The sequence below is a fragment of the Lithobates pipiens genome, unplaced genomic scaffold (genome assembly GCF_037356315.1).
Source record: "Lithobates pipiens isolate NorthernLeopardFrog02 unplaced genomic scaffold, aLitPip1_a1.2 Scaffold_16, whole genome shotgun sequence".
NCBI classification, from domain to species: Eukaryota; Metazoa; Chordata; class Amphibia; order Anura; family Ranidae; genus Lithobates; species Lithobates pipiens.
In genome coordinates this window covers 554,528,258-554,669,015 of record NW_027507748.1, presented here as the reverse complement: position 1 = coordinate 554,669,015, position 140,758 = coordinate 554,528,258, and the positions used below count along the sequence as shown (strand labels likewise).

Below are 140,758 nucleotides of genomic sequence, written 5' to 3'. Positions count from 1 at the left end.
TTTTTAGTTGGGAAGTTCACACCATTATAGCACTTTGGAGTTTTTATTTTTTAGAGTGTTACACTTAATTGTGTATGTTTTAGTTATGGATATAATGTGAATTATTGCACTTGAAATTAATTTCCCACCACCCCTGCTAAGTCCATGTCTTTATGGACCTTGCTTTGTGTACTGGTGTGCAGACATGTTGGAACCGGAAAGGCCCATCCCCAAAGTTGGTAGCATGAAATTGTCCAAAATGCCTTTAAAAATTCCCTTCACTGGAACTAAGGGGCCAAGCCCAACCCCCAAAAGACAACCGCACACCATAATCCCCCCTCCACCAAATTATTTGGACCAGTGCACAAAGCAAGGTCCATAAAGACATGGATGAGCGAGTTTGGGGTGGAGGAACTTGACTGACCTGGACAGAGTCCTGACCTCAACCCGATAGAACAACTTTTGGATGAATTTGAGTGGAGACTGCGAGCCAGGCCTTCTTGTCCAACGTCAGCGCCTGACCTCACAAATGCCCTTCTGGAAGAATGGTCAAACATTCCCATAGACACACTCCTAAACCTTGTGGACGGCCTTCCCAGAAGAGTTGAAGCTTTTATAGCTGCAAAGGGTGGGCCAACTCAATATTGAACCCGATGGACTAAGACTGAGATGGCATTAAAATTCATGTGCATGTAAAGGCACATGAATATATATACTTTTGAATATATATATATATATATATATATATATATATATATATATATGTGGGGACAGATAAGGTGGTACTGATGGGCACAGATTTGGCGGCACTTTGGGCCACTGATAAGATGGCACTGATTGGCCCTAATGGGTGGCACTGAATGCCACTGATATGTGGCACTGATGGTCACTGGTAAGTGACACTAATGGGCACTGGTAGGTGACACTGATGGGCAGCACTGTTGATGAGGCACTGATTGGTGACATTGATAGGTAGCACTGTGGGCACTGATAGGTGGCCCTGTGGGCACTGATGGGTGGCACTGTGGGCACTTCAAGGTGGCGCTGGTGGACACTGATAGGCAGCAATGTTGTGCACTGGTAGGTGGCACTGGCAGGTGGCACAGGTAAGCACAGGTGGGCACAGATGAGCTGGCGGCTGCTCTCTTTGATCGGGACCAATGTGCCTGTGATCGGCTTTTTTTTTCTCAGTGAGAGCAGAAAAAATTGCCGATTACCAGCTCTATTTACATCACATGATCAGCTGTGGTAAGGAGGTAGACCCGCTGATCACAGAGCATGCCACGCGTGCCCTGTGCAGGCCACTTGAGAACGGTAGGACGTCTATTGACGCCCTCCCGGCAAAGTAGGTCCATACTGTAGTCGTCACTTGGCTATAGCGTGGATCTGAAGCGGTTAAGAAGCAGTGCAGTTACATAGGGGATATTACACAAAATGACTCCTAGCAAGGGGAGAGTAGGAGGGGTTACAGAACAACAAGTAGGGAGGGAAAAGTCTTAAAGAGGAAACAACATTAAAGCAGCAACTACAAATACATGAAAGGGGGTCCAGTCATGGGACATGGCACTCCCTGCCTGAAATCTTTAGATTTCATAACCCAAACAACAATAAAATAATAAGTCCAAGTAATTGTAAGGCCGCGTACACACGGGCGGACTGTTCGCCCAACTTTGTCCGCTGAACAGTGTTTGGGCGGACAGTCCGCTCGTGTGTGGGCTTTCAGCGGACAGTTTCAGCAGACAGTTGGACGGACAAGGTTTTTCGGAAATTCCGAAAAACTGTCCGCTGAAACCTTGTTTGAGCGAACAGTCCGCCCGTGTGTAGGCTTGTTCGTCAAACAAAGTTGCGCGCATGCTCAGAAAGGATTTTCACGCCGAAAGCTATAATGCAGTGTATAGGACGTCGTATTTTTCGTCCCGTCGTACGTGCCGTTCACGTCATCGCGCACGGTTTCAGCAAACTGTTCGTCCGTCGTGTGTGGCCATGTCCGTCCATGCTAAGTTTGAGCGGACTGTTTGCCGAAACTGTTGGATGGACAAAGTTGGGCGAACAGTCCGCGCGTGTGTACGCGGCCTAAGTGGTTGGTTTGAACCTAAAACAAGAAAATATGCAAAACCAACAATAAAACAAGAGTCCCAACTTTTGGTTAAAAACATTGTCCATAGTCATGGGACATTTGAAAGATGTAGGGTTCCAGTGTACTTCTTGGTTCATGGCAATATTCTCCCCACCATGACTTGTAAGTAATTGTTCTGGATACAAGAGTCACTCATTAGGCAGGAGAAGTACCAGCTCTGTGACTGGTCGGTAGAAAGTCTGTGCTGTACCTCCTTTGGTCACCTTTACTTCCACCTTCCAAACCTTCCTGTCATCGCTGTGCAAGACTTTGGTAATGAGACCCATAGGCCATTCTTGCGACATGCTTCCTTGTCCCTTAGAAGAATGAAGTCTCCTTCATTAATGTTTGGCCTGGGTATTTGCCATTTGCGAAGGCCTTGGAGAACATGTAGGTACTCTTTCCTCCACCGGTGCCAAAACACATTGGATAGGTGTTGTACCTATTTCCATTGGCGCCTGTAAATATCTTTTGGGTCAATCACTCCTGAAGAGGCTGCGACGGTCCCAATCTTTTGTGTTAGGAGTGAGGCTGGAGAAAGAATTACCGGGTAATCTGGATCTGAAGACATTGGGACTAGTGGTCTTGCGTTGACTATTCCCGACACTTCTGCTAGAAAAGTGATGAAGGTCTCATGGGTAAGCAGCACAGATTTATGGCCCAGTAACATGGAATCAAGAATTCTCAGTGCAACGCCAATCATTCGCTCCCATGATCCTCCCATATGCGATAAATGGGGAGGATGGAATAGGAAGTTGTCTAACTGTACTTCCTTACATGCACCAACAAAGTTCGTACCACAGTTGGACCTTAGTTGCTTGACTGGCCCTCTGATGGAGAAGAATCTTCTTAAGGCATTTATAATACAGGAGGAATCCATGGACTCGATTCCCTCGATATGTATTGCTCTGATGCTAAGACAAGTAAACAATATGGCCCACCTTTTGCTGTTAGCGGCTCCACCACGAGTCTTCTGAGTGATGACAGACAATGGCCCGAAAACATCGACTCCCACGTAAGAGAAATGTGGACCGGTACTTAGCCGATCAACTGGTAGATTGGCCATCTGTTGCTGCTGATGTCTTCCCCTTAATTTGTGGCATTTAATGCATTTATAGAGTATGGAAGAAACATATCTTTTCATCCCAGTAATCTAGAGGCCAGCTGACTGTATGGCACCTTCTGTGAAGTGTCGACCTTGGTGTTGCACTCGCTCATGATGAAAGCGAACCAGCAGGGTGGTGATGTGATGTTGACTTGGTATGATAATACGATTCTATTCTTTACTTCACACATCAGATCTCCCAGTACGACCTCCAACTCTGAGAAATTTGTTGGCGTCAATCATGGGGTTTAGATTGAGTGGATTATTGTTAGGTAGGTTTACTCCATTCTTGATCTTGTCAATTTCTTATTGGTATACTTCTTGTTGCACACAGCGGATGATGACTTTTTTAGCATGTGCAATATTTGCAGCTGTAGGCCATTCTGAACACATATGCCAACCGTGACACTTTAAGGGTCAGTTCCCTTAGAAAAAACTGGCAATATGCATCAAACGAGCGATGGCTCTCAAAGCGGTGTGACTTTAGTTTTAGTTCTGTGCTTACGGTTATATGAAGCGTAATACTTACAGTCATAGGCGTGCGCAGCCTATTGCATTAGGGTGTGCACCCGAAAGCTCAAGCACACATACGTGTGTATATGTATGTATGTATAGTTGTGTGTGTGTATATATCAGTGCTCACCAGTGCAGCCTGCAAAAATAAAAACCCCAGTGGCGAATAAAGGGGTTGTAAACCCTTGTGTTTTTTCACCTTAATGCATCCTATGCATTAAGGAAAAAAACACCTGGCAGTCACTGGCCCCAGAGCCTCCCCATTTAACTTACCTGAGCCCCTTCATCTCTTTGGCTGGGATGGACTGTCCCTCTCTCCACAGAGTCCCGGCTATTGATTGGATAGATTGATAGCAGCGCAGCCATTGGCTCCCGCTGCTGTAAATCAAATCCAATGACGCGGGGGGCATGGCAAAGTCCGGCATTCATGTCTGTGGATGAAAATGCTGGACTCAGGAGTGTGCCCGCAAGGTAACCCCCTCCAGACATCGCTTCTCCTAGGGGGTTATCTGATGCAGAGAGGAGCCGCGAGAACCGCCGGGGGACCAGAGAAGAGGATGTTCAGGGCCACTCTGTGCAAAATGAGCTGCACAGTGGAGGTAAGTATGATATGTTTGTTATTTTAAAACGATCCTTTACAATCACTTTAAATACCACCAAAATAAAACTCTATTTGTGTGAAAAAAAATTATAAAAATTTAATTTGGGCACAGTGATGCATGAACACGCAATTGTCATTCAAAGAGTGACAGCGCTGAAAGCTGAAAATTGGTCTGGGCAGGAGGGGGGTTTAGGTGCCCAGTAAGTAAGTGGTTAAACGCTGTCAACTATTGCCTTTTACCTGCCTCAACTCTGCATTAAACAGTTCTGTGAGAAAACAAACATCTCTGGCTCCTCTGACATGTAGGTTATGGCTGAGTAAATACTCTTCTGAACTGGCGGGGGTGAAATACCTCATCTGCCATAGATAAATAACACTGGCTGCCCTCCCTGGCGGAGTGATTCTTTGTACAGCCACACCTTCAGTAAGCGCTAAGGAGGTGCGAGGTAGAGGCTGATGTGAGGTAGCTGAGAAGGCGCAGGTCTGAAATCCCGGAAGTGGGTGATCTGTGCACAGTGACACGGACACAACTACTCTGGAAGAAAGGTACTGTCCCCAGGCTCCCCACTGTGTGCTTATGATCATCATCATTATGATGATCACAGCAGATGCTCTATGGCTCTGTCACAGTGTGAATGGATGTTGGATACTGAATTTCTTATAGCTGTACTATGTGTTGAAGACTGTAGCACAGTACAGTCATAACAAAGTCAGCATCCAACAGCAGGGGAAGGCTGGCAGCCTTAGGCCTGGGGGGGGGGGGGCAAGTCCAGTCAAGATCACCATTGAACCAGATCACCATCACCAGGGCCCATCAATGCAGCCTCATGAGTGCCCATCAAAGCAGCCTCACCAGTGCCCATCAATGCAGCCTGATCAGTGCCCATCAATGCAGCCTCACCAGCGCCCATCGTTGCAGCTTCATCAGTGCTCATCAATGCAGCCTCACCAGTGACCATCAATGCAGCCTGATCACTGCCCATCAATGCAGCCTCACCAGTGTCCATCAATGTAGCCTGATCAGTGCCCTTCATTGCAGTCTCCCTAGTGTCTATCAAAGCAGCCCCATCAGTGACCATCAATGCAGCCTCATCAGTGCCCATCAGTGCAGCCTCACCAGTGCCCATCAATGTAGTCTGTGCAGTGCATGGGGATTAGAGAGAGCAAAGCCACTGGATTACACAGAGCGGAGATCTTAAAGCGGGATTCCGCTGCCATTTTTTTTTTTTACCTGTGTCACTGGTGGGCGATTCCTACGGTGTCTTTGCAGTCACGATCTGCGTCTTTTTAACTCCCGGCGTGACGATTTCATTGCTAAGGAAAACTTTTAAAAAAACAGTCCGGCGGTTTCCATTTTCACTGTGGGCGTTTGAAGCCCACAGGCATTTACTTCCTGGATGCGATGATGCTAAGCTCCCAGCATCCACCGCTCCATCTCGCACATGCTCATTGAGTGTCCTCTTTGTTTTCCTTCCTCTTGCCTCCTGCGCTATAGTGGTAATGGCAGATAGAGATGCCTGCCCACTTTCAAAATGGCAATTTCGGACATGCCCTCGTCACGTGACCGGCGTCCTCCTTCCGAAATCTCGTGACTCATGACTGTGTCCCCCACTGATTCCTGGGAAATAGCTAAAAAAGTTCCCAGGGACCATTGCGAAGCCCATAAATACACCTACTCCCACGGGAGGAGAGCCCGGAAGTCAGCATAAATATAAAAAATAAAAGGTAAATACTGCATATTATTTTATTTTAATGGTCATAACTGCATATATTGGGGGGTACTATGAATAGATTTGGCGCTATACCTATATATGAGAATATATGTTGCCAAAAACTTAATAGTGTGCTAAATTAAAAGTGTTACATCAACCTGGTGTGTAAGTGCCAATGTGCAATAAATAGTTCTAGTATTGAAATAAAAATGTATATAAACTATAAGCGAAAAAATTCAAAATGTGTGTGTATAAAATATTTGTCGCATTGGTAAATATTTGCCAGCGTGCTGGCTATAAAATGTATGATTAGCTTGAGTGCAATAGAGAACCTGAAATAGTGATCACTTCTTAGACTCTAGAACATATAAATACCTTAAACATGTGAACTGCTTAATATATTAGTGATAAATTAGATAAAAATTATACATATAAAATATGAACCACAAAAATAACCCAGTTGTTGGATTTAAAGTGCACAGATGTGACAATAAGGTCTATGCATGCAGTAATAAAATGTACAATAAATATGTGATAAATATCAGTACATCAAGTGAAACATGCCAAATATTGGGAGTGAAAAAATAAAAATAAAAAATAAAAAATGTTTTCCAAAAAATATATAAATAAAATAAAAATAGAAATAAAAATAAAATAAAAATAAAAATAAAAATAAAAATTAAATATTTGTCCCAGAAAATGTAAAAATGTATACAAAGAGAAAGTCTAAAAATATAAAAATATAAAAGGTAAAAAAATAAAAATAAAAAAGCAAGAAGTCTCTAGTGCAGTGCAATTAATGGGGGATTTCCCGTGGGTAAAGGAAGGGATGTGATGGATCCAAACTATTCTTCATGCATTGTGGACACTTCTAGGTTGTACTCTCACCAGAAAAATAACCCCATCCGGGGTGGATCAGCCTCCACAGTATGAGCTACTGTGTCGCTCTCTGGCTTGCTTCAACTGGGCTGCTGAGGATCCCTCGTTATTTCCAGGTGGAGTGTGCCACAGTATATATATATTAAAAGAGAGGACCATCCATAGTGTGATACCGTATAAATCAATTTATTTAAGAAGATACTTAAAACTACTCACACTTTTGGTAGAAGTAATGGCATAAATGGATGCAGTATAAAAGATGCAATGTGAAAGATATGGAAGCTGCTGAGAGCGTTCCGTTCGGCTTCCACGCCGTCTGTATTGGAAGTGTGTATTCGATAGGCCACGCCCTACGCGTTTCGTCACTGGGACGTCATCCGGAGCGGCCATCTTTACACACCTCACGCTCTATATAGGACACAATGCACCTATCGCGCATGCGCGGACAAACGCCGCCATTTTAACTGTGGGAATGCCCTTATGTCGAGTGAAGCGCGGTGGTGATTGTGTTCCTATTACCATCCTATGCAGTGTTCTGCCGTTTAGCCCACCGAAGGTTTTTCATGCAGAGCTATGTATGTCTGCTAATTTGCTAGTATGTGATTATGCTGCTTACTAAAACCAAATTTAGATTACACATGAACCTGGATTTGAATTGTTTTATAACCAATTTTTAATTTTTTTTAATATAATAGTTTTATATAAAAAATATATTTTTTTCCCACACTTCAATTTTTAATTTCTAATTTTTAATTTTTCAATAATCTATCCAGAAGGAATGCAATCCTATCCACACGATTATCAAAGATAATATATTATTCAGTGCCGAATTCTTGATCGAATATAGTTCATAGCATCTGGGGTCGAATGTTGCCTACCAACTAATAATGTTAATATCGCACGAATACAATTTCACTTGTATTATCGTTGAAGAAATAAGTACAGACGTTTGTAGGTCGAATTTCGGGTCGAATGCAAACTACAGCACTGAGGGTCGAATGTTACCTATTCAACTAATGAACACTCCAACCCATTATTCCAAAAAGAAAAATAGTAATCAAGGAAGGACACATTTAGCCTTGAAATATCCCTCTCTTTTGTATACATACATTCACATAGCCGGGAAACCAAAACATCCTACATTAAGTTAATCTTATTAAAAATTATTCATTTCATCTCAATCCAATCCTACAACTTTAACTTTTTAATTTTTATATTTTATATTTTATTCTTATCTTCCACCCCATTCTTTCAGCTATTTTATCCATTACACACACATGGTTTTATTATACTTTCTCTTTCCCTCCGCATTACACAATTAAATCCAAATTCTATCCGCCCAAAGCCTCTATCGTTTTAGGATCGGTTAGTAATTCTTTTATAACACGGTTTGTCTATTGATAATGTCACTTATTTTTATGTTTTTATCAGTAATTTTTATTTGTAACTTCATATTTACTATATTCATGTGTAATCTAAATTTGGTTTTAGTAAGCAGCATAATCACATACTAGCAAATTAGCAGACATACATAGCTCTGCATGAAAAACCTTCGGTGGGCTAAACGGCAGAACACTGCATAGGATGGTAATAGGAACACAATCACCACCGCGCTTCACTCGACATAAGGGCATTCCCACAGTTAAAATGGCGGCGTTTGTCCGCGCATGCGCGATAGGTGCATTGTGTCCTATATAGAGCATGAGGTGTGTAAAGATGGCCGCTCCGGATGACGTCCCAGTGACGAAACGCGTAGGGCGTGGCCTATCGAATACACACTTCCAATACAGACGGCGTGGAAGCCGAACGGAACGCTCTCAGCAGCTTCCATATCTTTCACATTGCATCTTTTATACTGCATCCATTTATGCCATTACTTCTACCAAAAGTGTGAGTAGTTTTAAGTATCTTCTTAAATAAATTGATTTATACGGTATCACACTATGGATGGTCCTCTCTTTTAATATATATATATACTGTGGCACACTCCACCTGGAAATAACGAGGGATCCTCAGCAGCCCAGTTGAAGCAAGCCAGAGAGCGACACAGTAGCTCATACTGTGGAGGCTGATCCACCCCGGATGGGGTTATTTTTCTGGTGAGAGTACAACCTAGAAGTGTCCACAATGCATGAAGAATAGTTTGGATCCATCACATCCCTTCCTTTACCCACGGGAAATCCCCCATTAATTGCACTGCACTAGAGACTTCTTGCTTTTTTATTTTTATTTTTTTACCTTTTATATTTTTATATTTTTAGACTTTCTCTTTGTATACATTTTTACATTTTCTGGGACAAATATTTAATTTTTATTTTTATTTTTATTTTTATTTTATTTTTATTTCTATTTTTATTTTATTTATATATTTTTTGGAAAACATTTTTTATTTTTTATTTTTATTTTTTCACTCCCAATATTTGGCATGTTTCACTTGATGTACTGATATTTATCACATATTTATTGTACATTTTATTACTGCATGCATAGACCTTATTGTCACATCTGTGCACTTTAAATCCAACAACTGGGTTATTTTTGTGGTTCATATTTTATATGTATAATTTTTATCTAATTTATCACTAATATATTAAGCAGTTCACATGTTTAAGGTATTTATATGTTCTAGAGTCTAAGAAGTGATCACTATTTCAGGTTCTCTATTGCACTCAAGCTAATCATACATTTTATAGCCAGCACGCTGGCAAATATTTACCAATGCGACAAATATTTTATACACACACATTTTGAATTTTTTCGCTTATAGTTTATATACATTTTTATTTCAATACTAGAACTATTTATTGCACATTGGCACTTACACACCAGGTTGATGTAACACTTTTAATTTAGCACACTATTAAGTTTTTGGCAACATATATTCTCATATATAGGTATAGCGCCAAATCTATTCATAGTACCCCCCAATCTAACATTCCCCACCCCACCAGGTGGATAGTAATAGAGGCAGCTCTTACCTATTTTTTCCTTCCCCTATATTTTTTATCTACCCTATATTTCCTACATAAGTTCCATAGCGCAACCTACTACCTTTATTCTATAACTGCATATATGTTCCAAAGCCATTTGAATAAGATGAACTTGCAATTTTCTGTACAAAAACTGGCCTTCTGGTCACTGGCCTGTGGGTCCTGCTGGGAGCTGACCATGGCCTGTTGGACCTGCTGGACACTAACCTTGGATGACCAGACATCCACGGTTTCCGGGGACAGTCCCTGAACTGAGGACACTGTCCCCAGACCAAGACGTGCCCGATTTTGTCCCCTTGTGCCTGATTTTTGTCCACTTTGTAGGGCCGATCCTGGGTGGGTGCACTGTGAGCTGGGGCAGAGGAAGAGCGCCCAAGACTGGCCCTATCATGGGTCCCGCTGGGCCCAATGTTGTGCCTCAGAGGGGATGGAGAGGCATGCATGGCTGGGTTACACAGAGGATCTCCCGTTTACCCGGCCGCCGCTGTCATATGAAGTCCCGCCTCCTGGACCATCTCCTATGATAATCAGCACACTGGTGACATCTATCATAGAAGCCAGTCCAGGAGGCAGGACTTCATATGACAGCTTACATCTGGCTACCTCTGATCCATTACATTTACAGTAGATCTGGAAAAAGATAAAGAATGCAGCCCTTTTCTTTTTTTTTTTTTTTTTTTTTTTTTTTCTTGTATCAAACAGACTTGGAGGTGGGTGGGTGTAAAGAACACAAGTCTGTTTACATCCAGCCACTTATAAACCTACATGGAGCGTTCAATCAGGGCTGCATGATAAACCGACAGGTGGACCTTGGATGAAAGGGGAGTGCAGACATTTGTTATTACTGCCCCCTAAGCACAAGTGAAAACTAGCATCTCGCCATGCTCACCTGAAGAGCATGGTGACCAAACCAATCAATAATCGCTAATTGTGATTTATTTATTTTTTAATTTTTTTACCAAAAATATGTAGAAGAATACGTATTGGCCTAAACTGAGGAAAAAATATTGCATTTTCATTCAAAATTGTCGCTCTATTTTTGTTTATAGCGCAAAAAAGAAAAACCGCAGAGGTGATCAAATACCACCAAAAAAAAGCTCTATTTGTGGGAAAAAAAGACGCCAATTTTGTTTGGGAGCCACGTCGCACGACCGTGCAATTGTCAGTCAAAGCGATGCAGTGCCGAAATGCAAAAGGGGGCCTGGTCCTTTGGCCAACAAATTGGTCTTAAGGGTTAAAGGATTTATCCCTGGTTCACATTGATGCTACTTTGAAATTGCGCTACTTCACTTGAAGTAGCATGACTTTTAAAGTAGCAAGTTCAATGCGATTTCAGGTGCTACTTGATAGACATCTGTGTGGCTTCATACACAGATACATACATCGAAGGTTTTTCAGACAGAATTCCACTGAAACTGTCCTGCGTACACACGATCACACCAAAGTCCGATCGTTAAGAACGCGGTGACGTACAGCACATGCGACGGGACTAGAAAGAGGAAGTTCAAGACCCAGTGCACCACCCTTTGGGCTCCTCCTGCTGATCTTGTGTTAGTAAAAGTTTGGTCAGAGATGATTCGTGCTTTTTCAGACTTGTGCTTATTCCGATCATTTTACTGCTGTTCAGTTTGTGCTTGTGGGTTTGTATCTGGTTTTCAGTGCGTGCAGTCAGTTCATATCTGTATTTCAGTGCATTCTGGTCTGCTCGTTAATGATTTTCAGCTCGCTCTTCACAGGCCTTGCTGTTCAGTGCTTTCTGTTACGTTCGTTCTGACCAGCTGACCGTTTTGAAACCATGGTGCGGATACGTACTCGTAGAGTTCGTGCTGTGCGGGGGCTTGGTCTTGGGGTTTATACTTTGACCCAAGCCCAGTCCATGAACCCGGCGAGGAGGAGTTCATGGACCAACAATTGGTTACTCCAGCGTGACAAATTCTTGCACATGCCATTGCTTCATGAGATCCAGGAGAATAATCCTGACGATTTCAGGAATTGTCTCAGGATGACGGACCCCGTTTTTCACAGTCTGTTGGCTTTGCTGATCTCTTGTATCAGCAGGCAGGATACGTGCATGCGGCAAGCCATCACTCCAGAGCAGAGGCTAGTCACCACCTTGCGATACTTGGCGACTGAGAGAAGTCTGCAGGACCTCACTTCTCTACAGGCATCTCCCCCCAGGCTCTGGGAATCATTATTGTAGAGACCTGTTCTGCCATCATTCAGGTCCTACAGAAGGACTATATATATTAAGGTAAGTTTTCTCCTTTAACATCACAATATATATATATATATATATATTTAATGTTTACTAAGGTATTGTATTTATTTCCTCATTCCCTAATTACTATGATTGGAATATGCTGTAAATGTCCCCTTTTAATGCTCCTTTTTTGGCCTACATGCATATTTGCCTTCACTAACCTCCCCAGCGTGCTATCCTGGGCCCATATACACTTATAGCCTCGTCTCTTAACAATGTATATTGGTAGCTCCATTGTACTGCTTTCCCCGAAACACCCCCTAAAATGTGTCCTTATAGCGGAGCTCCACCCTAAAGTGGAACTTCCACTCATCGGATTCCCCCCCCCCCCAGGGCCACAATTGGCACCATTTAGGGTGGGAGGGGGTTTGCAGATACCTGTATACTACAGGTATCTGCACCCACTTCCGGGCATAGCTGCAGAAACACACAGTTCCCAGAACACAACGGGGACAAGTGAAGACGCTCAGCACGAATCGCGCAGTAGGGAAACGGGCAGTGAAGCCGCAATGCTTCACTTCCTGATTCCGACCGAGGATGGCGGCGGGGGCAACAGAGAGTGGAGCTCTGCTCTATGTGGAGCTCTGCTTTAAATAGTTTTTTTTTTAATATACTCCCAAAGTCACCTCAAACCCCATGAAAAGTGGCCTAAGGAGCAATGGGCTGGACTGGTGGCCACTCTGTTAACTGGGGAATCGCAGAAAGCTTATTATGACCTAGAGCCTGACCAAGCAAAAGACTATGTGGTGCTAAAAGCAGAAATATTGGCACGGCTGGGTGTCACCCTGGCAGTCCGGGCTCAGCGTGTGCATAACTGGACTTTTCAGGTTGGAAAACCTCCCAGGTCTCAAATGTATGATCTCATTCACCTGAGCAGGAAGTGGCTGCAGCCAGAGATTTTGACCGCACCAAACATTGTGGAACGTGTTGTCATGGATCGTTTCCTGAGAGCTCTTCCTACTGCCATCCAAAAATGGGTAAGCCATGGAGACCCAGAAAATGCAGATAAACTTGTGGATCTGGTTGAGAGGTACTTGGCTACAGAGAACTTGACCACCTCTTCCAGGGACTCACGGACTTTCCCCCCTAAGACCAGATCATCCCCAGTGGCGGGTAAGATGACTCCAAGGGGTGAGGGTGGAGAGAGTGAGAGGGTGGGAGTTCTACCTAAGGTCTGGCGGGAGCAGACCAGGAAGCCCATGCTGCAAGAGGCAGCGAAAAAAATTATTTGCTACCGCTGCCGGCAAGAGGGACATATTGCAGCCAATTGCCCAGTTGTGGATGAGCCTATGCAATGTGACTTTATAAGGGAGAGACGTCAGTCGCTGTTTGCGACAGTTGCATGCACTGCCATTCGGGGACCTGAGAAACATTTATGTAAAATGTGTATTAATGGTAGACATGTTGATGTGTTGCTAGATTCAGGTAGCCTGGTAACATTGATAAAAGCTGAATTAGTTACTACAGAGGTCTCTGGGAAGAACAGGGTGGCTGTTATTTGTGTGCATGGGGACACCCGAGAGTATCCTGTAACTTCAGTGTTTTTTGAGACCCCCAAAGGTAACCTCTCTCATCAGGTGGGGTTAGTGTCTCAGTTACCACATGATGCTATTGTGGGAAGGGATTTTCCAAAATTTTGGGAACTCTGGGATTGTCCTGAGGCCCCCATTGGTGCCCCTATAAACCAGGAAGATGACCAGAATTCCTCTGGGAGTGGTGAGGACTCTCCTGAATTTCCCTTGTCGGTATTGGCGGGGGAAACTCGAGAAACTGGGGAGGAGCCAACATCCTCAGATGAAAACATGCCGTCTGTGGAGTTTTCGGATCTTGAGGTTCACAGGGAAAATTTTGCCACAGAACAGTTAAAAGACCCCACCCTAATAAAGGCACGGGAAAATGTGGTGAAAATAGATGGCGAGTTAGTGAACCCAGATAAGACTTGCCCTTATCCTTACTTCACTGTGGAAAGGGACCTGCTGTATCGAGTGGCTCAAAGGGCAGAAGAAACCATTGAGCAACTTGTAGTGCCCAAACCTTACAGGAAGTTGGTGTTAGAATTGGCCCATGGGCACATTCTGGGAGGTCATCTGGGGACAGAGAAAACCAGAGAGAGGATATTGCAGAGATTCTATTGGCCTGGGGTCATGAAGGAAATAGAAAATTATTGTTCCTCCTGCCCTGTGTGTCAGAAGTCGGCACCTATGCCACATTTCTGTAACCCGCTGGTACCTCTTCCTATCATTGAGGTCCCCTTTGAAAGGATCGCAATGGATTTGGTAGGTCCGATAATGAAGTCCGCCAGGGGGCATCAGTACATTTTGGTTATATTGGACTATGCCACCCGTTATCCGGAAGCAATTCCTCTTCGAAATACCTCGGCCAAAACCATAGCCAAAGAGCTATCTCTTGTTTTTAGCCGCGTGGGTATTTGTAAGGAACTGCTTACGGACCAAGGTACACCCTTTATGTCCCGGGTTATGAAAGAATTATGCAAGTTGTACAAAGTGACGCAATTGCGTACATCTGTGTATCACCCCCAAACAGATGGGTTGGTTGAAAGATTCAACAAAACCCTAAAACAAATGTTAAAGAAGGTGGTGGATAGAGATGGAAAGAATTGGGACTGTCTAATACCCTATCTGATGTTTGCCATTAGGGAGGTACCCCAATCCTCTACGGGTTTCTCACCCTTCGAGTTGCTCTATGGGAGACACCCAAGAGGGCTGCTGGATATCGCCAAGGAAACTTGGGAAAATGAGAGTTCTCCTCACAGGAGTGTGATTGAGCATGTCGCCCTGATGCAAGATAGAATTGCACAGGTAATGCCAATCGTAAAGGAACATTTGACCCAAGCGCAGTTAGCACAGCAGAGAGTGTACAACCGTGGGGCCAAGACCCGTACTTTTTCCCCAGGGGATAGGGTCTTGGTGCTAGTCCCTACGGTTGAAAGCAAATTTCTGGCCAAATGGCAAGGTCCATACGAAGTAATTGAAAAAATTTGTGAGGTGAACTACAGGGTTAGACAGCCAGGAAGGCGAAAGCCGGAGCAGATCTATCACGTCAATCTGCTGAAAGCCTGGAGGGATAGGGAATCCCTAGTCGCAGAGACTTTGTCACAAGTACAGCCTGATTGCTTAGTTCCTGAGGTTGGAATAGCAGACACCTTATCGAAACCCCAACAACAGGAGGTTAAAGAGTTTGTACTTCGTAACAAAGAGATTTTCTCTGAGCTTCCGGGACAAACATCTGGCGTAGAGCATGACATTATCACCCCGCCAGGAGAAAGGGTAAAACTAAAACCTTATAGAATACCAGAGGCCCGACGGGCGGCAATACGTGGGGAGGTTCAAAGGATGCGTGAATTGGATGTGATAGAGGAGTCCCAGAGTGACTGGTCCAGTCCTATCGTACTAGTGCCCAAACCTGATGGGAGCTGGCGGTTTTGTAACGATTTTCGACAATTAAATAAAGTTACAAAATTTGACACCTACCCCATGCCGCGTATAGATGAGTTGATTGACCGGCTGGGAACAGCCCGATATATGACAACTCTTGATCTCACCAAAGGGTATTGGCAAATTCCCCTGGCCGAGTCGGCCAAGGAGAAAACTGCGTTTGTAACCCCAGATGGGGCATTCCAATATAAGAGAATGCCGTTTGGGTTACAGAATGCACCGGCAACATTCCAGCGGAAAATGGATAAGATTCTGAGGCCCCATCAGAAATATGCTGCAGCTTACCTGGATGATGTGATTATCCATAGCACAGACTGGGTCTCACATTTGCCAAAAGTACAAGCAGTCCTAGACTCTATCTGGGAAGCTGGGTTTACGGCCAATCCAAAGAAGTGTACCATTGGACAGGAGGAGGCCAAATATCTTGGGTACACTATTGGGAGGGGGTGATAAAACCCCAAGTCAATAAAGTCGAGGCCATACAGAGTTGGCCACGTCCCAACAGCAAGAAACAGGTACGAGCCTTTCTGGGAATCGCTAGCTATTATCGACGATTCATTTCCCATTTTGCTTCTCAGGCTGTGCCCCTCACCAACCTGACAAAAGGGAAAGAGTCTGTTATGGTTAAATGGTCCCCAGAGGCTGAAGAAGCATTTCAGTCCTTAAAAACAGCCTTATGTAGCCAGCCAGTGTTGTACTCACCAGACTTCTCTAAGGACTTTGTTGTACAAACTGATGCATCAGACGTTGGGTTAGGAGCAGTGTTATCCCAGGTCTGGAACGGGGAAGAGCACCCAGTCATTTACCTCAGCAGGAAGTTGAAGTCCCATGAGGTAAATTACGCCACGATTGAGAAGGAATGTTTAGCAGTGAAGTGGGCTCTAGATTCCCGTCGGTACTATCTGCTAGGTAGGCACTTTGACCTGGTGACTGATCACGCTCCTTTAAAGTGGATGGCTCAGAACAAGGAGACCAATAGAAGGGTAAATAGGTGGTTCCTGGCCCTACAAGAATTTAACTTTACAGTTAAGCATCGCCCTGGTGTTAAAATGGGGAATGTGGATGCTTTGTCTCGGATACATGCGTGTCTGAATGCTTGTGTTACAACCCCAAGGTTGAAACAAGAGGGGGGGGGGGGTATGTGGCAGCACGCAGGTAAAGTCACCTGGTTGTATCCAGGATGGGAAATATGTGTGCCCTAGATTCAGGCTTTATGCAGACTTTTACAATTAGAGGGGAAGAGTTAATGAGCCCAGCTGAAGTAAGTGGGCTCATTAAGACCTCTACAAAAAACCCCAGCATGCTTAGGGAGATGCTCCATCCTGGAACCAGTTTTGTGTTGTATAGACTGGGGAGTGTGGCACCTGTTCTGTGCGGTGAGTTAACGCCTGTGTGGCAAACCTCTACAACAGAGACAGGGACTGGTGCAGCACAAGGCTGCACTCAGTTGTTAGACAGGGAATCTAAGTGTGTAATTAGAGGTCAAGCTGACCAGGATTTATTTTCATGTTTTATTTTTGTTTGGCTGTTATATGTTTCACTGCATGTAGCATAAATAGACCGCATCTTTTGTTTTTTTGCACCTACAACGCTGTCTGCTGTGCCTGATTTTGTGTTGTGAACCTATCCAGGGGGTCACACACACCCGCTGCCGAGCTAACCCCTCACAATATATATATTCTATATTCTATATCTCTCCCTTTTGATCTTGTGTCCATTTAAATGCAATATAGGCGTTACATTATTATTATTATACATGATTTATATAGCACCAACAGTTTATGCAGCCCTTTACAATGTATAGGGGGGACAACACAATTACAGTACAATACAAAAGGTACAGGAGGGCCCTGCTTGTAGAGCTTACATTCTAAAGGGAGGGGGTGGTGGTACAAAGGGTAATAGCTGCAGAGAATGATTTGATGGGGGTGGCTCGGGGACAGTTAGGTGGGTGTGGGATAGGCTTCCCTGGATAAATGATGGCTGATCGGACAGACTGGGGCAGGGGGCTCCAGAGGATAGGAGAGGCTCTGGAGAAGTCTTGAAGGCGAGCATGAGAGGAGGTAACAAGGGAGCTAGAAAGCAAGAGGTGCTGGGAGGAGCGGAGGGGTTCCATGGTTTGTGTAAATGATTTAAAATAATTTTTAGTAACATAACAACTTTTAAAAGTAAAACGGAGAAACTAAGGTGAAAATAGAAATCAGTCAGAGTGTTCTATATATCTTTTGTATGTTCCCACCAACATACCTATGTGTGCTTCCACTATCATAGGAATTAATTGCTCGTATTGCAAATTAGGACCATTACTTTCTATGGAGGATCAGTACATAGGTGTGTAATTCAGAAATTGGAGTATGGAAGATCAGGAGAACTAGCAACAAAACATATATATTATTTTTTTTAATAAACTTTTAAAAGAAAAATCTCATCTCTATTGTTAATCATAATTGATTGTTTGAACTCCTCTGCCCTGAACCAGTGATACACCCTGTACCTGGACCTGAGGGTCATAACATACAGTACCTGGAAACAATGGGCTTTATTGAAAGAGGCAAAGCCTGGTAGGATAAACTGGTTAGGCAGACAAGAAATATAATCATTAGCCACAGGGCCGGTACAAGGCATGGGCGGAAGGGGCACCTTCCCTGAGCGCAGTGTCTCTATGTGGAGGCAGAGGTCGCACTTGGAGCTCCAGCAGATCCCTTCTTTTTTCTACAGTGGTGAAATAAAGATATACATTTTCTCTCCGCACATAACAGCACATTCTCTGCAAAGGTTTAGCCTTCTTTATTGCTGGGCTGACATTGGTATCTCGATCTCTTCGGTTATCAGTACACTGCAGGACATCAGCTTACTGTGAGCTTACATGCAGTAAAAGGCTGAGGGGTTAATTTACTAAAGGCAAAGAGACACTGGGTTGATTTACCAAAGGCAAATTCACTTTGAACTACAAGTGCACTTGGAAGTGCAGTCGCTGTAGATCTGAGGGAGACATGCAAGGAAAAGAAAAAAACAGCATTTTTGCTTGTACATGATTGGATGATAAAATCAGCAGAGCTTCCCCTCATTTCAGTTCTTACGCTCAGATCTAAAGCGACTGCACTTCCAAGCACACTTGCAGTGCACTTGTAGGGCAAAGTGGATTTGCCTTTAGTAAATCAACCCCAAAGTTCTCTACATCCCTGGCAATGCATATAGATCGTCCAAAGGGGATTGTTTTTTTTTATTTTATTTTTTTGCTCAACAAAACTGGATATTCTTTAAATGCAGCTTTTGAGTATCAGATTATCAAAATAGCCCAAACATTTATATTATTACAATGCGGACAACTATGGCATTAAAGGCTAAGTCCAGCTATTCTCACCTATATTTAGGGTGTAACATGAAACGTGGTCACAGTCTGTAGCCCCCCCACCCCCAAACTGCCCCTCCTCCACCTACTGAATTCAAGGGTTCTCCCCACAAGCTCTTGTATTTTTCTTAAATTTGGCTAAACTGTACATGGCTCCACCAGCACAGCTGTGTCATCCATTCACAGGTCCCACCTGCCACCTTTGCAAGGACTGCAAATCTCAATGAAGCAACGTCACCATATTAGTCCATTACTACTTCCTCCAGTCTGTAACTGAAGATCCATACCTCGGTACAGATATGCAGCCCGAGGAATTGCTTAGAGGAAGAGCCTGTGTTTTGCCATTATGATCCACTGACAGTTGCAATGCTTTGCAGGTTCCTTTGCAAAAATGTATAAATGCCTTTTTATTTTTGTTATTTCAGCATTTATTATTTTTCAGCAAAAGTTGGACTATGTAGACATTTTTGAGGTACTTGATATGAAAATGTGCAGAAAATTAACAAGTTTCCAATTTATATTTTCCTGTACATAAATAAAAAAATTAATTGTGAAGACCTGTTTATATGTTACTATAGGTATCTTGAGTTTTCATCATGTGGCTCCCTCTGCTGGCAGCTTTGGGTTTAATCCTCCTGTACAGATGGTACAAGTACAGTCTGATCCTGGCCAATCTCACAGATAAATATGTCTTCATCACTGGATGTGATTCAGGGTTTGGAAATGTGTTGGCTAAACAACTGGAAAAACATGGAATGAAGGTTCTGGATGCATGTTTGACAGAGACAGGGGCTGAGAATCTGAAGAAAGAGGCTTCCAGTAGACTGCAGACAACAATCCTCAATGTAACAAACTCTGAAAGTGTGAGCTCTGCTGTCAAGTGGGTCAATTGTATAGTCTCTGATCAAGGTTTGATATTCTAATCAATACAAATAATTAATATGCTGTGTAGATTTGTTATATAAAAAAGTTTTATGATTTTTAAATACAACCAATTGGTCTCACTTTAGTACAGTGAAATCTATTATTTGATGGAGTTTAATTAGCTGTTTTGGGTGATTGCAATGCCATACTTTGAGCTATTTGTAGGAATTGTTCCATTGTTCATAAACCAACTTTTGGCTGGGTAAAGTTGAATTATATACAGCCACTAACAAAGGTACATAAGAGATGTTGGCCAGTGCACCTAGACACCATTTGGCTTCCAACGGGATTGGGATGCCTATAATAATTGTGCTAGTATTTAATGATCTACACCTTGCAACCCTAAAATATAATTGTCAATCTGTCAAAGATTGGAGGATACACTTTTATGCACCCAAAAAAATTCCAACCAGACTTCTCCGAAACCCGTAGGGTTACTGAGCACCCTAGCCCACCACATGTTACATGGGTGACCCGTCCATCTACTATTGTCATTCCATTACGGATACTATTGCATGTATTTTAATTATTTTGTGATTTCTACTTTTCCATTTTTTGATTGTTATATTTGCCTACATATTTTGATAATAAATATTGTTTTATCTTATTCTGATTATTGTATGTGCCGTTAAAGTCCAAACAATAGGGGGTCCCTTTCCTCTTTCTTTGTCAATACAGGATGTGGCACAACATTATTGCACAGTAATGCCGAATTAGAACTTTTTCCTGGCCATAATCTCTAATCAATTTCAGAAATTAAAAATTCACATACTGGATGAAGCAAAAGCAGGGAGATGACAGGGAATGTTTTCAGTTACAGCTTTCTCTCTGGCAAGGAGATCCGTGAACAACCACAATAGCGGCATCCCCAATTTCACACCAAATCTCATAGGATTAGCAATCAGAGGCAGTAGTATCTTAAATGATCTTATATTTCAGATATACAGCTATGAGACTACAGAAAACGAGTGCCTAGTCGCAGTCAAAAATGTCAAGAAGTACATTACTATTTTCAAGTGGAACTTAAGACAAAATGTAGACCTTTCAGAGTACTGCTTAAGCAAAATTAACTTTTTTATTCATGTGCACTAAAAAATAGCAGGCCTTCACTTTTTCAGGTCTACCATATTTCTGAGAAGCTGATCTATGAGGCCCTTCCTAATTTGCACTTTATTCCTATAAGGAATCCAGATAAGGATTGATATGAAAGCCTACCCCCCCCCCCCCCCTCCCTTCCCCATCTTCAGTAAACCAAGCAAACCCTGTCATCACCATAGTAAGATGTTCTCCCTATGGTCAGCCATACATGGTTAGAATCATGGCCAGTTCAGCAGGATTCGAACATCTAATGGGCAGGCTGAATGTACCAAGTTAATCAACCAAACAACTTGGGCACAACCAGCCAGCCTGATTCTCTTGTGATTATTGCTAGCGGCTGCTATATCCGCTAGGGAAAATTACTGTTGCAGGGAAGAAATTAGCTTGACTCCCAACAATACGGGAGACCCTCCTGCTGGGCCATTGTCTTCTCCTGGTGGGGAAGCCAGCCCTGCCGGGAGAAGACAACAGCCCAGCAGGAGGGATTGGGTTGCAAGAAAGAAATGTGCCTCGTGTATGGCTGACCTATCAAGCTCCTGAAGACACATAACAATCTTGCTGCACCCCATGAAGAACAGACTATTTTGGGAATAAATGCTGTTTATCTAACAACTCAGAAACCAGGACCTGCAGATTGTATCATGTAAACTACTCCTATAGTGAGATTCTTGAATTGACACTAAACAATATCTTTGTCCAAAAAAAAAAATTCATACACATCCACTACTTTATGGCTGTTTAATCTATTTTTCATGAATGGTTTCTTACTGTGTTTTTATGCACCCTTGTACTGTCATTCGTGAGCTCCCAATCCTTGTCTTTTCCACTATACTTCCATTTTATCATGAGAAGCACATTACCGTATATACTCGAGTATAAGCCGAGATTTTCAGCCTCTTTTTTGAGGCTGAAAGTGCCCCCCTCGGCTTATACTCGAGTCATCGCTGTCTGCCCGCTCGATCAGCGTGTCGAGCAGACAGACAGCGGCCATTCTATGATTCAAAAGCCGCGCCTCCGGCTCCGCCTTCGCCTGTGATAGGCGGAACACTGAATTTCCCAGCAGCCTGTGTTCCGCCTATCACGGGCATCCGCTCATCCTCGTACTACGGACGAGGATGATACGACGTCCGTGATAGGCGGAACACAGGCTGCTGGGAAATTCAGTGTTCCGCCTATCACAGGCGAAGGAGGAGGCGCGGCTTTTGAATTTTACAATGGCCGCCGACGAAGAGGGCACGGGACGGAGGCAAGGCAAGGCACGGCACGGGACGGGACGGGACGGGACGAAGGCAAGGCACGACACGGGACGGAGGCTCGGGACAAAGGCTCGGGACACAGGTAGGCTGGACACACACACACACACACACACACACACACACACACACACACACACACACACACACACACACACACGGATGGATGGATGGATGGAGACACACACACACACAGGGATGGATGGATACACACACACACAGGGATGGATGGATGGATGGAGACACACACACACAGGGATGGATGGATGGATGGATGGAGACACACACACACAGGGATGGATGGATGGATGGATGGAGACACACACACACAGGGATGGATGGATGGATGGATGGAGACACACACACACAGGGATGGATGGATGGATGGACACACACACACACAGGGATGGATGGACGGACACACAGGGATGGACGGACACACAGGGATGGACGGACACACAGGGATGGACGGACACACACACAGGGATGGACAGGCATGTCTCACCCTCGGCTTAAACACGAGTCAATAAGTTTGCCAGTTTTTTTGGGGGTAAATTGGGGGCCTCGGCTTATATTCGGGTCGGCCTATACTCGAGTATATACGGTAGTTATAGTCATGTGCACTGCTCTATGCATGCTACATGTCCCTAGTCCATATTAGGAGTGAGTAGGAGAGGGTGACTATATTCCTCCATACAGTGAGACCATGAGAACAAATGTAGCCATGCTCTAACAGGAAGTCAGAACATGGCTGCAAAAACAAGAAATTAGGAGGATGAGAGCGTTGCAAGGTCCTTTTGCAGTTAAGAAAATATACCGTACTTGAATATATACAGTATTTTTTTTAAACCAGAATTTAGTATCCCTTTATCTCCACTATCTTTCATACAGGCCTCTGGGGTTTGGTGAATAATGCAGGGATTGGAATACCTGCTGCTCTTAATGAATGGCTAACTAAAGATGACTTCAAGAAAATTCTGGATGTAAACCTCCTAGGGCTAATTGATGTCACATTGAATATGCTGCCTTTAATCCGAAGAGCCCGAGGACAGGTTGTTAATGTGTCCAGCATTGCTGGGAGAGTGGCAATACTTGGAGGAGGATACAGCCCTTCTAAATACGGAGTGGAATCCTTTTCAGACAGTTTACGGTAAAACAAATTTTTTATTAAATGTGTGCAATAATATATAACGTGGTAAAAACTGTAGCTCGTTGCTGCACTTTCTTGTTCACACTTGAGGCAGAAATATTTTTATGCTGTTACAGTACAGTGAAAATGCAGAACCAGAGAATTAAAAATGCATTTGTATTGTTTACCTGAATATAATTTAGGCCTCAATCACACTTCATATTTTGCAAACTTGTGCTTTTTTTTTTTTTTTGCGATTTTATTTATTTAGCATGGTATCCTAGTCCAGCCCATTCATTTGAATGAGCAGCCCTATGTGGGACAAACCCGCTAAAGAAGCTCCTGCACCTTTTGCGGCACAGAGCTTAATACGTTTTTTTTAATGCGTATTTTAGTGCTGTAAGTGTAACGTGCATTTTTTTCACGTATTACTAGAAAGGGCATGGAAACCAACATCTCTGTGCACATTCCCAGAAAGTCAATGCAGCCTTGGGGATGCTGCTAAGATTCTCCAGATCTCCTTCTGACCTACTTTTAAGCTGCATTTGCATTGACCTTTTATGGGGAGAAACATAGTTCAGCACAAATAATACACAAACCTTTTGTCTGTTCCCAATGACAGATTTGTTTAACTACCTCAATACAGTGCACTTACACCCCCTTCCTGCCCAGACCAATTTTCAGTTTTCAGCACTCTCACACTTTGACAATTACTCAGTCATGCAACATTGTACCCGTACGAAATGTAAGTCCTAATTCACACACATAGAGCTTTCTTTTGGTGGTATTTAATCACTAGAGATGGACAAACTTCCCATGGGATGTTTTGCGAACCGCGAACGCGGCCAAAAATTCACGAACCGCAAAGTTCGTGGCGTTCCCCATTGACTTCAATGGCAGGCGAACTTTAAAAACCTACAGGTCATATTTTCAGCCACAAAATAATTACTAGCTGTGCACACATAGTCCCACCACATGGCCACTGACATAACAAAAGTATTCAGTGACTCTGGGATCGACAACGACAAGCATTCTTTTTTTTTTTTTTTTTTTTTTAATATGTGAAATGTTGACAATTCAGGACTCAGGAGCGCATGAATACAATGAAGGAGAGGAAAGGTCAGGGTAGGCTATGAAGAGGGTGCAGGAGATGATCACCAGCACCGAGAGAGAGAGTGAGCACTGACACCAGCACCGTGATAAAGAGAGAGAGAGAGAGAGCACTGACACCAGCACCGTGAGAGAGAGAGCACTGACACCAGCACCGTGATAGAGAGAGAGCACTGACACCAGCACCGATACCAGCAACTCGTTGCTGGGCCCCAAAATTATGACACCGCTCAACCTCTTCAAACAGGAGGGTACGGGCATATAGTATGGTGTGCTTTTTTTGTACAAGGAAGTGAGCCAAAGGTAGAAAAAAGGTCTGTGTGCTCGATTAAATAAATAGTTTATAGAGATATACATGGTCTACTGGTCACATGTGTTGAATTCCTCAGAGATCCATGCCTCATTCATTTTTAGAAATGTGAGGTAGTTAACACTGTCGTGAGCTAGGCAAGTGCGCTTATCGGTCAAGATCCCCCCTGCTGCGCTGAACGTCCTTTCGTACAGGACACTGGACGAGGGGCAAGCCAACAGTTCCATTGCAAATTGGGCAAGCTCTGGCCAGAGGTCAAGCCTGCCCACCTAGTAGTCCAGGGGTTCATCACTCCTCAGAGCGTCCACATTGGGCGTAACCCGATGTAGTCGGACACCTGACGGTCTAGCCGTTCCCTGATGCTGGATCGGATGAGATCTGTCGATGGGTCGGCTGAAAGAATGACCTCATATCAGAAGTCACCAACACATCTTCAAACCCCACTCTTCTTGCAGGCGCTGTTGGATTGGTACACGCAACTCTTTCTCTGGGAGTGGGAATTCCTCCTCTGCCAGCGCACATAAAAGCAGAATGCAGCTTTTCTCGAAGCAAGGCCTGGAAGTGCTCCTTTCTGACAGCCCTCTGTGACGGTGGTAACATTTCCGCCATTTTGTGTTTGTACCGGGGGTCTAAGTACGTTGCCACCCAGTACTTGTCCTTGACCCTTATGCTTTTTATACGGGGGTCCCTGTTAAAACACTGAAGCATGAAGGCCCCCATTTGCACTAAACTGGAAGCGGTGTGGTGGCCTGGCTCCTGCTCATCATCCAGGATAATGTCATCCTCATCCTCATCTTCCCGCTCCTACTCCTCTACGGCTTGATCAATGACACGACGCAATGCACGCTCCATAAAGAAGGCATAAGGTACCATGTCACTGATGGCCCCATGGCTGCGACTGACCAGTTTGGTGATCTCATCAAATGGCCGCAGAGGTCTGCATGCATCGCGCATGAGCAGCCACTGGCGTGGTGAAGAAAAACCCAGCTCCCCAGAAACTGTTCTGCCGCAGAGTTCATACAGGTAGACATTAACTGCACGTTTCTGCTGGAGCAGCCTATCAAGCATACAGAAGGTTGAGTTCCATTGCATCGGGCAATCACAAATATGTCAGCAAGGTGAGCCATGGCTGTGTAAGATCTTCTGAAATGGGCCGAGATTTTCCTTGCCTGCCGCAAGATGTCCTGGACCCCAGGGTATTTGACAACGAATCGCTGTACAACCAAGTTTAAGACGTGTGCCATGCATGGCACGTGCGTAATTTTGCCCTGTTTCAATGCGCTAAGCAGATTGGCACCGTAGTCACACACCACTTTACCAACTGTCAAATTGAGCGGTGTTAGCCACTGATCTGCCTGTGAATGCAAAGCTGAAAGGAGTGCAGGGCCAGTGTGGCTCTTGGCTTCCAGGCACAACAGACGCAGCACAGCATGGCAACGTCTCACCTGGCATGTCGAATAGGTTCTGGGGAGCTTGGGCGGCGCAGCGGAAGAGACACTAGCAGCGGAAAAGGAGGAGTCAGCCAAGGAGGAGAGGGAGGAGGATGGATTAGGAGGAGGAGAAGAAGAGCCAGGCCTACATGCAATCCGTGGTGGTAAAACCAAATCTACACAGGTTACATGCTTGACGGCCGTCAGAAGGTTCACCCAGTGGGCAGTAAAAGTGATATACCTTCCCTGCCCATGTTTGCTAGACCACGTGTCTGTGGTCAGATGTATCTTGGCACCGACGCTGTGTGCCAGAGATACATTCACTTGCCGCTGAACATGGCCATATAGCTCTGGGATGCCCTTCTGTGAGAAATACTTCCTTCCTGGGACCTTCCATTGTGGTGTTCCAATGGCCACAAATTTTGGAAAGGCCTCTGAGTCCACTAGTTTATATGGCAGTAGTTGGCGGGCTATGAGTTCTGACAAGCCAGCCATCAACCGTTGGGCAAGAGGGTTATCCGGCGTCATTTTTTTACGCTCGAACATTTGGCCCACAGAAGCCTGCCTTTTTCCAGAAAAAACGTGAGGATGATGTGATGGAAGGTGGAGTGGAGGACAATTGTGTGGAGAGAGGAGAAGTAGAAGACGAGGCTGGACGGTGAGAGCCTGGAGTGTGGCTTTGTGTGTTCTGTTGCTTCCACTCGGCTCGGTGATGGCAGCTCATGTGCCTTCTTATGGCGGTTGTCCCTAGGTGAGTGTTGGGCTTACCGCGACTTATGCGTTGACTGCAAAGATTGTAGATGGCAACACTATTGTCAGCAGCGGACACATTAAAAGCCCACACTGCGGAGCCATGTGCCGGTGTCCTGGGAGCGCCAGATGTGACCGTCCATGGTTGATGCCTCGCTCCTGATACATTAGCAGTCTACTTTGTCCCTCCTGTGCAATGTAAGTTCTTCCTGCTTCTCCTCCCTGTCTGCTGGTCCATATCTCCCTCTGAACTCCCCTCCTCTTCCTCTCTTGTGGGCACCCACGTGACATCACTAGACACGTCATCATCGTCACCTTCCCCCACCACTATAATTGGAGATCTCGGAGTAGGCAGCAATACCGGGGACCAACCTCCTTGGGCTGATGTGGGTACTGTCATCAGACTGCTGAGTGGCGGTTGTTGCTACCTCCTCTTCCTGATCCAATGCCAAGAGTGGCTGCGCATCGGAAATGTCTTGATATGGATCGGGAAATAATTCCTGTGACTCAAGCGGAAGGTAAATGGTGGTGGGGGTAGTGTCTTTGGGGGTGCACATAGCAGAGAGTGAAAAAGAGGGTGCAGATCGAGAGGATGAGGAGGGTGCAGAAGAGTAGGGCTGAGTGAGCCACTCAACCAAGTCTGGTGCGTCCTTTGACGTAATCGCACGCATCTTCTGCAATTTGCCACTTTGGCTCAAGTCTGTTGCTCCTGCCCTACCCCTACCACCCCTGCGGAAGGGCCTGCCTCTTTCTCTGCCTCTCATTTTTTTAAATGACCCTGTGACAAAAGTCTCTAGAGAAGTGCAGTATGTATGTGGAAGAAGGTATATAACACCCCGCTTCAATCTGTCGTTTTTGGGGGCCACTGGTCTATCACACCAGTTATAATAATACTTTTTTTTTTTTTTATTGCGTTTCTCACTCTTTGTAGTATCGCTGCAGAACCGCTCAGCAGTCACAATGCTGCACAGTGGAAATGCACTATACTATGCTTTGTATATGTGCAAGTATTTTATAAGTGTATTACACACCTATATACTGCACACCAAATAGTACACCTATACCAGTCCTTTAAAAGGACCTTTGTGGACCTAGTAGCTAGTGATTTGCAGACTGTCCCTCAGTCCCTACACTGATAAAAGACTGCTACAGAAACAAGCAGTAATCTGCAGCACAGCCCTGCACCAGCACCCTATATATTGTACACATATACCAGTTCTTAAAAGGACCTTTGTGGACCTAATGGTAATAGCTAGCTAGTGATTAAACTGACTGTCCCTACACTGACAAAAGACAGCTGCAATCACCAGCACAGCAGTGCACTGAACCCTATATACTGTACTACACCTATACCAGTCCTTAAAAGGACCTTTGTGGACCTAGTAGCTAGTGATTTGTGTCACTAGAGTCTTTCCCTGCTCCACACAGCAACCTCTCCCTGCACTGATATAAGACAGAATGTAAAATGGCCGCCAGATCAGGTCTATTTATAAGGTAGGGGGTATGTCCAATTGTCCATGTGCTGAAATGTCTCAATTGGCTGTCCTGTACCCTATGATGGATGTGTCATCATGGGTCAAAGTTCTTTCACACTGTAAACACATATGTCCACCGGGCGAACAGCGGCAATAGTCTGCCGGTTTGCGAATCGCAAACACGCAAAATTCACCGCTAACCGACCGCCGGGCGAACAGTTCGGCCATCCCTATTAATCATTAGTGGGGTTTTTATTTTTTGTGCTAAAAATAAAAAAAGACCGTACATTTTGTTAAAAAAAAAAGCCTTTCTTTGTTTCTGTTATAAAATTTTGCTAGTTTATTAATTTTTCTTCTTACATTTTGGCCAAAATTTATACTGCTACATAGCTTTATTTGGTCTTTGTGAAAGTTAGAGTCTACCAACTATGGTGCCAATCACTGAAAATGTATTACATCTGATCAGGCCTTCAGTACATCAGGTGAATCTCATTTCTTGAGACACTAACAGGTCAGTAAAGTACAAATACCCCCCAAATGACCCCTCTTTAGAAAGTAGAGATTCCAAGGTATTAAGCAGCATGTTGTAATTTTTTCCCACAATTCTTTGGCCACATACAAAGGCCCAACACATTCGGTGCGTGAGGAGGGAAGAGCCGGTAACATCTCATTTTCGCTCTATGTTGAGTATTATGTAGTGTTTGCCTGTGAAAGGATCACAGCCGATCGCGTAGTAAACAGCGGCCGGCCAATGGCTGTTTACCAGCGTTGGTGACCAGCAAAGTTCCCGGGAACACTGCTGGACACTACAAAGTAATGTCACTGATACATTCATTAAATAAAATGCACTGTATAGTAACTGCAACAAAACATAAATGCATACACACCATCATGGCGGCCATACATAGTGTAGTTTAACCACTTAAGGACCGCCGTATTGCCATTATACGTCATCAGAATGGCACAGGCAGGCACAAGCACGTAGATGTACGTGCCTGCCTTCCAGCGGGTGGGGGGTCCGATCGGACCCCCTCCCGCTGGATAGGGCGGTCCGTTTCCCTCCGGGAGCGATCCGTGATGAGGGGATGGCCGTTGGTTTCTGGCCACCCCCTCTCGATCGCTCCTGGCCAATGACGAACTTCCTCCCACTGTGTATTGTTTACACAGGAAGGAGGAAGTGATGTCATTCTCCTCGGGGCGGTCTTTTTGACTGGACTACGAGGAGAAGACTAAAAGTAAGTGCACCAAAACACTACACTGACACATAGGTACACATAGGTACACCGCCAGGTTTTTATAGCGCTAGGTACCCCGATATACTACCCAATAATGGTTTTAACATCCTGATTGCCCCTAGTTAACCCTTTCACCCCCTTTTGCCAGTGTCACTAAGCGATCATTTTTCTGATCGCTGCATCAGTGTCTCTACTGTCGCTAGGTAGCTAGTTATTTTTTTAGGTTCACCGCCAGGTTTTTATATCGCTAGGTACCCCGATATACTACCCAATAATGGTTTTAACATCCTGATTGCCCCTAGTTAACCCTTTCACCCCCTTTTGCCAGTGTCACTAAGCGATAATTTTTCTGATCGCTGCATCAGTGTCGCTACTGTCGTTAGGTAGCTAGTTATTTTTTTAGGTTCACCGCCAGGTTTTTATAGCGCTAGGTACCCCGATATACTACCCAATAATCGTTTTAACCCCCTGATTTCCCCTAGTTAACCCTTTCACCAGCGATCACAGTATAAGTGTCACTGGTGACGCTGGTTAGCCAGTTAGCTATTTAGGTTCCCCGTCAGGTTTTTATATAGCGCCAGGGACCCCCATATACTACCTAATAAAAATTTGAACCCCCTGATTGCCCCTAGTTAACCCTTTCACCACTGATCACCGTATAAGTGTTACGGGTGACTCTGGTTAGTTTGCTTTTTATAGCATCAGGGCACCCACCATTAATTACCCAATAAAGGTTTAACCCCCTGATCACCCGGCGGGTGATATCAATTAGGTTTTAGGGTCAGGGTCTGCGTCGCCCCAGGCAGCGCTAGGTTAGTGCCAGTACCGCTAACACCCACGCGCAAAGCATACACCTCCCGTAGTGGTATAGAATCTGAACAGATCAATATCTGATCTGATCAGATCTATACTAGCGTCCCCAGCAGTTCAGGGTTCCAAAAAAACGCATTGTTAGCGGGATTAGCCCAGATACCTGCTAGCACCTGCATTTTGCCCCTCTGCCCAGCCCACCCAAGTGCAGTATCGATCGATCGCTGTCACTTACAAAACACTAAACACATAACTGCAGCGATCGCAGAGTCAGGCCTGATCCCTGCGATCGCTAACAGTTTTTTTGGTAGCATTTTATATTTAAATCCGGAAGGCAGTGCTTGGATTTCGGGGTCCCGTATGTGGCTAGGCTCCCAAAAAGTCCCCCACATGTGGTATCCCCGTACTCGGGAGAAGCAGCAGAATTTATTTTGGGGTGTAATTTGACTTCTGCCCATAGCATGTGTGAGCAATAACAGAAAATTGTTCCATACTTACCGTAATTTTCTTTTCCTGGTGCCTATCCATGGCAGCATACCTGTGACAAGCTCCGCCTTGGCTCCTCCCTCAGGACTAGTGAATATTATAAAAGAAAAGGTTAGTACAGCCCCCGCATTCTCGTTAATATAGAATACCGAGGGTGGGAATGTATGCTGCCATGGATAGGCACCAGGAAAAGAAAATTACGGTAAGTATGGAACAATTTTCTGTTTTCCTGGTGCCTCCATGGCAGCATACCTGTGACAAATAACTAGCTGAGACGGGTGGGATAATGCTTAGAGGTTTATTTAAAGAATTTATTATTTAGAAGAGGCTAAGGCCGAAGTGATTGCCTGTCTGCCAAACTCCACTGAGGAGAGAGCTCCTGGGTCCACCCTGTAATGTTTCAGGAATGTGTGTTGGGATGACCAGGTTGCTGCCCGACAAATAGTTTCGATCGACACATTCGCTCTTGCCGCCCAAGAGGCAGAGACCGCTCTTGTGGAGTGCGCCCTGACCGCTGAAGGGGTCTCTAGTCCCTTTGTCCTGTACACCTTGTGGATGAGTTTGACGATCCATGAAGCGATCGTTCTGGCTGATGCCTCCTTTCCTTTACGTTTTCCCCAGGGAATTATGAACAGTCTGATGGAAGCCCGGAATGGAGCTGTGGCTTGGAGATAGCATTTCAGAGTGGAGGCGATGTCTAATTCATGAAGAGTGACAGAGTCCTGTTCAGAAAATGTTGGGAGTGCCCAGGGTTCTGACATGCTCAAGGATGAAGCGACCTTGGGAATGAACCCTCGTATTGTTCTAAGTTCCACTCTATCTGGGTAAAAAATAATGTGATCCTGATCTGCTCCCAAAGCTTGGAGCTCTGACACCCGCCTGCCGGAGGTTATGGCTATCAGAAAGGCTAATTTTAAAGTTAGGTTCCAGAGTGATATTGAGTCCGAAGGGGCAAAGGGTGGATTGGCTAAGGACTCCAGGATGACCGTAAGGTCCCAAGTGGGAAAAGATTGTTTAGACGGAGGTCTGATCTTCCTGACGGCCTTAAAAAATTGGATTAACAATGGGTCCTCCGCCCATCTTCTACTGGTTGCTGCTGAGATCGCTGACACCTGTACCTTCAAAGTACTCAATGCAAGACCCAGGTCCAGGCCTGCCTGCAGGAACTCAAGAATTTGAGATGACGAAGGGGAACCTGGATCACAGTTTCTATCAAGCATGAAGGTCTTGAAGTTGTTCCATACTTTATCATATATGTTGTTTGTGGATGGTTTTCTTGCCTTGAGCAGGGTTGCGATCACCTTGTCGGAGCACCCTAGGGATTGGAACCTTTCCCTTTCAGTTGCCAGATGTGAAGGTCCAGCCTGCGGGGATCTGGGTGGGTGTGACATCCTTGCGACAGGAGGAGGGGTACTATTGGAACTTTGACTGGAGGACTGGTGCTCAGATCCATTGCCGTAGGGAACCAAGGCCTTCTTGGCCAGTATGGCAGAACCGCTATCACCGTCGATGTCTCCCTCACGAGTCTTGACGGGAACCTCGGTATGAGGGGCCGTGGGGGAAAAGCGTAGGCCCGATCGCATGCCCACGGGGCTGATAGGGCATCTGTTGCCTCCGCCTGGGGGTGCGGAAATCTCGAGATAAACCTTGGAAGTTTGGTGTTGGATGCTGTCGCAAAGAGATCTAGCTCGAGGGGCCCCCACTGGATCATTATCCAGTTGAAGATTTCCGGGTGTAAGGACCACTCGTTGGTGTCTGCGAACCTGCGGGAAAGGCTGTCTGCCCTTGAGTTGAGATGGCCGGGCAGATAGACTGCCCTCAGGTCCTTCAGATTCCTTTCGGCCCAGAGGAATATGGGCTCCACCTCGTTCAGGAGGGATCTGCTGCGCGTTCCCCCTTGACGGTGCACATAAGATACCGCGGCCCTGTTGTCCATCCTGAGGAGAACTGGTTTGCCCGAAATCTCGAACTCCAGGGCTAGCAGTGCAAGATAGGCCGCTCTGAGCTCCAGGACATTGGACACCACGCCTGCTGCATTGAAGGACCATCTCCCTTGTACTGAGGTCTTGTTGGAATGTGCTCCCCAACCAGCTGCGCTGGCATCGGTAGTAATTATGATCCAGTCGACATGCCCTAGCGGGCGAGACTTCAGAAGCGACTGTCTCTTCATCCACCAATGTAGACTCCTGAGCATCCGGGTTGTCAGGTGTATGGGTTGGGATAGATATCGTTTGTTCCACATTCTCAAGAACTCCAGCTGAAAATGTCTCAAATGCCAGTGGGCCCAGGGGACCATAGGGATGCATGATGACATCCGACCTATCAGGCTCAAACAATTTGAGGCTGTCAGGTAGGATCTCAAGCTCACCTTCTTCATCTGTTGGATAATGGAAGATACCTTCTGAGGAGGGAGAGACACTGATCCTTTCATTGTATTGAACAGGGCTCCCAGATAGACCATCTCCTGGGTCGGAGAGAGAAGACTTTTCTCGTAATTTATCTTCCAACCGAAATCCACTAGTGTTGTTAACAGGATATCCCTGTGTTCTAATAACTGGGTTGGGTTCTTCGCCAGGAGTAGAAGGTCGTCCAGATAGTGATACACCCGGAGCCCCAATTCTCTCAGAGGTGCTATGATGGCAATCAGGGTTTTGGTAAAGACTCTGGGTGACGTGCAGAGGCCAAACGGAAGGCTCCGAAATTGGAGATGTACTTGCCCCACCGCAAATCTCAGGTATTTCTGGAACGTAGGGAGTATAGGTATGTGTAAGTAGGCGTCTTGCAGGTCTATTGACAACATCCAATCCCCTGGTTGGACTACGCGAATGATCGTCTGAAGAGACTCCATCTTGAACTTTTCCAGAAAAATGTAGCGATTTAGCCTCTTTAGGTCTATCACAGGTCTCCACCCTCCGTTTCTTTTGGGGACTAGAAACAGGGTGGAATAGAAACCTGAAAATCCCTCGGATGGAGGCACTGGAACTACTGCCCGTTGTTCCTGTAGGGAAAGAAGAAATCGCTTCAGAGCTTCCGCCTTTTGAGGAGATCTTGACACCCTTGTCGGAGAAAAATAGTCCTTGGGGGGTTGGTTTAGGAAGGACCAGGAATGACCGTGTTTGACTGTTGCAACTACCCAGGGATCCCTGCATTTTTGTTCCCAAATCTTTGAGAACTGTTTCAACCTGGCCCCCACAGGGATCACTTGGGCTGGCCTGGCGTCAAAAAGATTTTGATGGCTCCTGTGGGGTAGGTACCGGCCTCTGCCTCCTGGACTTGAGAAACGTCGACTGTGTGCTCTTCCAGTTGTGCCTGAAGCCTTTCCCTTGTCTTGACTGTCGGTAGTCCCTATTTTTGGAATATTGGAACCTTGGTGCAGAGGATCTGAAACGTCTAGATCGCCTGTCCTGAGGAAGTAGGCCTGACTTTCCGCCGGTGACCCGAGAGATGGCTTTGTCGAGTTTTTCCCCGAACAAGGCTTTACCGTCAAAAGGTATCTTGCACCAATTTTGCTTCGAGGCAACGTCCGCTGCCCATGGTTTTAGCCACAGTGCCCTTTTGGCCATTACTGTGTGAAGCATTGCCCTTGCGGAGCAGCGAATGGAATCGATGGCGGCTTCTCCAATGAAGTCGGCTGAGAGCTTCAGCTCATCCAATGCCCTTATTATCTCTTCTTTAGGGATATCCTGTTGGATTGCCGACTCTATATTATCTGTCCAGACGCGTAGTGCGTTGGACACTGATGTCAGAGCTATTGCAGGTTTACAGGCATATCCTGCCATCTGATAGGCCTTCTTAAGGTCAAGGTCCATCCTTCTATCCAGAGGGTCCTTGAAGGAGGTTGAATCATCTAGGGGTAAAGTGACGTTCTTGGCCAGCCTTACCACTGCGGCATCTACCACCGGCGGGCCGTCCAGCATTTTGGAATCTGCCTCGGAGAGAGGGTATAATTTTCCCAATCGATTGGTGGAAAGTCTTTTGTCTGTCCTCCCCCATTCTTCCTTGATCACCTCCCTGATTTCCTCCATAAGAGGGAAGAAGGAGATCTGGCGCTTAAGGAAGGGGAAGTATGATTTGGACTTCCTGACCTCCACGTTGGAATCCTCCCAACCGATTGCTTGTTTAACGGCCTGCACATAGGGCTGGACCATGGCAAAGGCAAAGCCAGAGGCATCTGTGTCATCTGAGGAATCCTCTGAAATGGCCATTTCGTCCTGATGCTTAGAGGAGGAGGGAGGGAACAGACGACCACTTCCACTGGTGGATGGACCAGGAATGGAGGCCTCAGCCATCAGCTCCTGAGGAGGAGATGCCGGTTGTTGTGTCGGCCTTGTAGCGACCAATTCCGTAAGGGAGTCTTTTACTGCCTTTTTAAGGAGATCTGCCACCTGTAGGCTCTCAGACTCTCTGTCTGCTGCATAGTCTCTAAGGCAGTCTCGACAAATTAGTTTGTCCGGAAGTGGGGAGCCTCCGCAGGCCTGACATCTGGTAGGTCTAGGTCTCGGAGAGCGCGAATGACGGCGCTTCTTAGCTGAAGCTTTCCTGCCGCTTCTGTAATGCCCATGTCTGGGTGACCTGTCTCTGCTGTGACAGGAATCATCATCGTCATCTCCATATCGCCTTGAGGTCTTCTTAGACGTCTTCTGGCGTACAGGACTGAAATACAAAAGTATCGTCCTTAGTGCACTCTTTTTTTTTTTTTTTTTTTTTAAACTTACCTGGGCGTAGGTCCTTACCTTGGGAGTAGAGTAGGATCTTGAGCGGGCGGCGAAAGGCTCATATTTAGGCGGCTTAGCAGAGGAAACGGCTAGGAAAGAGTCAGAGGAAAAAGGCGTCAACCAGTCGTGCGCTGATTCACGGGAAAGAAGGGAATTTGCCTACAAAAGTGACGATTCCCACCCCCCGTTACTGTGTGTTGTGTTTTTGTGTTTTTTTTGTTTTTTTTTTAAATCCATTTTTTATATATATTTTTTTTTTTTTTTTTTTTTTTTTTTGGAGGCTCCGATTTAAATAATTTAATATATTAATAAATTAATTCTTTTTAAGTGAAAAGAGACATTCCATCAGAGCTATACCAATATATTCGGATGATCACATGTACAAAAACAAATGCATTAAAACATGCCTTACCTTAACAGGGGTGGGAATAGCCTGGAACTCTAGATTGTAATTCTCTTGTTGACCACAGGCATTTCACTTGTGCTGCTGGGGAAATAAATAGGAGGAGGGGAAGTGATGTCGTGCTAAAGCTCCTCCTCTGACACTCTGAGGGCAAAAAGAACCATTCGCCCTCAAAAAAGATGGCCCCCGAAGCTTCAGACGCTACCGCGCACGCGCCGAACGTCAAAACTGACCGTCGAAACATACGACCCGCCGGCGCATGCGCAGACGACGGCGGGAACGCTAGACTATTATAAAATGACACAGACTCGCCGCGCGCGGCCCCTAGTGAGTCTGGGAGTGACAAACACACATGGGAAAGGAAAGGGGGGCCTGCTAGGACTATGGGGACCGCGGAAACAGAGCGCAGGAGAGAGGAAGGACAGATGAGACTGGAGGGAAAAAACAAACCTCAGGGACAGAGCAAAGCTGCTACCTCTGCTGCCATAGACTGGAGCCTGAACGCCCATACTGCAGGTAAAGCTCTTACTTAAGAGACAAACTGCTTGTCCCAAAAGATCCTACAGAAGGGACTTCCAACCTTATAAGCGCATTTAGCTGCCCAAGAGAAGGAACTGCGTCCGGGAGAGGCTTGAACCCGGACGGACGCTGCCGAATGCAGAAGGTAAGGACGCCGACCAGGATTCACTGCCATGAGGTATGAGGAAAAAAAGGAGAATGGATTGCGGGGGCTGTACTAACCTTTTCTTTTATAATATTCACTAGTCCTGAGGGAGGAGCCAAGGCGGAGCTTGTCACAGGTATGCTGCCATGGAGGCACCAGGAAATATCATTTAGTGACAACTTTGTGCAAAAAAAATTTATTTTTTATTTTTTATCATTATTCAATCCCTTGGGACAAAAAAAAAATATTCAATGGTCTCAACATGGCCCTCAGCAAATAGCCTGGGGTGTCTACTTTCCAAAATGGGGTCATTTGGGGGGGTTTTGTGCCATCTTGGCATTTTATGGCCTTCAAAACTGTGATAGGTAGTGATAGGTAGTGAGGAGTAAAATAAAAAATGTATGCCCTTAGAAATCCTGAAGGCGGTGCTTGGATTTCGGGGTCCCGTACGCGGCTAGGCTCCCAAAAAGTCCCACACATGTGGTATCCCCGTACTCAGGAGAAGCAGCAGAATGTATTTTGGTGTGTCATTTCACATATGCCCATAGCATGTGTGAGCAATATATCATTTAGTGACAACTTTGTGCAAAAAAAAAAAGTTTGTAATATTCCCGCAACTTGTGGCAAAATATAAAATATTCCATGGACTCAACATGCCTCTCAGTAAATAGCTTGGGGTGTCTTCTTTCCAAAATGGGGTCATTTTGGGGGGTTTTGTGCTATTTTGGCATTTTATGGCCTTCGAAACTGTGATAGGTAGTGAGGAGTTAAATCAAAAATTTGCACCCTTAGAAATCCTGAAGGTGGTGATTGGTTTTCGGGGTGCCGTGCGTGACTAGACTCCCAAAAAGTCCCACACATGTGGTATCCCCATACTCAGGAGAAGTAGCGGAATATATTTTGGGGTGCAATTCCACATATAACCATGGCATGTGTGAGCAATATATCATTTTTTTTTTTTTTTTGTCATTATTCAATCCCTTAGGACAAAAAATATTATATAATATTAATAATATTCAATGGGCTCAACATACCCATCAGCAATTTCCTTGGGGTGTCTACTTTCCAAAATGGGGTCATTTGGGGGGGGTTGTACTGCCCTGCCATTTTAGCACCTCAAGAAATGAGATAGGCAGTCATAAATTAAAAGCTGTGTAAATTCCAGAAAATGTACTCTAGTTTGTAGACGCTATAACTTTTGCGCAAACCAAAAAATATACGCTTATTGACATTTTTTTTACTAAAGACATGTGGCTGAATAAATTTTGCCCTCAATGTATGACTAAAATTTAGTTTATTCGATTTTTCTTATAACAAAAAGAAGAAAATATCTTTTTTTTTCAAAATTTTCGCTCTTTTTCCATTTATATCGCAAAAAAAAAAAATCGCAGAGGCAATCAAATACCATCAAAAGAAAGCTCTATTTGTGGGAAGAAAAGGACGCAAATTTCGTTTGGGTGCAATATTGCATGACCGCGCAATTACCAGTTAAAGCAGCGCAGTGCGAAATTGGAAAAAGACCTCTGGTCCTTAAGGTGTTTATTGGTCCGGAGCTGAAGTGGTTAAAAGACCAATATGATGATTGAGAATTATCAGGCCATATAAAAGTTAGCTAGACAATTTATACAAATATGTCTAAATGGTGCTGATTTCTTTTTTTCCAGGCAGCCCTAAAAGAGAAGTATGGGATTCATTAAAAAAGAAAAACTATACCCATCTAGGTGGGTGCAGCTTTAGTCTCTAAGGCTAGATTCAGATCTATGCATGTTGCTTTTGAGCATTTCTGCAGTGCTTTTTGTGGTGCTTGCCGCGTTTTTACCGCATTTTGCGTTTTTGGTTTTTTTTTATTTAATTTTTTTTTACAGTGTGTGGTTGCTTTGCAACCAGCTATATACAGTGTAAAAAAAAATAAAAAATTGCGGTAAGACGCGGTACTTGCGTTTTGGATGCGGGTCCATTGACTTCTATTACATTACGGGCATTTTGCATGGGGGAAAAAAAGTCCCCGACCCTTTCTAAAAACGCAGAGGCACAAAAATGCATTGATGTGAACCTGTTCCATGGGAACCCATGTTAAATGTCCCTGCATTTCTGCAAAATGCTTAAAAAAACGCATTGGTGTGAATCAAGCCTAAGCCTAAGACTGAGAACTGAGTGATCAAACACCGCTGTTCACTCAGCTCTTGGTCTTCAGGCTGCAGAGAGCTGTTGGTTGTCAGTCACCGTCTCTCTGCTCTGCCCTCTAGTGCTCACTGGAGCCATGGACTGTGGAGGAGGCGGGACCGGCTGGCTCAGCCTCTCGGCGGATCACCGAGAGGCTGAGCTAGCAGCTGCTCCAGGCATCTGGGTGGATCCTAACCATATGGTTGGGATCTTTTCAGAGCCTGGACTGGTTCTATGACCTCGGCCAATAATGGGCTTTAGCTCGCTGTTGGCCGAAAACGGGCCATAGGAGTGCAGAACAAACTGCACTACTGTAAACCATAGGAGAGGTACAGCCAAAGAAAACTTTTGACTATACTTCTTTTAAAGTAGTATTAAACGTTCAGATTTTTCAGTTTAACACTAAGCGCAATAAAATATTCCCCAGTAAACTGTGTTTAAAAATGTTTCCTCAGCATTTGCACTTTACAACTTTTGATGCTGCTGACTCCTCTCTCAGTACTGCTTCCCTGAATTTTTGATCTTCATAGGTAAGCATTAACAGTGGACAGTGTCTTGCCATCGTAGGCTAGAGAGAAACAACACTAGTCTCTGATGAAAGGAGGGCCTGGGGCAGCGGTTATATAACTAGCTTAAATAGGAACATAGGCAAGGGATAAAAGATAAAGAGGCCTTATACTTGGTGATTACAGTTATTGTAAATGACTTAGATATTTTATAGATAGGCAACTCCTATCCTCATATTGATCAGTGGTTCCAAATCAATAATAACTACTGCAGTAGGAAACGGACACAAAAGATACGCTCAGCATCTTTCCAAATAACTGTTCTCCTTTTTATTATGACGCATTTGAAGGTTTTTATACACATTACGTAGGTATCAAATTAGTATTACAATTGTACGTTTATGGTAACAAGGGGCGTTACATAGGCAGGCTAATTCTGATCAGGACTCGAAAGAATGTAAACATGTTCTGAAAATATTATGAGTGCCGTGTACACAGTGAGGGCTTTGTGCAATATATACAAAATAGAATACAATTATATACAGAATTTACTAATTTCCATTACATAAATGATTACATTGTGAAACAACCCATTCCGTTTTAAATTATAAATGAAAGACAAAACATTTGTGTATAGATATATAAAAATATATATATATATATATATATATATTTATAAATGATCACATTATTTGTTGACAAGTCTGCTCATTGGAGGAGTTTCTAGCACAGATAGAGAACTAAGTATGGTGTGTTCTCCTGCCTAGTGTGGTCAGTTTTTAAAAAGAAAGCAGAGTGACTGGCTGGAACACCAGGGATTTCACCCAAAGGAAGCAATACAAAGAAAACAGGATACGGGAGATTTTCATACAAGTACATGTTACAGCAGGCACAATATGAAATGTTGGGTATACATACTCTTTAAATTAGTTTCTGATGGTACTTAAAAAGCTGAGGGTATGAAGCGGAGTTCCACAGTTTAATAAAAGTCAGCAGATTCAAAAAGTGTAGCTGCTGACTTCCAATACACACACTCACCTGCCCCACAGTACAGCGATATGGCCGCTAGAAGCCTTGGTTCTCTCCCCTGCCTCTCCTCTGTGCCAGTGTTCTGGCAGATAGTGTCCTGCCATCCTATAGTGTCCGCCCCGCAGTACAGAGCAGACGAAGCTCCGGAAAATCTCTGAAGATGAACGGCGCCTGTGCCGTGAGTGGAAGTGGTAGCCCCACCATGCAAGCGGACATAGGGTTAGGAAAATTAGAGGGCCCCTCGCGGGCTCGCTTCACTCGCCACGCTTCGGGCTCGGCTTTGCTGCACTCGGCTCTTTTATATTTCAACTCTATGTCCACTTGGATGGTGGGGATAGAACCTGGACTCACCGCGCAGGCGCTGTTCATCCTCTGCCATTTTCGGAATCTGTGTGTACTGCGCATGCGCAGTACACAGCAGACACTATCCGATGGGGGACAGAATATGATAGAACACCGGCATTGCAAGAGTGGGCACCCGGCTGTGACAGCTTGTGGCTTCACAGCCAGGTGTGCACTGCGCATGTGCTAGTCACAATGCTCTGTCCTGAATGGCCGAGCAAACTTCTGGGACATCACAGCAGAAGAGTGCAAAGTTTTAGGGCCACGCAGGACCCCCTCTTTACACATCACTAGAGAGGTGAATTTAATACCTTGTCTCTTGCAGCAAGCTTTGCTGTAGTGATACAGGGGTTTAAGGATGGAATCACGGTACTTGGCAGAAGATACAGCCATCACAAACTCCCAGAAGTGCTGAATCCTGAAAAGCCTGTCAGAGGTGCATATAAGCACTCTTCCATGTAGGTTTCATCTTAATCTTTTGTAGCGGTACCCCGTAGGTGGAACTACTACATTCTGCAGCCCATGTCGCCCTGCCCAGCCTGGCATTCGCTTCCAGTCACTCTCGAGATAATGAACAGTCCATCAGCTTTGTTTTTGTATTTTATTGCGGGATTAGAATTTGGATGGGGTTAAGGAATTCATGGGATGCCCAGAAACTGGTTCTTGCATGGGAAAGCTGGGCTTACTCTAGGTATTTAAGGAGGCCTGCCCCCTGCCAATCCAGGTTGGAGATTGGTCAGGGCTCCTTAGAACACCCCAGACAGCTTCACCCTTCTTCCACTCCTTTCTAGAAGCCTCTAGAAACAGAAGGGAGGTAACCGAAAGGTGAACCTAGCTGTGAGTCACCAGCCTACTCTAAACCACTCCCAGCCACAGATCAAAACAAACAGGCCTAGCTTTCAGCTACGCCTGTCTAAATTTACCTTCACTGACAAAATCTCAACTCTAGCACCTACCTAAGAAGTAGAGGGTGCTACACTTTTTTTTTTTTTTGTTACCTGACATAGCTAGTTACTGTAATTTGCATTTTCTAAAAGTGGTTATTTCTGGCTTCAAAATAAGTCACTGACCTAGAACAAGTGCAACAACTAAATCAGAAGAGAGGGGGTACACTCAGTTTTTTGCTGGGTTGCACGAAAAAAAAACTCACAGCTTCGGTCGGAGCCACTGTACTAACCATTCAAGGTTAGTCCAGCGATCTCCCACACTGAGCTGTTGTGTTCTGACAGGCGCACGGCCCCCCTGCAAGAACACTCCAGTCGACAGTCTCTGCCATTGGCTGAAAGTGCTGATCGAGAGTTAGTTATCTGCTGGTTTTCCAGCTTGAACGTCCGACAGAAGCCAGCAGAAGGGCCGGCTTCTGTCGGACAGACCGACATACACCCAAGCAGAATGTTGGCCGGGTTTTTTTTGAACCAGGCAATGTCCCCCGACATTATGCCTGTGTGTACAGAGCTTTAGGGTCACAGGGAATAGCAGCCCCAAACAGGTAGAAATCATCATGCTGGCAGAAAAGCAGGCAGTGGATTTAAAAGCAGGCTCCCTAGTCCCCTCTGGGCTGGTTGTTTTGAGACTTCAAGAAAATTTCAAGGCATTGAAAAATTGCAAAGCTGCAGATGATTGAATAAAGAATAACTTTAATATGCAATTATTACCATAAATTCGAGTCTTAGCGGTTAATCTTGTGCTCGAGCTGACAAAAACCATATAAAACCATTGTATGTATTGCTATAAATTGAAAATAATTGTATTTGCAGATTGTTGATGGTTGCTCTCTTGTTAATGTAGTGGAAGGTCTCTCGTTATTTAACATGCTGGACTTTTTAGACGTGAAATGGTCCCATTTGGTGTGAAGGTCAGCATTATAGAGCCAGGCTACTTCAGAACTGAAATGTCGGATTCAAACGTTTGCTGGAAAATATAAAGAACAAATGGGAGAAGTTACCAAATGAAATCCGGAAGACCTATGGGCAGGCTTTCTTTGAAAAACGTGAGTGTTTATGAATTGTGACCCAGTATTGCTAAACTGTTGTCAGTTAAAAATAATTTAATAAAAAACAGTCAGAAATATAAGGGATGGAGGGCAGAAGCAATAGCCCAGGCCAAACGCAACATTTTCCAGTCGCACACCCCCCCCCCACCAGGATTTTCACATGGCAGTATCCCTTTTACAACACAACTAAGGAGAAGCTCAGTGGTCATTTTGTTGTAGCCCATATCGATGTAAACATTAAGGGCTCCTTCACACTTACGTGTCCGTGTACGGAGCCTGCGGGGACCGACCTGTCAGAGCGCCGCTCTCCCCTATGGGGGATCGGATGAAGACGGACCTTAGTCCGTCACCCGATCCGATCTGCAAACAGATGGAAAAATAGGTTTCTCTTATGTTCACCGACAGACCATTGCGTTGTTACGCCACCTTCAGAAGAGGACTAGGCAGAACATGTTAACATGTACAACAAAATCAGAACTTTCTAGTTCCTCCCAAGGGGTGGTCCCTTAGGTAACAACCCCCCAGCCTGCCTCCTGTAGCCTCAGTTTTTTTCTGCCTAGTGAAGCAGAAGGACCTAGGAACCCTGCGGGCCCATCAGTCCATGGATTTTTTTTCTGCAGAAGTTTGCCTTTTGCGCAAGATTAAAATCCTGTGATCTGCTATCAGCAGCTGGCTGGGTGACAGGCTGGATACCCTCATCCTTGTAGTTTCCCCAGCCTGGCCAGCGAGTGTGTGCAGACCAGAGCTCCACGCTGGGTCGGCCACAGCATGCCCTCCAGCTCCAGGGGTGGCTGGTGAGCGTAATGCTCCGGGGAACACATATGACCAGGCTACTGATGTCTGCATCACAGTGTGCCGGGCCAGCAGCCACCCGGTACTGATCGGAGAGTGGGTCTGTGATGGAATGTTCCCCAGCTCGTCAGGACTGGTAAGTACATCTCTCCCTGCCTCGGTGGGGCTGAGCAGCTGGGCATTCCCTGGGAGGTCAATTTGGGGGTCCTTCACCTCCCTCTCTTCTCTCCCTGTCTTCCCTCCTCCCCCTGTGGGGGATGCTGCATGGGCTGGTGAGCGGTGTGTGCGCCATAGACAGGGGCCCCCTGGGGGGGCTTTCATCTGGGGTGGAGGTTGCGCTGGTTAGCTGTGCCCTGGATGTCTGTTGTCTGTAGGTCTCTCCCCTGGGTGTCTGGAGGTCTGTGTCTGCTGATTGCTGTAGCGCTGTCTGCCGCCATTTCCTCTGCCTGTTTTCACTGTCCCTCATTGCATAAAGTGCTCGGCGGCCATTTTTGGTGTGACCATGGTCGGACTCCTTTTTGCTGTAGTTCGGTGGCCATTTTCCCTGTGATTATGTCCTTTGTACTGGACACTCGGCGGCCATTTTGTTGAAGCCTGAACACGCTTTTCATGCTCAGCATTGTCCTCTGGGGCTCAGCACAGCGCATTTTTTTTAATTTATTTTTTCTCACAGGCATCTGGGCACTGACACAGGACACAGGCACACCTAGCTGGATGGTGCAGAACTCGTCAGGGTGGTGAGTCCTGCGGGGGTGCCCCTTCAGCCTGCAGCAGTTAGGAGGGTGGGACCATCACTGTCCTAAGTCCCCAACAGGTGGCAGACAGGGTAGGGTCAGCATGGCTTCAGAAACTGGTGTTTCTTCCCGCGAAAATCCAGGCAATTGCAACCGGTTCGGCTGCAGACAGTGCAGTGCCCCTGGACGCTTTGTCGGCGGTCCTTAACACGTTCGTTGCCAAGATGGAGGCAGTGCGCGGGAGTAAAGGTGGTAAGAAGCGCTCCCCACCCCGCCCTCCTGGGAGAGTTCTGACGCATACTCTGGCCCTGCTGAGACTGGTGACCCCTGCTCTCTCGTTTCAGATGACGCTGACCATCGGACAGCGAGGATCAGTCCCCGTCCGGGTCCATGCACAATAAAGCGCTTGTTGGAGCACTTATCACAGCTGAGCGTGATACCCTGAAAATTCAGCATACAGCAGATCCCTCTGCTGAAGTAGCGGTCCCTTTTGGGTCCCGTAAGCCGGCCCGTACACCCAAGGTGTTTCCGTATCTGACTTATTTTGATAAGTTCATATACAAGGAATGGGGTAGACTGCAATGGACCTTTTTCGGTCCACAAATACATGGCGGTGCATTACCCCTTTGAGAAGAGCCTTCTCAAAAAATGGTCGGCTCCTCCCGGTCATGACCCCCCAGTATCCGGCAGACTTACTCCTGCGGACAAACCGCCGGACTTTACAGCGGAGGTCCGCTGGACTTTCTGAACAAGCAAACCTGCCCACACACAACCAGACTTTTTGGCGTACTAGGTCCGGCGGACAAACCGCCGGACTATGGCGGGAGTCCGCCGGACTTTTGAAATGAACGGACTTGCCCACACATGGAGAAAAGTCTGTTCATTTTGAACCTGGCTCCAGGTAGACGGGACTAGCGAAGGAAGTGAATGGCGCCGCCTCCACCGGCGAGATTGACACCTCGCTGGCCCCGTCACCTGGTAGGGATTTAAAGGGGAACTCCTATGCCGAAAATGGCGTGGGGGTCCCCCCCAAAGTCTATAGCAGACCCTTATCCGAGCAAAACTTCTTTCTAAGTCCGCCAGACTTTTGGAAAGAAAAATTCCGTCGGAGCCCACACACGGGCGGATGGTCGGGCGGACTCTGGTCTGCCGGATAGTCCAATCGTGTTTACGTGGCATCAGAGCCGCAGTAAAGCTGCTGATGAACCGCAGGTGGTCATCGCTACGCTTCTGCCTGCGAGTCCTGGGACTCATGGTGGCCTCCTCTTGAGGCAGTACCATATGCCAAGTTTCACACCAGAGTCTTGAAGAAGGAGATCTTGACAAAATGGGACAAATTTTCATTATCCCTGGATCGGCAGATTCAGGTGAGCCAGTCAGTCAGGGACTCCCTGCTCTGGAGATTCCTGGCACTTAGGAACGACTTCCCGGACCGATCTCTGAATTGGACAGTGATCACAACAGATGCCAGCCTATCTGGCTGGGGTGGAGCAATGGGAGTCAGTCGACCCAGGGCCTCTGGTCGGAGGATGAATCCAAGTTGCAGATCAATGTGCTCGAGCTGCGAGCGATCAGGCTATGTCCCTCCACATGGTCGATAAGACTTCAAGGGCGTCCGATCAGGAACCAGTCAGACAACGCCATGGCGGTGGCATATGTCAATCATCAAGGAGGAACAAGAAGCTCGGCCGCCGCACGGGAGGTCACTCACATCTTTTCGGACAGCGACATGTACCAGCCCTATTGCCCATTTACATCCCGGGAGTGGAGAACTGGCAGGCGGACTACCTAAGTCGCCAGATGCTGGACCCAGGAGAATGGGCGTTGAATCCGGAGGTGTTCAGGCTACTGTGCCTGTGATGGGGCACTCCAGACGTGGATCTTCTGGCCTCCTGTCTCAATCGAAAGGTGCCGAGATTCGTGTCCAGGACAAGAGATCCTTGAGCAGACGCGCGGGTAACTCCGTGGGGTTAGTACCAGCTGATCTATGCCTTTCCTCCGCTAAAACTGTTACCACTTCCGCTCCACAGTGCGGAGGCCGAGGGGATTCCAGTAATACTGATTGCCCCATATTGGCCTCAGCGTCCCTGGTACACAGATCAAGTGCGCCTGGTGGTGGATGCCCCCTTGCGACTGCCGTTTATGAGAGTACCTGCCGTCTCAAGGTCCGATTCTCCATCCTGCTTTACCATCGCTGACTTTAACGGTTTGGCTATTGAGAGCCAGGTGTTGAGGAACCGGGGCCTTTCGGGTTTGGTGATTCCAACTATGTTGAGAGCATGGAAATCTTCTTCTCGGAAGATATATCATCGTACCTGGAAGGCCTACATCTCCATGTGTGAGGAGAAAGAATGGCGTCCGCGCTCCTATTCCATATCCAGGATCCTGCTGTTCTTACAGCAAGGCGTAGACCAGAAATTGGCTTTAAGCACCATTAAAGGACAAATATCAGCTTTGGCTGTCTTTTTTTCAGTGACCCCTGGCGTCTCACTCTCTAGTGAGCACTTTTGTTCAAGGGCTCTGACATGTAGTTCCTCCGGTGCGTCCACCGTTGCCCCCGTGGGATCTGAACCTAGTGTTATCGGCGCTTCAGAAACCACTATTTGAAAATATCAGAGATCCCTCTGTTGACTCTTTCCCAGAAAGTGGTCTTTCTAGTGGCTATTACATCAGCCAGGAGGGTTTCGGAACTGGCGGCCTTGTGTTGCAAGTTGCCCTATCTGGTTATCCACAAGGATAAGGTGGTGTTGCATCCGCAACCTTCTTTTCTGCCGAAGGTGGTTTCGGCGTTCCACATCAATGAAGACATTGTATTACCATCTCTGTGTCCTAAACTGACACATCCTAAAGAGGTGGCCCTCCATTCCCTGGACGTGGTCTGGGCTCTGAGGGTGTATTTGTGAGCTACGGCTCCCTTTCGGAAGTCAGACTCCTTGTTTGTTTCGGTGGCTGGTCCGAAAAAAAGGCATGGCAGTCTCATCAGCCACCATTTCCAGGTGGATCAGACAGATTGTAGTACAGACCTACGCCTTGAAGGGGCAGGTGCCCCCCTTTCCAGTCACGGCCCACTCCACCAGGGCAATTGGAAAGTTTTGGGCCTTCCGACATCAAGCGTCTGTTGCTCAAGTGTGTAAAGCAGTGACTTGGTCGTCTGTTCACACCTTTACAAAATTCTACAAGGTAGATGGTGCATCAGCCGATGCCTGTTTTGGCCGCAAAGTTTTGCAGGCGGCCGTGTAATTTGCAATTGCACTTACATTTTTTATTTATTTTTTGGCAAAAAACTGTTACTTTTGAGTAAATATACTTGTGCATTTGTTACCGCAAGTTTTTGAGGTGGCGCATAAGGTAGTGACTCCCAGATTGAGGAGCACTCAAGTTCTATGATGTTCCCACACTCTATTTTTTGTGGGTGAAGTTTTATGCTGTTTCCCACCCCTCGTTTTGGCACTGCTTGGGGACGTCCTGATGGTCTAAGAAAGGAGCTGTCAGTTGGTGAATATAAGAGAAAATAGGATTTTTTTTGTACTCACTGTAAAATCCTTTTCTGTTGTTCACCGACTGACACAGCACCCTCCCCTCCTATTTTTTACGTTGTACTGCTTGTTGACGTACTGAGGCTGCTGGAGGCAGGCTGGGGGATTGTTACCTAAGGGACCGCCACTTGGGCGGAACTAGAAATTTCTGGTTTTGTTGTACTTGTTAAAATTTTCTGCCTAGTCCTCTCCTGAAGGTGGCGTAACAACCCGATGGGCTAAGAAAGGAACTGTGTCAGTCAGTGAACTACAGAGAAAAGGATTTTATGGCGAGTACAAAAAATCCTATTTTTTTTCCTCCATCACACTTTTTCGGATCAGAGTGGGTCGGATGTCAGCGGACATGTCACCGCTGACATCTGTCCCTCCACAGACCTCTATGGAGTGTCTGTTCAGGTCGGCCTAAAAAACGGACGGGCGGACCTGAACAGATCGTCCGTGTGGAAGGGGCCTAAGAGTATTTCAACAAGGATTCATGGGTGACAAAAAAGGCTTGGTTCGGTATGTGCGTTAACTATTTTAAGACCAGGCCTTTTCTGACACATTTTGGACCGACTGTCCCTAAAAGTTGCCCTGACCTTGCAAGCCTTCTGACACCCTGGGCTCTGAGTTCTGACATAATTCAAAGAGAGAATACACTTGTAAAAGACAATAGAAATGGCAAATGGGTATTTTACTAGATGTGTTAGTCAACCAAAGAAATAAATAAATACATTCCTCAAGTTGATAACTTTAGCATTAAACAGAACTACATAGAATATACAATGAAATTACAATAACAATAAAATAGGCAGTAATGACCAACAGACCCTAGGAGAACCTATGACCCTAGGTATAAGGGGGAAAAATACTTTTTGTCAAACAGCTCCCTCTAAACCCTGATGCCACAGGCCAAACGGAATACAAGGCAAAATATATAACACAATATGTAAAAAGCTTAAGCGAAACCTGAATAAGAGTTCCCCTTTAACCACTTGAAGACCAGGATTTTTCTGGCACTTCTTGTTTCCACGTTTAAACCAGTATTTTTTGCTAGAAAATTATTGTAACCCCCGAACATTTATTTATATATATATATATATATATATATATATATATATATATATTATTTTTTTTTTTTTTTTTTTTTTAGCAGAGACCCTATGGAATAAAATGACAATTGTTGCAACTTTTTATGTCACAGAAGTTTTTCAAACTAAATTTTTCTGGAAAAGATGCACTTTAGGCTGGTCTGGGTTCACACTAGTGCGAATTGGATGCAGGTTTCCCTGCATCCAGTTCGCATGACAGAAGATAGTGACTGTCTCTCTATGGAGTCGGTTCATGCATCTCCGGGCAGCTGTGGAGAGGATTGCAAAGAGGTCCTGTGCCTCTTTGGCTCCATTATAGGGCCAAATTCAGGCAAAAATTCAGCCCTGATTCATCCCTGAAACAGAGAACAGGGATGGACCAGACCCCTGCTGCGAGCTTAGATGTAAACCCAGCCTTGCGTAATTAAGAAAAAGAAAATGCAATATTTATCCCAAGATAAAAAAATGTGAACGATGTTACTCTGAGTAAATAGATACCTAACATTGGAAGAAATAAGGGTGGCCTCTTGGAGCGGTACAATAGGTATGTGTATTAAAATGAAGGTTGTACCATCATCCAAGGTTTAATGAAATGAGTGGTTTGGGAGCCTGGTTCCCAGCCAGGACTAACCAAGGAAAAAGAGGGAAGCAAGTGGACTATCTTGGTACAATACAAAAAGACATACAATGGAGTATATAGACAATCATTTAAAATTTAGAAAAATGTATTGATATATAATACATGACAAGGAAAGTCAGTAGTAAATTAAAAACATAGGTGACTTGGTCATTAACAGTTTCAACTAGTTTCGTGGGCTAAGCCGCTTCATCGGGAAAAACATCTGTGATTGAATGGACACAAGATCAATGACAATACAATCGATCATATATAAAAAATGTTATACAGTTCAGCAATATATATGTTACACGGGGGGAGAGAAATGGGGGGTGTTAAGCTGCTTACCCAAGTCCTGGTGTGCTCACCGCACAGGGCGTCACCCGTAGGGTCTCCCGCGGCGACTGTGGGAGATTAACAAGTCAATGGGCTGGCGTCAGGGGGGAAAAGGGGGGGGGTAGAAAGGGGGGAGGAGAAGGAACAAGGGAGCGGGGAGGGGGAATAAAGGTAGAGGGAAAAGGGAGGGGGGGGGGGGGAAGAGAGGGAAAGGGGTGGGGGAAGTGAGTGAAATGAGGGGATGGGTAAAGTGGATAAGCGAAAGGAAAGAAGAAAAAGGAAAAAAGAAATAAGAAAAGGGTGGCAAACATTGTTTCATGTCAAACGTCCAATATCAGACCATAGTGTATGAGGTTTTAAATAACTCCACATGGTATAAACCCATTTCCTTCATCAAAATTTATGGGATTCATCAATGAATTCAGAGGGGTGTTTTGGCAGGGCCTAATAGATAAAGATACTCTCAACTATCTGATTCCCAAATACCCGTGTACCCCCACTTTCTACACGTTGCCTAAGACTCACAAAAAACTCTCCTGGCCTCCAGGGAGGCCCATTGTCTTTGGCATTGGGTCTTTAACGGATAATGCTAGCAAATATGTGGATAACTTCTTGATGCCACATGTATTTGAGCCTAGCATCATACATCCACGATACATTGGATCTTCTGAGACACATTGAGAGGATCCAGGTCCCTCAGGACTCCCTTCTCATGGCTATCAATGTCAAGTTTTTATACCCGAGCATCCCCCACGAGGGAGTCTCGATGGCCAGATCATTCCTGATGGAACAGGAACGCATGTCCTGGCCTCTAAATGAGTTTGTTCTACAGCTACTAGCATTTATACTTACACAGAATTTCTTAATTTTTGAAGATCAACACTTTTTTTTACAGGCGTGGCTACGCAAATTTATTCCTTGGAGCCTGGGAGAGAAATGTCTTTTCCAACTATCAATATTCAACTTTTTTACAGTCTGTAGACGGTTTAGATTCATAGATGATTTATTTGTGGTTTGAACTGGCTCATCGGCCCAGCTAAGCCAATTTATTCAGCTTTTGAATGTTAACTCTATGAATCTATGCTTTACAGTTACCTTTGATACACAGATCCCATTTTTGGATCTGCTAATCGTCAAGAACCCAGATGGAACATTGGGCACAGATCTCTATCAGAAGCCATCACCAGGCAACACCCTGATGCACACTTCCAGTGCTCACCCCAAGCCTGTCATGCGCAGTATCCCATATGAGCAGTATTTATGACTTCTACATTTGGATGGCTGCCCTGCGGGAACAATTACTTCTGAGGGGTTACTCTCGGACCAACCTGGGAGGCCTTTAACAAGGCACTGATTCGTACCAGAACATCCTTGCTTTATCCCCCTCCACGTACAAACTGCACCAAAACTGTCAAGATTATCACTAAATTTTCGGCACATCATGGCCAACTTAGGGATATTCTTTCCAAGCATGGGCACCTCTTAACAGATCAACACATTTTAAATCCGCAGCTTGAGCACCCCTGAACTAGTCTTGCACAGAGATCGTTTAACTAGCAGTCATTATCGTTCTGACATCAACTGTCCTCTGAGATCCAGGGGCACTTCCTCATGTGGGCATTGCCGCTGGTGCCCCTGGATCCTCACAGGCACTACCTTTGGAAAAATCTTTACTCCCCACACCTCAGCCTCCCCACTGGAGTTGTATACCTCGTGCTCTGAGATTGTAGGGCGTTTTGTGTTGGCAAGACTATTGGGGAATTCAGACAGAGAGTCAGAGACCATGTATACCATTCAATCTATGGCAAACTTACTACTATTGGCCAACATATAGGCCTTTATCATACATTTAACCCCAAAGTTGTTAAATTTTTGGCCTTGGAGGTGGTGCCCCCTGATATCAGGGAGAGTGACTGCAACAGAATACTACTACAGCAGATTGAGAGGCTTAATGCCACCATTCCACCTGGCCTAAATTAAGTTAATTCTTAAGCCTCATGTACACTGCTGCTGGTAAATGGACTTTCAGAGGCAGTTGGCTGCTTTTTCAGCTGCCCCTGAACTCATCCAATGTTATCTTTATGTGTACATGTACACAGGTTAGTTTTAATGTCGTTTTTAGTCCGTTGAGTTTGCAGGCTTTTTGGAAAGCATAAAAATGAGTTCAGACGCTGAGTTTAGAGTCCTTTCAAGCGCCAAATGCTTCTAAACGTGGTAAATCGTGTGTAGCTGATTTTTGTTTACAGGCGTTTTTCATTATTGGCTATTTTTGGAAAAATGTTTTTTTGTAAACACGGCATGTTAATGCGGCAAAACGGGCGTTTTAAACATGGGTTACTATCTGTCAAGTTAAATGACAGATAGTAACAGGAGAGGTTGTAAAAACGTCCTGTGTATATTTCTCCCAATTTATGGTTCTAATGGTCTTCAATGACCAATCCCGTTCTGAGGGCTCAACCAAAATCCACCCATGTAGTCACAGCGTTCCTGATTTACAGCACCTGGACCAAGCCGTGATCGTAGGAATCTTTCTGGCATGTCCATTAAGCACTTTTGACTCCTGTAATGGGAGTCGCCACAATCTGGTCAGTAGACTGTGTGGCTGGTGATGGTGGTGGATGATTACTCCCTTTATGATTGCAGAACACTAGGAAGATTTATCCAATAGTTATTTTTGAACACTACCTGTTTTTTGATTTTTATTTTTTATTTTTTGTTTTTTTTATTGTTTGGTTTTTTACTACCAAAACACTCTAGTGTTTTCTTGATTGGACTCTTAGTTGAAAGTTATTTATGGTTGTTACCAATATCACAGTAATTTTCTAAGTTTTTGTGTAAGCTATTAAATTTGCACTTGCACAGTTTCTAATTAACTTGTTAATTATTCTCTTTTCACTTATTTATATAAGGTGCTGCTCCTATATATACATTTCATATGAATTTCACATTTATTTAAAGGTTTTTCCACCTGCGCGAGTTGGTGGTTTTTACCATTTTTTTAAAATACCGGGATCACGCCTGCAGCTGTAGACATCATCCCGGTATAAGGACTTTAAATCCAGCAACGTATCAGTACCTCACTGGTCGTCAACAATAATTATAAAAATGGCCCAGTGTATTTTAAACTCCCAAGGCCCCTTCTTTGAATGGGCCAGTTTATGTAAAAGATGAACGTAGTATTTAAATGACGAAACAGAAGGAGCCCCTTTTGTCAAAGAAATCTGACTATTACAAGATGGAATCCCATTGCTCTGTGTCCTGTACTCAGCCAGCCAGTTTATGGTATCACATTTAGAGTATGAAGTATATTCCTACGAATCCTTATTTTTCTGGATATTTATTATCAAGGCTGCAGCAGGGGTTTGCACACTGACAATTTTCAACACGGCGGGGATGATTTACTAAAACTGGAGAGTGCAAAATCTGGTGCAGCTCTGCATAGAAACCAATTAGCTTCCAGTATTTTTGTCAAAGATTAATTGAACAAGGTGTAGTTAGAAGCTGATTGGCTACTATGCACAGCTGCACTGGATTTTGCACTCTCCAGTTTTACTAAAGCAACCCCATCTTGTCCCACATGACCCCACCTTCTGCAATCTTTCTAGGTTCCACCCTTTACGTCAGTGTATAGGATAATGTAGAATTTCTTATTAAGGATATAATTCATAATGAATTTTCAAATAATTAAAAATGTACTGTTCACACAGATCGCGAGGCAATGGCTAAAGGCCTTTTGAAGACCAGTAAGAATCTTCACCTGGTAACAGAGTGTATGGAGAATGCTCTTACAGCTGTCTACCCCAAGACCAGATACTCTGCTGGCTGGGATGCTAAGCTTATCTTTGTGCCTCTTTCCTACTGCCCAACTGTGTTAGGGAATTTCATCCTTTCAAGAATACAATAGGAGAAAAGTACACAAGATGATAGCAGAAGGAGTACAAAAAACCGCTTGCAAAAGTAGAGAACTACATTGTGTTATAAATAAATAAATCTTGCTTTCACAAATCAGCTGTAACAAGTCTAATATATGAGCTTCTTTGCCTGTGTATAGGTTTGCTGAAAGTAATATCTCTGAATAGTCATACAAATATGGTCTTTTTCTTAATTGTACATCAGGGGACACAGAGCCATAGTAATTACTATGTGGGTTATAGGCCACCTTCAGGTGATGGACACTGGCACACCCTAAGAAAGGAAGTCTGCTCCCTATATAACCCCTTCCACTACTGGGAGTACCTCCAGGTTTTTTTTTTTTTTTTTTTTTGTGAGTGTCTTAGGTGTTGGTCACGCGTAAAGATGTGCTGTGCTGAGCTCCACTGCAGAAATCCTTGCTGGGGCCAGCTGTGCAGCCGGATCCATTTAAAGTGTCGTCTTAGGCCGAATTGAATGGTACCTTGGCCCGTGGCAGAAGAAATTATGTAAGTAAAATGTCGTCAATATAGCGTGCCCACATAGATATATTCATCATGAATGGACCGAGGTCCATATCATTATTGATGGCCTGTTCCCACTCCCCCAGGTACAGATTGGCGTACGATGGGGCACATGAAGTCCCCATAGCAACTGTACCCTGTACCTGGAGGAAGTGGGAACCGTTAAAGATAAAATGATTATGGTGGAGGATGAAATCGAGAGCATCCAGAATAAAGTTTCTAATGGATGGATCTAGGGCCAGTTCTCTAGATAATACATTCCTAATACTGGTCATACCTCAATCATGGGGAATGGAGCTGTAAATAGCTTCCACATCCATCGCCACCAGAGTAGTGGTGGGTGGAATAGAAATCCCATCGATACTTTGTAAGAGTTGAAGAATGTCTTGGATATAACTAGGACGTTTGGCTACATACCGGCGAAGATGACTGTCGATCCATTCACTTAGTTTGGCCGTAATGGACCCATTCCCCGAGATTATGGGACGACCTGAAGGATAACGTAAACTCTTGTGTAATTTGGGTAAACAATAAAAAGTTGGGATACGGGGATTCTTAGTCCGTATAAATTCCCATTCATTTTAGGGATCACATTTAAAGACCGTGCACCATCCACAAGACTATAAAACTCCTGATAGAATTTAGTGACCAATTCCCCTGAGATTTTCTTATACCAATCTTTGTTGTATAGAATTTTGTTACACATTTCTACGTAAAAGGTGTTATCCATAATTACTATATTCCCACCTTTATCAGATGGTTTAATAGTGATGGATGTGTTGTTAGCCAAAGATTTAAGAGCTTGTCTCTCTATTGCAGTCAGATTATCATCATCCACATTTGTGATAATTATCTGGCAGATCTCCTGACATGCCAATTTAACGAATGCCAATACATTGGCATTCGTAGCGAGAGGCGGGAAATAGTCCGATTTCTTTTTAAGAGTTATTTGGGGCACTGAGGGCAAGTCGGATTGGTCGAATCGGCCCAGGAGGTATCCTAGATCAACACGGTCAATAAGATCAATAGATTTGTTTTCCTCAAGTAATTCGACAAGGTCATTGTCACGTACCTTTAAGCAGAGCCCGGAGTGCAGGGAGTGGCCTCTCGTAGACCTCTGACTCGAGAGACCCTGGTAGTGGTGACAGGGGCTCAGGAGCACAGAGGGGCACAAGTGCCTGACTGGATAGCAGGTGGTAGAGGCAGAAGACCGTTGAAGGAGGAGGTGTATTGTAGTCCGGTGTCAGAATGCAGGCAACGGTGAGATAAGGTTCAGCAGACAGCAGAAGGGTTCCTGTAGTCCAGCAACGGCATACAAGTGATTGCAGGAAGTGACAAACAACGGAGGGGTATTGTAGTCCAACAACGGATGCAGGTGCAATGGATAAGCGGAAGTGGAAGAGTCCAGTAGTCTGCAGCCAGAGGTAGAAGGCTACAAACGCAGAAGGAGTACAGCCAAATATTGCGGAGGACTGGGAGGTGTCCTGTAGTACAACAGCAAGCAACTTACAGTTGACGGATGGTGTAACAGTCCAGGTCAGGCACAGGCGGGCAGATCAGGTACAGAAACGGAATCCAGAAGAGTAGTCGGGTACAAAGCCAAAGTCGGGGTGCAGGCAGCAAACAGCAGAGTCGGGAACAAGCCGGGTTCGATACGGATCAGGATACAGGTACAGGTACAGGTTCAGGTTCAGATACGGATCACCAGGAAGCACAGGAACGCTGTTGATCAGGCAGCAAAACACTGAAGCATGGCTCCAGTTTAAATAGCGCTATTGGCGCCAATTTGCGTCAAACGACCGCGCGCGCACCCGCGTGCACGCGCGCGCGCGCACCGCTGATCGCGGTAACGCTCCTGAAACTGGGTAAAAGATCTTCTGCGACTTTCGCCGCTCGGACGTCCGTGAGGAGGATCTTCCTGACATTGCCCCCCCCCTAATGGGCAGCCTCCGGATGCCCAACTGGGACATCCTACCTGGGTGAGATCTTTTAAATGCCAGAACCAACCTCTTGGCGTGGATGCCAGTCTCTGGTTCCCAGGAGTTCTCTTCAGGACCATACCCCTTCCACTTTACCAGATACTGGACCTGGTTGCGTCTCTTTCTGCAATCCAAAATTGCTTCTACTTCAAACTCTTCTTCACCATTAATAAGCACAGGTTCAGGAGGGCCCACGTTCCGATCAGTGAAGGGATCCTGGATTGAAGGTCTTAAGAGGGACACATGAAACACCGGGTGAATACGCAGCGATTCTGGTAATTTCAGTTCATAAGCCACATTATTAATTTTCCTGGTGATTGGGAAAGGACCCACAAATCTTGGGCCCAGTTTTCTAGATGGACATATTAATTTTAGATTCAGAGTAGATAACCAAACCAAATCTCCGGGTTTTAGATCGAGCTCCCCTCTCCTCTTTCTGTCAAAAACTGCTTTGTTGCGCTCTTGGGTTCTTGCCATCGTTTCTTGAAGCAACTTGTTATTGGTGCAGAAAAAGTTCAAAGTTTCTTGAGCTGCTGGAACCGTGCATTCTGGGATATTGGCTGATAAGAACTGAGGGTGAAAGCCAAAGCCATAGTTCGCAAAAAAGGGAGATTGATTAGTTGCAGAATGAACAGAGTTATTGTAGGCAAACTCGGCAAGTGGTAAAAGGGATACCCAATCGTCTTGCGAAAAAGAAGAATAACAACGCAAATATTGTTCAAGGGTCTGGTTTGTTCGTTCGGTCTGGCCGTTGGTCTGGGGATGATAGGCAGAAGAAAACGAGAGATCAATTTTCAAGGATTTACATAAAGCTCTCCAAAATTTTGATGTAAATTGTACTCCACGATCGGAAACAATGTTCGCAGGTATACCGTGGAGTCTTACAATCTCCTTAATGAAGATCCTTGCGGTCTCAGGGGCAGAAGGTGTACCCTTCATGGGCAGAAAGTGAGCCATCTTGGACAATCTGTCAACCACCACAAGGATAGTGGTAAAGCCTTCTGACGGTGGTAGTTCTACAATAAAGTCTATGGAAATCATTTTCCAAGGTCTCTCCGGGATGGGGAGTGGTTTCAGCAACCCCCAGGCTTTGGCCTTGCTACTCTTGTTCTGGGTACAGGTAATGCAAGATTCTACATAAAGTTTACAGTCTCTTAGCAGCTGAGGCCACCAGAAGGTACGTTGGAGAAGTTCGGCGGTCTTGTGTGCCCCAAAATGACCGGCCAGCTTGTGGTCGTGGCAAGACTTAAGAACAGCAACCCGTAGTTGTTGGGGCACGTAGATCTTATTTTCATGCCATAACAAGTCATTGCTAGAGAGTAGGGTGGTGTTTGAGGGATGTGAAGCTGAAGATGAAGCCTGCTTAAGTTGGGATAGAAGATCTTCCTGGAGCATAAGGAAATTTCCGGGCGCAAGGATGGTGTCTGTGGGTTGAAGAACTTCGGGTTCGCTGAACATCCGGGATATCGCGTCGGGTTTGGTGTTTTTCGATCCGGGCCTATAGGTAATGTGGAAGGAAAATCTTGTAAAGAAAAGTGCCCATCTGGCCTGACGCGGCTTCAGTCTCTTAGCAGTCTTTAAATACTCTAAGTTCTTGTGGTCAGTGTATACCAGAATGGGATGAGCTGCTCCCTCCAGGAGATAGCGCCATTCCTCCAGTGCAGCTTTGATAGCAAGTAGTTCCCTGTCCCCGACATCATAATTCCTTTCCGCTTCAGACAACTTACGTGAGAAGAACGCCACCGGATGCAATAAGGCCTTGGGGCCCTGTCTCTGAGAAAGGACTGCTCCCACTGCAACTTCGGATGCATCCACCTCAAGGATGTAGGGTAGCGCAGAATTAGGATGCTTCAGGACAGATGCTGACACAAATTGTTCTTTAAGGGAAGAAAATGCGGCTTGTGCCTCCGGAGTCCACTGGAACTTGATACCTTGTCTCGTTAATCTGGTGATTGGAGCGATGATTGTAGAAAATCCCTTGATGAATTTTCGATAAAAATTCGCAAACCCCACAAAGCGTTGAATTCCTCTCTTATCAGTAGGGGCTGGCCAATCCAGGATGGCCGAAACTTTTTGCGGATCCATCTTGATTCCATCCACCGAAATAATCAGCCCCAAAAACTGAATGCTGCGACGTTCAAACTCGCACTTCTCAGGTTTTGCGTACAAGCCGTGTTGGCGAAGCCGAGTGAGAACCTTCTTAACGTGTTCCCTGTGAGCTGGCAGAGAGGGGGAGAAAATTAAGATGTCGTCCAGGTATACTATAACAAACAGGTCGAGAAAATCTCTAAAGATATCATTCACAAAATGCTGGAAAGTCGCAGGAGCGTTGCACAGCCCAAAGGGCATTACGAGATATTCAAAGTGTCCGAAGCGGGTGCGGAAGGCAGTCTTCCATTCGTCCCCACTTCGGATACGGACTAAATTATAGGCTCCGCACAAATCCAGTTTTGTGAAGATACTAGCTGATCCAAGGCGCTGGAATAATTCGGGTACCAAAGGCAATGGGTACCGGTTCTTGACTGTAACTTTATTTAAGTCCCGGTAGTCAACACAAGGGCGGAGAGAATGGTCCTTCTTTTCTACAAAAAAGATTCCTGCCCCAGCTGGGGACGTAGAAGGACGTATGAACCCCTTTTTCAAATTGTCATCAATGTAAGTCCTGAGAGTCTCCAATTCCACTTCTGTTAAGGGAAATATTCTCCCGAAAGGGATTTCGGCTCCGGGAAGGATCTCAATTGGGCAATTGTAGGGTCTATGAGGGGGAAGTGTTTCTGCCCCCTTCTTGCTGAACACGTCCAAGAAGTCATGGTAAGCCTCAGGAACGTGCTGGCGCGTCTCAACGTCGGTCTCCATACACATTAAATGGGGTGAGACCTTAATTGATTCTTGGAAGCAGTGTTGACGACAGTAGGGAGAGAAAAAGTAAATGTTTCCGGTGGACCAGTCTATTTGCGGGTTGTGTGCCCGGAGCCAGGGCATACCCAGTATGATAGGAAAAAGGGGAGATTCAATAATGTCCAGGCAGAGTTGTTCCTGATGGTTACCGGAAATAGTAGCAGTCAAAGGACATGTCTCCTGTGTCACCGGTCCTGATTTGATAGCTGACCCATCGGCAAGGTGTACAGACAACCCCTTCACCCTGGGCCGTAAGGGCACTTGGAATTTTTGGGCAAACGATAAGTCCATAAATCCACTGCACGCTCCAGAATCGACTATTGCGGGGACTTGAATGTTCCCTCCGGGTAGCTGAAGAGAGACGGGAACAGCCAGGTGAGTAGCATTACTAGGCACAGCAGGTAAAACAGGAGAAAATACAGAAGAATGCTTACGGAATTTGGCAGGACAGGATCTCACGTAATGTCCGGGTTCCCCACAGTAAAGACACAGATTGTTGAGCTGCCGGCGTTGTTGTTCCTCGGTGGTGAGCGTTGGTCTAAGTAAGCCCAGTTGCATGGGTTCAGGCGTGTCAGCAGCAGGATGTGCAGGGGGATTAGGTACACGGGGTAACATCCAGACTGGTCGGGACGGCCCGGCAGTACGTTCTGCTCTCCGTTCTCTCAAGCGTCTGTCTATCTGGATGGAGAGGTTGATAAGGGCTTCAAGAGTTGCTGGGACACCCACCCGGGCCAATTCATCCTTTAGAGGTTCAGAGAGTCCCATGCGAAACTGGTATCGCAGAGCAGCATCGTTCCAGGTAGTATCGGAACTCCAGCGCCGAAATTCAGACGCATAGTCCTCTGCCGCTCTGCGGCCTTGCTGAAGAGAATATAAAGCTGCTTCCGCTGTGGCCGCCTGTTGAGGATCCTCATAGAGCAAACCCATGGCTTGAAAAAAGGTATTCAGGTTATTAAGGCAGGTTTCTTTTTGCTCCAAAAGGCGGTGGGCCCAAGCCTGGGGCTCATCCAGTAGGAGGGAGATAACAAAACCCACCTTAGTGGATTCTAGAGAGAAAGTTCTGGGTTGAAGTGCAAAAAACAGTTCACAGGCATTGCGAAAAGCTCTATACTTGCTGCGATTTCCCGAAAACCTCTCCGGGGTTGGGACCTTGGGTTCAGGGGGCAACATAACCACTGATGGCGCAGAAGAAGTTCCCGACACGGTAGGGCCTGTGGTAGATAGGACCTGGACACGCTCTTCCAACCGAGAATAGCCTTCTTGTAGAGATTTAACAGCCTGGGTAAGTCCAGCAAGATGACGGCATAAATCATCCATGGCCGAATCTCCCTGCGTGGGCTCAGACATGGCTGCCTGATACTGTCACGTACCTTTAAGCAGAGCCCGGAGTGCAGGGAGTGGCCTCTCGTAGACCTCTGACTCGAGAGACCCTGGTAGTGGTGACAGGGGCTCAGGAGCACAGAGGGGCACAAGTGCCTGACTGGATAGCAGGTGGTAGAGGCAGAAGACCGTTGAAGGAGGAGGTGTATTGTAGTCCGGTGTCAGAATGCAGGCAACGGTGAGATAAGGTTCAGCAGACAGCAGAAGGGTTTCTGTAGTCCAGCAACGGCATACAAGTGATTGCAGGAAGTGACAAACAACGGAGGGGTATTGTAGTCCAACAACGGATGCAGGTGCAATGGATAAGCGGAAGTGGAAGAGTCCAGTAGTCTGCAGCCAGAGGTAGAAGGCTACAAACGCAGAAGGAGTACAGCCAAATATTGCGGAGGACTGGGAGGTGTCCTGTAGTACAACAGCAAGCAACTTACAGTTGACGGATGGTGTAACAGTCCAGGTCAGGCACAGGCGGGCAGATCAGGTACAGAAACGGAATCCAGAAGAGTAGTCGGGTACAAAGCCAAAGTCGGGGGGCAGGCAGCAAACAGCAGAGTCGGGAACAAGCCGGGTTCGATACGGATCAGGATACAGGTACAGGTACAGGTTCAGGTTCAGATACGGATCACCAGGAAGCACAGGAACGCTGTTGATCAGGCAGCAAAACACTGAAGCATGGCTCCAGTTTAAATAGCGCTATTGGCGCCAATTTGCGTCAAACGACCGCACGCGCGCACCGCTGATCGCGGTAACGCTCCTGAAACTGGGTAAAAGATCTTCTGCGACTTTCGCCGCTCGGACGTCCGTGAGGAGGATCTTCCTGACAGTCATCCAGGGCTTTAAGTTCCTGGATCTCCAAGTTGGATCTATGAAGGGCATCTTTCGAATAAAGTTGTTTGAGTATCAATTTTCTAGCAAAAAGTTGAACGTCTTTAAGGACTTCAAATCTGTTCAAGTTTTGACTTGGACAGAAGCTCAGACCTCTGGCTAAGACCTGGATTTCAGTGGGGTCAAGAGTATAGGAAGACAAGTTGACCACATTGAGATCCGGGATATCTTCCACAGTGGGGGTGGGGATAGTGGGCCCATCTCCACTGGCCGCCCTTCATTGTGAGTCAGTAAGCATGCTGGACCTGGTCATTCTGTCCGAGGTATTGATCACACTCGGTTTGCCACCTGAGGTTGGGCGTCTGGTCACCGTCTGGGTTTTAAAAATGGGTGCCACATTCTCGTCCCCGAAGGGAGGAGTAACGTGGTTACCATTTCGACCACCGGGCATAGGTTGAGTGGAATTTTGGGATATCAATGTCTCTGAGTGTTCAGATGTTGGTTTCTTTAAATTTAACCTACTCCCCTTGGGCTTACTCTTACCATTTTTCATTAACCCCCTAGAGCGCTTAGAGGAAGCTGAAGAAACCGATGAGACGTCGGAAAAACCTGGGTTAATGCTAGATTTTGTCAGTTTAGGCTTAAATCTGGTCCAGGCCTGTAGACTTTTCCAATTATACGCTCTGTGTTCATGAAAAGCCCCCTGATCTCTTAGGAATTTGGTTTCCTTTTTGATCAAAATTGACTCATTGTATTGCTCTAAGTATTGGTTTAGTTCTTGGTCATATTGAGCATACAAGGCATGTGACTTAAACGTTGTTAGTTGGAGATACAGAGGTTCTATTTCCTTATCTAAATTAATGATGATTTTACGATATTCATCAATGAGTAGGGTCATCATTTTATTTGAGCAGGCAATAAGATTGTCCACCCATTCTTTCTTAAATGTTGGCCCCACATTCTCTATCGTTGGAAAGATTTGGACCCGTAAGCCTAGAGGATTGATTTTGCATTTAATATAATTCTCAAAAGATTGTATATGCCAATGGTGGGCAGATTTTTTTTCCAATAATTTTCTCAACTTGGAAAAAATGGTCACCAATTCGGTGTCCCTTTGTTCATGTTGGGGAAAAATTCTTGCAGTGATCGCACATAGCTGCATCCCAATTGGAACCTGCATAGTTAGTCATGATGGGGAAAAAAAAAAAAAACCCCTCAACCTTCTAAGTTCCTATAATCTAACTAAAATAACTTCATTGCATAATAACAAATAGTTATACAGATATAGTAGATAATGACTGTGATATAGCGCCTAACGAGGAGTGGATATTTGCTATCCTGATAAATAAATCAAATTGAACAAGGTGCTATAAATCACAGATCTAGAAAGGCCTACCAATGCCCCATCCTAATATACAAAATAATATGAAAAAAAGATTTTATAATATGAAAAAAAGATGGTTGAAAAATTGGTCAGCCGAAGCTTCTGGCTAGTTTCCTTTTTCACTGTAAATGGCTGTTTGGGAATGATCTGGATAAATACATCCAAAGTATTTCTAATGGGATAAGTACTCTTTGGCCAGTTAGGAAAAGGAGTAAGCATATTTCATTTAAATGAGCCACTTCTCCAGTGCCAGAAGCATCAGCCTCCAGGCAGTCTCGATGGCCTCCACCGTCAAATTCAAGAGTTAAACCTCAGGGTCAACCCCAGGGACAAAAGAAGTCCTGGGGAAGGAAACCTCCAAAACAAAATACTAAAGCCTCCTTTTGAAGGGGCGTCCCTGCTCGCTTGAGTGGGGGGAAGACTTCTGCAGTTCTCAAGGGTCTGGCAGGAAGCATGTCAAGACAAATGAGTGGTTTCCTCAATTACGCTACGGTACAAACTAGAGTTTCGAGAGTCCCTATTTCCTCGTTTTCTCAGATCAAACGTTCCCAGGGATCCAGAGAAACAAGTTTCTCTTTCAAGCACTGGACCATCTTTTGTCTCAAAAGGTGATATCGGTGGTCCCCATGAAAGAGCAGGGATTGGGGTTTTATTCAAAACTTTTCTCTGTACCAAAACCAAATGGAGATGTCGGACCCAATCTAGATCTCAAAGATCTAAACCATTTTTTTAAATTTCCGCTCTTTTCGCATGGAGTCAATCCGATCAGTAGTCTCCATCCTACAAGGTGGAGAACTTCTGGCGTCAATCATCATCAAGGATGCATACCTTCATGTGCTAATTTTCCCCACTCACAAGAAATATCTACAGTTCAAGATAGAAAATCTTCATTTTCAGTTTGTAGCTCTGCCTTTTGGACTAGCTACTGCTCCTCGAGTATTTACAAAGGTTCTGTCCCCTCCTCTAGCCAGATTTAAGGGCTCAAGATATAACGATTTTAGCATACCTAGATTCTCTGCTCTTGATAGACCAGTCAGTAGCCCACTTAGACCAAAATATGGTCACCAGTCACTACCTGGAATAGGTTGGATTTTCAACCTAGAGAAATCTTCCTTAAAACCATCAAGGATATTGGAATACTTGGGTCTGATCATAGATACAGCCCAGAAGAGGGTATTTTTACCCCAGGCGAAGATCAGTGCCATAAGGGAGCTGATTCAGGTAGTCAAGGTAAAGAAGAATCCTACTATTCAATTTTGCATGAGGTTGTTGGGAAAGATGAATAGAAGGCTTCTTTTTTGCTTTGACTACCTTCATTTGAGGCCATTCCTTTATGCTCAGTTTCATTTGAGACTGCTGCAAAACAGTATCCTATTGGCTTGGAACAAGAATGTCCAAGCTCTAGATTTCCCAATGCGTTTGTCTCCAAAGGTGCGCCAGAGCCTCAGTTGGTGGTTGATGACCAGGAATCTGTAGAAAGGAAAATCCTTCCTACCAGTTACCTGGAAGGTGGTAACAACAGATGCCAGCCTTTCGGGTTGGGGTGCAGTCCTGGAAGAGGTGACTGTGCTAGGTCAGAAATTACCTTGCCCATCAATATTCTAGAGATTCGGGCAGCATGTCTGGCCCTGAGGACGTTCAGATTATGGAATTGTCCTTTCCGGATCCAAGCCGACAATGCCACAGCAGTGGCCTATATCAATCTCCAAGGGAGCACGAGAAGTTGTGCAGCCCAGAGAGAGGTGAATCATATCCTAACTTGGGCAGAAAACAATGTACCTTGCCTGTCAGCAGTCTTCATTCCAGGAATAGAGAATTGGCAGGCGGACTACTTGAGTCGCCAGCAGTTGTTCCCAGGAGAATGGTCTCTTCACCCCGATATCTTCCTGACAATATGTCAAAGATGGGGGATTCCAGATGTAGATCTGTTTGCATCCAGGTTCAACAAAAAGATGAACTACTTTGTGTCAAGAACAAAAGATCCACTAGCTTGCGCAACAAATGCCTTGGTATTCCCGTGGAATCAGTTTTCACAGATTTGCATTCCCTACTGTTCTGCTTCCACAACTTCTTTGAAGGATCAAGCAGGAAGGGAAGTCAGCAATTCTTGTGGCCTCAGCGTGGCCCAGGAGATCTTGGTTTGCACAGATCATAAAGATGGCGGTAGGCGATCCATGGACCCTACCACCACGTCCAGACCTTCTCACGCAAGGTCCGGTATTCCATCCTACCTTACAAATGCTAAATTTAATGGTTTGGCTATTTAAGACCCACATTCTGAAGAAGCGTGGGCTGTTGGGTTCAGTGGCATCTACCTTGGTTATTGCAAGGAAGCCGGCCTCCAGAATCATATATTATAGAGTCTGGAAGGCATATGTCTCCTGGTGTGAATCCAAGGGTTAGCACCCCAGGAAGTACGTCATAGGTAGAATCCTTGACTTTTTACAAATGGTGTTAGAAATGAAGTTGGCCTTGAGTACTCATCAAGATCCAGGTCTTGGCCTTATCGGTATTATTTCAGTGACCAATTGCTTCGCATTCTTTAGCTCGTAGCTTTATTCAGGGGGTAACGTGGCTTAATCCTCCGGTTAGGTCACCCCTGAACCCTTGGAACTTGAATTTAGTTCTGTCAGCATCAGAGAAACAGCCTTTTGAGCCGATACGACATATTCCCTTGGTCCTTTTGAAAAGGAAACTAGTTTTTCTGTTAGCCATATCTTCTGCAAGAAGGGTATCCGAGTTGGCTGCTCTTTCTTGTAAAGAGCCATATTTAATTATTCACAAGGATAAGATAGTATTGCGTCCTCATACTAACTTTCTACCGAAGGTAGTGTCAAGTTTTCGTTTAAACAAAGATATTGTTATACCTTAATTTTTTCCAGGGTTCTAAGGAAGAAAAGTCACTACTTTTGCTACTGCTTAGATTCGAAAAACGGATGTTTTGTTTGTGTTTCCTGAAGGTCCTAAAAGAGGACAGGCAGCATTAAAATTGACTATTTACAAATGGATTCGACAAGTAATTGTTCAAGCTTATGGTTTAAAGAGGAAGATTCCACCTTTTTAAATCAAAGAGCACTCCACAAGGGCTGTTAGTTCTTTGTGGGCAGTGCATCACCAAACCTCCATGGCTCAAATCTGCAAGGCCGCAACTTGGTCTTCAGTCCATACATTTTCCAGATTCTATCAGGTAGATGTAAAATGTCATGAGGATATCGCCTTTGGGCGCAGTGTGCTGCAAGCTGCAGTATAAGTCCTCTGATCTCATGGTGCCCTAATTTTGTTGTTTCCCTCGCTTCTTCATTTGGCATTGCTCTGGGACATCCCACATAGTAATTACTATGGCTCTGTGTCCCGTGATGTGCGATTTAAGAAAATAGGATTTTTAGAACAGCTTACCTGTAAAATCCTTTTCTTTTAAAGTACATCACGGGAAACAGAGGTCCCTCCCTTCTTTCTGGTATACTTTGCTACAAAAACTGAGGTACTCCCAGTAGTGGGAGGGTTTATATATGGAATAAACTTCCTGTTTTAGGGTGTGCCAGTGTCCGTCACCCGAAGGTGGCCTATAACCCACATAGTAATTACTATGGCGCTGTGTCCCATTATGTACTTCAAAGAAAAGGATTTTACAGGTAATCTGTTATAAAAATTTTATTTTTAGACATGAGCAGACGTGGTTAATATTTGACTGTTTGTCAATTAGATGCCCCTACAACCTTCTCAGAAAGATAATGCTGCTAAGTTAAAACAGTAGGATCAATGCCCAATTCAAATGAATTTAAAGTGAAACTGAACAGAAAAAGGAAAAATTGCTACACTTTAAAAGCCTTTCCTTCCAAAAATCTGCCTTACTTGATTTCTAGCAAACATTTTTCTTTGTGTAAACTGGCCACGGTGCAGAGCTGTGCAGTCCAGTGTATACTGCTGTCATCTGTAAGATGTCAAAAATGGAGGTAGGCGTTGAGACAATGTAACAGCAGCGAACATAGTCAGGGGCTATATCAAGTGGAAATCGCATTGAAATTTCTATGGGGACCCAAAGTGAATTTAGTTCCACTTTAAAGCTAAAGTTCAAAAAAAGTCACATCACTTAATTAAAGGGGTTGTAAAGGTTTGTGTTTTTTCACCTTTAATGCATCCTATGCATTAAGGTGAAAAAACACCTTGCACTATCCGGCCCCCTAGCCCCCCGTTTTACTTACCTGAGCCCCGTATTTCCATGGTGGGCAATCCCACGTCGCTCTCTCCGCAGCTTCTCGGCTCTTCATTGGATAGATCCATAGTAGCACAGCCATTGGCCCCCACTGCTGTCAATCTAATCCAATGACACGGGCGCTGGGGGGCAGGGCCGAGTCATACACTCGGCGGCTATGAATGCTGAGTGTATGACACAGGAGCGCGCCCACAAGGTAACCCCCTCAGGCGAGAGCTTCCCAGAGGAGGGCGTTATCTATTGTGGGGAGGAGCAGCGAGAGTCACCGAGGGACCCCAGAACAGGTAGATCAGGGCCACTCTGTGCAAAATGAACTGCACAGTGTAGGTAAGTATGACGTGTTTGTTATTAAAAAAAAAAAAACTTACTTTAAGGATGTCCTACATTGTATAGGCAGATAGATTCTGGAGAAATCGTCACTGTAGAGAAGCCTATTCTCTTCCTGTCTCTAAATGCCTGGCGTCTTGCTGAAAGCTCCAACTCTCCAAAATCTCCAATCACATCACTTCTGGAGACTCTCCAGCATCAGAGATTTGGACGACTTGGCTGTTTTCACAGTACACCAGCAGCGTATACACTACAGTACATATTAATGATAAAGAATGGTGTTGCGCTCCACACAAAAACTAAATTAAATCCAATAATAGTGAATAAATAATCGCATACAAAATCTAAAAAGCACACCTATGCGATTATAGCAAACAATTAATTTAAGCTGTATCTATACCCTATATGCATAAAATCATTATACAGTAACTAATAAGATATTCAGGTAATACACATATTCCTAGTATCATTTATAAAGTAATCAGTATAGAAATTCAAGTAGTCTACGTATTCCTAATAAAGTGCAAGTGAAACAATAAATAGCGGAATCGCAGGTAATAATAATAATAATCCAAAAGAGTGTGCAATCCAAAATGTGTCTCAATCCATAAAAGTGCATCCAAGTGAAAAAAAAATATATACGTTAAAAAATTGTATAAAAGTTATGACAGTGTCTGATTGGCATGTTGGTGACAATGTATACTCTCTTCTTAATATTGTAGCGCTACCCCCACAAGAGCTGCTTGGTAGACTGGGTGTGCTGTTCTGCTTCAAATCTGAGAACAACCTCAGCCCCACTGACACACCAGGTTAAGAAAATGGCTACTGCACTGCTTAATAAGAGCACAAACTAAGGTTCCATATCAAACAAACATCAGACTGGATAGTGGTAAATAAATAAAAATAGTGTCACAAGTTGCAGTAAATACAGTTATGCAAATGAAAAATTAGTAAATAAAATAAATCTGTTGGAGCGCGGAAAAAAAAAAAAACAGCCAGTAGATCCTAGAGTGATGAATTTCTAGCTGAAAATGTCATAATGTCCACAAGAAATGTGTTATGGGTAAACCCAGTTGGCTTCAAAACTCTTTAGTGCAGCTCATCAGCACATAGATATCTATAACAACACAAGAGAGTGCATCTAAGTGCAGTAATAAGATCATTTATTAGTAAAAATACAAATTGGCCACTCATAGGAACTGCTGGTATTTTCCCCAGATCTTCCCTACTTTCAGCCCCACAGCCAGGTACACAGTATTTTTCACTGTTAGGTGCACAACTTCTGCTCTTTACTCCAATAACCAGTAGGGGTTGTAGTGTTTGGTTGTTGTTTAATTTTAGTTTAGGAACTTGGATAGGAGAAGGGATATAGTAGGGTCCAAATTGAACTATTCACATTTGATGACAACTTTCCCTGTAGAATTGGAAGCAGACTGTACAGAATTATTCCCTTGCAAAGAGATGGAATTGGGTGGACCCTGCTCTTTAACCAGTTACTGACCGCACTATAGCCGAATGACAGCTACAGCGCGGCTCGATAACTCTGGGAGGGCATACTATGACGTCCTCCCAGAATCAAGCACCCGTACGCCCCTGGTAATATCCATGGTCACCCGGTCCTCACAAGTCACGGTAAAGTAAGACAGCGGACATTTATCATGTGATTGCTTCATCATGTGATGGAGCGATCACTTGTAAACAAGCTGGCGCATGCCCAGCTTAGCTCTTCCCCTCTCTGTGCTTTCAGTTTATTTCTGAACGGCCATTCAACTAGACATGTTCCAGAATCGGAGGATTTATTATTGGCCTTGGAGTTATTGCTTTGACCAGTCCAGGAACAGGAGGACCAAAAATTGGTTGCTTTATTAATTGTGCCCAATTATGTCATATGCCTTTGCTGCGGGAGCTCCAGGAGAATAATCCAGATGATTTTCAGAATTCTCTCTGGATGATGGACCCCTGCTTTCACCAACTCTTGGTATTGCTGACCCCTTATATTAAGAAGCAGGACATATGCATGAGGCTTTTATTTTATTTTTATTTTGGTTGAAGAATGATTTGATTTTGTTATTTTCTATATTTTTGAATGTATAGAATGCAATTTTTGGTTAAGTTCTATTGGCAGATAACCTGTCTAATTTTATTTGTTTTTCTTTTTTAATGCACAATAAAAAAAATGGGGAGCATAATACTTGGCTATGTGTTTTACTTCAAATGACAGTTTGGGAGTAGGCAGTTGCATTTAAAAAAATAATGTAAAATTGACAAGGCACAACGAATAGGTGCGTGGACACCACCCCATCTCCCGACACATGGAGATATAAGCTTTCCACGTACGATGGTATATCTTCCGAGAAGAAGATTTTTGTGGCCTCAGCATAGTGGAAATTACAAAGTCCAACAGACCTCAGTTCCTTAGCACCTGGCTTTCAACACCCGTTAAAACCAGCGCTGGTAAAGCAGGATGGAATATCGAACCTTGTGACAGAAAGGCTTCTCACATCGGCAACCACCAAGGAGCATCCGCCACCAAGAGTACCAAGGACATCGAGGCCAATCTGGGGCAATCGGTATTACTGGAATCCACTCGGCCTCCACTCTGCAGAGCAGACATAGTAACAGTTTGAGCAGAGGGAAGGCGTAAATCAGCCGGTACTGCTCCCATGGAGCCACTAACGCGTCTGATGCATCCGCCCAAGGATCTCTTGTCCTGGACACAAACCTCCGCACCTTTCGATTGAGCCAAGAAGCCAGAAGTTCCACATCTGGTGTGCCCCACCGCAGCCAAAGAAGCCTGAACACCTCCTGATGCAATGACAATTCTCCTGTGTCCAGCATCTGGCGACTTAGATAGTCCGCCTGCCAGTTTTCTATTCCCAGGATGTATATGGCCAACAGGGCCAGTACATGTCGCTCTGCCCACCGAAGGATGTGAGCGACCTCCCGAGCTGCAGCGAGCTTCTTGTTCCTCCTTGATGGTTGACATATGGCACCGCCGTGGCGTTGTCTGACTGAATTCTGATTGGAAGACCTCATAGTTTCATCGACCATGTGGAGAGGCATAGCCTGATCGCTCGAAGCTCGAGCACATTGATCGGCAGCTGGGATTCCTCCCTCGACCAGAGACCCTGCGTCGATTGTACTCCCAGTATTCCACCCCAGCCAGTCAGGCTGGCATCCGTTGTGATCACTGTCCAATGAAGAGGCAGGAACGATTTCCCGGACCGAAGGGCCGAAGATCTCAGCCACCAGAGAAGAGAGTCCCTGACTAACTGGCTCACCCGAATCTGCTGATCCAGGGATAACGGAGATTTGTCCCATTTTGACAATATCTCCTTCTGCAAGACTCTGGTGTGAAATCGGTATAGGTCCTTCTACTAGGCAGAAAAAAAAACTGAGCTGCAGGAAGGAGGCTGAGGGGTTATTACCAGAAGGACTGCCCCCTTGGCAGAACTGTATAGTTCTCTTGTTTTTTCACATGTATTACGTGTTCTGTCTAGTCCTCTCCTGAAGGTGGCATAATAACCCTATGGTCAAGATTAATGGAGCTGTGTCTGTCCATGAGCGAAAGAGAAAGAAGCTTTACTCTGAGGTTTGCAGTTTGCTTGGGATGAACTCTCTGTGATGTCAGAATAACACTGTTTCTTCTCACTGTAAATTATAGCCCAACTTCAGGATTTAAAAAATCATATGCCACCATATTACATAAACACTGGGTAGCAGAGTAGTAATGTGCTACTCAGCCATATGGAATCCTGGGCACGTCTGATCTAACTTCTGGTATAAACCCAAAACCAAAAATGAAATATATTGCAGCTTACACAAAATTACATGTAGTGGCCGCTTTCGTTTTCTTTTTTTAGGCTTTTTCACCTGGTGATCTGGCCAGTAACACGCCTACTGTATTGGAGTGCCCCCACTCTGGATGAATGAGCACAGGGGCCAACTTTGGACAACAGCATTGTCAGTCTGGGGGGAGGGGAGTATTAGATGTACTAGTCGATTTAAATACAGTAACAAATTCAACTGTAGCTAATACTTTATATTCAGTATGAGATGACGGTTTTACATAAATGCTGATTATTTACAGCACCCCTGCCAGTGTTAAATGGTCTGTCTCATCCATGTAACTGCAGAGAGCTGTTCTGTTGAAAAACAACAGATTTACTGACTAGATCACCAGATGAAAATAGAAGAAAGACTAAAAAGAAAACTATTACAGTCTTCACATCTAAGAATTGGTAAGCTGAAGTATAATAAATGTTTGCTTTTGGGTGTAATACTGCATTAACATAATAAACTCTCCATAAAAAGTAAGCTCTCACTGTACAGTACATTTATTTAATGCATACACGTATTACTATGTTTTTTATCTGTCCTGCTTTTAACCTTTTTCTACCTCATTCAAAAGATGCCCACTCTCTTTCTAGCTGGTGCTGTGCTTCCCCCAACTTCTAATTCAGAAGCATGCACAAAAATACTCCCACGTTCACTAAAGCTGGATACACACTATACAATTTTCTGTAGATTTTTTCCTTCAGATTTACCAAAACCATATAATATGAGGTCAAACCTTAGGAGTTTTTATTTGTATGCAATCAGGCAGGCCCTTGTACTACATGGTTTTGGTAAATCTAAAGGAAATCGGACAACAAAAGTTGTATAGTGTGTATGGGATCTAACTGTTATATAACTACCTGTTCCATAACTACCTGCCTTCGTGTGAATCTTTGTTTCTGCTTATTTTTTTAAAATATTTTTTTTTACTACAATTTAATTAAAGATAAACCTTATTGTAAAAGACAATGGGGGGTTATTTATGAAAGGTAAATCCACTTTGCACTACAAGTGCAAACTACAAGTTTATAAAAATGTTTAAAATAAACATTATTGTAACATTACAGTGTAGTTTGTTAAAATAAATAAAAAACGTATTCGATAGTTATAATGATTCCATTCATGTCCAGGCTGTGGGCAGTGCAGTGCTGGATGTTACTCATGACTGCAAGCCAAGCTGGTTCTTGGGCTAAGCCAGACAGTGTGGCCTATTGTGGGAAGTGCGGTCATGTGAACAATCTAACGTTAAGGCAGTCTCCCGATTTAGAGATGAGCTGACACTGCAGGTAGTATAAAGCCAATTCCTTCTTCCAGGAGTTGTCCCTTTGCTCTACTTTCAGTGTTATATTTGTTGCATTTGGAGTGGTGGGCAGAACCTTGCCACTCCATCAGCCAGCATACCTCCACTACCTTACTCTAAGTAACGTAATTAAACCCCACTGGATACAAAGCGGGGGTCTCATGAGTGTCCCAAGTTAACTCTTCCTCTACTGTACCATCAGGCTGAGGCCCTCCATGATGCTGGTCTGCTCCTGGTTCCTATGAGAGACAGACCGCTAAGGAGGGAGCCCAAGAAGTGCCCCCCTTGCTACTGGAGGACACCTTACCAAGGTACCACGCCTCAACTGGTTGCCTTGTGTCTTCGGTGTGGACTTAGTTACCTTTAGTAAGTTGCTTGGTACATTTACAAAATACCGTTGTGTAGTGTACTTGATACCGTTCCACTCATGCACCCTTTAGTATCTTCAGACCAGGCTCACCAAAGTTTTACTGAAAGTCTTGCAGAGTAACATAACAATGTGCAAACAAAGTCCAGAACATCCTAACCCTGACTAAATGTCTGTTTAGTGGCTGCCCAGCCATACCTTTGAAAGGAGAAAGTCCATTAACTGGTGGAAGTCCATACTTGGCAGTGTTGCAGTCTTTTGTGAGACTACAATGTGCAGCAGCGTTCCGTGCAGGCTCCTCTATCCCTCTAGGCAGGTGATTGCTGGCTGTAAAGGGCTACATCTTCCTCTGTGTACATCTTTCTGCTTCCTATGTGGCAGGGCTTGTCTAGGCAGAGCCTTCCCCCTTTTTATATGATACAGAGAGTAGGGCAGAGCACTGCAAAAAGCCAGCGAGCCAGGAGAGATAGCATTATTCTTCCCTAACCTGGGCAGCCTAGCTGGCTCACTAAAATGATGCATGCTCCTTGCAGGCACCCGATTTAAGCTTTTCTACAAGCCTCTCTGTGCCACCTGTGCATGTTGGCGCACAGAGACCGCTGCACACATCTGCAAAGGGAAAAAGTGCACTTGTCGCAGGGACGCCATAGAAAGCCTTGGCGATAGGAACCATTGCAGAAATGGAAGAGAAAATTTGATTTTTGTCAGTTATAAAAAAAAAATCTATTTATTTTAATAATTTAAATAATACATCGCAGCGGAAGAAAAAGGAGGGCATCTGAAGCTGTATGTATCCTTCTAATAAAATCTTTGTAATCTGTTAACATTTATAGAAACGTTCAAAATATATTTTTGAAAATGAAACTTTGCTGTACACAAATGCATTTCTTTCCAGACATCATATAAAATGTAGTGTTTGCTTATATAACGCTATGTATTTCTCTGATACAGCATTAGGTGGCACAAAAGAAGACGCGATCGTTAACAAAACATTCTTAGAAAATAATTATTCTAAAATGTTGGCAATGATCGTGCACCTAGTGCAGCATTCTGTTTGGAAAATACACTCTCTGAATCTATTCTGAAAATATTTTGTAAATAAAAAGGTTGGAGCTTTGCCTTAACATCTCCTGGATACCCTGAGTAAATCTTGTACTTCCTTCTAGTTATTTCCTTGTTGAAGCACATTGGTGCCCACCTCTTTCCTTCCTATTACTTTACATGTACACTGAGTAGGAGTGTCCACAGCCATGACTGTAAATGCATCAGAGAGTTCAGCTGTTGTATAGACAGATCAGGCCATCCCTGTGCTGTGTTTTCTCTGTGAAGGGGAGGAGGGAAATCTGATAATAGTAATAAAGTCCATGTCTGCATAACCCAGCCCATGAAATTTGTCCCCTGGTCTTTAGCACACTTCAACTTTTTTTCTTTGTGTTGCAACATTCCCTCCCTATCATCGGCTGGTGTACTGAGACAAGGTACAGTAAAAAAAAAAAATCCTTTGCCAGTCTCATTTATTATGTCACTCTGTCTTGTAGTAATGCCACAAGCAGTATTACCAGTCATTTCTCATAGTAATAATCCTGATTTAGGACTACTAAACTTGACCATGAGGCATGGGATCCTAGGTATGTTTCTGAATGAAGGCTCAGAATCTGAGGATTGTCAGTTCTGTTCCCCGTGTTTCAGTAATTGCCACACTTTCTCCTCTGCTCATAGCGTTTGCCTCTTTACAATCTCCATGTGATATTTAAAATGTAATCTATGACTGTTGTCAGTAATGAATTGCTAGGGGTCACAAATAACCTCCCAGGGTATTGTGAGGCCAAATATTTCCACTAATGTTTAAGGTTAATATAAGTACCGGTAGTTTAATCATTAACCACTTACAGACCGGACCATTTTGCTGGTCAAAGACCAGACCACTTTTTGCGATTCGGCACTGCGTCGCTTTAACTGACAATTGCGCGGTCGTGTGACGTGGCTCCCAAACAAAATTGACGTCCTTTCTTTCCCACAAATAGAGCTTTCTTTTGGTGGTATTTGATCACCCCTGTTTTTTAAATTTTTTGCGCTATAAACAAAAATAGAGCGACAATTTTTTTAAAAACGCATTATTTTTTACTTTTTGTTATAATAAATCCCCCAAAAATATATAAAAAAACATTTTTTTCCCTCATTTTAGGCCAATACGTATTCTTCTACATATTATTCTACGATTATTGATTGGTTTGTGCAAAAGTTTTAGCGTTTACAAAATAGGGATAGTTTTATGGCATGTTTTATTAATAATTTTTTATTATTTTTTTTTTTTTACTAGTAATGGCGGCTATCAGCGATTTTTATTGTGACTGCAACATTATGGCGGACACATCGGACATTTTTGACACATTTTTGGGACCATTGTCATTTATACAGTAATCACTGCTATATAAATGCAGTGATTCCTGTGTAAATGACACTGGCAGTGAAGGGGTTAACCAGTGGTTGGCAGTGTAGGGGTTAAGTGTTCCTAGGAGTGTGTTACTAACTGTGGGGGGGTTTGGCTTTCATTTAGTGAACACTGATCTCTGCTCCAATCACATGGAGCAGAGATCAGCGTCACTAGTTGCTAGGCAGAATGGAGAAATGCTGTTTACACGGCATTTCCTCCATTCAGCCGTCCCGTGAGACGATCGCGGGTATGCCCGCGGCGATTGAGTCCGCGGCACGTTTGCGATGGCAGGGCGGCATTAAAGATTGGACGTACCTGTACACCAATATGCCTGCCCATGCCATTCTGCCGACGTACATCGGCGTGCGCTGGTCGGGAACCGGTTAACATGTACGAAGATGGATTTATGAGGAACATATGCACAGGAAATAACCTAAAGACTCCTTTTCTTTTTTTCTATATTATACAATATTGTGAAGACCAACATCAATCTCACAATGGGGCCCTCATTAGCATTCCTATACCTTTTGGGTTTTATGTCTTTGTATGTCTAATGCCCCATACACACGAACGGAAATTCAGCCAGCAAAAGTCCGATGTGAGCTTTTGGTCGGAAACTCCGACCATGTGTATACTCAATCGGACTTTTACTGGAGGAATTTCCGCCACCAAAAGACTGAGAGCAGGTTCTCTATTTTTCCATCAGAAAAAGTTCCTATCGGAAATTCCGTTCGCCTGTATGCAATTCCAGCGCGCAAAAAAAAAACATGCATACTCGGAAGCATTGAACTTAATTTTCCTAGCTCGTCGTAGTGTTTTTTACGTCAACGCGTTCTTGGCGGTCGAAAGTTCAGAGAACTTGTATGTGACTGTGTGTATGCAAGCCAAGCTTGAGCGGAATTCCGTTGGAAAAGCCATCCAAGATTTTTCTGACGGAAATTCTGCTTGGCATAAGGGTGCTGGGAAAGGAAACGGTTAATATGTGTTTTAGCTCTGATAGGATTGCAGTCAGGGGCAGACTGACAACTCATGGAGCCCCCGGGCAATAGGAGATTTATGGGGCCCCCGGGCAATCGGACATTATGGGGCCACACAGTATACAATCACACAGTATACACAGACATGTTTCTATTGGCTGAGAAGGTACTGGAGAGGCGGGGTAGCTATAATCTAAGGATTTTTAGACCAAAAGGATGTCGGTAAGGGACATTTCAGAGACAGCTGTAAAAAAAAAAAAACACAGATTTTTACATACTTTCCCTGGTTTTACTGAGGCTGGCAACCCTGATGGGGCCCCCTAGTGGCATGGGGCCCTCGGGCAGTGCCTGAGTGGCCCAATGGTCAGTCCGCCCCTGATTGCAGTGGATGTGCCCTATCTAATTCGGTTTGCGGGCATGTAAAGGAGAAGTGTAGGGTGTGGTGCATTATGGCAAAGAGTTTTCAGTTGGCAATTAACCTGTCTGCTGTGGTAAGGCCAATCCTTGCCAGCGTGTAAACCCCTCTCCCAGCAAGTGAACCCTACAGGCAGAGATGTAGCTTGGAGAGAAATACACTATATTACCAAAATATTGGGTTGCCTGCCTTTACACACGCATGAACGTTAATGGCATCCCAGTCTTACTCCGTAAGGGTTCAGTATTGAGTTGGCCCACCCTTTGGAGCTATAACAGCTTCAACTCTTCTGGGAAGGCTGTCCACAAGGTTTAGGAGTGTGTCTATGGAAATGTTTGATCTTTCTTCCGAGAGAAGACCTGGCTCGCAATCTCCATCTCAAAGGTGTTCTATCGAGTTGAGGTCAGGGCTCTGTGCAGGCCAGTCAAGTTCCTCTACCCCAAACTCACTCATCCATGTCTTTATGGACCTTGCTTTGTGCACTGGTCCAAATCATTTGGTGGAGGGGGGATTATGCTGTGGGGTTATTTTCAGGGGTTGGGCTTGGCCCCTTGGTTCCATTGAACTCTTAAGGCGTCAGCATACCAAGACATTTTGGAAAATTTCATGCACCCAACTTTGTAGAAACAGTTTGGGGATGGCCCCTTCCTGTTCCAACATGACTTTGCACCAGTGCACAAACAAGGTCCATAAAGATATGGATGAGCGAGTTTGGGGTGGAGGAACTTGACTGGCCTGCACAGAGTCCTGGCCTCAGCCCGGCAGAACACCTTTGCAATGAATTAAAGCGGAGAAGAGTTGAAGCTGTTATAGCTGCAAAGGTTGCGCTAACTCAATATTGAACCCTACAGATTAAGACTGGGATGCCATTAAAGGAGTTGTAAAGGCAGAAGGTTTTTTTTTATCTTAATGCATTCTATACATTACCACCAATTACCTAACTGAGCTCCTTCTCTCTCCAGCAATGTCTACGATCCCCTCAGCCATCCATTACACTCCTCCTGATTGGCTCCCGTGGCTGTCAATAAAAATCAGCCAATCAGGGGAGAGAGGGGGTGGGGCCAGGTCAGGGTTCCATCTCTGAATCGATACATGGAGCTCTGACTCGGCATGGGTGACAACCTATAACAAGCTACTGGTTGAGGGGCACTCAAAAGGAGGAAGGGACTAGGAGCAACAAAGAAGGATCCCAGAAGAGGAGGATCTGTGCTGCTCTGTGCACAGAGGAGGTAAGTATAACATGTTTGTTATTTAAAAAAGAAAAAAAAAAAAGCCGTTGCAATCTTTTTAAAGTTCATGTGCATGTAAAGGCAGGTGTCCCAATAGTTTTGGTAATATAGTGTATGTACAGTACCTTGAAAAAGTATTCATACCCCTTGAAACTTTCCACATTTTGTCATGTTACAACCAAAAACGTAAATGTATTTTATTGGGATTTTATGTGATGGACCAACACAAAGTGGCACCTAATTGTGAAGTGGAAGGAAAATGATAAATGGTTTTCAAAATTTCTTACTAATAAATATCTGAAGAAATGGCGTGCATTTGTATTCAGCCCACTTTACTCTGATATTCCTAACTAAAATCTACTGGAACCACCTGTGTGTAAGTTAATCTCAGCATAAATACAGCTGTTCTGTGAAGCCCTTAGAGGTTTGTTAGAGAGCTTTAGTGAATAAACAGCATTATAAAGCCCAAGGAACACACTAGACAAGTCAGGTATAAAGTTGTGGAGAAGTTTAAAGCAGGGTTAGGTTATAAAAAAAAAAAATCCCAAGCTTTGAACATCTCAAGGAACACTGTTCAATTAATCATCTGAAAATGAAAAGAGTATGGCACAACTACAAACCTACCAAGACATGGTCGTCCACCTAAACTGACAGGCCAGGCAAGGAGAGCATTAATCAGAGAAGCAGCCAATAGGTCCTTGGTAACTCTGGGAGCTGCAGAGATCCACAGCTCAGGTGAGAGAATCTGCCCACAGGACAACTATTAGTTGTGCGCTCCACAAATCTGGCTTTTATGGAAGAGTTGCAAGAAGAAAGTCATTGTTGAAAGAAAGCTATAAGAGGTCCCGTTGGCAGTTGCAAGAAGCCAGGTCAGGGACACACCAAACATGTGAAAGAAGGTACTTTGGTCAGATGAGACCTAGATTGAACATTTTAGCCTAAAAGCAAAACACTGTGTGTGGCAGAAAACTAACACTGCACATTACCCTGAACACACCATCCCCACCGTGAAACATGGTGGTGGCAGCATCGTTGTAATTGTAAGTTATAATTGCAGAGAAAGGTGGTTCTACAAAGTATTGATTCAGGGGGGCGAGTCAAAAACGCCCCTCCCCACCTCTCCACCCTAAACAATAACACCCCTCCCCATCCATCCACCTTAAACAATAACCCACCTGTCCACCCTGAACAATAACACCCCTCCTCACCTCTCCGCCCTACACAACAACACCCCTCTCTACCCTAAGCAATAACCCCCTCTCCACCCTAAACAATAACCCCCTCCTCATGCAAAAATGTCACTCTCTAGATGTGCAAAGCTGGTAGAGACATCCTGTAATTGCAGAGAAAGGTGATTCTACAAAGTATTGATTCAGGGGGGCACGTCAAAAGCCCCTCCCCACCTCTCCACCCTAAACAATAACCCTCATCCCCATCCATCCACCCTAAACAATAACACCCCTCCCCACCCTATGCTATAACGCCCTCTCCACCCTAAACAATAACACCCCTCCCCACCCTATGCTATAACGCCCTCTCCACCCTAAACAATAACAACCCTCCCCACCTCTCCAACCTAAACAATAAAACCCTCCCCATCTCTCCCCCCTAAACAATAACACCCCACCTCTTCACCCTAAACTATAACTCCCTCCCCACCCTTAACAATAACACCCCTCCCCACCTCTCCACCCTAAACCATAACCCCCTCCCCACCTCTGCCCCCTAAACAATAACCCCCTCACTCTTTAGATGTGCAAAGCTGGTAGAGACATCCCCAAAAACACTTGCAGCTGTAAATGCAGAGAAAGGTGGTTCTGAAAAGTATTGATTCAGGGGGGCTGAGTCAATAACGCCCTTCCCCCCTCTCCACTCTAAACAATAACACCCCTCCCCATCTATCCACCCTAAACAATAACACCACTCCCCACCTCTCTGCCTTAAACAATAACACCCTTCCCCACCTCTCCGTCCTGAACAATAACACCCTTCCCCACCTCTCCGCCCTAAACAATAACCCCCTCCTCACGCAAAATTGTCACTCTAGATGTGCAAAGCTGGTAGAGACATCCCCAGAAAAAAAAAGACTTGCAGTTGTAATTTCAGAGAATGGTGGTTCTTCAAAGTATTAATTCAGGGGGGCCAAGTCAAAAACGCCCCTCCCACCTCTCCACCCTAAACAATAATGCCCCTTCCTACCGTTTCACCTTAAACAATAACACTCCTCCCGATCTCTCCACCCTAAACAATAACACCCCTCCTCACCCTAAACCAGTGCTTCTCAATTATTTTCTATCATGCCCCCCCAGGAAGAAGAAAACATTTTGCGCCCCCGCGCGACTGTAAATAGTATCATTTGTCTATAAAATTGTTATAAGTACACCTCTACTTAACACTGTATCCTTATTAACGTATATGAGAATAAAAAAAGAAAGAAATGTGGATCAATTTACAAGAAAAATAGCTTTATTAACTGTAGCAGAAAAGATTTAACGGAGCACAATAAAAGCCTTTTCATCAGAACACTGACCTTTTTTGGCTGAATCGGTGGTGTCCCCTTTTATGTGTCTTCAACTCCTTTCTTTTAGGCGTTTTTCTGTACAAAGGACCAATTTCCGGGTCTAAAAGTCACACGGGTGGGTTTGGCCAATCAGGATAGAGCATCATCTCTATCCAATCGGGTCCTCTGCATGTGTCACGTGCGTTGGCGGTCACGTGGTCCTCCGCGTCGGGCTGCTACTGGGGCTGCACTGGGTCAATCTCCAGTGTTCGCGCCACGCTGGCCTCTCTCTCCAGCTGTAGAGTTGCTAGGCAACCAACGCCGTGTGGGACGCCGCTTGCGAGTGAGTTGGATGATCCGTTCTAGACATCCAATATGACAGTATTTGCTGAGGTCAAACGAGCCCCCCTTTACGGAGCCTCGCGCTCACTTTATAGATGTGCAAAGCTTGTGGAGACATCCCCAAAAAAGACTTGCAGCTGTAATTGCAGAGAAGGTGGTTCCACAAGGTATTGATTCAGGGGGAGTCAAAAACACCCCTCCCCACCTCTCCACCCTAAACAATAACACCCCTCCCCATCTATCCACCCTAAACAATAACACCCACCTCTCCACCCTAAACAAAACGCCCTCCCCACCCTAAACACTAACACCCCTCCTCACCTCTCTGCCCTAAACAATAAACACTACCTCTCCGCCCTAAATAATAAACACCCCCTCCCCACCTCTCCACCCTAAACAATACCACTCCCCACCCTAAACAATAACCCCCTCTCCACCAAAATAGTTACTTCCGATGAGAATCCCGATCGTGTGTATGCAGCATTAGGCTCGGTTCACACAGGGGCGACTTGTCCAGGCGACTTAGCCGCCTGACAAGTCGCGCTCTGTTCTGTACTATGGAACCGTTCTAATAGGAGCGACTCAAGTCGCTCCGACTTAGAAAAAAGGTTCCTGTACTACTTTTGGGGCGACTTCAGGCGACTTGCATTGACTTCTATACAGAAGTCGTTTTGCAAGTCGGCGCTGAAGTCGTTTGCAGGTCGCGTCTGTGAGTCGCGCTGCAAGTCGTGCCGCCCCTGTGTGAACCGAGCCTTGGAGTATGCAAAAGACTTGAGACTGGGGCTGAGGTTCACCTTCCAGAAGGACAATGACCTTAAATATACAGCCAGAACTACAATGCAATGGTTTAGATCAAAGCATATTCATGTGTTAGAATGGCCGGTCAAAGTCCAGACCTCAATCCAATTGAGGCAAGACTTGAAAATTGCTGTCAGAGCTTGAGCTATTTCGCAAAGAGGAATGGGCAAAAATGTCACTCTCTAGATGTGCAAAGCTGGTAGAGACATCCCCAAAAAGACTTGTAGCTGTAATTGCAGTGAAAGGCGATTCTACAAAGTATTGACTCAGGGGGGCTTAATACAAATGCACACCATACTTTTCACATATTTATTTGTAAAAACATTTGAAAACCATTTATCATTTTCCTTCCACTTCACAATTATGTGCCACTTTGTGTTGGTCTATTAAATAAAATCCCAATAAAATACATTTAGGTTTTTGGTTGTAAAATGATAAAATGTGGAAAATGTCAAGGGGTATGAATACTTTTTCAAGGCACTGTATGTTCTTCTATGACAGCCTTTCTTAACCATGGTTGCTTGTAATTCCTTGACTAACTAATAATGTAACCATTAATGTAAAGTATATTCTTCTCTCAAGTGTCCACCAATGTGAAGGCCCTTGTACTACTCTTCATAAATGTAAGGGCCTCTTCTCTGCTGACCACCAATGTAAGAAAGGCCCTTTTCTCCACTCTTTATCGATGTATAGTGAACAAAAGTGACAGGACACTGCAGTTTTCATTGTCCACTTTTCTTTTTTTAGTAATTATTATTGTTTTATTTTAATTCTGTGATTATATAAAGCAAGGTTTTATGATTATATCTACAATGTACCTATCATGCTAATGTACTGTGAGCTGTAGATGAAACCATTTTAAGCAGGGATTCCTGAAGACCCAAAATTTATTTCAGGGGTTCCTCTAGTGTAAAACAGTTGAAAAAGGCTATTCCACTTGGGTGTTTAGTTTATATTTGATTCCACATAAATTTATTGTATTTTCTTGGCAGGCTGTGTGTTGTCATGTGGCTTCTACTGCTAGGGATTCTAGCTGTGGTCTACATATACAAATGGAATCAAAAACGTCTGATCCTCCCAAATCTCACAAACAAGTATGTGCTGATTACAGGATGCGACTCTGGCTTTGGAAATTTAGCAGCAAAACAGCTGGACAAACGTGGACTAAATGTTCTTGCAGCTTGCTTGACTACAAAAGGAGCTGAAGACCTGAAAAAGGAGGCATCCCGTAGGCTGCGGACTGTGATCCTAGATGTCACAGACAGCCAAAGTGTGAGCCTTACAGCCAAGTGGGTAGCTGATATTGTAGGAGATAAGGGTGAGTGATTTGACTCTGTTGAATGTTATGCGATATTCCTCAATCTTCTTACATTACAGAACACCTGAAAAAAATAATAAAGATTATCGCAGCTTAAAAGTGTTATTAAACCCACAACAGTAAAATCAGTCTATATATGTAGTAAGGCATGCTTGTTATACTCACTATGGAACCTAAGTGGTTAATCCTTTCTTCTAAAGTCCCCATATCTATCTGCTGATAAAACAGAGCCTTGGGAGCAAGCTGCACATGTCTTAGTTTGGTATGTATTGCTAGAGAGTATTTTTTTTTTTTTTTGGAGAGTCCTAGTGATCAGCACAGGCAAGGGCGGACTGACCATCGGGCAGTTCGGGCGCTGCCCAAGGGCCTGTTCACCAGTAGGGGGCCCCATGACCAGCTTCCACATCGATCATCCCATCTATCACAGATAGCTGAGGGGTAGATCGATCCCAAAACACTGCTCCCTAAGAGACTGCTGCAGTGTAAACGGACCTCTTGTGATGCACTCCTCCCCGCCGGCCCCTCCTTCCCTCCCGTCCACCCCAGGTGCTTGTATTTGTCATCACCTCGGACGGACGAGAAGAGAGGAGGGGCCGGTGTCCTATCAAATATGGTCCCCCACCGGATAGTGTCCACTGTGTACTGCGCATGCGCAGTACACAGCACACAGAGATTCTGAAAATAGCCAAGGATGAACCGCGCCTGCGCCGTGAGTCCACGTTCTATCCCCACCATCCAAGTGGACATAGAGTTAGAATAAAAAGAGCCGAGCGCAGCAAGGCCGAGCCCGAAGCTCCCACGCAAGGGGCCCTCTAATTTTCACAACCCTCTGTCCGCTTGGATGGGGGGGCTAACACCTACACACACGGCGCAGGCGCCGTTCATATTCAGAGATTTTCCGAAGCACATGCGCAGTACGGGGCGGACACTATATGATGGCAGGACACTATCTGCTAGAGCTGTACGATTCTGGGAAAAATTAGAATCACAATTCTTTTGCTTAGAATGAAGATCATGATTCTCTCACGATTCTCAAAAAACTGTTTTATTTGAAAAATTTACAATCTCTGAGAACATTAGGTTATCAAACCAAATGGCAATAAAATAAGCCATACAGAAAAGGGAGATCATCACTATAAAACTGGATAACACATGAATGTAATTTTGCATGTAGTGGTCACTGGCCACATCCCTGGATTGTATAGAACATACAAAGGACTGTTCCTCCCCCTTGGGTGGGACTTTTAAGGCCACAAACAAACACTGAAGTGCATTAGAAATTTGATTTATTTCACATATATAGATCACATAATGGTCAATGGTTAAAAAGAATAATTTGTTTTGCTTTGTTTGTCACATGTATTATACCACATCTAGTGGTGTATGCCTTTTTTAACCATTGATCATTGTTGTATGCTCTATCTGTTTATGTAAAAATCAATCAATTTTTCTGACGCACTTCAGTGTTTGTGGCCTTAAAAGTTCCATCCAAGGGGGATTTGGGAACAGTCCTTTGTTCTAAAATAACTTAAGCCATAACACTGGCTTCAATCAAACAAAATGTGAAATAAAGAAATTACAATTACTTCAAAAAACATTCAGGTAACAGTTACTAACAGATCATCTTCACTGTCAGTGTCAGTGTTGCCTAAGAACAGATAAGAGTGTAAATCCAAGGAGACAAGCGTTCGGATAGTTGTTGCTGTGAGCCTGAAGCTGGAACTGGTGCCCCTTCGCTTTGTGCAGCTTTGAAAAAGCTACCCAAGGTTCAGGTTGTGAATGTACTGTAGTGGCCACATCCCTGGATTGTATAGAACAAAGGACTGTTCCTTCCCCCTTGGCCTTTGGATGGGACTTTTAAGGCTACACTGAAGTGCATTAGAAATTGATTTATTTTTATATAAAGATACATCATCACATACAATGATCAATGGTTAAAAAGATAATTTGTTTTGCTTTGTTTGTCACATGTATTATTATACCACATCTAGTGGTTATGCCTTTAAGTCTTTAACCATTGATCATTGATGTTGTGTGATCTCTCTTTTTATGTAAAAATAAATCAATTTTCTAATAAACTTCAGTCAGTGTTTGTGGCCTTAAAAGTCCCATCCAAGGGGGATTGGGGAACAGTCCTTTGTTCTAAAATAATAAGCCATAGTAGTACTCTGGCTTCAATCAAACACATTTTAAAGAAATGACAATGAATGTAATGAAAAAACAAAGTGAAAGAAAGAAATTACAATTACATTCAAAAAACATCATATTACTACCTGAATGTTTTTAAATGTAATTGTAATGTCAGATAAAGATAACAGATTTAAAGATTTTTAGCTAGAAACACGAGCCTATCCACATTTTGTGGCTTCAGTGCAGAACGGCGACAAGTGACAATGTTGCCCCCTGTGCTAAAAACCCTTTCAGAAGGGGAACTGGTTGCAGGAATGCAAAGGTATTTTCTGGCCAGTGCAGACAATCTCTGATACTGCTCCTTGTGAGTCTTCCACCAGACTAACGGATCATCTTCACTGTCAGTGTTGCCTAAGATCAGATAAGAGTGTAGCTCCAAGGACAAGCTTTCGGATTGTTGTTGGTGTGAGCCTGAGGCTGGATCTGATGCCCCTTCATTTGCCGATTTGAAAAAGCTACCCAAGCTCTTTCGAGCCTTCTTTGCATGACATTGTCCACTAGGAGTTGTAGGGGGGGGGCTTTCCTTAACTGTTGTTAGTTTTGACATCTCCTCTTTTAGTCTGTTCTGGACAGCAGTTTTGTTATCTTCATTAACGCAAGTCATCTTAAACCTGGGATCAAGGGTTGTGGCTATGTCGAGAAGGTCTTGTGTTTTTTGGTCCTGATATTTTTCCTCCAGATACCCCATTATCCTTTGCTTTCATTGTGCAAATAAGATCAGAGTTATCTTCCTTAACAGCCAAAACAGAAGACTGAAATAGGTGTAGAGCAGGTTTCACAGAAGAGACACTGACATATTGCTGTCCTGTAAGAGCATCTGTGAAGTCTGCCAGTGGGGCGAGAGTCTTGTCCACAGCCTCCAGGAATCTCTAGGTCTTGCCATGTTGGCAGCTTGCTGCTCAAGTATCCTCCTCACCATAGCCTGCCTAGATCCCCACCTTGTTGGGCACTCTGTCTTGAGCTTGTGGTCTGGTAAACAGAGTTGTTTTTGTGCCTCAGAAAGCTCCCTCTTCCTCCTCCAACTATAGCTAAAACACCCGACAAGCTTTTTGCACAAACCCATAGCACGCTCAATTCGTGGGTCCTTCATTGCATTCTCTATTGCGAGATGAAGCCTATGGCCAAAACACTGCAATCGTGTCCAGTGATTTATGGATATGGCCTTTACAATGTTGCTTCCGTTGTCTGTAGTGATGCACACAAGATTCTTCTCCTCCAATTTCCAGTTGATGAGAGCATCCTTTAATCCCTGTGCCAAAGCTTCGCCAGTGTGGTCCTTAGGGAAAAACCCAGTTTGTAGGCACCGACTTGTCATCTCAAAATCATCATTAATGAAATGGATTGTTAAACTCATGTATGGTTCCATTGCTCTGCTGGACCATAAATCTGAAGTTGCTGCAAAATTAACTACATCTTGCAATTCCATTGCAACTCTTTCACGACATTTGACCTACAGACCAGGGATTGCAACAGGTGAAAAATAAGTATGAGAGGGCAATTGAAAGCGCTTATCAAGGCTTTGAATTTGTTTTTTTAAACCCCTCTTTTTCAACAGTGGTCATGGGAGCCATGTCTTTAGCCAGGTGAAATGTGATTGCTTCTTTTATTTCTTTGCGTCTGAGAGAGTTTGTCGAGTACGGTGTTGCATTAAATAATGTTCCTTTAATTGACATTTGTTTCGTATGCTTGCACTCCTTGCAGGTACTTTGTGATTGAGCAGTATTCTTTTTCCCTACCGTCTCATATTCTTGTATGTTATTAAGTTTCAGGTGATTAAACAGATTGGTGGTGTTACCCTTTGGTGCACAAACAATGGCTAAACATTGCTTGCAGTAGATGGTTTGCTGAGTGTCATCATCTGGTTTGAATCCGAAATAAGCCCACACTTGGGAATAAGCTCCTCTTTTTGGAACAAAAACATCTGGGTTTTTAATTTTATCAGACTCACTTGCGCATTGCTCTACCTCTGAGTCTGTGCCTGGGCAGCCTCTGCACTGTCTGCATTATCTGCACCAGCCTCTGCTGCCTCGCTCATTTTTCTACAGCCAGGCACTGCAGGCGCCAGGCAGGCACCCCCAGTGATTGTGCTGATACAGAAGACCCCACCTGGGCTAAAGAGTCCTGTGTATATTCTCCAAATCTCTCTTTCCGTTATATTCAACTGGGTGTGATGTGGTGGACGGAAGCAGACAGATCTGTTGACAATGTTCTTGTTGTATTTACCTAGAGAAAACAAATTGAGAGCGCACACTGTAATTTGCCTTAGTTTGAAAACACTGTCTTAAGTTGCAGCTAGCTATATGCACATTGCACATGCATGCACTATTGCACTCAGCACTGACATTTAAAAGGCAACAAACAGTGTTTTTTTTTTTTTGTTTTTTTTTTTAAGTCACACAACCTGGTGCTGTCATGGCTGGGCCCCAAATCGCTTGCAGATGACAGTCAGACAGGCTAGGCTATTAAAGAGGGGCATGTGAGGAGTGGACTTAAAATACTGGCAACAACCACTGTCCCTTAATATATTATGAATATTACCACAGTCTGAGTCAGCTATCCTAGTACTAGTAGTACTCATATTATGAATATTACCACAGTCAGTCAGCTACCCCCCCAGAGGCCCCGACTGAGACTCTCTGGGTCGCACTAGTTGACTGTGGTAATATTCATAAATAGGGGGATATCTGGGGGTAGCTAAGGGGGTAATATGGGGGTAGCTAAGCTGACTCAGTCAGAGTCAGACTGTCACTGTGGTAATATTCATAATATAGGGATAGGTGACTCAGTCAGACTGTCACTGTGGTAATATTCATAATATAGGGATAGGTGACTCAGTCAGACTGTCACTGTGGTAATATTCATAATATGGGTAGCGTAGCTGACTCAGAATGTCACTGTGACAGTGAGTGTAACTGTGCTTGCTGCTGTGCTGTGGTAATAATAATCATAATAAGGGGCAGTGGTCCACTCCTCAATCAGCTCAATCACTCACACACAGGCTCACACAATATACATGAATATACAATATACATGTGGTGGAAGGAGGAATCGACACTCACGTGTTGGAATTGGAAATTAGATCCACGGCGTGCACACACTGCTGTGCTGTGTTAATTTCCCGGACACAGTGACGGTACCGCCCACACCCAGGCATCACGACTTCCAGTTCCACTGCAGCGGTGTGTGTGTGTGAACTGCTCCGCATCTCGCTCTCCAATGACTGACATCAGTTCCGGTTGCTGACGTCAGCGTTACACCGCGCCGCATACGTACAACTGGCGGGAATATCAAAATCGCGGGTCATCCAGCCTGGAGATCGCGAGGGGGGGGGGAATCGAGATCGCAATCTTATTACGATTAATCGTGCAGCTCTACTATCTGCCAGAACACCGGCGGGGAGGAGCGCATCACGAGAGGTCTGTATACAGCCGCTTCCCGCACTACTCTGCATGTAGGAAGGAAAGTGCAGCAGCAGCTTGTATGCTGTCCTGTGCTTGTGTACCACGTGCGGCTATTAGAAAGTTGCTGCACAGCTTCCCTCCCCCCACAGTGTCCCCCGTGCCCTCCACCACCCCCACAGTGTGCCCTCCATCCACCCACAGTGACCCCCTGTGCCCTCCCCCTCCCCACAGTGTCCCCCTGTGCCCTCCACCACCCCCACAGTGTGCCCTCCACCCACCCACAGTGTCCCCCTGTGCCCTCCATCTCCCCACAGTGTCCCCCTGTGCCCTCCACCCCCCACAGTGTCCCCCTGTGCCCTCCAAACCCCGACAGTGTGCCCTCCACCCCCCACAATGTCCCCCTGTGCCCTCCACCTCCCCAAAGTGTCCCCCTGTGCCCTCCAAACCCCGACAGTGTGCCCTCCACCCCCCCCCCCCCACAGTGTCCCCCTGTGCCCTCCACCTCCCCACAGTGTCCCCCTGTGCCCTCCACCCCCCCCACAGTGTGCCCTTCACCCCCCCCCCCCCCCACAGTGTCCCCCTGTGCCCTCCACCTCCCCACAGTGTCCCCCTGTGCCCTTCACCTCCCCACAGTGTCCCCCTGTGCCGCCACCTCCCCACAGTGTCCCCCTGTGCCCTCCCTCTGACAGTGTGCCCTCCACCTCCCCCACAGTGTCCCCCTGTGCCCTCCACCTCCCCACAGTGTCCCCCTGTGCCCTTCACCTCCCCACAGTGTCCCCCTGTGCCCTCCACCTCCCCACAGTGTCCCCCTGTGCCCTCCCCCTGACAGTGTGCCCTCCACCCCCCCCCCCCCCCACAGTGTCCCCCTGTGCCTTCCACCCACGGTGTCCTTCTGTGCCCTCCACCCCCCACGGTGTATCTTTGTGCCCTCCAACCCCCACATGGTGTCTGCCTGTGCCCTCCAATCCCCCCACGGTGCCCCCCTGTGTCTTCTCCCCTAACTCTGTCCCCCAGTGCCCGTCTCCCCCCACGGTGTCCTCCTGTGTCCTCCACCCCCCCATGGTGTTTCCTTCCCCCCTGATGGCTACCCTGGAGACACTGTGCTGAGTCTGGAGGATCCCAGTGCTCTACTGTGTGTCCTGTATTTTGGTTTGTGCCCTGCTATTTGCCCTACTGCGTGCCCCATGGCCTGTGATGTGCTCTGCTTTGTACCCTCTAGTGTGCCCCTTGCCCTGTGATGTGTCCTGTGCCATGTGATGTGCCCTGCTATGTGCCCCATGCCCTGCTGTGTACCACCTGTTGTGCTCTACTGTGTGCCCTGTGATGTGCTCTACTATGTGCCCTATGCCCTGGGATGTGTGCCTCATGCCCTGTGGTGGGGCCTGATGTGTACCGCCTAATGTGTCCTGTTCCCAAGGATGTGCTGTGTGCCCTACTATGTGCCACATGCCCTGTGATGTGTGGCATGCCCTGCTGTGTATCTCCTGATGTGCCCTGTGATGTGCCCCGCTGTGTACCCACTGACGTGCCCTGTACCCCCTGTGATGCACCATGCTGTGCTCAATAATGTGCCCTGCTGTGTACAGCATAATAAACCCTGCTGTGTGCTCCGTGATGTGCCCTGTGATGTGACCCATGCCCTGTGATGTACTCAGTGCCCTGCTGGGTGCTCCATTATGTGTCCTCCTATGTTCCCTGTGATGTGCTCTACTGTGTGCCCCATGCCCTGTGATGCGCTCAGTGCCCTCCTGTGTGCCCCATGATGCGCCCTCCTGTATGCCCCATGATGCGCCCTCCTTTGTGCCCTGTGATGTGCCCTACTGTGTGCCCCGTGCTCTGCCATGTGCCATGTGATGTGTCTTACTGTGTGCCCCATGATTTATGTAGGTGGGGCTTTGTGTAGGTGTGGCTTGCGTGTGAACGGAGACACATGGCCCCATGATCTTCTATTGCCCGGGGGCCCCATGAGTTGTCAGTCTGCCCCTGAGCACAGGATCAATGAGTACTGTCCAGATAGAGGGTCAGGGGTCCTGCAGCCCCATAGGACAATTAGGGGAGAATGAAAACTCCTCCTACAAGCTTAAACCAGACACTGATAGAAATCACAAGACTGTTCTAACTTCTGATGAGAAAGGGTAGTTAGCAGTTTATATTTACTAAAATAATTGCATTTTCATGTTCTGTGTACTGTGGGAGACCAGATATAGTGAATGAAGGATCCTGGATTTAGTACTACTTTAACCACTACAGATCCGCGCTATTGCCAAATGACGGCATTAGCGCGGACCTACATTTCCGGGACTACGTCTATTGACGTCGTCCCGGTTACGAGCGGCCTGCGCGCCCCCTGAGGGGCGCGCGCGGCGCGCTCTGTGATCGGCGAGTCCGTGAGACTCGCCTGATCACCGATCCGTGTAAGGGGTCGATCCCGACCCCTTATCACGTGATCAGCTGTCAGCCAATGACAGCTGATCATGTGATAGAACGGAGCCGGTAATCGGCTATTATTCCTCCTCGCGCTGACAGCGCGAGGAGAGAAAAAAAAAGCTGATCACCGGCGGCCGTGATCGGGACATCAGTCCCGATCACGGCCATCAATACAAGGGACCACCTGCCACCTGCCTGTGCCCACCTGCCTCCCGCAGTGCCATCCTGAAGTAAAATAAAAGCAAAAGTAAGTGCCCCCCGTCAGTGCCCCCCGTCAGTGCCCACAGTGCCACCCACAGTGCCACCCACAGTGCCACCCCACAGTGCCACCCACAGTGCCACCCACAGTGCCACCCAATCTGCCTCAAAGGTGCTGCACCCCAGTGCCGCCCATCAGTGCCCAGCAGTGCCGCCCATCTGTGCCCAGCAGTGCCGCCCATCAGTGCCCAGCAGTGCCACCTATCAGAGCCACCTATCAGTGCCACCTATCAGTGCCCATCAGTCCCATCTATCTGTGGTACCTATCAGTGCCCATCCGTGCCACCCATCCGTGCCACTTATCCGTGCCACCCATCCGTACCATCTTATCTGTGCCCATCTTTGCCCATCAGTGCCGCCTTATCTGTGCCCATCGGTGCCGCCTTATCTGTGCCTATTAGTGCCGCCTTAACTATGCCTATCAGTGCCCACCGGTGCAGCCTATCAGTGCCCACCAATGCAGCCCATCAGTGCCCACCAATGCAGCCCATCAGTGCCCACCAATGCAGCCTATCAGTGCCGCCTAATCAGCGCACTTCAATGAAGGAGAAAAATGACCCGTTTGCAAAATTTTATAACAAACTATTAAAACATGATTTTTTTTTTTTTTTGCATCTTTTTTTGTTTGTTTAGCAAAAAATAAAACTCCGAGCTGTAACTAAATACCACCAAAAGAAAGCTCTATTTGTGGGAAAAAAATGATAAAAATTTCATTTGGGTACAGTGTTGTATGACCGCGTAATTGTCACTCAAAGTGCATCAGCGCTGAAAGCTGAAAATTGGTCTGGGACTGAGGGGGGTTTAAGTGCCCAGTAAGCAAGTGGTTAAACACTTGCCAACCGCAGCACGCCGATATACATCGACAGAATGGCAAATGGACGTCACTCTCTCCCGCGGGCAGGGGGTGCATGCGCCTCCCCCCCCGTGCCTGCGGCAGTCGGATTCATTACAGAAGCAATCAATCCTCAGGTCCAGCCCAATGATTTCTGGCCTGGACCTGCTGATTGGTTCTGATGAATGAAAATGCTTCCCCTGCCTGTAGGTGTAAACACAGGCAGGGGAAGTTATGTCATCTCCCCTTGTGGAATTGTTTTCAGTTCCAGAGAGAGGATGTCTAAATGTGAGTTGCACAACACTATACGAACACCAATACATATCGGTACACTTGTCATCCCCCCCATCGCGCGCCCTCCCCCCCCCCCCCCAGTTAACCCCTTCACTCCCTGTCACAGTGTCACCAGTTAGATTTTTCACTGATCATTGCATTGGTGTAATTTGTGACTGTAATAAGTGTTAGGGCAATAAGTAGTAGGCCCAGGTAGGTCTAGGGTACTTCCCTAAACCCTCCTAATAAAGGTTTAACCCATTGATTGCCCCCAGTTAACCTTTTCATCCCCTGTCACCAGTGTCACTAATAGATCTCTTTTCTGATAGCCGTATTAGTGTGACGGGTTAGCCAGTTAGTTGATTAGTTTCACCTTCAGGATTTTATAGCATCTGGAACCTCCATATACTACCTAATAAAGGTTTTAACCCTCTGATTGCCCCCTAGTTAACCCTTTCACCCCCTGTCACCAGTGATCCCCGTATTAGTGTTACGGGTGACACTGGTTAGTTAGTTTGTTTTTTATAGAATCAGGGCACCCGCCGTATATTACCCAATAAAGGTTTAACTCCCTGATCGCTTGGCGGGTGACATCAGTTTTTAAATGGCATCAGTTAGGGTCTGCGTTGCCCCATACAGCATCAGATTAGTGGCAGTAGTGCTAACATCCATGCACGCAACATAACCTCCCTTAGTTGTTATAGTGTCTCAACGGCTCAATATCTGATCAGATCAGATCTATACTAGCATCCCCAGTTGTTTAGGGGTTCCCAAAAACGCAGCATTAGCGGGATCAGCCCAGATACCTGCTATCACCTGCGTTTAGCCCCTCCGCACCCAGCCCACCCAAGTGCAGTATCAATTGATCACTATCACTTACAAAAACACAAACAAGATATTTGAGGGGCACACCCTAAAAGATGAATTAAAGATGGTGCAGCCATAAAACTCTTAGGCCGCGTACACACGCGCGGACTGTTCGCCCAACTTTGTCCGCTGAACAGTGTTTGGGCGGACAGTCCGCTCGTGTGTGGGCTTTCAGCGGACAGTTTCAGCGGACAGTTGGACGGACAAGGTTTTTCGGAAATTCCGAAAAACTGTCCGCTGAAACCTTGTTTCAGCGAACAGCCCGCTCGTGTGTAGGCTTGTTCGTCAAACAAAGTTGCGCGCATGCTCAGAAAGGATTTTCACGCCGAAAGCTATAGTGCAGTGTATAGGACGTCGTATTTTTCGTCCCGTCGTACGTGCTGTTCACGTCATCGCGCACGGTTTCAGCAAACTGTTCGTTCGTCGTGTGTGGGCATGTCCGTCCATGCTAATTTTGAGCGGACTGTTTGCTGAAACTGTTGGACGGACAAAGTTGGGCGAACAGTCCGCGCGTGTGTACGCGGCCTTACAAAAACACAACACACACATAACACACAGCCTTCTCAGAGTCAGGCCTGATCCCTATGAAAGCTAAAGCCGCGTACACACGGGCGGACTGTCTGGCCAACTAAGTCCGTCAGACAATCCGACAGACAGTCCGTCATACTTTTGAATGAACGGACTTGACCACACACGATGAACAGACAGTCCGTTGAAAGCTTGCGCGATGACGTGTACAGCACGTACGACGGGACTAGAAATACGACGTCCAATACACTGCAATGCAACCTTCGGCCGTGTAAATCCTTTCTGAGCATGCGCCATACTTAGCCTACTTGCCTACTCACTTGCCTACTCACTCAACTTGCCTACTCACGAGCGGACTGTCCGCTGAAACCAAAGTTGGACGGACAATATTACGGAAATTCCGAAAGACTTAGTCCGCCAGACTGTCCGCTGAAAAAGTCCGCTGAAGCCCACACACGAGCGGACTGTCCGCTGAAATGTGTTTCAGCGGACTAAGTTGGACAGACAGTCCGCCCGTGTGTACGCGGCCTAACAGTTTTTTTAGTAGCGTTTGACTGTCAGGTGCTTTTTTTTCCTGTGAGTCTTACTAGTTGTAACAGTAAATTTAGAGGCCAAAATGTCCAATTGAAGGTACACTAGTGAAGAGGCCCGACACGTTTCTGAGCATGACAGATGAGAATGAAGAGGAAGTCACCCATCTGTCAGATTCAGGCTCAGTATTCGAACCTGTAGACAGCAGCGGCACCCTGACAGATAGCTCTGACGACAGAATAGTGATCCCTGCCAAGATCAGGCGTACCCGACCCATTTCTTCTGCTGTTGTTGAGATGCAAGAACCGCAGGGCTCTCGTTTGCAGTGGAATAACATCCTTACAGGATATCTCAAATTTACAAGCCGACCTCAATGCACTGTCTAATTGGGTGAATATGTGGCAGATGAGGTTTAATGTTGATAAATGTAAAGTTATGCTCTTGGGGGCAAAGAATATGCATGCATCATACATACTAGGGGGAGTACAACTGGTGGAATCTGCAGTGGAGAAGGATCTGGGAGTTTTGATAGATCATAAGCTCAATAATGACATGCAATGCCAAGCTGCGGTTTCCAAAGCAAGCAAAGTCCTTTTTTGCATTAAGAGAGGTACAGACTTGAGAGACAGGGATATTATTTTGCCCCTGTACAAATCATTAGTAAGACCTCATCTGCAATATTCAGTTCAGTTTTGGGCACTAGTTCTCAAAAAGGATATCGAGGAAGTGGAGAAAATGCAGAGGGCAACCAAAGTGATAAGAGGCATGGAGGAGCTCAGCTATGAGGAAAGATTAGAGGAACTGAATTTATTTTCTCTTGAGAAGAGATTAAGGGGGATATGATCAACAAGCACAAACATATCAGGGGTCCATATAGTGAATTTGGTGTTGAGTTAATCACTTTACAGTCAACACAGAGGACAAGGGGGCACTCTTTACACCTAGAAGAAAAGAGATTTCATCTCCAAATACGAAGAAGTTTCTTCACAGTAAGAGCTGTGAAAATGTGGAATAGACTCCCTCCAGAGGTGGTTCTGGCCAGCACAATAGATTGCTTTAAGAAAGGCCTGGATTCTTTCTTAAATGCACACAATATAACATTTATAGGTAAAGTTGATCCAGGGAAAATCTGATTGCCTCTTGGGGGTCAGGAAGGAATTTTTCTCCTGCTGTAGCAAATTAGATCATGCATTGCTGGGGTTTTTTCCCTTCCTCTGGATCAACTGTAGGTAAAGGATTGGGTATATGGGATTGTTTGATATTATTATTATTTATTTATTTATTTTTATGGTTGAACTGCATGGACTTGTGTCTTTTTTTAACCTACGTAACAAACTATGTATGGAGCAGAGAGCCAGTACTAGTACCGCTCATCCTTCTGGTGAACTGGCAAGCACCAGTGGCCTAGTACACCCTGGTCATAGTCAAACCAGCAGTGCAGTATCACGTGGTGATGTGGCAAGTACCATAAGTGCAGTTCAAGCTGGTGAGGTGACTAGCACAAATATTGTCCCGCAGCCACAAAGAGTACAAAGACAGGCCCGTCAAGCCCATAGTGCCCTTCCTGCTGCATTTGCCAATTAGAATTGGGAGCCCAACACTTCTGCAGCACCCATACTTCGCCCATTCACTGGCCAACCCGGAATTCAGGTTGATTTTATGTCACTTGATTTTTATTTGCTGTTTTTTACAGAAGAACTCTATAGATCTTTTGTGGACCAAAGCAATTTGTATGCTGGTCAATTCATCGCTGCTAATCCCTATTTGACCCTTGCCAGAGAACGGAAACCTATTACGGTGTTTTATTGTTACCATTGTTTGCTTTTCAGGTACATTCATGCTGCAGCACTGATTTATTTATCTTGACAGCAACAGTGTTTGCTCTCACAATATGTAAATCAGCGACTCCATCACTGTATGAGGTGATTTCACCACCACGATTAAAAAAAAAATGGTGCATGTATGCTCATCGTTAGAAGTGGGTGGATGCAGGGTGGTATTGCTGGACTTTGAGTGGTTATGCCTGCAGGTTTAGGTATCATCTTGGTATCATTCTTTTCAGCCAGCGGTCGGCTTTCATGTAAAAGCAATCCTAGTGGCTAGCCGCTAGACTGCTTGTACAAGCAGTGGGAGGGAACATCCCCCCACCCCACTCCCTCACGTTGTGTTCCTTGGATTTCTCTGGCTGTCCTGTCCAACCGGGGAACCTGATAATGCAGCCGGTGGTTCCGCCAGCTAACCATCTAAATCTAAAGTGGTAGCCTGTGAAGGCTTTTAACCACCTCAAAACAGTGCACTTATACCCCCTTCCTGCCCAGACCAATTTTCAGGTTTCAGCGCTTACAGTTTGAATGACAATTACTCAGTCATGCAACACTGTACGCATATTAAGCTTGCATTCCTTTTTTCATACAAATAGAGCTATCTTTTGGTGGTATTTAATCACTAGTGGGTTTTTTTTATTTTTTGTGCTATAAATAAAAAAAGGCTGTAAATTTTGTGAAAAAAAATGCCTTTCTCTTATATTCACCGACCGACACAGCTCCTCTCTGTAACTAAATGGGTTGTTAGCCCTATCACTGGAGATACTAGGCAAGTTGTAATACAACACTTCAGAACATTTAGTTCTGCCCATGGGGCGGTCCCTAAGGCACAACCCCACAGTCTGCTCAGGCAGAACTCAGTTTTTTCTTGCCTAGTGAAGGAGATAGACCTAGGAACCCTGCGGGCCCATAGGTCCGTGTTTTTTTTGATGCAGAGGCTTGGCTTTTTGCGCAAGATGAATGATCCTGTGATCTTCTATCAACAGCCGGCTGGGTGACAGGCTGGTTCACTTATCCTTGTAGTCTCTCCAGACCGGCTATCGAACGTGTGTAGGTCACAGCTAAGGCTCAGCAGGCCACGACATACCTCAGTTCCAGAGGTGGTCGGTGAGCTTTATGCTCCGGGGCGTACATATGACCGGGCAACTGATGTCTGCGTCACAGTATGCCGAGGCCAGTGGTCTTCCCTGTACTGATAAGGAGTTGAGTACCATGGAATGTCTCCCAGCTTCAGGACTGGTAAGTACAGCTCTCCCTGCCTGGCAGGGTGGAGCAGCTGGGCATTCCCTGGGAGGTCGATTCGGAGGCCCCCCTCACCCCCCTCTCTTCTCTCCCCTGTCCCTAACTCCCTCCTCCCCCCCTCCTAGGGGGGGCTGTACATGTGCTGAGCGGTGTGTGTGTGTCTGGGCTCTCACCTGGGGGTTTTAGCTGTGCTGGGTGCCTGGGTCCTGAAGCTTAATCCCACTGGATGCCTGTGTAGTCATGCCCCTGTGTTGGTGCAGCGCTGTGCCTGCCACATGTTCTCTCTAGTCCCTCATAGCACTGTCTGGCGGACATTTTATGTATGGGCAAGGGTCAGACTGGCTTCTGGCTTCAGTCTGGCATTTTCCTGGTGATTCCCCATTGAGAACACCGGCGGCCATTTTCTTTTAGCCATACCACGTTTTTGTGCTCTAGCAGCTGCCCCTGGACCCTCTACTTCGTTTGGTCATCACAGGGCGCTGGAAAGGTTATCCTGTGTTCTGAACATGTGTGTTTGATCGCCCATCAATCGTTCACCAATCGTGCGACCAGCTGGCCACCGACACAGTTTTCTGCTATCTCTGCATCTGGTAGCACTGGGGATCACCAGGCATTGCGGTAATACAGCCAGGAACGGCCCAGGGTGGTGAGTCCAGCGGGTTAGAGCCCCTCAGCCAGTGGCAGCAGGAGGGTGGGACTGTCACTGTCCTAAGTCCCCTTCGGGTGGCAGACAGGGTAGGGTCAGCATGGCTCCAGAAACTGGTGTTTCTTCCCCCGAAAACTAGGCAATTGCAACCGTGTCACCTGCGGACTGCGCGGTCCCTATGGACACCCTTACGGCGGTCCTCAATTCGTTCGTTGCCAAGATAGAGGCGGTATGTGGAAAGAAAGGTGCTTAAAAGCGGCCCTTGCCCCTCCGTCCTCTGGGGAGAGCTCTGATGCAGACTCTGGTCCTGCTGAGGCCGGTGACCCCTGCTATGTCTTGTCAGATGACGCTGACCAGGACCGTTCGAACAGTGAGGATGAGTCTCTGTCCGGGTCCATGCGCGACAAAGCACTAGTTGGAGCGCTTATCACAGCTGTGCATGATAAGGTGTTCCCGTATCTGACTTATTTTGATAAGTTCATTTACAAGGAATGGGGTCGCCCGCAATGGACCTTTTCGGTCCCCAAATACATGGCGTTACATTACCCCTTTGAGCTTTGAGGAAAGCTTTCTCAAAAAATGTGGACCCCCCAGTATCCAGGTTAAACAAAGTAACCACGATCCCGGTTGAGGGGACTCCTGCATTCAAGGATTCTGCGGACAGGAAGGCCGAGGCAGTGGCTCGTTCCTTGTTTACGGTTGTGGGGTCAGCCGTGCGACCTGCACTGGCATCCGCACTGGTTTTGCGGACACTGACTGAGTGGGCAAAAGTTTTGCACCATGAATTGGGAGAGCAACAGGCTTCCCCTGTCTGCGTGGAACTAGCAGACCAACTAGTGCAAGGCGTTAAGTATGTCTGTGACGCGGCCCTGGATACTCTCCCTTTGTTATCCAGGACTTCAGTGTCAGCTGTGGTGCTGAGGCGCCTGATTTGGCTCAAATGCTGGCCTGCTGGCCAGGCATCCAAGAAAGCCCTGACGGATCTTCCGTTCCTTGGCGACCGGCTCTTTGGAGCCTCGTTAGATGACATTATTAAAAATGCCACTGGTGGTAAGAGTACTCTACTACCACAGGCCAGGAAGGCTAAGGAGCCACGCCGCAGGTGAGGGCCCTCTTTTTCTGCTCACAATCGGCTTTTTCGTCCGCCCGGTCCTTCGACAAAACATCCCCAGCCTGACAGGATGCCCAGAAAGTGGTCTTCCTAGTGGCCATCACATCGGCCAGGAGGGTTTTGGAATTGGCAGCCTTGTGCTGCAAGTCTCTTTATCTGGTCATCCACAGGGATAAGGTGGTGTTGCGTCCGCAACCATCCTTACTACCGAAGATGGTCTCGGCTTTTCATATCAATGAGGAAATTGTATTACCATCATTGTGTCCTAAGCCAAAGCACCCCAAAGAGGTGGCCCTTCACGCTCTCAAAGTGGTTAGGGCTCTGAAGGTGTATTTGTCTACCACGGCTCCCTTTCGGAAGTCAGACTCACTGTTTGTTTCGGTGGCTGGTCCAAAGAAGGGTATGGCGGTCTCGTCGGCCACCATTTCCAGGTGGATCAGACAGATTGTAGTACAAGCCTACGCCTTAAAGGGGCAGGTGCCCCCCTTTCCGGTCACGGGCCACTCTACAAGGGCAATCGGAACATCTTGGGCCTTCTAAAACCAAGCGTCGGTCGCTCGGGTGTGTAAGGCGGCGACCTGGTCGTCTGTCCATACGGTTTACCAAGTTCTACAAGGTAGACGTCAGTGCATCGGCTGATGCCTGTTTTGGCCGCAAAGTTTTGCAGGCGGCCGTGTAGTTGCAATTATATGTACAATCAATATTTTTTCCTGTTTTTTCGATAAAAACGCAGTACTGTTTTGTTAATGCACTGTTGCATTACTTCTGCAGATGGTTGCGGTTTTGGGGATCTCTCCTGTTGAGAATACCCGGTTACGTGGTGGTGTTTTTTCCATACAATGCTGTTTTTTTGTGGGTTTCGTTTCACTAGTTCCCACTTGCTATGGTGGATGAAGTCATTTTGGCACTGCTTGGGGACGTCCCATTTAGTTACAGAGAGGAGTTGTGTCGGTCGGTGAATATAAGAGAAAATAGGATTTTTGTACTCACCGTAAAATCCTTTTCTCTGTAATTCACCGACTGACACAGCACCCACCCCTCCTTTTTCTCTTTTACGTTTTACTGTTGACGTACTGAGTTCTGCCTGAGCAGGCTGTGGGGTTGTGCCCTACGGATTGCCCCATGGGCGGAACAAAAAGTTCTGAAGTGTTGTACTACAACTTGCTTAGTATCTCCAGTGATAGGGCTAACAACCCATTTAGTTACAGAGAGGAGCTTTGTCGGTCGGTGAATTACAGAGAAAAGGATTTTAAGGTAAGTACAAAAAATATGGTGAGTACAAAAAGTTAAATTTTGCTAATTAGTCATTTTTCTTCATAAATTTTGCCCAATATTTATACTGCTAAATATTTTTGGTAAAAATAACCCAAATTAGTGTATATTATTTGGTCTTTGTGAATGTTATAGAGTCTACAAACTATGGTGCCCATCACTGAAAGTTGATCACATCTGATCAGGCTTTCAGTAAGTCAGGAAAGTACAAATACCCCCCAAATGACCCCTTTTTAGAAAGTAGACATTCCAAGGTATTAAGTAAGTAGCATGGTGTGTTTTTTTAAGTTGTAATTTTTTTCTCACAATTCTTTGCAAAATTAAGATTTTTTTTTTCTTTTTTACAAAATTGTCATATTATCAGGTTATTTCTCACACACAGCATATGCATACAACAAATGACACCCCAAAATACATTCTGCTACTCTTCCCGAGTATGACATTACGACATGTGTGAGACTTTTACACAGCCTGGTCACATACAAAGGACCAACATTGAAGTAGCACCTTCAGGCCTTCTACGAGCATCTAATCTCTCAACCACCTATTACACTTTTGAAGGCCCTGGAGCACCAGGGCAATGGAATTACCTACAAAATTACCCCATTTTGGAAAGCGAACACCCCAACGTATAATCTATGAGGAATAGTGAGTCGTTGGAACTGTTCATTTTTTCCAAAAGTTTTTGGAAAATGTAGGGAAAAAATGAAAACGCATTTTTTTTTTTTACACAAAGTTGTCCATTTATAAGATATTTCTAATGCATAGCATGTATATAGCAAAAATGACACCCCAAAATGCATTCTACTACTCTTCCCGAGTATGGCGATACCATGTGTGTGAGACTTTTACACAGCCTGGCCACATACAGAGGCCCAACATTGAAGTAGTACCTTCAGGCGTTCTAGGAGCATGAATTACACATTTCATTTCATTCCTACCTAGCACACTTTTGAAGGTCCTTGAGCCCCATCCCAGTGGAATTACCTAGAAAATTACCCCATTTTGGAAAGCAAACACCCCAAAGTATATTCTATGAGGCATGGGCTGCATATAGGTACTCGGCTACTCTGATGGCCTGCAGATAGGTACTCGGGTACTCTGATGGACTGGAGACAGGTACTCGGGTAACTTGGTGAGCTGCAGACAGGTACTCGGTTACTCTGGTGGGCTGGTGACAGGTACTCGGGTACTCTGATGGCCGGGAGACAGGTACTCGGGTACTCTAATGGCCTGGTGACAGGTACTTGGGTACTCTTATGGCCTAGAGACAGGTATTAAGGTACTCTGATGGCCTGGTGACAGGTACATGGGTACTCTGATGGCCTGGTGACAGGTACTCTGATGCCCTACAGATAGGTACTCGGGTACTCTGATGGGATGGTGACTGGTATTTGGGCACTCTGAAGGTCGGTGACAGGTACTTGGGTACTCATATGGACTTCAACAGGTACTCAGATGAACTGTGACAGGTACTGAGGTATCATATGGACTGTGACAGGTACTCAAGTACTCGGGTACTCAGATGAACTGTGACAGGTACTTGGGTACTCAGATGGACTGTGACAGGTACTCTGGTACACAGATGGACTGTGACAGGTACTTGGGTAATCTGATGAACGGTGACAGGTACTTGGGTACTCTGATGGACTGTGACAGGGACTCGGGTACTCTGATGGACTGTGACAGGTATTCGGGTACTCAGATGAACTGTGACAGGTACTTTGATGGGTGATGACAGGTCCTCTTTATTGAGGAGGGCAATCAGTGTGTTTGGTAGTTCATTGTAAGCGGTAACGAGATGCATCACCATCTCCTCACACGCGATCGGTGTGTGAGGAGAACCTGACATTACCACGGTTTGTTGACATTTAGTGATCGACTTTGAAAGGATCACAGCTGATCATGTGATAAACAGCGGCCGGCCAATGGCTGTTTGCCCGCGTCGGTGACGAGCAGTGTTCCTGGGAATACGCCGCTATTGACGCACACGTGCATTATGCTCGAGATTGCATGCATTCGCCATGAAAAGTGGGGTGGTAATACCTGTGATCGGCCGTGACTTCATCACAACCAATCACGTGGTAAACAGCCATACCCAATGGCTGTTCACCCCTCTCGGTGGTGTGCGGTGTCTCCATGACATGCCGCCACCGAATGAACAGGGATGCGTGTTTCCCTGTTTAAATGGATGGACGTCATATGACGCCTGCCCAGAACGAGAGCCACGCAGCCTGGCCGTCATATGACAGCCGGCGGGCGGCAATAGGTTAAAGGCTTTTAAAAATGTATGTAGTTTGTCGCCACTGCACAGTTGTGTGCAATTTTAAAGCATGTCACGTTTGGTATCTATGTAATTGGCATAAGCTCATCTTTTATATTATACCAAACATTTGGGCAATATAGTATGTTTTAGTGCATTCAAATTCAAAAAAGTGTTTTTTTCCCCCAAAAAATTGCATTTTAAAAATCACTATGCTCTCTGTCCATCATCGTCAAAAGGTATTTGCAGGTTTAAATAAACCCGTCTAATGTTTATACTCGTTGACCTACCAGGAATAAATCCTGATTGGTCAGGATGGATACGTTGATCTATCACTCTATTTAGTCAAGCCGCCAAGACCTTTGCCAAAATCTTTGCATCTAAATTCAAAAGAGAGATAGGTCTACATGAGGAAGGATTAAGTGGATCTTTATTTTCTTTGGGTATCACTATTATGGTAGATTCCCTCATAGAGGGGGGAAGTTTCCGACCAATTGAAAATTTTCAATAGTTCTGGAAGCAGCACCCCACCAAAATGGCAATAAATTTCCACCGGTAAATCATCGGGCCTGGAGATTTTTGTCCCGCCATTTCTTGCACAATCCACTGTATCTCTTCCAACGTTATAGGGCCATCAAGTATAGCCCTAACTTCCTCGGAGAGACAAGGAAATGTTAGCTCCCTAAAAAAGATTTCCATACCTTCCCCCTCCTCTTCCTGTTTGGAGCGATATAAATCTTCATAATAATCTCTAAACCTATCAACTATTTCCGGCATATAAGTAGATGTCCTGCCCTCGGTTGTATTAATCATTGGTACTACTGATGAAAGCAAGTTAGTTCTTACTAAATGTGCCAACATCCGATCTACAGATTCACCTTCTCCAAATGCTACTTGTTTTTTAAAAATGTATTTATTTTTGGCTTTTCCTAGCATTCCGTTCTTCCCTTTCTTGAGATTGTTTTTTTTTATTTTAGAAATTTGCTGAATCAAAAGGCCTCAAAGTTAGGCCTTCAATGTATCCCGTACAACCCCCTGAGGGGCCGTACCCATATTCAACTCTACATATTCTCTTAGGGCAGTAAGTACTTCATGTGATTCTCCCATAATCTCCAACCAAGCAGAACTAACTTTCCACTCCCGCAGATGATTTCCCTCCCCTATATCCAAGGAGGCTATCATTTGTGAGTGGTCCGAAAGGCCTCTTGGCAAGTGTTTTAAATTATTTACCATTACAATCCCCTCATCATGCCCCATAATCAGATCTATCCTTGACAAGGTGGAGTGTGTAGTAGAAAAGCATGAGTAGCACCGGGATTTTGGGTTCTGAATTCTCCAAAAATCCTTTAGGCCCACCTCTCCCATAAACTGTGTAACCCCTCTTTTTGTTCCATGAGGGAGCCCGTCCATTATTTGATCAACGACCATATTACAATCCCCCACAACTATTAGTGGGACTCCCAGCTTATCCAGTACAAATTCCACCAAGTCATAGGGTGGTGGTATATACACGTTGGCCAATACTAGTATCCTTTTCTCTATTTTATAGTACATAAAAATGTACCTCCCTTGCTCATCTATCCTATTCTGTAAACCGTTGAATGATACCCCTGTTTTAATCAAAATACTAACCCCTCTCGAGAAGAAAGTATGAACCGAGTGATATTGAGAGCGAAACTCGCCCCATCCCAGTTGTGGAATAGAAGTGTTAGTAAGATGTGTTTCCTGTAGGCAGAGGAGCGTGGCCCCATAACACTTTACCATTTTGATGATGATGGACAGAGAGCTATTCTCTCTTTGGATACCCTTGAATGGGGTTACCTTTGGAGAGTTTTGAAAGAATTTAAGATAGTACCTGTTTTTGTCAAGTGGGTAAAGATGTTGTATAGTTCGCCGATGGCAAGGGTAAGAATAAATAACGAACGCTCCGCTGGGTTTCGGTTGGGGAGAGGGACAAGACAGGGATGTCCCCTGTCCTCCCTCCTCTTTGCCCTTGCTATTGAGCCATTGGCGGTGTCTCTTAGATCTTGTATTGAGATAAAAGGCTTTAAGAGAGGGCCGGAAGAAGAAAAAGTAATACTATTTCCGGACGATCTCATCTTACTTCTTGGATGTGCAGAACTCATTAAAGAAACAATGTGTAAAATTAGAAACTTCGGTCACTTTTCTGGCCTAAGGATAAACTGGAAAAATCCACCTTACTACCAGTTGACCCCTTAGTCCTTTACCACAAGAAGCTGCACGACTACAAATAGTGAGCCAAATGAAATACTTGGGCATTAACATCTCCAAAGATCCTAAACACTACATAGCAAACAATTTAGTCCCATTGATAGCCAAATTTAAGGATAAAACTAATATTTGGAAAAAACTTCCCCTGTCTGCAGCAGGTCGATGTAACTTAATTAAACTCTTGTATATTCTACATAACTCCCCAGTATGGATTTATAAGAAATGGTTTGAAGATGGACTCTATATTTAGAGAACTGATCTGGAAGGGGGGTTCAGCATGTATTAGTTGTACATTATATGTATTGCAGCTCCCAAATAATGAAGGGGGAGTTGCACTCCCGCACACTTTTAGCTATTTTCTAGCAGCCCAGCTTCAATATATGGGCGGAGGTGAGTCTGAGGGGGTTAGTTGAGATAAGAGGACCCCCCTAGAGAACTTTTTTCGCAGGTCGTTGGTGGAAGCTCTGGAGGCAGGGACTCCTGTGCAGGGAGTTCCTAATCTAGGCTTAATGATTAAGGTGTGGGAAGCGGCTAAGGAGAGATTGGGGTATAGAGGTTTTACAGAATTTACAGAACAGGTTTTACTCCACCTTATGGGCAAATAGCAAGTTGGATGAGGTACAAAAAATAGGGAAAATTGCATCCGAAACTGATAGATAGTGAGGAATAAAAGCAAAAATTTACACCCTTAGAAATCCCGATAGTGGTACTTGGTTTTTTGGGGTCCTGCATGTGGCTAGACTGCCAAAAAAGCCCTACACGTGTGGTATCTCTGTACTCAGGAGAAGCAGCAGAATGTATTTTGGGGTGTAATTTCACATATGCCTCTGTCATGTTTGAATAACAGTGTTATTGAATGATGTAAACTATTCTGTTACACAACATACCAATAGTTAATGATGTGTAGCAAGGTCTCCGGCCTCCTTCAGTCTAATGCAGCCTTTCTCAACCTTTTCAACACAGAGGAATCCTTGAAATTGTTTTCCAGTCTCAGGAAACCCCTGCTAAAAATTAGAAATCTACAACTCATGATACATTAGTGTGATGGTCAGTGAGAAGAATGGTCCTTACACTTGTGATCATTGCGAAGAATTACCCCCTTACAGATAGTTGATCAATGGTGTTGTGGTGGGAACTTATCCGAGAGGCAGAAATGGCCCAATGCTGAAGGAACCCCTAGCAACCTCTGGAGGCTCCACGGAACCCTGGTTGAGAATCACTGGTCTAAGGAGAACCTCCAGGGCCAAAGATAGCTGATATTCTTCTGTATGTAGTGGGATGTGAGGCATAGTGGGTGTAAGGTGGATAAAGTTATTGGGCACCAGACACTTCTTGAATACAAAAGAGATATTTATTTCTCTTACAAACTCTTACAAACTTTTTGGGGGAAAGAGGTTTAGGGCCAGGACACCCTTGAATAGTTGCATGTTCATTTAGCAGACTCGGAGACTTTAATAGGAGGAAAGGCCTCCAGCGAGAAGCCACATCTACACGTGCGGGAATGCTGTCTTCTATGGCAACAGTCTTTAACAGTTCCTAACACAAAGCGTATCAGTTCTTTCACCTTCGCTACAGCTTCCCCTTGATATTCTTCAGTACACTGAGCTCCCAGTCTTTCACTAGACCCACTGATTCACTGCCACTTAATCTCTTGAGCTCCTCTAATCTTCATGGTGGTATCTTCCTCAAGCGTCACCCCCACTTCTCTGCTGGGCCCCTAGCTTGGCACTCTCGATATTTCTCAAGCTTTGCCCCACTGGCCTGCTCGGTCCCTGGCTTGACACACAAGACTGCTCTGCAAGCGTCACCTCCACTGGCTGGGTCCCTGACTTGATCACCGCCTGAAATACCTGATTCTCCACCGTGCCCGGTCAGTGAGAATACTGCTGAGATACTTGCTTCAGTTGCTCACTGTGATCAGGTACTCACTGTGGACACACAGGGCAGGGCTTGGAAGCGAGCAAGCATGAGTACCCCATAGCATGAGCTATGGGGGTCACTCGGAGAAGAGGAGGAGGCTGCTTTGTAAAAAACGCTGCACATAGCGGGTAAGTATAACATATTTGTGTAACGGTACCCCCCGTGCTAAGTGATGGGGCCACATAACTTAGCACCTCTCACCTCTCACCCTGCCCAGCCCGGCATTCACCTCTCAGACACTCTAAGCCCTTGTACACACGGTTGGAGAATCCGTCGGAATGTGTCCTATCGGACCGTGTCGTCGGATAATCCGACTGTGTGTGGTATGCATCGGACTGATTCCGTCGGAATATCCGTCGGACCCAATTTTACAACATGTTGGAAATATTTCCCGACCAACTGGGCTGGTCGGACATACTCCGATCATGTGTAGAGAATTTTGATCGGACCAAGTGCCACGCATGCTCAGATCAAATTCCCACATCAAAGCTATTGGCTACTAGCCTGAATGTAGTCCCATCGTAACGAAATTACGTCATCACGTTCTGAAAGATTGGATTTTTCGCCAACTTTGTCCGACCGCGTGTATGCAACAGTTTTGGACAAGATCCGACGGACAAAATCCGACAGGCAAAATCCAACGGATTTGGTTGTGGAAATCTCCGACCGTGTGTACAGGGACTAAGACAATGAACATGAAGCCTGACACTGGCTCAGCCAGACCTTAGCAACTGCCTTTTGCAGGCAGGGACCCCAGACCCCTAACGTGGGGAAGAACCAACAAGTCTCATTGCTCACGGAAAAGAATAAGCCTGGTCTTTTGACACTTCCCGTCAGTGCTGTGAGGGTTACTACAGGCCTAACAATTAACTCCATTACAATTTTGGTGCCCTGCAGCAAGAAGAAGGCGGGCACCACAGTTCCTAGGAAACATTGCACCAATCCGTTGGCAGGGGGAGGAGCTCCTGCTCTGCAGAGCAGGATAAGGAAGTGCTGATTGTGAGTTAGTGAAGGAGATGGCGCAGTTCGTGAGTGAGATGAAAAGTACGCTCCGGGCATCTGCTTTGGCCCGAGTGGTGGAAAACCTGTTCTGACTGATACCGGAGTGCGGTATGCACCAAATGGCCAGCTTGCTTTGTTAACGGCTGTAGGCTATGAGTCTCTTGGACTGACTAGTGTAAAGTGTTCTGGCCTGACTACGCAGTTGAGGTCTTGGATCGTCTGTGGACGCTGTGGGAAGCACCTATTCAAGGTTGTCCTTCCAACTTTACCCCCACGGATCCTACAAGTGGATTGGGACAAGAATGTTGCTGTCCCTTCAGGGAGTGAGGTCCAAAGTCCGTTGGTGGTCACCTAAGTCATACGGAAAGCTGCTGACCCTGCTTCAGCGATTACCTCAGTGCACCGATAGCTCCTAGGGGCTGAGGTCGGGCCCGGTTGCTTGCATTGATGCATGAGTTACCCAAGAGTAAATTGTGGGGCTGGGCAAGCCAGCAAAAAGCGAGAGTCATGTACCTGTGGGGGAAGTGGAAATGTGGAATATGGCTGCAATGGATGAGTGCCATCATCCCTAATAAATGGAAATGGAGAAATCCCTCAAGGGGTGGGACTAAAGTGGCACTAGTAGATTATATTCAAAGAGGTACTAAGAATTGTAAAAAATATCTAATTTTATTACAAACTGTACATATACATCAAGTGAAAATGTTGTATGACAACCATACATAAATATTGGAAAGATTGGATACAAACACCTAACGTGTATCGGGACTCCTTCTTCAGAGATGTCATGTATATACAGTATATACAACTTTCTGCAAGGTAAAATTACATATTGATATCCACATATATATCAGCATTTACATGAGCAGTACCATAATGTGACTGCAATCACCCAGATTTTTGAGTGATGAATCATATTGTGAAGCTTAAGAACATGCATCAGCGGGCCATGCGTTGTTATTTCCTGACACCCAACCCGATGTAAACACTAGGAACAGGTCCCAGTGGGGGAAATGATACCATTACCTTGTGGATTACAAGTTGAAAGGCTGGCCGTATTTGTAAGAGGAGCCTGAGAGGGCTATTTAAACCTCCTCCTCTGTTCAGGGTCAGTGTTGTCAGGATTTCTGGGTGATGCTGTCACTCCTGGCTTCCTGGCAGAGCGGCGCCCCCCCCCCCCCGTCATCCCTGGGTTCCACCAGCTGTTTGGTGTTCCCCAATGCAGCCCATGTTCCAGCATCGTGGGGGGGGAGGCAGCCGCCGCTTCTCCCGGCACTCATGGGGGTGGGGCAGTCTTTCCATCCTCTACCACCTACTTCCCCCACTACTCTGGCCAGCGTGCCCCACTTCTCCTGGCATTCATGCCGGTGGGGAGTGGGGGTGCGTTCTCCTGGCTCCTCATACTCTCCCCGCCCGCCCTCTCCCCATGTACATGTCTCCACGTGACAGCTCACCGTTTTCTCCCGTTGTGGGGGGGGTCAGCCGGCTCCGGCTCCTCTCTCTCCCCATGTGCATTTTTGCTCCGCCCGCCAATTCTCCCGGTGTGGGGGGAGGGGGAGGTGATCAGCTACCGCCGGCTCCCCTTCTCCCCTCACATGTGCAGAGCACCCGCCGATTCTCCCGGTGTGGGGGGAGGGGGTGATCGGCCGCCACCGGCTCCCCTGCTCTTTTCTGCCGTTTCTCCCAGTGTGGGGGGGGGATTGGCCGCCCGACAACTCCTCTCTCCCCATGCACTCTGGCTGCTTCTGGCGGCCTCCCACCGATTCTGGGGGGGGGGGGCGGCACATCTATCCCCACATCCATGCCGCACACCTGGTGGGGGGTCAGTGATCTGTCCCCTCCTGCTCCTCTCCTCTGGCTCCACCAAGAGGGGGGCCGACGGTGCTCTGAGGGTGAACGGTCACTGACATCTCTGCTGCTGTGACAGAGGATGTCAGACCACCCACAGCAATCATGACCACGGCAGGTCTGCCAAGGTTGCTGCTGTCTCTTGTGAATTTGCTTCTTTGGTCAATGTTTCGATCGCAGCCTGCGTTCTGGTCATAAGCATTTTCTGTCCAGCATGTTCTGTCACAGCGTTTTTCTGTCCAGCATTTTCTGTCCAGCATTGTTCGGTCACAGCGTTTTCTGTCCAGCATTTTCTGTCATAACGTTTTCTGTCCAGCATTTTCTGTCACAGCGATTTTCTGCCACAGCATTTTCTGTCCAGCTTTTCAGTCGTAGCGTCACCCTACACCCACCACTTGCCGCTTGCCAGCCAGTTCACCTCCCGGGAACGCACGCCATGCTCCATGGAGGGGATGCCACACGCTTCCCGGTTTTCATGGGGGGGGGCACTCACCTACCTGTTCACCTCCCGAGAATATCGGGGGGGATCCCCGCACGTGTGGGCATCCACCATTTCAGTCACGAGGGTTTTATCGTGGTGTTCTGCCCCAGGTTTCTGTCTCTGCGTTCTTCTGTCATCACGTTCTGTCCAGCGTTTTCCGTCATATCGTTCGGTCCAGCAATTCTGTCATATCGTGCGTTCCAGTTTTTCTGTCATATTGTTCGGTCCAGCTTTTCTGTCATATCGTTTAGTCCAGCATTTCCAGCATAGCGCTCTGTCCAGCATTTCCGTCATAGCGTTCTGTCCAGCATTTCTGGCATAGCGTTTTGTCCAGCTTTTCCGTAGTAGCGTTCTGTCCAGCATTTTCCGGCATAGCGCTCTGTCCAGCATTTCCGGCATAGCGTTCTGTCCAGCATTTCCGGCATAGCGTTCTGTCCAGCATTTCCGGCTTAGCGTTTCTGTCCAGCTTTTCCGTCGTAGCGTTCTGTCCAGCTTTTCCGTCGTAGCGTTCTGTCCAGCATTTCCGTCATAGCGTTCTGTCCAGCATTTCCGTCACAGCGTTCTGTCCAGCATTTCCGTCATAGCGTTCTGTCCAGCATTTCCGTCATAGCGTTCTGTGCAGCATTTCCGTCGTAGCGTTCTGTCCAGCATTTCTGTCGTAGCGTTCTGTCCAGTATTTCTGTTGTAGCATTTCTGTCCAGCATTTCTGTCATAGCTTTTCTGTCCAGCACTTCTGTCATAGCGTTTCTGTCCAGCATTAAGTTATAGCGTCTATAAAATAGGGGATAGATTTATGGCATTTTTATTATTATTATTATTTTCACTAGTAATGGCAGCGATCTGCGATTTTAATCGGGACAATATTGCGGCAGACAAATTGGACACTTTTGACACATTTTTGGGACCATTGACAATTATACAGCAATCAGTGCTATAAAAATGCACTGATTACTGTATAAATGTCACCGGCAGGGAAGGGGTTAACACTAGGGGGCAATCAAGGGGTTAATTGTGTTCCATAGCTGTGTTCTAACCGTAGGGGGCATGGGACTGTCTAGGAGGAGAGAGAGCTCTGTTTTTACTCCCCTGAAAGAACCGTAATCTGCCCGGAAGTCATCGCATGCCCCTCGTAAGGTAACGTCGTTTCGCCAAGCCCTGCCATTCTGCTGCAGTAAAACTGCAGCGGCTGGTAGGCAAGCGGTTTTCGCCTGACACCGTCCCCAAGTCTCAGCAGCAGGAGCGGAGTTCTGTGCGGGCTCCATAGGGGCCACCAGCAAAGAGGGCAGCCAAAAATGCACGGGGCAGGTGGGCCAGCACATCCCCGGGAGGGTGGGTGTCAGTGCATGGTGGACAGGACAGCATGACGGGGGGCTCAAGCAGGACTATACAGCGGGAGCAGGCTGGTGTGGGCCCCGCCCACCGCGGAAGCTCTGGCAGGAAGAGCCAGTAACGGGGGAGATCTGACGTTGCGGTGGCCAGGCCTTTTACCCACGCAGCCAGGCCACCCCAGGGGTTGGAAGCCGCAGGACGGGATGTGTCTCACCCATTGGAGGCACCTAGCGGGGCTGAGGTGGACCGCACCGGTCCACGCAAGGCGGCGAGGAAATCGGCAGATGGGTATGCAGCCAGGAAGACTGTACGGGCAGCTGCTAGTCCCTTGACATCCAGTGCAAGGCCGGCTGGAGGGCTGTCAGAGGAGGAAGAGGACGTTGCTGGTCAGAGATCCGAAAGGAGAACTGATGGGGTCCGAGGACGATCTACCCTTGAGGCAAGCTCCAGCGGGGGAGACGAGGAGGTCGGCTGGTGGGTTCGCCCCTGTGCAGCCCGGTAAGTCACGTTTACTTTTACCTACTGTGGGGGAAGTGTTGGGCAGTGAGGGGGCAGTACGTGGGGGTAGGGGGGTAACCCAGATGGGGGCACTGGATCGGCAGGTAAGTTCGAGGGAGGCTGTTCCAGCAGCGAGCGTGGGGCCCAGTCCCAGAGCGAGGGTGGACAACAGCATGTTGGGTTTTCTGGTGGGGATTAAAGAATTGGTTAGCAGGTTTGAGAAGAACGTCAGAGCTCTCGCCAGCCCTACAACGGCCTGGGTTCCACCTACAGGGGGTCGGGAGTGAACCCGGGGCCCGGGATGGATACAAGTACGACCACAACGGTAGGGGAAACTTTGGTGGGGGTTGGCGCGATGCCGACTCTGCCGACTCCACCCAAGACCACAGACCTCAGCGATGCCGCAAACAAGCAAGACATCATCCGTTTGGCGGATTCCGCAAAATGCGAGGTGTATGTTTGCTTCGAAGGGCCGCTTGGTGCGCATCTGAAGCCAGAGGTGCGAGAGAAGATATGGAAGGGGGAATACGTACATATATTTTCCCTTGTGCCACTTGAAAAGTTCAACCTGGATAGGGTGAAGCCCAATGATTCCAAAAAAGAAGATGAAGAAAAGAGGAGCTATAGATTGATCCCAAGGACATTTGCTCACTGGCTGCAAGCGTTCGCAATCATGGCCAGTGTCATTGGTGAAAAGAACGCTGAGCATTGCTCAGCTCTTTTTTGCTACATGGATTCAGTCGGAGAGACGTATAGAGTATATGGAGGTACAGCCTGGCTGAGATATGATGAACAATTTCGGCAACAGAGGGCAGTGCAGGCGTCGTTGAGGTGGGACCATAAGGACATCAGCCTTTGAATGTGGCTCATGACGTCGGCGAGGGCTCCAGGTCCATTTTTTCAAGGGGGGGGCAGTGGACCTTCTTCCCCTGGACAACCGGCCAGTAAGAAAAAGGGGACGGGAGGACTCACCCCCTGTCCAGATGTTTTAAACAAGGTAAGGGATGTGCCGGAGATGCTGCGCACAAGAGGGAGGACATCGGTGAGTGTGGAAAGGATGCGGCCGTTTCTCGCTAGATACCCAGATAGGACAGCGGCGCGTTTACTTGAGACAGGTTTTGAGGACGGTTTTAGGATTCCAGGTAAGTTGGAGGCGGTCCCTCCGGTGTCGCACAATCTGAAGTCAGCAATGATACATCCGGACATAGTTTCAACGAAACTGCGTAAGGAAATTGAATAGGGGCATATGGCTGGCCCTTTCCCGGCCGTGCCGCTTCCAGATTTGGTGGTCTCCCTGTTAGGGGTTGTGCCAAAGAAGGAACCTAAGAAAATTTAGGCTAATTCACCACCTATCCTTTCCAAAAGGGGGGTCGGTTAACGATGCCATTAGGCCAGAGGATTGTCCGGTCAGCTACACTTCATTTGACGCGGCAGTGGGCTGGGTTCGCCGTTATGGCCGGGGAGCATTGATGGCAAAGACCGACATCAAAGCGGCTTTCAGATTGCTCCTGGTTCATCCGGAAAGTTTCCAGCTCTTAGGGTGTCATTGGAACAACGAGTTTTACGTGGACAAATGCCTGCCGATGGGATGTTCGATATCCTGCGCCCCTTTTTGAAACATTCAGCTCCTTCGTCGAGTGGGTGGTGAGGGAAGTGGCGCAGGTGAACTCGGTCATCCACTATCTGGATGATTTCCTCTGTGTGGGTCCACCAGCTTCGAAGATCTGTGGGGTGCTCCTAGCTACGCTGGAACACATTGCAGAGCGTTTCGGCATACCATTGGCGCCAGACAAGACGGAGGGGCTTAGGAAAGTGATTATCTTCTTAGGTATTGTCTTAGACTCAGAGGCCATGGAGTGCCGATTTCCAGAGGACAAGCTGGTAGACCTAAAGAAGGTTATAGCAGATATGTTGGGGATGCGTAAAGTGCTCTGGGGCTTACAATCCTAGTTGGGGAAACTCAGCTTTGCTTGTCGGATACTGCCAATGGGTAGAGTATTTTGCCAGCGGCTGTCAGCAAGCACGGCCGGGGTGAAGTCGCCCACACACTTTGTGCGCTTAGTGAGGATTCACGGGGACGACTTGAAAATTTGGCATTGCTTCTTGGAATCCTTTAATGGGAGGGTGCTGGGAGGGTGCAGTGGATGTCGGGCCCGGTCAGCAATTTTGATTTGGAGTTGGTCACGGATGCCGCTGGATCATCGGGATTTGGAGCCTTCTTCCAGGGACAGTGGAGTGCGGGCCAGTGGCTGCAGTCTTGGGTTGACGCGGGGTTTACAAAAAACCTGGTGCTACTGGAATTGTTTCAAGTGGTACTGGCGGTAGAACTGTGGGGCGCTTCTTTCAGGAATCTGAAAGTGCGTTTTCACTGCAACAACATGGGAGTAGTGCAGGTGCTTAACCGGGTATTGGCTTCATCTCCACTGGTTATACGGTTATTGCAACACTTGGTATTGCGCTGCCTGCAGTTAAACGTCTTTATACATGCGTTGCATTTACCTGGTGTGGAAAACGTGATAGCTGATGCATTATCTCGCTTTCAGTGGGACAGGTTCCAGGAGTTGGCGCCGAACACAGAATACCTTGTCCCGGCTGGTTGTGGGAGACTGCATTGGAAAACTCGCAGGGTGGATCAGGAGGTCGGTGACAAAGACTACATGGGTGGCATTCGGTAAGTATGGGAAGAGTGGTTTGCCTTTATTGTGGGAACAGGAGAGGAGCCAACTGGTCCCAAGGTGAGGCTGTTGCTATTGTATTTTATAGCTAAACATAAGGAAGATGGGGTCTCAGGGTCATCACTGAGTAGAAAGATGGCAGGTTTGGCCTTTTTATTTAAATGGCAAGGGCTTCTGGATTTCACAAAGGATTTCTGGTTGCGCCAGGCTCTTAAAGGGTACAAGAAGACAACGGGGCGAAGACACAGCAGGCGACCGATGTCGTTCAGGGTCCTAAGGGGCATGCTGGAACAGTTGGGAGGGTTATGTTCTTCAGCTTACAAGGCGGGGTTGTTTAGGGTGGCCTTCCTATTGGTGTTTTTTGGGGCATTTAGAATTAGTGAGTTGGTTAGCCCCTCTAAGAAGGTTCAAGGGGGTATTCAGCATTGGGATGTAACATGTGAGGAGGAGTCGGTGATGGTGCTCTTGCACTGGTTCAAGATGGACCAAGGGGGTAGAGGGGTTCCCTTTTTTGTCCGGTCACGGCGGTTAAGGGGTTCTTGGAGAGTAGGATGTCAGTTGCGGGGTCCTTTTTAATACATGAGGATGGTGTTCCTCTTTCCAAATTTTAATTTATAACAATTTTCAGGAGGTGTTTGAGGAAGTTGGGGTTAGATGACAAGGAATTCTCGTCTCATTCCTTTAGGATAGGGATGACGACAGAGGCAGCGCGGCATGGTATGGAATGCGGATGCAGTTAAGTGTATTGGGCATTGTGAATCCAATAGGTTTAAATTGTACATCTGCCCACAACTGTTGGTTAGTCCTGTTCAGGCAGACTAGGGGGCACCCAGGTAGGGGGAATATGCATGTCAGGTTTTTGAGTTTATGTTGGCGTGTGTGTGTTTTCTTCTATTCCATGTACAGGGCCATGTTTGATTTGGATTTTGGGACACTCTTACGTGTGCTGGGGGGCAAGAAGGGCAGACGTAAGGCCAAACGGTCGTCAACTGGGGTTTTCTAGACAGGAAGCCTGCGTTAAATGGCTGGGATTTCCGGGGATGTTGTGGAGCAGGATGGTCACGGAGGTGCACAGTTTTGCTAGGCTCGACCGGCTCCCAGATGTGTTCATTTTACATGTGGGGGGGGGGGGGGGGTGATCTAGGGGTCAGATCTATGTTAGATGTGACTCGCGATGTGAAATTTGACATATCGCAGCTGCATATGGCATTTCCTGAAATGATTATAGTGTGGTCGGACATGGTGGCTAGGACATCATGGAGGATAGCCAGATCTGTGGTTGGGGTGAACAGGGCCAGGTGCAAAATTAACAGAGACATTAGTAAGTTTGTGGTAAGACAAGGGGATTTGGGCATAAGGCACGAGGACCTTGAAGTGGAGACCTGGAGATATTTAAGGGGGGATGGAGTACATCTTAATGATGTAGGGGTCGACATGTGGACCCTTGGGCTGCAGGATAGTGCGCAGAGAGCAAGGTGAGTGTGGAGGGGCTTCCAAGGGTAAGGCGTTTCCCTTGGAAGCTGTGGCTGAGGTTGGTCTTTGCGGGTGAAGGAAATTTTGTGGAAGGAAGAGCTCAGAACCTGTTTGTGGAATGGGTTCTGATTATGGTATCCCAGGTAACAGAGGTTATCTGGAGATTGGTGATGGGGGCGCTACGGCAAGTGGCCGTCTCTGAGCCAGCTTGTCAGCTTGAGGCTGTATGATCCACTTGAGAGGTTCCGCATCGTCATTTTGGAATACATTATGGTTGTTTGAGGACCTGCAAAGACCAACGCTAGGAAAGACTGATGGTTGTTTTTCATAACAGATGATGTTGGTTATATTTTGTTTGTTATTTTTATATATATATATATATATATATATATATATATATATATATATATATATATATATTTATTTATTTATTTATAAGTTTGTTAATAAAATAAGGCTGCTACGGCCTTTTTACTCCAGAAGTTGTATGGCTATTATTTAAGGTGGGGAAAAGGTGGAGTAGAAAGAGGGCAGTTTTACACAGGTACATCTGTTATACAATGGTCATGTAATAAATGCTTTTAAAGAGTCAGAACATGTCTGATAACATCTGAATGTACAGCTATTGATAATAAAAACAGTCACTTTGGATTCCGATCATTTATTTTCTTTGTTATCTCTTATGTTTATGGCCATGGAGGTTTCTACATGTTTATACATTGAGAGTGTTGTGCAGGTAAGGTTAAAGGTTGGTTTTGTTACATGGAATATACTTGTCAAGAATGAGGTACAGGACCTGCCTGTCATATCTGCTGTCCTTCTAAAAATACTTGGTACCTGGCTGTTTCTGCCAACAGTACTTTTTGAGTCACATCCTGGAGCAAGTATGCCGCAAGTGAGTATTAGAAATGGGTCAGAACACCTTATTATACATGTTCCAAATCAGTGACTTATGCTGCGTACACACAACTGGACTTTTTGACAGCAAAGGCCTGACGGAACGTAGGACAATTCGATTGTGTGTGGGCTCCATCTGACTTTTGCTTGCCAAAAATCCGGCAGACTTTAGAAATAGAACATGTTTTATATTTTCCCGCCGGAACTCCGCCGGACCCAGTTCCTAGTGGGAAACCCATTAGTCTGTATGCTGGTCCGACAGACAGATACAGGGCAGCTACAGCACCTGCCTGCGAGAATGTTTCCAGCGCGATCCTATTGCGCTGGTTCTCGGCTGCAGGGTACTGTACATCTCGTACTCCCTGCAATAGGAAAAACACATTTTCCTATTACAGCGAGAGCAAGAGAGAGGCAACAATGACCCTTTTGGTCTGGTATGGATTTTAGGGGGCTGCCCTTATGCCAAAAAAACAGCGTAGGGGTCCACCCAAAATCCATATCAGACCCTTATCCGAGCCCCCTTATCAGGAAAGGGGGTGGGGACGAGCGAGCACCCCCCCATGAGCCGTACCAGGCCGCATGCCCTCAACATGGGGGTGGGTGCTTTGGGGAAGGGGGGCGCCCTGTGGGCCCCCCCAACCCAAAGCACCTTGTCCCCATGTTGATGCTGACAAGGGCCTCTTCCCAACAACCCTGGCCATTGGTTGTCGGGGTCTGCGAGTGGGGGGCTTATCGGAATCCTGGAGCCCCCTTTAATAAGAGGGCCCCCAGATCCCAGCCCCCTATCCCATGTGAATAAGTATGGGGTACATTGTACCCCTAACCATTCACCTGGGGGAAAGAAAGTAAATAAAAAAACACACTACACAGGTTTTTTAAGTAATTTATTAGGCGGGGGGGTCTTCTTCCGACTTTGGGGGTCTTTTTCTGACTCCTACGCTCTCCGGCCTCTTCTGCCACTCTCTGATTCTTCTCCTGGGCTCCTCCGCTATCTTCTGCTCTTTTGCTAGCGGTGGCCCGGTCTCCTCCTCCTCCTTCTTCCTTCTTTCATTCCTTCCTTCCTTCTTCTTTCTTCCGATGTTGACACAAAGCTCTCTCCCGCTGTAATACTGTGGACACAGTGCGCAACGATATATATAGGCATCTGGCAGGGTCACCGGGTGATGTCACCCGGCGACCCCGCCCCTTATGACAGCACAGCCCCAGCATGCCCCGGTGACATCACCCGGTGACCCCGCCCCATGCCTATATAAGTCGTTGCGCACCGTGTCCACGGCATTACAGCAGGAGAGAGCGTTATGTCAACATAAGAAGAGAAGAAGGAAGAAGAAGAAGAAGACGACGATGGAAGAGACAAGGTCGGAAGAAGACCCCTGGAGCTGCCTAATAAATTACTTTAAAAACCTGTGTAATGTGTTTTTTTTTTATTGACTTTCTTTCCCCCAGGTGAATGGGTAGGGGTACAATGTACCCCATGCTTATTCACATAGGGTGGGGGGCCAGAATCTGGGGGCCCTCTTATTAAAGGGGGCTCCCGGATTCCGATAAGCCCCCCGCCTGCAGACCTCAACAACCAATGGCCAGGGTTGTCAGGAAGAGGCCCTTGTCCTCATCAACATGGGGACAAGGTGTTTTTGGATGGTGAGGCCCGCAGCGCGCCCCCCTTCCCCGCAGCACCCACCCCCCATGTTGAGGGTATGCGGCCTGGTATGGCTCGGGGGGGCGCTATGCAGAGCGGACACAGCCTGCTCTCCTCTATGGGGCAGTCAGATGGAAGTGGACTGCATGTCCATTTTCATCCGATTGTCATCCGATCCACCAGACGAATGGCGAACGTGTACCCATCCATCTGTTTTCTGCTAGTGTGAAAGGGGCCTTACTCTCTTCACTTTTAAATATAACAATCTTTCACATAGAGGACAGAATAATTAACAACGGTATTGGATATATCATGTTACTCTTTTTATTTGCAGGAACTGATGTTTGGTAATGTAGCACCCCCCTGACTACCGCAGGCAGTTGGAGTACCCCGAGAGACAGGGAGGGCTGACATTTCACCGGAGGATGTAGTCCCTCAGGCAGTAATGGAAAATGTGTACAGATGGGCCCAAACCACATTTAGATGCAAACAAAAGTTTATTTTCTTTCCCTCAAACTCCAGGGAGAGAGGCAATGTAGAACACCCATCACTGGCCTGCAGACTCAGAGTCCAACAATAGACTTCAGTACAGTACTCCATCACTTCTCCTGCAAGGCTCCCCGAACCCAGTGTCTAAATCAGCAGGACACTATGGAGAGGCAGGCTTCTTCTGCTTCCAGGTCTTTGCTCCAAGCAAATGCATAGGCCCCCTAGGTCCCTGGTCTAGTCTTTTACCTTCTCATCTCACATCATCTCCAGGCCACAGCCCAGAGGTAAGAGAGGTCACATGGCCCTCCCTAAATATTTATGCTCTCCCCCAGGATGCACCAGTGGCACTAAACCTCCTGCTGGTTGGCTAGAGGAAATATAAATATTCATAATTCAGTCTTACTGTAGCATCTCATACTATTGCTTCAAGCACCAGTGACACCTACTGGCAGCAGAGAGAAACCAAAGCTCCACTGAGTTAGGAGGAAAACCAAATGAACAAATAGACTTTATATAGTTTTGGGATAATTACCATCTAGCAGGACTAATTTTAATTAGTAGCCCCTGTTTAGGACATGGTGCTCCAGTAAAAATACAAAAAGAGCACAAACTTGATAGGTAATCAATTAGAACATTGTTCATCCAAGTTCATGTCTTATTCTGCAGGGCTCTGGGGGTTGGTGAATAACGCAGGAATATCTATTCCAACTGCTCCAAATGAGTGGCTGACAAAGGACGATTTCTTTAAGATCCTGAATGTCAACATGCTAGGAGTTATTGATGTGACTATTCAGATGCTTCCTCTGATCCGAAAAGCACGAGGACGTGTAGTGAATGTAGCCAGCATTGCAGGTAGATTTACTGTCTGTAGTGGAGGATACTGCATGTCTAAGTATGGAGTCGAATCATTCTCAGACAGTCTTCGGTAAGCAACTATTACTAACATTTTATTATATAATTCCATAGCACTTTCCAGCATACACTGAGCATTTGGTATCAGATAGCTGACAACAGTGTTAACCACTGAGTCACCATGCTGACTTATGTATTAAATTTCTAATCTTGTGTTCTGTAGTGTGCATTATGGTATTTATAATGGGGCAGAGAACGTATTTGTAAACTGTGACTTTGTGTGATAATGCATATAATATATACAAGAAAATGCATTATACAGTGCTTTGGAAAAGTATTCACACCCCTTGAAATTTTCCACATTTTCTCATGTTATAACCAAAAAGGTCAAAATATAAACAAGTGGGGTATATACCATGCTAATAACAAAGAAAATTTGCACTAATAGTGAAAAGAAGCAGCGACACAAAGACATGCGATATACTCATGTAAACAAAGTTTACATGAGTATAACGATTCCAATGTAGTATAACATATTTTTACATTTGCCAGGGGCATGGAAGACTTCACGTATGAAGAAACATGTTGACTGGAGCTACGCGTTGACATCATCATGCCCCACGTGACCCCGGAAGTGCGGGTTTTCATTTGCATTTTAATTGCGGGCAAATTAGATTTTTTTTTTATACTACATTGGAATAGTTTTTGAACAAAAAATTAACTGTGTTTAAACTATAACACACTATTGGAGGCCTTTTTTTATTCTTCTACACGCTACGCTCCTGTCTGGGAGATTGTGCCTCTGAGCGCAGCAGACGGAAGGCCCCTTTCCAGAGTGAGGAGGATGCCTGGATCTTGGTGGAATCAGCATCCCGGACTCATCTTAGACCCCCTCAGAGGGTTATATCTGCAGGTGCTGTTGACCTCGCTTCTAATAGGAGGTCCTGTTTATCTGGTAAGAGTTTTTATTTCTTCTGGTGTATATCCCAAGGAAAGGGTCTTCCCAAGTTCCCTTTGGTGGTGGTGGAAAATCTAGAACATCTTCCCATCTTCTTTCTAATCCTTTTTCACTTTTGGAATGTATTCACAAATGACCTCATGTGGACTGTGTACAACACATATATGTTTTCGTATACTATGCGATTTTTATTCATTTAGAATGTTTGACGTGGGTGTTTTATGCACGTATTTATATTATCTATTCAATATATATATATATATATATATATATATATATATATTTCAGATCCATTAATTAGTTTTTGTGAACATTATCACTATTCACTTAAGGTTTTCTCAGGTTTCAACCTTACTTGGTAGCGTGACTTTTTCCCTTTTATAACCAAAAAGGTAAATGTATTTTATTGGGATTTTATGTGATAGACCAACACAAAGTGCCACATAATTGTGAAGTAGAAGGAAAATGGTAAATGTTTTTCAACATTTTTTTTTTTTTTTAATAAATATCTGAAAAGTGTGGTGTGTATTTGTATTCAGCCCCCTATACTCTGATATTCCTAACTAAAATCTAGTGAAAGCAATTGCCTTCAGAAATCGCCTAATTAGTAAATAGAGGGTGTCATTTAATCTCAGTATAAATACAGCTGTTCTTTGAAGCCCTCAGAGGTTTGTTAGAGGGCCTTAGTTAACAAACAGCATCATGAAGGAAAAAAGAATACACAAGAATGGTTAGGGATAAAGTTGTGGAGAAGTTTAAAGCAGGGTTAGGTTATAAAAAATATCCCAAGCTTTGAACATCTCACAGAGGACTGTTCAATCCATCATCCGAAAATGGAAAGAGTATGGCACATCTGCAAACCTACCAAGGCTGTCCACCTAAACCAGTGATGGCGAATCTTGGCACCCTAGCTGTTTTGAAACAACATTGCACATGATGCTCTTGCACGCTGCAGTGTAGTTGAGCGTCATGGGAAATGTAGTTCCAAAACATCTGGGGTGCCAAGGTTTACCATCACTGACCTAAGCTAACAGGCCGGGTAAGGAAAGCATTCATCAGAAGCAGCCAAGAGGTCCTTAGTAACTCTGGAGCAGCTGCAAAGATCCACAGTTCAAGTGAGAGAATCTGTCCACAGGACAGCTATTAACTGTGCACCCCAGAAATATGGCTTTTATGGAAGAGTGGCAAGATGAATACCATTGTTGAAAGAAAGCCATAAGAAGTCCCGTTTGCAGTTTGTGAGGGGACACAGCAAAAAGTAAAACGCTATGTGTGATGGAAAACTAACACTTCACATAAACCTGAACACACCACCCCCACCGTGAAACATTGTGGTGGCAGCATCATGTTGTGGGGATGCTTTTCTTCAGCAAGGAAAGGGAAGCTGGCCAAAGTTGATGGGAAGATGGATAAAGCCAAATATAGGGCAATCTTAGAAGAAAACCTGTTAGAGTCTGCAAAAGACTTGAGACTGAAGCAATTATGTGCCACTTTGTGTTGGTCTATCACATAAAATCCCAATAAAATACATTTATGTTTTTGGTTGCAACATGACATAATGTGGAAAATTAAGGCGTATGAATACTTTTACTAGGTACTGTATATAATATAGGGGAGGGGGGTGTTCTGTTATCCAAACAGTTTAACAAAGTAAAAAAAAGGATTTTGTTTGAGTTTCATTTCTCTCAGACTATTTACAGGGTATTTTTCCATTTGTAGCCATGAGATGGCCCCTTTTGGGGTGAAGGTCTGCATTATAGAGCCAGGATTCTTCAGTACACAAGTGACAGATGCAAACCTACACAGGGAGTGTGTGAAAAAAATTTGGACACGCCTTCCAGAAGAAATCCGAAGGAGCTATGGCCAGCAATATTATGAAAAATGTGAGTATATTAATCAATGACTGTAGCTATCTGATTTGGGACCCTTCTATGTAATAACATGGTGGACTCTCTATCTTTCACAGCTTCATTTTTAAAGAAAACCTTTAACCAGGTTGCCATTGTTGTTCTCTTTCTAAAACTGCTAGTTGCCTGACTTTTGTAGTCAGGCACATGTTTTTCTATGGGTACTGTAGGATCCCTCTCATACATAACATCTTGATAGGACACTGACCTCTAATATTACATGTAGCGGTGTGTTGCCACTAGTAACTAAACATCCACCATATCAGCCTGCTGCCAGACCTCCATATATCACCTCTGAGACAATGAACAGTAGACGTGCAGAGTAAAATATTTTGTTTCGTAATTTCGTTTTCGTCCAAAAAATTAATTTATTTAGTTACTCCCGAAATTCGTTTTTATTTATTTTGTTTTTCGTTCAAAAATTGCATTAGTCCGAAAATCCACATGAATTAAAGTCGACTATGTCTTTGAAGGCTTATGGTGTCTGTCGAATGTAGAAAGAAGATTCGACGGAGCTAGTATATAGCATACTTCGTGTGAACTTTAGAACCCTATTAAAGTCTATGGGACTCCAACGTTCAAAATCTAAAGTGCTAATTTTAAAGGCTAATATGCAAGTTACTGTCCTAAAAAGTGTTTGGGGACCTGGGTCCTGCCCCAGGGGACATGTATCAATGCAAAAAAAAGTACCTGGGGGGTGTCTATAGTATGCCTGTGAAGGGGCTCATGTTTCCCGTGCTTAGAACTGTCCCTGCACAAAGTGTCATTTATGCAGGAAAAAAAGTCCTTTAAAATCACTCGCAGCTATTATGAATTGTCGGCTCCGTAATACAGAGAACACTCATTGAAAGTCATTGATAAAAAAAAATTAAAAAATAAATAAAAAAGTGTGGGGGTCCCCCAAATTCAATTACCAGGCCCTTCAGGTCTGGTATGGATATTAAGGGGAACCCTGCGTCTAATTAAAAAAATTTTTTTGACATGGGGTTCTCCCTAAATATCCATAACAGACCCTTTTATCGGAGCACGCAACCTGGCAGGCCGCAGAAAAAGAGGGGGGGACCACAGAGCGGCCCCCCTCCCTCCTAAACTGTACCAGGCCACATGCCCTCAACATTGGGAGGATGCTTTGGGGGTCTGTGACCCCTCAAAGCACCTTGTCCCCATGTTGTTGAGGAAACCTGCCTGTGTTACATCAGAGGGGGGCGGGGTCACCCATATGTCACGGGGAAGCCTGGGTTTCCCCTTGCGTCAGAGGGGGCGGGGTCAGGTGACGGGTGGCCCCGCCCTCCACATATAACAAACGTCAGGCCGCTGGGATCCCCGCAGTGTCTCCTCCTTGGAGACAGAAGATGGATGGATTCGCTGCGCTGGATCAGATCAGCCATTACTGGACCCCAGAGAGATGATCATCCGTCGCTGGATAGCAAGAGTGGATCACCACCGCTGGAATCTTTTTTTTTTTTTTTAATAAAGGAATTTTTCAAAAGTGTGTTTGTCTTATTTAACCATTTTTACACTTTCTTTGTGAAATGGTAGGGGTACTTTTGTACCCCCTTACCATTTCAAACAGGGGGGGCCGGGATCTGGGGGTCCCCTTGTTAAAGGGGGCTTCCAGATTCTGATAAGCCCCCCGCCCGCAGACCCCCACAACCACCTGCCAGGGTTGTGGGGATGAGGCCCATGTCCTCATCAACATGGGGACAAGGTGCTTTGAGGGGTCACAGACCCCCAAAGCATCCTCCCAATGTTGAGGGCATGTGGCCTGGTACAGTTCAGGTGGGAGGAGGGGCGCTCTCTCGTCCCCCCCTCTTTTCCTGCGGCCTGCCAGGTTGTGTGCTCGGATAAAGGGTCTGGTATGGATTTTTAGGGGGACGCGGGGTTCCCCTTAATATCCATACCAGACCTGAAGGGCCTGGTAATTGAATTTGGGGGACCCCCACGCTTTATTTATTTATTTTATCAATGACTTTCAATGAGTGTTCTCTGTATTACGGAGCCGACAATTCATAATAGCTGCAAGTGATTTTAAAGGACTTTTTTTCCTGCAAAAATAACACTTTGTGCAGGGACAGTTCTAAGCACGGGAAACATGCGCCCCTTCACAGGCATACTATAGACACCCCCCAGGGACGAAATTCAAAGGAATATTACACTTTTATTGCTTCACTTTAATCATTATTAAAATCACTGCTCCCGAAAAAACGGCCGTTTTTAAAACTTTTTTTTGCATTGATACATGTCCCCTAGGGCAGGACCCGGGTCCCCAGACACTTTTTAGGACAGTAACTTGCAGAATCTTTTCTCTTTGTCAAATCTTTTTTCTCTGTCAAATATTTTCTCTATATAATCTTGGACTAATAGAGGTAAGGTTAAGCCCATTCGACCACAGGTTCTATAGACACAGATTGTTATTGTCAGATTCACGTCCAATCTCCTATTCTATATCGAACTGTTGTAACAACGAAAACGTTTATTTATGTCGGATCTTTCGTTTTTTGGATTCTGTGCTTTCGTTATCCTTTGTCAAAACGAAAACGAAAATACCTGAAATTCGGACGAAAATGCATTCGGACGAAAACTAATGCACATGTCTAATGAGCAGTCATTTGCTTTGCTTTTGTTTATTGGGGGGTATAACTTGGTTGGGGGAAAGGGTATATGGGATGCCCATAGATAAAATTACTTTGCCATCATATTAATTTATTTAGAACTTCAATTGAGCCTTGAAGAAATGTTGCACATGTATAACATCTACAGTCTCTTCCCTCTTGCGTAACTCCTGCAGGCTATTGCTTCCAGTAATCCTTCCCTCCTGCACAAACTTATTCTGTAGCACATTATGTTCCTTGTCACATCCTCTTCTTATATGCAAAAGATCCCACTCTGACTAGTCTCCAACGCTGACTCTGGTTGCTGCTACTAGGCCAGAGGCCTGCAGTACCTCTCCCCGGAGGCCTAGTAGTTTAATAGCATGTGCTGAACAGTGGACTACCGTTCACAGATAGCCCAGCTTGCAAATCCTGCGCCCTCGGGCCGCATCGATTTGACACTATTCCCCACAGTCTCTCTCCTGCTCCAGGACTCCTCATCAATGACTTGTAAAGATGAGAACTTCATCCATGAACGTGTAAGGATGAAGTTCCCTCACAGACTCCCTGGCATGTCTCCATATCCAGCCCTCCACTGTGGTACATTCACCAACCTTTGTGTCCCGAGTCTATGGTGAAGAACTTAACCGGATCGTACATTCCAACAGCTTCTCCTGCCCCTCTGCTCCAGGAACTCTGCATCAATGACCATGTAATAATGAGGACTTCACCCATGACCATGCAAGGGTGAAGCTCACAGTTCTCTCGGGCCTCCTCCCGCGATCGGCGCATTCCTCCCCCCCAGATGGGGGTGCACTCCTGCTGCTGTCTAGTACTCCATTCTCCACTTCTCCCGGTTGACAACTTCCCCCAGTGGCCTGTTACCTCAGCTTATATGGGAGGCCTGTCCCCTGCCAATTCCAGTTGGGGATTGGTCAGGGCTCCTCACATGAACTACCTGCCACTCCAGTTCTAGGCCCTGCCCCTCTTCCAGAACATTCTCCCTCGAATCAGGGGTGGTGCCTCAGAACCAAAGCACAGGTGGTCACACCCACTCCCTGCCCCCAGATGAAAAACAGACAGGCTTAGTCTGAAGCATAAGCTTGCCTAAATTTACCTGTACTGACAGTTTCCCTAGCAAAAATCCTATGCCAGCACCTACCTATGGTAGAGGGTTCTACATACAGGTTGCACAACTACCACAAACACAACATATTTGCATTGAGCAGTCAGATAATTAACAATATGTTTGTATTACCACTGTGTAAACCCGAATGATATTTATTACAAAGACCAACTAAGCTGTTGTTGCACAATGAAACGGCGCAGCACACATCAACTAATTATCCCTGGATAGGATTTAGTATGTGAAATGCCACCAGCTATACAGTATATACTCTGGAGAAAGAAGAAAAGTCAGAACTCATTTTCTGCATATTTGTTCTGGGCTCGTTATTATGTATAATAAGTCTGAGAACAAGGTGCTTTGCCAGGGGGGTCCACCCTGGCACATGGTTTGACCTCTCATTATATATTTTCCCTTCTGTTATTATTGTATGCTGCAGCAAGTTCTGACTGCAGAGGGTCAAACACATCTGGTGGTTGAAAGACCACATAAGCCACTACGATTTCCCCACATGTCAACAGCAGGTGCTACTATCTCACACCATTTTTTGATAACACCTTTGAGTCTTATATGCAGAGGGTGTAACACATTTTAATGTGTAATTCATATTGATTTTTATTTTATTCAATATTTTTCTCATTTAAACTATTATTCACCTAATTTTCCTTTTATTTTTATTGTTTTTGGGTGTTTTTCAGCACACTAATAATACATTTTCTTCAGTTATAATTTTTATACACTAGACAAAGGGTCTAACACAATAGCTTGGATATTTGGTATTTACAGATTTTTAGATTTTTATCACCTTGGAGAATTTGTTATTTCTTTATATTAAGATCCCGTCAAGGAATCTTTGTCACAGGTATCGGGCCCCTATTATTTATACTAAGTACATCACCCAGCAAACAACATTTCCTGGCCAGCCTCACGTAAGCACACAATGGGTTAACCCCTTCCTCCAGTCTCTCAGTACCACCTTCTCTTAGCTGATAAAAGGGAACCCTCCTCCCCCACCCTTGTTCCTTTTTTTTGGGCAGACTCCAGGCCACCATGCTCGTTGATTAGACTACACCCCCCTGCCAAACCTATCCACCCAGGTTCAAGCCTCTCCTGGGATCGGAAGGTCCAGAACAATAAAGGTAGTTCCTTTTATCACACTGGATGCTCTATGTGCAGGAGCCATGCGGACATACTAAGGCTTAAAGAGCTTACCATTTATATACTGTGGTGTTGTTGTAATATTGTGCTTTCCTTTCCTGCTTCCTAGGAGCTGCGTCGGCCGCCTCCCCTGTGTTTTCTGTCGGTCGGTGATGACCTCACAGGGGGGCGGGGCTGTGGGGCTATAAAGCCTGGAGAGCCAGAAGCTCCAGTGCTGCTTGCCACAGCTAGTGAGGGAAGTGTACTGGTGAGTTTTCCTTCACAGAGGGGGAGGGGTGGCTGGGCTGTGTCAGTGTTTACTGAGCCATGATCACAAAATGCATTAAACCATGTGTTTACAGCTTTTCCATATCCAGTATTAAGGTAAAGTTATTTTCTTTAGAGGCCCAGAAGAAAAAAAAAAAAAAAAGCGATAGATTAGGAACTTATTTTTTCTTATTTCTATATCCTGTCTTTTGTTGCTGTAGTATGAGCTCACCACAGCTCCAAAGTGCACGAAGATCGTCGGAAAAGTAGGAGGGGTCTGCGGGGGCCACAAAACAAAAGAGTGCAACACCAGCCTAATAAGGTGTTTTGTCTTTATAGGAGCAGAAGTCCTAAAAAAAAAGACAGTCAGGGAAGGAAAAGTCCCGCCACAGCTCAAAATCTCCAAGCAACGGGCAGTCCATGCCGCAAAAATGCTCAGAGAGCTAGGGCGGCAGAACCAAGTGCGACAAGAGGCCATCCCGCCGAAGGCCTCTGCTGGGCTTGTTCAGCTCCATCCGCCCCTGAAAAGCTCTTGTGCGCAGAATGCATAAGAGATGTAGCCACAGATAGAGAAACAGAGGCACATAGGATAAAGGACTATATACAGGAGGCGTGACAGAGAGTATACAGGCGGTCGCAGGTGCCTCCGGGACAAAGCCTAGAGCCAAGAACGCATCTAAGCAGAAGCGAGACTCATCACCAGGGCTTGAAATATCTTCAGGAGATTCTTCAGACTCTGATGAACCGTCTGAATATTTGTTTGACTTCCAACTCATAGACCCTTATATTGTAGCAGTGAAGGAGGCCATAGACTGGGAACAAGACACTCAGCCTCCGGAAAAAAATAAAAGATATTTCCCTAACTTGAAAAGGCAAGGGGCAAATTATTTGATGAGGAATGGGGAAAGCCAGAAAGGAAGGCGAACATACGCTTTTTAACATTATACCCATTTTGGGAGTCACCTCCAGGGGTAGATGCGGCCTTGCAGCGCCTAGCAAGGATTCTACAACCTTCAGAGACCCAATGGACAGACACACAGACACAGATCTAAAGAAGATCTATTTAACTGCTGGAGCAGCTTGTTGCTGGGTCATAGACCTAACCTCAATCTCCAGTTCTCTGAAGGTCTGGGTCACAAATGTGGAGATTGGCCATAGGGCAAAAAGGGCCCTATGGTTATGCCATAGGGTGGCAGACAGTACCCTGAAACAGGCACTTTCTAACATTCCATACAAGGGCAAGATGCTTTTCAGGGACACCCTGGAGGAAGCTATTAAATGAACTACTGGAGGGAAGTCTGGTCTGCTACCACAGAGACCCAAAAGGAGACTGCAAACCGCTCGGTCAGGCCAATCGTAGGTTCAGAAGGGTGCAGGAGGCCAGGTCATGTAGACCAGGCCGAGAATATACAAGACCCCAATGGAGAGATCCTTTCTTCAGAACGCGAAGGCTAAGGCCGCTCAGACCACTAAGAAACCGGAGAAGTCCTTTTGACGGGTTGACCGCCCATCACCCCCAGATGGGTGCCAGGTTGGCATCCTTTTGGAAGGTATGGGCGGAGAAGGTCAAGGAGCAATGGGTCCAGAAAACAGTCAAGCGAGGGTACAAGATAATGTTTCGAGAAAAACCACCAGACATCTTTGTCCAGACAAAATGGCCACAAGATCACAAAGGTGCTTGCAAGAATATGTGACCGAATTACTTCAGAAAGAGGCAATCTTGCCGGTTCCTCTAAAGCAGCAGGGAACAGGGGTTTACTCCCCAATTGTTCTGGAGCCCAAAGCGTCCGGAGATCTCAGACCGGTCTTAGACCTAAGATCTCTAAACCACTACATCGATCCAAAGACATTCAAGATGGAATCAATATTTACAATTATATCAATTTTGCAACCAGGGGACTGGCTAATATCAGTCGATTTAGCAGAACCCTACCTTCATGTGCCAATCAACAGGCATCACCAAAGATACCTGAGATTCATGGTAAGGGAAGATCATTTCCAGTTCAAATGTCTTCCCTTTGGAATCAGCACAGCACCTCGAGTCTTTTCCAAGATCTTGCTAGCTACCATCGCTGTTATACGTTTGAGGGGCATAAAAAATTTCCACTACTTAGACGACATCTTGGTAGTGGTTCGTGCAAGCAAACAGTTAACAGCACAAGGCGAAGTGGTGCTGAAAATTCTATCCAAATTCGGCTGGATTATCAACAAGCAGAAGAGCCAGTTGATTCCCTCCCAAGAGATGGAGTACCTAGGGCTTGTGTTCAACACAAGCAAAGGGCAGGTCTCGCTATCACATCGCAAGATAGGCGAGCTAGTAACCTGCGTGAATAGCGTGATGGAGTCCTCATTGCTGCCGGCGAGGGACTGTATGACACTTCTGGGAATGTTTACCGCAGCAACCCCAGCTGTTCCCTGGGCAAGATTCCATACAAGGGCATTCCAAACGTAATTTCTGAACCAATGGGATGGCGTATCACTCCACCAAAAAATATTCATACTAAGATTGATCCGCCAGGGCTTGGCGTGGTGGAAAGCGTCAGGAACTCTGTAACGGGGTTTGCCTCTCAGCCCCGGAGATTGGATCCAAATAACCTTGGATGCCAGTCTACGTGGCTGGGGTGCTCACTGCCTCAGCAGACAGGTTCAAGGCAAATGGAGTAGGATGGAGACCAGACACTCCAACCTTTTGGAGTTACAAGCAGCATACCTAGCCCTACTGGCATTCGAGAACCTGATTCAGGGAGCTCGCGTCAAGCTTATGTTGGACAACTGGATGGCGGTAGCTTATATAACTAATCAGGGAGGAACCGAGAGCTTGCCGCTGCTGCAGTTGGCAACCGAGATATTCGCCTGGGCACATGTGGAAGCCTTGACGGCAGACTACATTCCGGGCAGTCAAAACTACATAGCAGACCATTTTAGTCGGGATTTTCCCAACAAAAACGAGTGGGCACTCAACAAGGACTATCTGAAAACAATCTTTTACAGCTGGAGTACACCCTCGGTAGATCGGATGGCGACCCCAGGGAATGCACAGGTACCCCAGTTTGTGTCAAGATTCCACTGCAACGAAGCGCTAGCTCAAGATGCCTTCGCAATCCCGTGGGAATTTCCCCTAGCCTACGTTTTCCCACCGGTACCTCTGATAATGAAAACCCTATTAAAAATTGCAAGGGAGAATGTCCATGGAATTGCAATCCTACCCTTCTGGCCACGAAGGCCATGGTTCTCACTGCTCCTGCAGATGGCGGCAGTTCCCCCAATATGGATGCCGCTGAAGAGGGACCTTCTACAGCAGGTCACCCCAACTCAGGCAGATTGCAACTGACAGCATGGCTGTTGAATCAACCAGACTGCAGTCTCAGGGCATCTCAGAGGAGGTAATCTCGACACTATTGAAGTCAAGAAGGGCCACAACTAATGCCACATACACCAGGATTTGGAGAAAATTTACAGCATTCGCTTTACAACAAAATTTCTCCCCATTGTCCGCAAACATTGCGCAGGTGCTGGAGTTTTTACAGTCAGTTTTAAGTATTGGCTTAGCATACAACACCATAAAGGTGCAGGTGCCAGCCTTAACCCCTAAGGTGGTTTCCAAGTTCCTTGTAAATCGGGAGGCGGTCCTATCCAGCTGCACACAACCGCCGAGACAAGCGGACGAACTAGATCTCAGACCATTGGACATGGTCAACTTATTTTCAACATTCCTGAAGACGAGGCGGCACCTGGTCACATTCGTTTACGCAAAATTCCGGTCCTCTTGGTTGACGGTCGCATTCGGTGGAATGCACACCGTACACAACAAGGAACCACGAGCACACCACGAAACGATCTGATAAGCGAGCAGCTCCAGTGCCACGTCGGGCACTGAGTAATGAAAGAAGCCATTTGGCTTTATGTTTTTTACATTTTCGTTTTAAATAAACAGTATTATGCTATGGGTATTGTTTGCTCTTTCTTCATGCCCCGTCTGAGCCTATGAGAAGGAAGGTGTTTTCCATAGAGTCCATATCATATTCCATGTGAGCAGGCATTTACCTGCACAAGCTCAGCTGACTATCTTTTTAATTAAAGTAGTCATTACAATCTGGTAAGGAGACTACTGTACCTTCAAGATTGGGTGTCTTTGTGCTCAAATTTTTGGTGAAGGGACTTTTCACAAATTTCAGAAGATTTCATTGTATTCTGGCAAATGGATTTAGTTGAAGTCTATCACAATTGTATCTGTGGAGTTTAATCATTGCATGGACTTTGGATATATGTTTTTCTCCAGTATCTAATTGGGACTATTTAATTATTTTTTTATTTTATTTTTGGTTTTTGTTTATTATTGTATGTTTAGTGGGTTGGTACACCACTCCAATCACGTATGGGCAGGGCCGCTGATAGGCCAGTACAACTGGCCCTGCTGTATCAGTGGGGCCCGGGCAACCTGAACTGCAAAATTCTATGTATAAAAAAAAAAAAAAAGTTCCTCCTCCACAGATCAGTGATCGCCATAACGCAATTTTTTTTTAAAATGTGCTATGCGCTGTGTAAGTGTATGCGGCTGCAGGGGAGGGACTCTTTCCTGTATTTCGGGTGCGGAAGAATACGTCTTCTGCACCCGCTCCGCACACCGCACAAGTCCCGGCCAGCATTAGCATATAATGTTATGTTGCGGAGTGATATTCCCAATCCTCTCTCTCTCTCTCTCCGTGTGACTGACAAGAACTTAGTAGCAGAGTGAGAGGCGACTCAGGCGAACAGAGAGATTAGGGGCCGGGCAAATCAATCGAGTCGAGATCTTGTGGACAATTACAGGTGACAAGGTGAGGTGTATGCTTGCTTGGGGGGGGGCTTGAAGTTCAACATCTGCAAATGCAGTACATACCCTGCCAATACCCTGCCAATACCCAATACTCTGCAATACATACCCTGCCAATACCCTGCCAATACCCAATACTCTGCAATACATACCCTGCCAATACCCTGCCAATACTCTGCAATACATACCCTGCCAATACTCTGCAGTACTTACCCTGCCAATACCCTGCCAATATTCTGCAATAAATACCCTGCCAATACTCTGCAATACATACCCTGCCAATACTCTGCAACACATACCCTACCAATACTCTGCAATACATACCCCGCCAATACTCTGCAATACATACCCCGCCAATACTCTGCAATACTTACCCCGCCAATACTCTGCAATACATACCCCGCCAATACTCTGCAATACATACCCCGCCAATACTCTGCAATACATACCCCGCCAATACTCTGCAATACATACCCCGCCAATACTCTGCAATACATACCCCGCCAATACTCTGCAATACTTACCCTGCCAATACCCTGCAATACTTACCCTGCCAATACCCTGCAATACTTACCCTGCCAATACTCTGCAATACATACCCCGCCAATACTCTGCAATACATACCCCGCCAATACTCTGCAATACATACCCCGCCAATACTCTGCAATACATACCCCCCCAATACTCTGCAATACATACCCCGCCAATACTCTGCAATACATACCCCGCCAATACTCTGCAATACATACCCCGCCAATACTCTGCAATACATACCCCGCCAATTGTTTCAAGGCGGGGTCTGGGGAGGGGCAATGGGTGGGGCCAGGGGTGGGGCTGAAGGAGGGACCAGGGGCGGGACCAGGGTGGAGCTGAAGGGGCCCCATGATTTCTATCAGCGGCCCTGCGTATGGGTGTTATTGTAGTATTTTTCACTCATTTAATGTAATGTCTAAGCCGTTGTACACACGGTCGGACATTCCGACAACAAAATCCAACGGATTTTGTCTGACAGATTTTGTCCAAAACTTGTGTTGCATACACACGGTCGGACAAAATTGTCGGAAAATCTGATCGTTCGTAACGTGATGACGTTATTTTTTTTACGACGGGACTATGTTCAGGCTAGTAGCCAATAGCTTTGGTCTAGGAATTTAATCTGAGCATGCGTGGCACTTTGTCCGATCGGAATTCTCTACAAACGATCGGACAAAGTCTGATCGGATCATGTTGTCGGAAAATTTTATAGCCCAGCTCTAAAACTTTGTCGGTCAGATATTCCAAAGGAAACAGTCTGATAGAGCCCACACACTGTCGGATTATCCGACAACACGGTCCAATCAGACATTTTCCGTCGGAATGTCCGACCGTGTGTACAAGGGCTTAGATATGAGGTTTTTCCTCTTTTTTAAAAAAAGCGCCCCTATCGTCACCAAATCCCAGCGAATTAAGTTTCTTACTATAGATCCTTTCTAGGGAGCAGCTCTAAAATTATCACAATATTAGTTTGATAATTAGAGTACTCACAATCAGTATCACAAGTTATTTTCAACATACTTAAACCGCTCTCTACAGATGCGCAAAAATTATACTTTGTTCGTCCTGCCGTCAGGACCTAGAAGAGGAGAAGCGGCATCAGCTAGAATCATAGCTACCTGGATCACCAAGGTGATAAGCCTTACGTATGAGAAACAGGGGCTGGGCGCCTCCACAAGTTATTAGAGCTCATTCTACAAGAGGGGGGGCAGCCTCATGGGCAGCTTCTGCTAAAATATCGGTTGAAGACATATGCAGGACCGCTAGTTGGAGCTCCTGCGAAACCTTCACAAGACATTACAGTTTAGATGTCACATGTCATGCTAGTGCATCAAATTTTGGAAACGCAGTGGTGTCGGCACCCTTCCAAGCAAAATAAAATATTCACTAAAGTTGTTACCAGTTGTTTTTCGACTCTTTTTGTTATCCCACCCTATATCAGCTAAATCAAATCCCATTGTGTGCTGACGTGAGGCTGGCCAGGAAAACGGAAAATTGTTACCAATATGTACTGTAATTTTCCTTTCCTGGCCTGCCCTCACATCAGCACAATCTTTTTCCCCTCCCTACAAGCCTATTGTCTGCTAGTTAATGGAACAAGGGTGGGGGAGGAGGGGCTACCTTTTATCATAGCTACCTGGATCACCAAGGTGATAAGCCTTACGTATGAGAAACAGGGGCTGGCGCCTCCACAAGTTATTAGAGCTCATTCTACAAGAGGGGTGGCAGCCTCATGGGCAGCTTCTGCTAAAATATCGGTTGAAGACATATGCAGGACCGCTAGTTGGAGCTCCTGCGAAACCTTCACAAGACATTACAGTTTAGATGTCACATGTCATGCTAGTGCATCAAATTTTGGAAACGCAGTGGTGTCGGCACCCTTCCAAGCAAAATAAAATATTCACTAAAGTTGTTACCAGTTGTTTTTCGACTCTTTTTGTTATCCCACCCTATATCAGCTAAATCAAATCCCATTGTGTGCTGACCTGAGGCTGGCCAGGAAAACGGAAAATTGTTACCAATATGTACTGTAATTTTCCTTTCCTGGCATGCCCTCACGTCAGCACAATCTTTTTCCCCTCCCTACAAGCCTGTTGTCCGCTAGTTAATGGAACAAGGGTGGGGGAGGAGGGGCTACCTTTTATCAGCTAAGAGAAGATGGTACTGAGAGACTGGAAGAAGGGGTTAATCCATTGTGTGCTGACGTGAGGGCAGGCCAGGAAAGGAAAATTACAGTAAGTATTGGTAACAATTTTCCGTTATCTTCACCCACCAGAGGTTTAGTGCCATTTCTACACCACTCCATTCATTTCCTTTGCTCCACTTCTCGGTAGCAGCAATTTGTAGAGGCAGCTTTTCCTTTTTAGAGTTTTCTATTGTCAAATTTTTATCCCACTTTTATATATTCCGTGGTGCAGTATCACACACTATTTTCCAGATACAGTTGCTTGCCAGCATGGGGACCCCCTAAAGATGCCCTTTAATACACACTAGACCCAACAGTCTGGTATGAATTTTGGGAGGTCCCCATGCCAAGAAAACCAAGCTGGCAGGGAAATGTTATTTGCGAGCAATTTAAATTGCATTTTCTTTGTAAATTATACTTTTCCTGTAATACAATGTACAAAGCATAGAGGTGTGTCACTTTACATACAGGTTAGAGCAGTGGCCTCTAAACTGCGGGCCGGATGTGGCCCTTTGCTTGTCTTTTTCTGGCCCTTGGGTCACTATTCCTCCCACTGTCAACCAGGCTGAGGCACAATTCCTTCCACTGACACCAGTAGTGAGGCACTGTTCCTCCTACTGGCACCAATGACGAGGCACTATTTCTTTCACTAATCAGAAATGTGTCCGTGTAGCGCAGCAATGGTATTATTAAACAAAAAACCCCATAAAGATGTGATGACATACACATACAAATTGTGAATATATTGTGAATGAGTAAATAAAATACACAACAATACAGATTAACCTCCCTGGCGGTATGATTAGTTCTGATTTTAGGTGCTGAAAGCGTTACAATTATTTTGCATGGAAATTTGGCGTTTTATATTGTAGTCCTGTAATTCTTAGGAATAACTCTCTTAAATCTGTTCAAACCAGTCTAGCAGACATCCCGGGTATGATAAAGTTTATAATATAATAAATAATAATAAAAAATTTTCAATAATGTAATCAAATCCAAAAACACTGAAATTTGCTAATTTGCAGAATTGTCGCTGTCATTAGATTTAGTGTTTGATGACGAATTTCCCCACAAATCGCTATCGCTCAATTCTGCAAGTGATTATAATTTATTATCGCTGTTTTCTAGTTGGTCTAAAATCACTTTTGACACAAAGGGACACTTTTTGGTTGCTATGGACAATCTCCAAATTCCAGGCAGAAAAAACAGTATTTATAATATAAAAGTGCATGCAGGGCACTGAACAGACCACTAGGGACAAAGGGGGTGTGTAATTTTTTTATACAGTACTGTGTGTGTATTGTGTATTTTTTGAATTTGGCGCCGATCTACGCTCCTGTGCGCCATAACATTGCAGGGAACGGAGCTCAGCGGCACTCGGGCACTGTGTGAATCGAGCGGAGGACAGCTCGATCGCACATCGCGGAGGAAATCGCTGTATCCAGGGGACAAGGTAAGTAACTTCTCCCTCTGTCCTCCCTGTATCCAGCGATGCGATCCGGAGTCTGGCTTGGGGTTACCGCTTATGGTACTAAAATCCCATCCCGAGCCAGACTCTGGATTACCGCTAGGGAGGTTAAATCCTTTGTGGATATGTGCACAAAATCAACTACTTTGAAACACCCCATGCCTAATCTGTTCATGCACTGTGAATATCTGTCACGAGGTGAAGAGCCTGCTCATCAGCATACAAATATAAAAAAGCTTCTCTCTTTAAACCCCGGACAAGTCTCTCCTCTCCTCCTCAGAAGAACAGAAACCTTTGTCCTCACAGCTTCCCAAGGGTAATATGTAACAAGGCAGAAAGGACAGACATAGTGTACTCCGCAATAACTCTTTATTTAAAACCCTGCTTAAAATTCCACTTACAAGAAAATGAATAATACACGCTTTTCAAACAATGTCGTTCAGCTCACCACCTCTATCGGCACGACTCCAGTGTAACGTCACAAAACTCAACTCGTCCCCTATATGGCAGGAGGGAGGGGCCAGGAGGACCTGCAGGGGACCCGTGAAGAGGAGGATCGGGCTGCTCTGTGCAAAACCACTGCACAAAGCAGGTAAGTATAGCAAGTTTGTTATTTTTAAACAAAAAGAAAACTTCCCTTTAAAATCTTTTTAAAGCATACAGTAGGCATTGTCCTAACCTTTATTTTACTTTGAATTAAGCAGGGAAGTGAACCTGCTGGGTTATTTTTTTCGCTGTCTGTGTACTTCCTGTTCTAGAGACGCAACAGGACATTAATGAACATCTCCCAAAGTAAGAGGAATACGTTTCTTAGACAGTTGACTTTTGGAATAGATACGTCCCACCCTATTGGAAGGTTTTCACCTTTTGTTCCAGGGGCCAACTTTAAAATTTTGGATTCCCATTCACTTTCTTTTCTTGACAATGAACACCAGTACAAATAGAGGTATGAATCTACCCAAATGGAAACAGCATTTAAAATTTGGCAGAAGTTCTAATAATTCCCCACTATTACAAAAAAAAATAACAAAAAAATGTCGTTTTGCCTAGAGATTAAGGCCTCTTTCACATGGCCGATCCGTTCAGGTCCGCCTGTCAGTTTTTCAGGCAGAGCTGAACAGATGCTCCATGGAGGTTTATGGAGCGTCGGATGTCAGCAGTGACATGTCCGCTGACATCCAACCCACTCCAATCTGAAAAAGTGTGACTGAGGAAAAACCTACTTTTCCATCCGTCACCGGATCGGGTAACGATGGGCTCTGCGGTCCATCGTCATCCGATCACCCATAGGGGAGAGTGGCGCTCTGACAGGTTTGTCCCTGCACAGTGTGCAGAGACGGACCTGTCCTCTGCCTGCTCAGCGGGGATCGACGAAACGATCCCCGCTGAGCAAGCGGATATCCACAGGGCGGATCATCACTGATCCGCCCCATGTGAAAGAGGTCTGACTAAAAAACTGCTAGGACCATTATCACATACAACCCCACTAATATATCATCATCTGCTCAGCAAGGATTGGATATGTAGGTAGATTTAGATATACTGAAGCCATAAACTGCCACAGATGGCATCACTTGGCCATGCTTTGTAATGTACAGTTTAGCTCAAACCCCAAAAAAGCAATTGATTTTGCATAGATAGTAGCTGGGAACAGTTAGAATTTTAAAAGTTTTTATCCTAGAATTAGGTTTCCACTTGTTTTAGTATTTAAAATGCATCACTAGGCATGAGTGGGAAGGGTTTGTATCTCTGTAAAGTTTTTATTGCTGTTAATGTCCCCATCTGGGAAAGTCACTTTTCTTTTCTTTCTTTTACTGGTGACTACTGTCACAGAAAGAAAATGAGGGGAGATCATAAAGTTTATCCTTCCCTACTCTATCTAATGTTATAATCCAAACCACCATGTGTTGACCTCCACCAGTCACACCATCCGCTCACCTCAATTATTTGACCTATGTAACTAATAGGGCTATATACACTTTCACCACCAGGGGGTGTTACTTTTCTCCAAGTAAGTATTCTCCAAATTCTTTATTAACAATTGTCCAGATTTTGTTCTCCAGGCCACCCAGATGAAATACACCGCTTCATAACATCTCTCCAAGAAAAACAAGAAACACCATCATTGTGTTTCAAATATAAAACTCTCCATGTTTATTAAAAGCCAAGATATTGACTCTTTTAAATATATATATATATTGACCATTTAAAAGTGCACCAAATTCTGTGCACAATATATATGATGTATAGGCACACTGACCACTTAAGGTTTTTTTTCAGCCTTACAATTCACTATCACCTCTCAGGCTTCCTGGACAATGTAAGTTCTGGACCGACGGTTTTGTCAGAAGTCACGTGACTTCCTCAAGGGGATCTAATTAGAAACAAAATGCTTACATTGATAATTTAAGGATAGATCTGTCAGCTTTACCCTGTGGTGTTTATTTTAACATTTTTTTTTTTTCCTTTACGTTTAGATTGCTCAATTTCTGATAAAACTTTGACAACCTGCAACACAAAGTTGTCTCTGGTATCCGATTGCATGGAGCATGCCCTGACAGCTGAATACCCCAAGACACGCTATTCTGCAGGCTGGGATGCCAAACTACTCTACATTCCACTGTCTTACCTTCCTACTATAATCACCGATTTCCTTATTAGTACAATCTACCCTAAACCAGTCCAGAAAGCTTAACTACCTCTACTGCCTAGATGAAACTATTTACTTTACGAAAACAACAAATAAGCTTTTAGGACACTTAGGCCCCCCACACTATGTGGATACCCTAGGTGAAAACAATTGTAAAGTATCATACAATGCATTAATATTCAACAATAGAAATGCCCTTTCAAATATGCCAAGTTTGGGGTGTTGGGCATTCCTTACCTACCACTTTGGACCACTTATGTTACCCTGACCCCATTGCCTTATACCATGCCTGAAAATGATATACACACAGTACTGTATATTAGAAGCATAAAGCTGCTTTATGTGTGCAGTATTAACAGTTCATATCAATATATTTTGCATGCTATGATAGAAGGACAACTCAAATCTCTACAGGTTATACTGCATGAAATTATGTAACATTTCCATTTCTCTTGTTGCTATATATTTTTATAGCCATGGCATATCATGCATATGTATGTCCCTATTCGCTTGTTAAATAAAAAAAATAATAATATTATTCTCTCTAGATGGTTTCTCTTTCCCATGATTATTGAATATGTAAAAAGCTGTATTAAAATGGTTTGCATAGTTCAAGGCAAAAGTTAAAGTGGTAGTATAGTAAATTTTTTAACTTTTACCTACAGGTAAGCCTATAAGGCTTACCTGTAGGTAAAAAGAATATCTCCTAAACCTGTACGGTTTAGGAGATATTCCCCTCGCAATGAGCCGCTGACTCCAGTGGCGCATGCACTCTGGGGATTCTTGGCTGAAAGCCTGGCAGACGCCGGACCTTGCCATGCGCGGGAGTGACGACATCGCGGCGCCGGCCACTCAGCCGATATACCCGGAAGATACGCCGAGGCAAAATGTCTGCTCCCTTGGCGTGGATCGGTTGAGATACCGGCGCCTCATTCTAAGGTAAGTATTTCATAATGAGCTAGTATGAGGTGTATACTAGTTCATTATGCCTTTTCCCTTACAGGTGTAGGAGAAAAAAAAAAGTCAGCGGCTTTACTACCGCTTAAAGACCCTTTCACACTGGGGCGTTTTTCAAGCGCTTTAGTGTTAAAAAAAAAGGCGCCTGTAAAGCGCTTGAAAGAAGCCTCATCTGCAATCCCAATGTGAAAGCCTGAGTGCTTTCACACTGAGGCGCTGCACAGGCAGGGCGTCAAAAAAAGTCCTGCAAGCAGCTTCTTTGCAGCGCTTTTGGAGCAGTGAATACACCTCTCCTAAAGCGCCCCTTCCCATTGAAATCAATGGGAAGCGACTGCAAAACGC

The 140,758-nt window shown here is 45.6% G+C and overlaps 2 protein-coding genes across 2 annotated transcripts; both read left to right on the top strand.

Moving 5' to 3' along the window:
* The first annotated feature begins 19,558 nt into the window (after positions 1-19,558).
* On the top strand, positions 19,559-53,775 carry LOC143984451 (17-beta-hydroxysteroid dehydrogenase type 6-like). The gene is given in 5 exon segments (XM_077484615.1): positions 19,559-19,871; positions 23,129-23,387; positions 42,622-42,692; positions 42,695-42,784; positions 53,579-53,775. Coding segments are annotated over 5 exon segments (930 nt in total).
* Positions 53,776-74,129: 20,354 nt separating this feature from the next.
* LOC143983622 (retinol dehydrogenase 16-like) lies at positions 74,130-140,006 on the top strand. The gene is made up of 5 exons (XM_077483544.1): positions 74,130-74,289; positions 82,499-82,824; positions 119,638-119,896; positions 122,501-122,664; positions 139,287-140,006. The coding sequence occupies exons 2-5, from the start codon at positions 82,512-82,514 to the stop codon at positions 139,502-139,504; spliced, it is 954 nt and encodes a 317-aa protein (XP_077339670.1). The 5' UTR covers positions 74,130-74,289; positions 82,499-82,511; the 3' UTR covers positions 139,505-140,006.
* The last annotated feature ends 752 nt before the right edge of the window (positions 140,007-140,758 follow it).

Bases quoted from the DNA above. Each gene is read 5' to 3' on its own strand.
- LOC143983622 (XM_077483544.1), top strand. From the start codon at position 82,512: ATGTGGCTTCTACTGCTAGGGATTCTAGCTGTGGTCTACATATACAAA. The intron at 82,825-119,637 runs GTGAGTGATTTG...CTTATTCTGCAG, and splicing joins TGATATTGTAGGAGATAAGG to GGCTCTGGGGGTTGGTGAAT. The intron at 122,665-139,286 runs GTGAGTATATTA...CTTTACGTTTAG, and splicing joins CCAGCAATATTATGAAAAAT to ATTGCTCAATTTCTGATAAA.